This window comes from Protomyctophum bolini (assembly GCF_963924005.1).
Source record: "Protomyctophum bolini genome assembly, chromosome: 11".
In the NCBI taxonomy this organism is placed as follows: domain Eukaryota; kingdom Metazoa; phylum Chordata; class Actinopteri; order Myctophiformes; family Myctophidae; genus Protomyctophum; species Protomyctophum bolini.
In genome coordinates this window covers 36,076,255-36,219,315 of record NC_137872.1, presented here as the reverse complement: position 1 = coordinate 36,219,315, position 143,061 = coordinate 36,076,255, and the positions used below count along the sequence as shown (strand labels likewise).

Here is a 143,061-nt window from a genome sequence, read left to right as displayed (position 1 = left end):
TTGGTTGGACAACAAGTTAAACTTCAAACACCACATTGACACCTTGGCAAAAAAGTTCACGCTGAACTTCTTCTATAGAATGAAGTCCTGCTTTTCTAATGCTTCTCGCAAAAAGCTGGTTACAGGCCTCTTCATGTCGCAGCTTGATTATGGAGATACTGTCTACCGCTTTGCTAGTTCCTCAACTCTGAGCAAACTTGACCCCCTGTTTCATGCTGCATTGAGGTTTATAACCAATTCCCCCTACTGTACTCTGTACGCCCTGGTGGGTTGGTATTCCTTAACGTCTCGCAGGTTGCTACATTGGTATACTCTCATTTATAAAGCCATTCTTGGTAACCTCCCACGTTACATTGGTTCTAAATTTGAACTTGTCCAAAACTCTCTCAACCTCAGATCAAATGGTTGGTTACGCTATGTCGTGCCCCCAACTAAATCTGAGGCTGGGAAAAAAAGCATTGCTTATTTCGGACCCTGGTCTTGGAATGACCTACAGTCCAGACTCAAACTGGCTGCTGTGATTCCCCTAGTGAGCTTTAAATGGATTGCCATGGGCACACTTCCCATACATTGCTCCTGCTTTGACGTATAGCAACTGTCTGCTTGCTTTTTAGTCAACTAGCAATTTCCGTTGCTTAGTTTTTATTTATTAGTCCTTATTGGTTGCGTTCCTGTTCTCAATTTAAGCTTCTTCGGTAGTGGGTACTGTATTTATGAGCATTGTATGTCTGTCCTGTTTTTTGTTGTGTATTTTTTGTTACTGGCAGAGTTGTGTCACTTATTTTGCCTATTGTTCTGGCCAGTTCACACTTGTAAAAGAGACTTCAGTCTCAATGTGGTTTTTACTGGTTAAATAAATAAATAAAACACATGGATGTGGAGGTGATGGAGAGCGAACCGCCAGTTGACTTTATATTGACTATGATTTTGTGATGTGTTTATTATTCTTTACTATAGAGAATGTCATTTTATTACTTTTATTGTGACCGATGTACCTTTACAGTGTGTAATAAAAGTATATTATATAAACTTCATTTTTGTATAACGTTTTTATAACGTTGTTTTACAATAATTCTAAGCTTTTGCTTTTCTCTGTCCCTTCTTGAACAAAATCAAATCAAAATAGTTGTGCTTTGTTATTGTGTTGATGTAGGCTACAGTATGCAGTGTATAGTTTTCTGTACTTTATTGGTTCAAGATCATAAAGATCAAATCAAAATGATTTCATTTTAATAAGAGCTGGAGATGTGGGCCGGTGGTGATAGGGGCTTGTGTCATGCTGAACTGAGCTATCATAATATACCCATTTAACATAATATAGCCATTAGTTAAACCTCATAAGTTGAAAAAGTTGTAATAGTAGGAGTATTATTTTGCCAATAAGCAGCTAGTTTTGTGTACATTGTCTGCCAGATACCCAAGCCTATTTCCAATGATCATTTACAGTGAATTATCATCATCATTTTTCGACGTCGAGATTGTGGATTTCACAATGCCACGCCAGACTTCCCGGTCCTTCATTGCCATCCCCAGTTCCTGCTTACTGATGCATGTGTCCCTAGTGATGACATCAGGGAATGACAGTTTTCTACCTCTAGTCTGCTTTGAGGCAGGACTCAGAGAAGAAGGGAAGATACTGTATAGTGTATAACCTCATTGTCAGCTCTGTAGCAGTGGCCGGCAAACTGTGTTCTTCTGGATCGGACTAGTGAATTATAAGTGTATTGTGAAATTTTGATAATATTTTACAACTATGACAAATACATATAATTCACTATGATCCTTGCAAAACAATGTCTGTGATTAACCAGCAATTATGATGAAGTAGTTTCGCTGCGGATAGTGCCTAATACAATATATATATATTTTTAATATAACTGATGTTTACAGGGTTAAACTCATTTTGATGCTACAGTAGGCTACATTAATTTCACTAGGGACCCCCTCAAGGAAAGGACCCCTGCGGGTCCCCCCCAGGGACAGTGTTTTGGAGAACGACCGCTGCAGACAATGTTTAAAAGCAGATTCTAATAAAACACACGATAAGTATGTTTATAGTTCACTAGACCTGTACGTGCCCGTCGGCCAGCGGCCTACCACCGGCCTATAGAGATACATGGGGTCAAATTAGTGAGCGACGCTTTTAGAATCATTACCTGTGAAACCAGGGCGAACTTGTCGGTGGCTCTGCGGGTGGCTCTCTCCTCCCTGTGGTCAAAGCGCAGGAATCCTGCGATCTCTTTGAGGCGCTCCAGCGGGGCGAAACCTACCAGTTCACAGCCCCACGGGTCCCAGAAGTAGGACTTGGTGGGCTGTATTTTGCGTGTCTTAAGTACCAGGTCTTATTCCCTAACTTGGGAGGCGTGATCAATGCCATTTGTCTATTCTGAGTGGCCAAAGAGCATTGATCATGCCTCCAGGTCTTTAGTTTACTCAAGTTAGGGAATAAGACCTGGTACTTAAGACACGCAAAATACAGCCCACCGGGTGTGCTGTATAAAAACCCAATGAAGGCTTTGAGCTCGTCGAAGGACAGCTCCCAGTGTGGGGTGGTTCTCCTGGCCTCGGCCAGCGTGCAGTCCCTGATGTGCTCCAACATCTCCACGCTGCACAGACACAGAAAACTGTCCAGCCTGCTGCGGATGCTCTTTCTGACCTGCACGTGGAATTGATTGATTTAATATTAGACAGAAATATAAAACAGCAGAGTACAGAGAAACACTTGGGGCTCCATCTTGCGCCACCCATCCCTTATGCCTAAACTTATTTGCCATATTTTACTATTTTTAAAATCATTTTAAAGTAGTTAAACTATAGCCGATCTACATCTACATGTTGTCAGCTTGCAGATCAGCTATTTTAACTAAATAGTAAAAAATGGCTAGGGTTAAGGGGTGGCGCAAGATTATAAGATATAGCCCTAGGTCTAAAGGAATGCACACAAACAAAAAAAGAAAGAAAAAGCACGTCCTTGCGGTCGGGTCATATGTATTAAATTCATAAACAAGAAGAAGAACTGAAATGTTTGAATTGAGTAAAAGTATCGATACTGCGATCATATTTAATGTCCAGAATTCAAAATGTGGCCTACTTGTGTAAATGTATAAAAGTATTGGCATCATAATTATGATCATGCCAATTATGATGTAAAATAATGTACAAGAAGGTATTAAAAGTAAGCTACTCAATATGCAGTAGGCCTGTGTCTGATTTCACAGGTTTGTCAATGTATTGATACATCAATAGCAGATCTACAAGCTGCTACGTAAGCTTATAGAGCTTATAGAATACAAAGTTGAATTAAGTGGTGTGTATGTTTTGCAATAATAAAAGTACCCTACAATATTTGTTGTAGAAGGAGAGTATAGGCCTTTAAAGTAAAAGTATTGAAAATAAGAAATATTCCGGTAAAGTTAAAAATAATACCCCAGTGGTTCCCAAGGTTGGGTTCCGGGCAGTGGTTCCCAAACTTTTTCATGTCAAGGACCCCCAAATCGACACTAATTAGCCCGCAGACCCCCAGTTGGAAAGACATGCCAGGGACCCCCATAAGAGAAGATTTTTTGCTCTAGCAGTGATTCTCAACCAGTTTCATTTCAAAGACCCCCCAGTTTGACATGCATTAGTCTACGGACCCCCCCCCCATTTAATGGCATTTCTATCTCTGGGACCACCAATTTATATATTATTGTAAAATCAATGTTAATTTAACTCTGAGTGTACAAATGGAACAAAATGGACCATTTGGTTCCATTTGTACACTCAAGAGCTCAGACCCATAACGGTCCATTTGATTCCAAACTATCATTTAGCTGGGTACCCCTGGAACACCCTCAAGGACCCCTGGGGGTCCCCGGACCCCACTTTGGGAACCACTGCTTCAGGGAGTTCCAGGGGGTCCCCAGCCTAAATGATAGTCATAGGAACCAAATGGACCCTTATGGGTCTGTAACTCTGACTCATTTACACTCTCAGTTAAATGATCTACCGGTATATGATTTTACAATATAAATAGCCTAATTTAGGTCAAACCGTGGGACCTGGCTTCAAGTGAAAATGGTTGAAAATCACAGAGCCTCAAAAATCTTCTCTTATGGGATATATTTTCAAATGGCGAGTATGATTTTGGTTTTGGGAGTCCTTGACATGTAAAAGTTTGGGAACCAAAACCACTGACCTAGACAATGACATTCAAATTGTACTGAAGTGCCTACTATAGTAGGCTACACAGTTTCTTTACACTAGGCCTAAGAGACCTGAGACACCACTCTGAACTTCGGAAGCCTTTTGATTGATTAATTGATTGATTGAAATATGTATTAACAGTTTGCAGAATTGCAGTAGGCCTACATTTCAAGCACAAACCCAATACAAAGACTGTTAACTGTGAGTGGACGACCCAATAAAGCATTACACTTGTTTACAAGCGGGTCCACCATGTTCAAATCATGATCAAAACATTTAAGAGAAGTACAAATAGACACTTCTACACAGTACACACACACACACACACACACACACACACACACACACACACACACACACACACACACACACACACACACACACACTTGCTTATGGTTCATGGTTGTCCATCGAATCCGATGATGACGTCCACTTATGTCCTTAACGGTGAGTTCTTTGGTGGCTAAAGAGTGCAATCCTGGATCATGTTTTATTGCAGGTGGGGCATCGCATGGGTAGGTTGTAGACTGTAGTGGTGGTATGGTACTGGCAGTCAAGGGAGTGTGTTCCTCCTGTGTCTCTGTTGCCTCTGTTGCTGTCTTCTGACAGTCCTGTCCTCTCTCCCTCCTCCAGCCTCTGGGTTCCTCCGTGACAGCGCTGCCGCCATGAGTCTCGGTCACATCTCGGTCAGCAGCAGCAGCCTCCAGGCTACATTTCCTCAGTGAGAGTGACACACACACACACACACACACACACACACACACACACACACACACACACACACACACACAGTCCCTATCTTATTGCAATTAAAAGCAAAAACAAACTAGGAAGTTTATGGAAGTAATTCATTATTCATAAGTGAATAATTAATGAAGTTATTTCTACTACCTGACAACAAGTGACTATATGTAGTATGTACCCCTATCCAGCAGGGGTCCCACTTCTACTGCTTACACCCCCCCCTTGTGTCTTTGTTTGGGGGGGAAATGACGCGGGGGTTTGTGTCTTTCCCCTGATTGGTCGAACGGGAGACGTCAAAGGTTACGTATATTTGGCGCTCTCGGGGCTGGCGCGGTTTTTCCAAAGAATAAGCTTACAGTCAGAATAACATGGATGTATAATGGCCGTTCCCGGGATAATTTGGACTATGTGACCGCAACGCCTCGGACGGTAACTTCATTTTACGTGTTGTTTACATGTCGGGGGGTGTTTTGTAACCTGTGTGTGTTCTTGTCCCCGTGCTGCGAGGGGCACGGTTTGTTGTCAGGAGCGAAGTTGACTGTTGTTGACCAAGTCTGCTGCATTCATTGAGAGTTGTGTGAGCTTAGCAGTGCTACTGTAGCTCCACGTACAGGTACATTTCATATTGTACATTATTTAACAGCAACATATCGAACAACAACTCAACTACACAGCATTGAACTGTAAACGCGTTGCAGTGTTTAATTACATACACACAGGGAAGGCGAGGACGTTCTTCTGTGGAAGTTACAGCACTTCCAACTTGGCAAGTTGTCATTTGTTTTGCACGGTTTGTGCTCTGACTGACACACGGGCTGTCATTTACCACAGCAGCAGCTAACTGAGCCAGCAGTCTGAGCAGTGCCACACGAACACATTGACTGCTTATTTAGAAAGGTTGTAGTGTTTCTGGAATATCAGTATATAAGCTTGTTAGGAGCTCTGCTATGTCACTGAATGATTGATGAACGTGTGTGGCTGGCTCTTGTGTCAAATGTGAAGATATTTGGGCACATTGTTTTGCTAGGGTTAATAACCTCGCCTTTTATAAAGCTGTTTTCAACCCCCAGTACTCTTAATTAATTGTAATGTATGAAATTATTTCTTCTTTATCGTCATGTATCTTTGTATTGTGGATTCTTCTGTAAGGACTTTGTGAAACGGTTCTTTAAAAGTGCTATACAAACAAATAAAGTTTTAAATTATATTATTATGAATAGGATTTGGTATCTAATAATTATCCTGTTATGTGTGCTGATGTTAGCCAGACAATCATTCTTCTTGTGTTGTGTTGTGTTGTGTTGTGTCTTCACTAGGTCTGTTAAAAGTATGGCAGGTGTTGTGGCGATGGCATCTGGGATCGAGGACTTTGAGTCTCAGGTATGTTTCTAAGTTACCTTTATTAATAATTGTGTGGAATGCATTGCAGCTGCCCCCCCCCCTTTTGGCTGCAAGATATTATTTAGAATCTGACCTCAGAAATCCAGGGAAGATGCCACTCTAAATTGTATTATGGCAGTCTGCAAATCTACAATGTTGATGCTTTTGTTTTTTTTTCACTTTACACTACAGTACGCATGTTATACACTTGACACACATCACGCTTTGTTTATTACTACTTAATTAGTACCCTTGATTATAACCTTTTATTCCCCTTACATATAATGTATGATACCTCAATATGTTGGACAGTATAATCTGGCAGAATTTGCCATGCCAACATTTCACTGCTTGTATGAGCATGTATGTTCTGAATCTGAACGCCCACTTCACTTCCCAAACACTTCACTCGTCCTATAGAGCGTCGCTGTCCCGCCCCCTCGAGAGACCCGGAAAATAATTCCCGTTCATTTTCCTCATATGAACGGGAATTTAGTATTTATTTAAAGACGTTTACGCTGCGGACAAAGCCAACTCGAGTCGTGACAGGTGACACATCATGACAATAAACACAATGTTTTGGGCCAAACAAAGAATTAGAAAGAAGGAAAAAAATCACACCCGTGTGAAGTAAGTGGTGCAACTCCATGTGGGGGTCCCCGGGGAGGGGGGAGGGGGGGCATTTTGTTTTGTTTTCCTTCACTATACATGTTAAGGAAGTGATTGAGATACCATGTAGACAGCTGCTACATTAGGTTAATTGTTTACCTGCTGGTATCCTCCTGCTAAACTTCTTTGAGGCGCTACACTGTTCTCTGCACTGTTGATAGGAATATTTACCTTGCTGTTCAGTGTTCATTGATTGTGTTCATGCTTACTCTTGTTTATTCCAATCTCACACTTGTAAGTCTGCTAAGTGGCTAGAATCTTTTATTGTTTAACGCTTATATTTGACATTCTCTTCTGCTATCTCCACAGCCTTGTAAGAAATCCCGCAAAGATGGCGGCAGTCCTGTTGTCAAGACGATCACAAACTATTTCTCACCGGTCCCCAAGACTGTGGAGAAGCCTTTCTCTCCACCCCGCTCCAACAACATCATGGACTACTTCAGCCGAAAGACTCCGTCCTCCACAGAGAAGACCACTACGCCAGAGCAGTCCAAGGAGAACTGTCAAAGGCCTGAGTCCACGGAAAAGCCTACCGCTCAAGCGGAACAAGTTAAAAAGCCTGGCAAGGCCGCCCAGAAGCAAGGAAGGAAGCGTAGCAAGGCTTCCAGGAGACTTCAGGATTCTCAGGCCGTTGACTGCAGCGAGGACTGTCTGGTTATAGAGGACTCAGAGGAGTCCAGAGGAGACGGCCCGGACTCGATAGGACAGTCGGTCAGCACCTGTGGCATCCTGGGTAGCGACACGGCAGCTCTACTGGCTCAGTTCAGCGCCGAGGCTTGTGTGGGACACACCAGCTCGCGGCCGGGGAAGGATTCTCAGAGTGTCGGCATGGAGAAGCTCAAAAAAGATGAACGTGAACATTCACCACAAAGTAAGGACCACGTGAAACTCGAGTCAAAATCGAACTGTAATGGCACGTCACCCGTTGCACCTCCAAAAGGTAAGTTGAAAACGTCCAAGCGTGCTGTGACAAAACGCAGCAAAAAGCAACAGGAGGATCCACCGCCAGAGGCAGAGGTGACCGAGACGGAGCGGTCTTTGTGTAATGTTAGCATGGAGGTCAATATGGGCGACGCCTCTCAGCTGAACGGCAGCACGGTCACCATCTCCTTTGAGGATTTCCTGCAGAGTCAGTGCCAGGGGGAGGACGAGAAAGAGGACAAAGGGCAAGGAGAGGAGAGTAAGGAGATGGAGCAGGGTGTTTATGAAGCTGATGGACAGGAGGGCTCTGGCACGCCGCCGTCATCACTTCAGCAGGTCTCGCCCCGTACGCTCACTATTCATGCCGAAGTCCACACTGTCTCGCCCAGACACGAGCCAGTCAAGCTTGCAGGAAAGATGGCCTCTATGTTCAGCAGTAGAAAAGGGTCTATAAGCCCAGCTCAGGTCGCGTCATCTCCTCCGATTCAGAGCAACGATGAGCCCCCCGCTGCCGCCCCAACAGTCAAGCGGAAATCCAACGTGGTTCTCCTAGAGGAGGACCTTGAGCTTGCAGAGGTGGACAGCCAGTCCACGGCCAAATGTAGTCGGGCAGAGAGGAAGCAATTCATGTCCGCCTTTAAGCAGCCCGGCCTGGAAGGGGCCAAAGCCAAGCCCGGGAAGGGGCAAAGCAAGCAGAAGCAGCCCGCAGAGGAGAGCACCGAAGCGGTTGGAAAGGAGGACGATGAGGAGGACGCCATAAGTGTGCCCTCCGTTGAGCAGCCCCCTGTTGCTGGTCCAGAGAAGAAGGGAGCCAAAAACAAAGCGTTGAGAAAGGGGAAGCGGAGGCGCCAAAAAGATGAAGAGACAGACCCTGCCACTCCTGTCCCATCTGCAGAACCTGTTGCCCTGAACGATCAGGCTGATAATGATAAAGCGACGGAGCCAGCCAGCCCTTCAGCTCCCTCCAGCAAAGTGGTGAGGAGGAGAGGGAGACCCAGCAGAGAAGCGCCTCCTCAGGCCAAGGCGTCCACCCCGTCCCCTGCACGGAAGACCAGGAGCAAGGAGAGAACTAAGGATGCTGCGTCATCCCGAGACAGCCCTGTCCAGATGTCTACTCCAAAAACACCCAAGTCCAGGTTCAAGGCTGAGATGGTCTGCCCAGCTGATGATCAGTGCAGCCCTATCAGGTGAGAATGTCAATGATTTAGAGCAGTGGTTCCCAACCTGTTCTGGATCAAGGTCCAAAATCTCGAAAGCGGCCTACCCATCTGACCACCAAATTGGTCAGATGGGTAGGCCAATTATTTGGGGGCCCACTTGCAATATGCCCTCCAGTGGGCCATGGGCCCCAGGTTAAGAAACACACATTTGCCATTAGTTGAAAAGCATTTCCAGTTGTTAGTGTGTCACTGTTCCAACAACAAGTCTCCGTTTACTTTTCCTTAGAATGAAATTCACCAGAGTCCTTCGAAATAAATCTGTGTCGGAGGGTGGCAGTGACGTTGAGATACTCAGTCCATTAGCTACTACGGTAAGGATTTGTTTAATACGGCATAATTCAGTGCAAATGTTATTGTTCTTAACCCATTTAGGCCTGAAGTCGAAATAAAAAAAATGTCTCTTTAAAATGTATCTTTTTTTATATGTTTTCTATATCAGTGGTTCTCAATATTTCTTGTCAAGGACCCCAAAAGTTATATGTAATTGGCCGCCGACCCCCATCTGAAAATATGTTGTTCCAGGAACCCCCCAGAAGCAAAGATTTGAGTTAAAAAATGAAACTCTGAAAGATTATATATAGATTTGAGGCACATTTTCACGTTTTTTCTAAAATAGCAGACTTACAAGTTCATAGTTTGGCACTCGGTGCCGCGCTATGAGCTTGTAGATCTGCTATTTTTCAATAGCTAAAGTGTAACATAATGCTAGAAACACCAACAGGGGTTCCCGCCCCAAAATGGGTTAATGCATGCTGTTCACACAATAATTCTCTCTCTTCCAATCCAGACATCGGAAGCCTCTAAGAGGAGAAAACGGGCCAAGAAGTTGGTGGAGAAGGCCAAAGTGATACAGCAGGGCAAAGAATTCGCCGCCAAGGACACCAGCACCTTACGCCGGTCCTCGCGTGCTCAGGTGTCCACCAAGAAGATCTACTACGATGACGACGAGGTACTAGAACCAGACGAAAACACTCTGTATATTCTTCAATTTAAACCGTATGGCCACTGCTGTGTAAGTCTTAGAGACAACACACTAGTGTGATGATGTGAAACATTTGTGACATATGACATTCATAATTGAGATTATTTTATTGGAATTGGCGACATCGGGGCGCAAATGAAACGAGTACATTTGTATCAGTCTGCATGCCGCTTGTTCACCAAACGTTCTTTTTAACTTGTTGCTAATTTGTTTGGTCAGAATTCCATCATTTGCATGGAGGAGGACTCTACTCCTAAGATGACACCGGAGAAGAGTAAATCCCAGAAAAGGATGCGGAGCATGAATGACGTCCTGGGGAAACCCGCAGCTGTCGGCAAGGACGGCAAGCCCGCCACAGGTAAGCCTTTCGGGTCCGCTTCACACATGTAAGCGTTCAGCATTTCGTTCCGTGGAAGGCGTTTGCTAACCCCAAACCCGACGTTGCATTCCATCCACTATATAGGCTCCAAAGGGGCTCCGCTGTTCCAAGGGAAGAAGGCACCAAGGCCATCTGCGCCGGCGGTGGTGTCCATCTTTGACGAGAGCAGCCACGAGGGCTCCGACGCCTCGCAGGACAACGAGCAGTTCAGAGCACGCCGGGAGTTTCTGAAGAGTGGCCTGCCCGAGTCCTTCAAGAAGCAGATGGCGGTGACCACCGCCACCAAGGAGGCCTACTCCCTGTCCTGCTCCTACTTCCAGCCAGTTGTGCACGTGCTGCAACCGCCGGACGGTAGGCCGCTCAGCGGTGCTTGTTTTGGGGCATGTCAAAACATATATAATGTTGTAAAAATAGCATCAAAAAAGTGGATGAAGTATAAAGGGAAAAGTAGAAAGTACGACTACTGGTTAACAAACACACAATGTAACTGCAGCATCGGCAGTTTGATTCAGACTGAAGATCTCCTGTGTAGCATCTAGTAGTAGTAGTTTGTCCTCCCCCCCCCCCCCCCCCCTCTCTCTCTTCAATTGGCTGTCTACTACCTTATCAAAATGAATACAATGACTGCCCTAAATAAATGATCAAGAAATACAAAATAAAATCTGTTTTCCTATTATGAAGAATTGTTAAAATTATTTTTGTGTTCTTCTTCGATAGACTGCTCCGTGTGGAATCTTCTGTGGCCTGAGTCTTCTCTCCTACGCCATCTGAAGGAGCTTTGGTGTCTCCTGGTAACTCATCCTCCGCACCCGTCTCTGCCACCACTCTCGTCCTGCTGGAAGACTGAACCAGCCTCCAGAGCAGCAGTCTGTCAAAGGGTAGGAGCAAATGACTTGTACCAAGAGTTGTCTTTATTGAAATCATCTTGATTAACTGAAGGACTAGTCTTTAACTTTCCCTACCTAATCCCCCTTTACGTGCATCGCTGCGTAAAATGCAATATTTGGGGCTTGCTTAATTTGACTTGGTTATTAAAATGAGCGATGATGGCTTGGCATCCCGGGCATCTGACTGTGTAGCACAGTGCAGAAAGATAGCGGATGTTGATGTTCTGTTAACGGGAAATGACATCGACCAGATTCGCTCTGATTGGTCAAAATCGGCATCAGGACTGGGTATAATACTATAGGATTACCGTGTTAGAATGTAGATGTAGTGTGTATGTCACGGATTCTTCTATTGGCATTAAAATGACGAACTAAACATACGAATAGTGCAGGAAGAAGGCACAATCCACTGTTAATTAGGGTGGCCATAAGGGGTTTAAATGGGATAACCCACGACTTGCAGCCCACGTGGCCTAATCTTCATTCAGAAACACACAATATAAATTGTATGTATGTATTATTATTAGTATTACATTTATTAACTTTATCTGTCTTTCATCAGGGTTCTGGCTGGAGAGCAGAGTTCTCCGAGTGTGTCCGACCGCTCCTGATGGAGGAAGTCAGAGCGTCTAACCCCCCGTTCCCCGTCCAGGTCTTCTTCACTCGCTTCCTGAAGAGGCACAGCGACCATCTTCAGCAGCACTGCACAGCTTCAGGTCAGCATGACTAGGAGAGACGTCGGAACCTTAGAGTATATATACAATAGAGAAGGCACCCAGAGGAAACCCTGAGGCGAAATGGACATAGTGGCCGGATTTGTCTGCAGACTATTATTGTTGTTATAGTTGGTCCTATTGTTGTGCTGCTCTTATCGTTGTTGTATTGTTTGGTCTCCCCTCCATCTCTCTGTCCTCTCTCTCTGTCCCTCCCGACACGGTCAAGGCAGATGGCCTCCCACCCTAGGGCCTCCTGAGGTTTCTTTCCATTTAAGGGGGAACACTTTTCTTGCCACTGTCGCCAAATGCTTGCTCAGCTGGGAAAGCATTGGGTCTCTTCTCAAATTGAATTGCCTTGGCTAGTTAGTCTGAACTCTGCCGATCTTTATGTGCTTCAGGAGCGGAGGCAGTGGCCAGTGTTGCCCCAGCGCCAGCCCAGACAAAAGGAGGGAAGAGGAAGAGGCTCAACGAAGGGGAAACGACGGGCAAGGGGGCCAAGAAGCGGAGATCCAGCCGAGAGGAGGTGGAGGAGGAGCAGCAGCAGCCGCAGCAGGTCTCAATGCCTGAACCAGAGCCTTGTAAGAGGAGGGGTCGTATGAGCCGGGTCCAGAGGCTCCAGATGGAGGAGAAGGAGGAGGAGGAAGAAGAGAAACCGTCCACCCCCCTCTCCTCCCCGGATGACTCTGTGATTGTGCTTGATTCCTCACCTGTGGCAGGGAGTGCAGGGAAAGAAGGTGAGCTAAAAAAAACAAAAAACTCCCAACCAGCACACTAAAGCACCTGGGATGGCAATGTTGGGATGTTACAGGAATGTTAACAACTGAAGTCATATGTTTTGTCCCGAAAATAGTTAAGGTTCAATGTGGTCTTTATTTTTTTTATATATATCATTTCTATCCCACGATACCCATTCTTTTCACCCAGTGTCAATTATCTAATATAATCCTGGGCACTAGACTCTCTGCCAACCTAGGGAGAGCAACGGACTGACCTCATGCTTCCTTCTATGCATGATGCGTCCAAGCTGCTTCTTTTTTCACCTCGCAGGGGGAAGGTTGGACGTAGCGTGTGGAAGGAACACGCTATTCCAACCAGTTCCTTTACCCTCCATCAGGCTGACCAGGGGGGAGGCTGTGGTCTTTATTCTTAAAGGTTATGTGCAGCTCATCATAAGAGTAAAACATATTTTGCCCAGTTTTTCAGTAGCAGCAGTACTGTACCCCCATTTTGCCAGAATGTTCCTGTGCCTCTTGGAGGTTTTCAGTTAGTTAGCATTGAGATGGCAGTTTCTGTGTGATTAAATAATGCTGCTTTGTTAATTTAGCGGGCGTGAAGGACGACGTGCTTTGGACTGAGAAGTATCATCCGCAGCACTCCAGTGACATCATAGGAAACACCGCCTCGGTTAGGAGGCTTCACAGGTAAGTGAATGTCTGCTTCTGATATCGATGTATGTACAATTAAGTGTAGGACCCACATTTTGAGCAACTTCAGTCCTATCATACTTTATAGCCCAGACTGCTGTCATTCCTGACATTATTGACATTATTAAAATAAACTAGAGGCCTCTAGTGGCACCTAAAGCCTCAGTGCTCCTCCAGCCATACAAAAGTAGTTTAAACCAAATGACATTGCCATACATTGAGCCCTGCACTCTTACTAGTGGGATAGAGAAACGAATAAAAGAAAGGCAATGTACACTGAAGGTTTAGCCAATGTCACGGTGCATTAATAACACTAAATGTGTCCCGTTTTAACAGTTGGTTAAAGGAATGGAAACTCCGTGCTGACCGAGAAGAAAGAAAGAAGCAGAAGGACAAGAAACAAGAGGAGAGTGGCAATGGTAAGAATACTCTCATAAAAAACTATTTTAATACACTAATTGGGGGGGAGGTGTTAGGTTTGACAATAAATACTAGTGATGTGATGCGTTGTGAGCTTGTAGGTTATTGTCACAATTTTTGCGTGACAGGTTGTAAGACAAAGTATAAAATAATGCGTGAGTGGTTGACCAGGAAAGTCTGTCATTTTAGATGAATCTATTCAAATTCGGCTATTCAAAAATGGCAGATTGTACATTTGTGATTTGTACATATTTTTAGGCCTCAGGCCTTAATGGCCTTTGGGTCAGAGTAATAAGTCAATTATAAAAAAGTAAATAGAATTTTGTCACGTTGATTTGTTGATTACCGTATATAAAATAAAACGGCCGTATTAAAAAAACACGCTTCTCGATTATTCGCTCAATCGGAAGTTAATCCATAAAATAATAGCTAAGAAAAGAATGGATAGTTTCAGCTTTACTGTACTGTATATGTTCAGCCCTTCCTGTGTGTCCAGATTCTGACTGGGACGGCGGAGAGGACGGAGAGGACATGATGACGTGCAACACGCTGCTCATCACCGGACCCACTGGAGTCGGCAAGACGGCTGCTGTGTACGCCTGCGCCCAGGAGCTGGGCTTCAAGGTACTTCTAACTATTAGCTTCACTGTGCCTGCCTAGCCCCCCCCCCCCCCCCCCCCAAAAAGGTTCCATTTATACAGCACCTTTATCCAGGGTGATTTACATAGATTCTGCATTACATTCAACCACAACCTCTCTCAACACACTCATACACCGATGGCAGAGGAAACCATGCAAGGTACCATCCAGCTCATCAGGAGCAATTAGGGGTTCAGCGTCTTGCTCAAAGACACTTCGACTCTAACTGGGAACGTTGCGGTTCCCAAGTGGCCCACTCAAGCCCTGAGCTACTGCCCCCCCCCACCCCCAATTCAATGAGCCTTTAAGTTTATTGCCATGAGTATTCTGATAGCGGGCGTGTTCTCTGGCCAGGTGTTTGAGGTGAACTCGTCGTCCCAGCGGAGCGGTCGTCTGATCCTGTCCCAGCTGAAGGAGGCCACCCAGTCCCACCAGGTGGACATCCAGGGGGCCAGCGCCTACAAGCCCACCTACTTCAACAGCTACGGGGCCAGCAGCTCCGCCATGAGACCCGGCTCCTCTCCCAGTACGTTTACCTCATTATTATTATTACTATTGCTGTTATTGTTCATATTACTGTTGTTATTAAGCATTGTGTTGTACTTTAGCTATTGAAAAATAGCAGATCTACAAGCTCGTAGCGCGGCACTCGGTGCCGCACTACGAGCTTGTAGGTCCTGCTATTTTTGAAAATTCGTTAAAATGTGGTGCAAATCTTTGAATGTATATTCTTTCAGAGCGAATGTTTTTAACTCAAATCTTTGCTTCTGGGCGGGTCCCTGGAACAACATATTTTCAGATGGGGGTCGGTGGCCAATTACATATATTTCTGGGGTTCCTTGACATGAAATATTGAGCACCAGTGATATAGAAACATAGGTATTTCAGAAAACTGGACATTTTTTAAATTTCGACGTCCGGCCTAACTGGGTTAAAGGCATTCTTGCATCACTGGACAGACTCTTATGTTAATTTTGCCCCATTCAGTGGCTGAATCTGTATCAATTGGTTATGATCGGGTCATAACAGATGATCATGAAAAGGATTGAGAAATCATTTTATCTTAATAATTCAAATCATTTCCATCCATTTCACAATCCTCCAGGGAAGGTGAACTCTCCTCGCAGGGTGGTCTCCTCTCCCAGGAAAGCCCCCCAGTCCCCCAGAGGTGCCAGGAGAGGGCATCTGGCCCCCACCACCTTGGCGAACTTCTTCAAAGTTGGACAGCCAGCCACCAAGGAGCCTGCCAACACAGAAAAGATTAAGAAAACGGGTATAATGTATAAATAGATAATCTAATCTAAAATGTAGTCCAAAAACTGTACCAAAGTCAACTGTTTATTTGAACCGTTGAATTAAGAGATTATCTGAAACTGAAACGGTTGCTCTTTGGAGAGGGTTCAATTGTAGGTTAAAACATTGAAGTTCCTTACCCTTGTAGTAGGCTGACAACAAAGTGATAGAATCAGATGAACTTTAAGGCACTGTTCAGTTGAGTTAAAAAGTCTTTATTTTGTCATGGCTTGCTTGACAAAGTTTGAAAACAGGTCGGTGACCAACGCATTTTGGCTCAGAGGGCCTTCATCAGGGTTCAATGTGGACCAGCCTACTACAAAGGGAAGGAACTTAAAGGACAACTTTACAATGTTTTAGGTTGCTATTAGAGAAAGTAAAAGATGAGTGTTAATTTTTTTCCCCATTTGCTGCTTTCTATCGTTTTAGCGATTTTTTTTTTGCTACGTTTACAGGGGGCGGGGGCATTCGAACATGGGGCTAAATATGTATTTATTTTATACAATTTTATAGTGATTATTTTTTTAAATGATTTACTATATAGTCCTACTAGACCCAAGGAAATTACATCTGGCCACAAAAGATCACAGGATCTACTGAAAGTGAAGGAGGAGGTGACAAACTGACATGTTGAGCCATACAACACAGTATGGCAGCTAATATCGCTAAAACGAAAGAAAGCAGCAAATGAAAAAAAATTAACACTCATCTTTTACTTTCTCTACAACAACCTAAAACATGAACCTCGGTTGAAAAAAAACTAAAGTTGTCCTTTCAAATGTTTTGACCTCTTTATTTGATCTACTACTAGATGTACGGTATGGTAATGATACCTCATAGACAGTGTTGACATTCCATTAATCGGTAATGTCTTATGGACATTTTTGTATTCTAGTTAGTTGTTATGTAGCTGACTGTCTTACCGGCTGTTTCACGGATAGTTTGCTGTTTCCCAGGGCAGCGGTTCCAAACGGGAAGTTCACAAAGGTTGTTATTGTTTAGTTGTATTGCCTGAATTGGTCTGTAAAAGTGTAATAGTCATGTAAAACATATCTTCCATTTCCTCACACAGTCCCACCCAAGAAAGCATTAAAAGAGAAGGAGACGGCCAGTATGTCTAAAGAGCTCGCCGTCAAACCTCCGCCGACCGCTGCTAAACCCACGGGATCCGCTAAGGCCACGCCCAGCGAAGAGCAAAGCAAGAAGACCGCCGCGACCTCTCTGATTCTTTTCGAGGAGGTGGACGTCATCTTCGACGACGACTATGGGTTCCTGGCGGCCATCAAGACCTTCATGACCACCACCAAGAGACCGGTCATCCTCACCACCAGTGGTCGGTTTCAGCACATACACACAGTCTCGACAGCGTTGGTCCCGGTCGTATGCAGTACAATAGACGACCTTATTGGCTCTTGACTTACACCATATGTTTTTTTTGTTGCTTTTAGATCCTAACTTCAGCACCATGTTTGACGGCTTCCTCGAAGAGATCCATTTCAAAGCGCCCCCAGTGGTGAGTGAACATCTACGCTTTACCCCAACATCAGTGGACTTGATCTGGACATATATACATATGATATTAGACTGGATATTGTCTGTGATTTTGGATATTGTATTATTGTGATATGGCATAAACGTGTTCTATAAAAATCGGAATGATCGAAATCGGATCGGAGCAAGGACACCTTGAGACCGACTGGTGTAGCGAATTATGTTTCCAGTGACATTCACCCATTCACACACACATATTCACAAACCGATGCCGGGTGAAACCATGCAAGGCGCCAACCTGCACATCGGGAGCAATTAGGGGTTTCAGAGTCTTGCTCAAGGACACTTCGACAGTAACTCTGGGGGAGCCCGGGTTCGAACTGGCAACCTTGCGGTTCCCATCCGGTGACTTTCGGTGACTCTACCCCTGAGCCACTGCCGCCCTGTAACACCTGTGAAGGAAGTCTGAAAGGGGCTCCCAAGTTCTTTCCAAAATGGCACGTGTGCACATTCTCATTCTCTCTTCCTTCTCCTCTTCTCTCTTCTCCAAGGTGAACGTGGGCAGCTACCTGCAGCTGCTGTGTCTGGCCGAGGGCGTGCGCACGGACCCCGAGGATGTGCGCAATCTGCTGACGCTCAACGGCTGCGACATCCGACAGAGCCTGCTTCAGCTGCAGTTCTGGACACGCAGCGCCGGGGGGCGCCACATCACCAGGAGGCCACCAGCCACCACCACCAGCCACATGATTCACTCACGACCCCAACCTATCCCCGGAGGTAATTTGCGTACGTAAAGCAAGTACCCTATTGGTCTGAATATAATATTTTATTTTTATTTTTTTTCCAAAGGAAATATCCTAAAAAAAAAACTGTATTATAATCGGGGACTAGACTATTTGACATTCAATGTTCTTTTTCCACAAATGAGTCTTGAAAAATGGGGCTCGTCTTATAATCAGAGTCATCTTATATTCAGCACAGTACGGGTAATGTCTTTAAGCCTAGGGCTATGTAGGGGTTTTGTAACAATAATGGTTAATAGAACGCCTACTGAGTGGCAAAAAACTACTTTCTGGCCTTTGACAGTCCATACATCCAAACAGAAAAGTCCTATTTGATTCCATTAAATGACTTTAAACAACATTAAGTTCACTTTGCCACACATTTTTTACATTGTATTTCACTCATTCTGTTAGAATTTATAAAGAGTAAAAATAAATATATAATTATGTCCCAAAATAATTTCGCGACCTCACCATCAGTGTCCCGCGACCCCAACTTTCTATGGATATTTACACATATTTACACATAAAGTCAATGGAAGATTAGATATGTCTAGTTTTGTCAACCTGCAGATATTTCGAACAAAATACAATTTTTAATATTCAATAACAGTGGCATAAGTGTCCTGACCCTCTTCTGCGGGAAATAGCTTTTTCCTTTATATTGATGATATGGTGGTTTTTGGTCTATATTACAAACATATACACAGTTAACTCTGAACTTGGTAGATCTGCCTTTAGCTTCTGTGGCCCTAATGGAATGACCTACAATTTAACAACATTAAAATTGACCACACTGGTACCCTTGAGCCGTTTTAAAACCTTGGTGAGCACACAGACCCCCACAATATGTAACCGTTTTTAGATCGTTTTGAAATTTGTCTAAGCTTTCTTTATTTGTAAACCTATGTAATTCACATTGTTTTTCTTTTCCTGATCTTCTGATGTTTTTCAATGTGATTGTGTCACTCGACGAAAATGAGTTTGATTACTCAGTGTCATTTCGAGAATAAACGAAACTTGAATGAATATTTTAAAATGAATAGGTCTCGTTTCCCCTGCCTTAGAATCCGACGCGACTGCAGTGGTGAAGCCGGAGGACGGTGCGGTGGAAGCGGCCACGTCCACGCCGCTGCCTCCCTGTGAGAGCGGCTGCACGGAGAGCATGCTCGGCCTGCTGAACATCCAACCTGACCGAGACATACAGCAGCTGCTCAAGGTGAGGTCTCTTTAGTCGCCCACGCGTCTTCTAAAGGCCTATTCATTCATAGTCTGGATTTTCGGTGGTGAGCTGACCACCGCGACTATAAATAACGTTGAGCGGTGGTGAGTAAAAACAGAGAGAAGAGCGGTGGCGGTGGTTTGCTCTTCACCGCGGCTCGTGACGTCATGTTGTAGTTCGGTGGTCACCTAACCACCGAAGATCCAGACTATGTATGAGCCTTTAGGCCCCTTCTCTCCCCAATTTAGCGCCGGGATTCCTTCAAAATAGAAGCTTCGGTTCTGGAAAAAAGCTTGCTATAGCCATCAGATCAAAACCACGGGGAGGGCCCTAGATTAGGAGATACGAGGCTTTCTTTCTGCAGCGGTAAACTAGGAAGTGACCGGGACCAGGTGGTGAAGGAAGAGCGAAGCGTATGGTGGCCTTGGGGGCCAACTAAAGAAGAATAATAATAAAACAATTAGAATATTCTTCTCTCGTTTGATATCGTTGAAGATGCGCTATAGGACGCAACCCGTCGGTTGGATTGCCTTATGACGTGTGGGCACGTTGGATGGGCTGAACCTGTCGATGCCAATTCATTCCTCCCCACACGCATTTAATTAGGTGTTGCCACTGCCTGTTGTAGCCTGCTGACTCAGCCGCCAGTGAGGATCCCACACCGGGAGGACTACTCCTCCTGGATCCCGCCCAACACTCCTTGGTGTCGGGTGCAGCCCGCAGCCCGTAGGAATGCATGCAGAGACACACTCCTAGCCCGTCTTCCCTCTGCCGAACACGGGCCAATTGTGTTCGCATAGAAGACCAGTGGTTCCCAAACCTTTTCATGTCAAGGACCCCCAAATTGACACTCATTAGCCCGTAGACCCCCCCCATTTGAATATATATGCCAAGGACCCCCATAAGAGAAGATTTTCAAGGTTCTAGCAGTGATTTTCAACCAAATGGACCCTAACAGGTCCATTTGGTTCCATTTGTACACTCTCAGTCAATTTGGGTTATAACTATCATTTAGTTGGGGACCCCCTGGAACTCCCTCAAGGACCCCTGGGGGTCCCCGGACCCAACTTTGGGAACCGCTGGCATAGACGCTCAACGAAGCCGAATGCACCACGGTGTATTTCAAACCCTCAACCTCCTTGGTGGCGGACATATACTTTACTCTGATTTATACTGACGGGACAGTGTAGACTAGAGAGACAGGAAATTGAGCAAGGGCAGAGAAGGAAAGACGTGCAACACGGTCTTCAGCCATAATCGAAAATGGAACGTTGTTGCAATCACGATGGTAAACCTCAGATTGTAGTTATTGTGTAAGAAACATAAATGTTTGTGTGAGCCTCTTTTTCTTCTTCTTCTTGTTTTTTCTTCTAATTCACAAATGAGATCTACTCTATTCTAATTTAACCGCCGCGTTCTTGCATCCACAGAGTCCGTGTTCGGACGAGGCGTCTCTCTGCTGTGAACTGCTAATGGACAGTAAGCGGAGGTCGGTGGATCTGCTCCGCTCCAACATGGAGACCCTTCTGCCCCTGCCCCTGTCGCGGCTCACCCCCCGCACCCATGGACCACGGCAGTCGACCTCTACCGCTCGAGACCAGGCTAGCGTCGAGCCGCAGGAGTTGGACCCACCGTCAGGCGGCAGGCTACCGCAGGCGTCGGAGTCCTCCGACGGTTTGGACGACGCGAGTCCGGTCAAAGTGTCCAACAGGATGAAGAACAAGAGGCAACAGCACTGTCTGCAAAAGCATGACCCGCTGGACTCCGACTCCGAGGATGACTTCCTCTCTTTGCGCCGCGAACCGCAGGGCGCTTCTCAGACGGAACAGGCAAGCGAGGAACCAGAGCCGGCCGTTCCAGATGCGAGCGACGCGCAATCGTCCCCGGTGAAGAGGGTGGCGGTGACGCGGGTGCCGCTGACCCCCGACGAGAGGAGGAAGGCCGTGCCGATCTCCTGCTGTCTGGGCTCCATGGCCGAGTTCCTAGACGACATGTCCTACCTCGACTCCTGCCTGTCCCGCCACACGTTGGAGGGCATCGAGACTCACAGGAGGATGCTCGGCCTCCCGGCCTGTGCCGCCGAAGTGAAGGCCGGCATGACGGACGAGCCCCGGGTGGAGGTCGACAGCTGGGCGGAGGGAGAGCGGACGCTGGAGGTCCAGGCCGCCGTGGAAGCGCTGAGCTTCCGGAGGTGCCAAAGCGGGGTGGCGGAGGCGTGGAGGGAAGCCCAGGAGCTGGGCGGAGAGCTCGGCAAGGAGGCTGCAGCGGAGCTCACGCTGCCCGTGGCTCCACACCGAGAGGGCTTCAGCCTCACTCAGGACAGCCCTTGTCAGCCCAAGTGAGTCTTTTATTTGTTGTAGGTCGGCGACTCGGCTGTTTTCGGCAAAAGCATTTTATGTAGAGGCAAAAAGGTGGGCGACTCACGTCAACCCATATAACCCATTTTGACCTGAGGTCAGATTCTAAAAATGTCTTCTACATCCTGAATGTTTTCTGAAAAAGCTATGTTTCTATGTCAGTGGTTCTTCGATTTAAAAAGAATAGCAGACCTACAAGCTCGTAGCGCGCCACTCGGTGGCGAGCTATGAGCTTGTAGATCTGCTATTTTTCAATAGCTAAAGCATAACATAATGCTAACACCGAAAGGGGTTCCCGCCCAAAATGGGATAATATATATGGTTAAATTTGATAAGCCATAAAGAGAATGTTTTCTTCCAACTATTAGGAATGCAAGTTGCAATAGTAGAATATTGCAATAGCAACCGAAGGTGCTGATGCTATTTTTAGGACCATTGAAACGACGTTGAAGATTGATTGCCAAAAAAAACAAAAACATTGAATGTAATTTTCGGCGCAGTCATCGTGTTTAAGGGGTAGTAGCTGATGCTCGCTTACGCCGATCACATGGGATCAATAATCTGTTGAAATGTGTGTCCGACTTGACCTTAGTTGAGATGAGTAACCGTTAATATGGCAGTCGAACAACACATTGGCCATTTTAATATGGCAGTCGAACAACACATTGGCCATTTTAATATGGCAGTCGAACAACACATTGGCCATTTTTACCAATTTTGGGAGGGAACCCCTTTTGGTGTTTTAAACTAGCATTATGTTATACTTTAGCTATTGAAAAATAGCAGATCGACAGTGCCGCGCTACGAGCTTGTAGGTGTGCTATTTTTGAAAAATCGTGAAAATGTGGCACAAATCTTTGAATATATATTCTTTCAGAGCGAACGTTTTTAACGTAAGTCTTTGGCTTTTGGGAGGTCCCTGGAACAATATATTTTCAGTTGGGGGTCGGCGGCCAATTACATATATTTTTGGGTGTCCTTGACATGAAAATGTTTGAGAACCACTGACATAGAAACATGGGTTTTTCATAAAACTGTCAGGATTTAGAAGACATTTGTAGAATCAGGTCAAAATGGGTTAATATGGTAGTCGAACAACACATTGGCCATTTTTTTATATGGTAGTCGAACAACACATTGGCCATTTTAACCCAAGAGCTGTTGGCTGTTCTGCGTTCCAGCAAGCTCCAGAAGAGGAGGGAGCTGATGGAATGCCTGCTTTCCAGAGGGGCGTTCGGCACTCTGGGCAACAGGCCTGCCGCTGCAGTGGAGTACCTACCCGTCCTACGCGCCATATGCAGATCAGAACAACGGAAAGAACAGGACAAGGTGAAACGGAGGTGAGCAGCGGCACACAGAACACCACATCTTGTGGAAGGGTTGTATAAACGTAATGTGTTGCACTGCACCGCAGGCAGGATGTGGCCACATCGTCTTTGTTAGCGCCGTGGCCGCTGGTTGAATCATAAGACGATGTGTGTGTGTGTGTGTGTGTGTGTGTGTGTGCTATTGGCATATACAGTATGAATAATCATTTGTTTGCTTACAAAATATGTCAAAGTGCAACAGTGATTTTGCAGGTCATGACACAGGTTCCGCATGCGAGCGTTGACATTTCTATTGCGTTATAGTGGAAAGCCCCGTTTGGCCTATTCATGCGATACCTAATGTCAAACATTAGTGATCCTACATGGCCACAGGACCTGGCTTTCTCACTAAAAAGAGCAAGTAGGCCAGGCAACTACAACAACTGAAGTTGTATTGACACATTGATTGAATGATTGAATACTTTATTAACAGTTGTGCAGAAAAAAAGCACAGGAAAGTACAGTTCAGTCTGCTAGGATTTATCACCCAAGAAAGCACTATGGCTTGTTTCCATTGGGGTCCTTCATCTTCATATTCAATTAATCGGGCACGGACGGCACACACACACACACACACACACACACACACACACACCTCTTTAAATGGACACAGAGGCGGTCTGTTTAAATTACTCGAAATTCAGTTGATGAACATTTTCTGTTCCTGCAGGTTCCTGCACTACCTGGATGGCATCCACCTGGGTCTTCCCAAGAGCACCGTCCAGCTCCTGGCTGAGGACTTCCCCTGAACACCATTGTCTTTATAGTCAGTCATACAGAAACCCTAAGTGAGACTTGGCCTTTCTGTGTCCTCATGTGTTTGAGGGTCCGCTCCTCTCATAAACAAACATTGCGAACTGGCATAAAGTACATTCTTTTTACAGCCCTTGAGAGAAGTTTCCTCGTGCGTGCGTGCATGCGTGCGTGTGTGTGTGGGTGGGTGGAGTATAATGGATCAACGATCTAGCCTGGTAAAAGCTTTCCGGTCGCGGAATTCAATTTAATTTTCATTCAACAGCTGAATGAAAATTCAATTGAATTCTGCCACTGGGAGGGTTTACGAGGCTATTAAAGATACAACTACAGACTGTGGGCCCTATCTTGTGCCACCCCTTATCCCTAAACGTATTTGCTATTTTTTTACCATTTTTAAAAACCTTATAAAATAGTTGAACTAGCCAATCTCCATTGACGCGTTGTGAACTTGTAGATCGACTATTTGAACTATTTTAAAATGGATCAAAAATAGTAAAAAAAAAAAGAGAAGGAAAATAAGTTTAGGGATAAGGGGTATAGCCCTGAACATACAATGTTTGTGTTGTGAACCAGACCTTAGCATCAGGTGAGTTGGATGGATCCATGCATTTCTGTGTATAGCCACCAGTCAAACTAACCGAGGGTTTAGTCCAAACCATTATTGCGTATGCCAAGTTGTACAGATTCTTCCCGATCTGAAACCCCCCCATTGCGAAAACACATTTTATAAAAATGGAAACATTTTCAAAAGAATACCAAATTGATGTATAAGAAACCTGTATGTGATGCTTTGTGGAGTGGACTTGCAGATCTGCTTTTTTCACTCTTGGTCGTATACAGTGGGCCTTCAGTGGTCGAAAGACAGACTTACAAACAAGGTTCCACTCAATGTTTGGCTTTTATTCTGTTCCCTATGAAAACACCTTTTTGATACGATCTTTCTGGTGCTTCGATAGATCGCTGTAATTATTACTGCTTCATCTAGGTTTGTAATATAAAATGGTATTGTAAAATAATTTTAAGTTCAGTGAGATTTGTAGCTACATTTTTGCTTTGAAGCGTGCGAAGCATTTTTTATAAATGGTAAATTGCTTTTGGAGAGAAATTGTGTATCGTTGATAACACTTGTGTAACCTGTAAAATACACTTTGATTTGAATTATGTACACACTCACACACAGGCTGTTCAATTACACCTTTCAGAGTGTCCTGGAGGAGCATCTCTGTTCTAAAAATAAATTAATAAAAACACACCAAAAGCAGGCACAGCTTTTGAAAACGACTTCCTGGTCCACAATGTACACTGTTTTTGTTCACAAACCACTGCCACATTAATTTCAGCGGGTGTTTAGGTTTTTATTTTTCTCTCTCCCCCCTAAATAAAGGTTTGTAACAAAAAGGTTTTCATTATACATTATTGTGTATTTTTGAGAGATGCATCAGTCAGTGTTTACCTACCTGTAACTGGGAAATGCAACTCAGGGTTGTGTTGTTGATTATATTTCATAATTGACATATATATAATATAATATATAATATAATATATATTATATATATATAATATAATACAAAAAAATAAGTTGCACTAATATATGAGGAGTAGCATCTTTATGAGGCATATTCATTATATTATTGATAGACTAGTAATGTACAGTATTATACGATATAATAAACTTATAAATTAACTTACACTATTGAGTTATTTTTTAAGGAGGATTAGCAGCCTAATGAGGCGTATTGAATATATAATTAGGCCTATAGTAGCCTAGAACTAGACTACATATTACAATATAATAAGAAATAAAGTTACTTTTATATTTGTGTGTTTTAACATTATTTTAGATGAGTAGCAGTCTAGTGTGCGTGTGTGTGTGTGTGTGTGGACACGGCAGTGGGAGGTCACAGTGTGACAGACAGTCGGATGTGTGGGCACTGGTGTGGGGACAAACACTATCACGTCACAAGTTCCAGTTTTACGTGTCATCCCTTTTTTTGACACGCTTAGGTATTTCGCCTCGAGTGAAATGTGCGAGCACCACCATGGTGAGTTCAGCGAATATTTATTATCAGAGAACACGAGGATACTATACATTCATAGGCAGCCAAAAGTTCGCGAGTGTTGGATAGCGTTACCCCAGTAAACAATACAATGGCAAACCGGGAGCGAAACAAAAAGATTCTGCTGGAAATGGTGAAACAGCCGGACAATAATCGATGTGCAGATTGTTGCGCCTCTGGTAAGAGTTCACTAATTGATGCTGTAACCTAGCCTACTTGGCGCCTACTATACTGCGATATTGCATTTTAATATACCGGTAACTTCTTGGTGGAAAAGTCATTGCAATTCATGCTACTTCTTCATTTAGGCCAATGATTCTCAAATGTGTTCATGTTGTCAATTTATGACCCCCAAACGTACCCCCTAAATTTGCCTAAAAAACAAAAATAAATGCATTGTAATAAAATATTGCAATATATTTAGAAAATGGCAGTATGCTAAAATTGTTAAACGTATGTTGATGCTTTAGCCCTATTATGAATTGCCCCCCTCATTGACCCCCTTTGAGAACAACAGTATTGAGTGCCCGTCTGGTCATAACTCACAAGTCATGGTAATGGAATCAGTTTGGACACCAATATCAATATGTCACTGACGTTTTAAGAGCCGTCTCAAATGACCTATGTTGTGTTGACCACAACTTGTGGTCAACAAAAGCCCTCAGTAGTTTAGTGAATCGCTCTGTTTTGGAATGTCCTCTTCACACCCCCAGACCCAGAATGGGCCTCCTACAACCTGGGTGTGTTTGTGTGTCTGAACTGCTCTGGTGTGCATCGCAATCTACAGTCCAGTCGTGTCAAATCCATAAAGCTGGACTTCTGGGAGGATGAGCTGGTTGAGGTGTGTATATGGAGTCGGGCAACTGTAATAATCATATGTTCATCATGTTAACACCTATTCCAGTATTCCATGTTCCCTCAGTCCCTATACTGTAGGTAGGGACTGAGGGAACGTATCGGGGCGTACTACTCCAGTAGTGGTTCTCAAACGTTTTTAACCCATTTAGACCTGAGGCCAAACTAATAAAAAAAGAACTAAAAAAGAAAATGTCTTTTATATAAATCCTAATCTGTTTTCAGAAAATCTTCTATTTTTTATCAAAATAAAATAAAATAAATAAATTGTGTTGCTGTATTAGCAACAGGATTTGCTATGTCCCCATGGACTCCACTTATCAGGACTGCTTGAAAACATCCTTGTTTGCACTCATGGGTCCTTTTTCAGACGCCAAATAATAACTTAAAGCCAGGATTTGACTACACTCACAGTCACAGCATACAGTAACTGTGTATTTGTGTCTTTCTGGGACATGTCACATGCATCCTCTGAAGTTCATGAAGTCCAATGGCAACGCCGTCGCCCGCACTCACTACGAGAAAGCTGTTCCAGCGTACTATTATCGGCCCCAGCAAGATGACTGTGCGTAAGTGTTAATGTCCATTCCTTCACTCACTAATGGAAAAAAAGAAAATGACCTGCACACTCATCTGCCAAGGCTCTTCATCTGGTCAAACTCTTGGCCAGATGAGGAGCATTGGGTCGAAACGTCTTCAATAAAGTGTGCGGGTGCTTTTCTCTTTTTCTGATGTCACTTTTGAACCCAGCACCTCTACTAAGGGATGTGCATATTTTATTAGCTTTTTCACTCACTGATGAATTCAGTTTATTGTTGCGCCGCTTCGGCTTATGTGATCTCTTCAGAAATCAGAACAGTTCATGTTATTGCATTTTCATGTTATTTTTATGCTCAGCCATCCACGAGTTGGAATCATTGTCAAGGTTTTTGAGAAGTCAGAAGGCTATAGGCACAGTAGGCAGTGTGAAGGGGAAGGAAATGTAATAGAGAGAAGTGGAACTATAGGAGCACAAACGGAATAAATCGTTTGATGCCCTGTGTTGTTCACTAACTACAAGTTAATTAACTTAGTTACCCTTCTCTTTATCCAAGTGTCTTGAGAGAGCAGTGGATACGATCTAAATATGAGAGGATGGAGTTTACGGGAGAAACCAAGTACCCTCCACTTGGCTACACTACAGGTGAAGTGACTTTCATTTTTATTGTAATAGAGCGGTGCCCATTGGGCACTGGCCTAATTGGAAAGATGCAAGTTGGACATGCATGCCCCACCCAGTTATGTATGCGTCCCTTTTATGCCCACATATGGAGTTCTTTGTCAGGCATGCCCAAATATGGAGTCTATATGCAGATGTCAGAACATATTTGTGATGTCAGAACAGGCCAGCTCCATATGGAGTCCGGGCAGGCTTTTTGTTGCGGTTCTGGAGATTTCTGTATCTTGTCTCTCTGTGTCCCTTTATTCCTATACATGGAGTTCTGTGTCAGGCATGCCCGAATATGGAGTGTTGTGATGTCAGAACAGGGCAGCTCCATATTGGACAACAGTGGGTCCGACGGACTCGACACCGGGCACTGCCTTCCCTGTGGGGGTGTGGAACGCGCATGTCAAAATGTGGCGAACGGTTCTCGAGTTACGTGCATTACAGACGTACACTTGGACAGACAACCAGACATGGTGCATTTATAGATAGATTATTATTCAGGGTATTTTCCAATTCACATGTATAACTATCTCTTTGAATCTCTTTGAATCTTTGTTTTTTTTTCTATCTATAATGCCATGCCCAAAATAGGGACGCCAGGTTGAATGAAAGTGGTTAATAATCATGCATTTTCATAAAAAATTAAATACATAAAGCTTTGAAGAATCACCGGATTGCGCCACACTCAAACTCTCACATTAATAGTACAGTTCCTCATTCACCACAGGCTATACAGGTACAGCCTGTTCTCTGTACCCAAAAATCACAGTAATGAAAGAATAGAGGAAATATTGTGTTTCGCACACCTTGGCAAATGACGTAGACGTGCTTGGCCTGCTGTGTGTTGAAAAGGAAATGTGACTGAGCGCAATGTCTTTGGTCGTCTCCAGGTTTCTATGAAGGGATTCTGTGGAAGAAAGGGAAGGATAATGGACACTTTCTAAAACGGAAGTTTGTTCTGTCAGAGAGAGAATTCACCCTGGTTTACTACAACAAGGATGATGTGAGTCAACCTGTCATTCTAAACACAACTTAATGATGCACAGAGTATAGGCCGGCCACGACCATCGATTATCGCTTTCTGTTTTGAGGGGGCGGCAGTGGCTCAGGGGTAGAGCGGCCAGATGGGAACCGTAAGGTTCCCAGTTACGATCCTCGGCTCCCCCAGAGTTAGTGTCGAAGTGTCCTTCAGCAAGACTCTGAACCCCTAATTGCCCCCGATGTGCAGGTTGGTGCCTTGCATGGTTTCCTCCGCCATCAGTGTATGAATGTGTGTGTTAATGGATGAATGTAATGCACAATCTATGTAAAGTGCTTTGGATAAATGCACTATATAAATGCACCATTTACCAAGAATCGAGAAGCAAGTTTTCAAATAAAAAATAAAAACATAAAAAAGTTCACAACGCAACCTATAGTCACCTATAGTGACAAGCCTAAAGTAGAGATAGATGAATCAATTATGTTATTAAATTATTGATTATGATTGATTGATAATTGATTAAATCGATTCGTTCGATTAACTAACACACATGCACGCACGCACGCACGCACGCACGCACGCACGCGCGCGCACACACACACACACACACACACACACACACACACACACACACACACACACACACACACACACACAGTCATTCATTGCTAGAGTGTGTGTTCAGTAACGCATTTTGACATGTCCTTTGGTACATTGGCTGGCAGACATTTTCCAGCGGCATACATTTCACATGTCCTTTTTTTTTATTTAAATAAAGGGCCATAGATATAGTAGCCATCTTTAAATGCGGTTATTCATGAAAGCAGGGATATTAGTCGTTTGAAATCCACTGATTATAGAGGCCAAAACCCAATCTGCTCTTCACGACGCATGCAGGAGTCCAAAGGCCCCAAGGCTGTGATCCCCATCAAGGACCTGAACGCCACCTTTGAGCCTGACAAGATTGGCCACGCCCACGGCCTGCAGCTCACCTACCTGGACGAGCACCACACCAGGAGCATCTACGTTCACCACAAGAGCGCCGAGGTGGGGCCCACACTGTGCATCTACGTCAGTGGTTCCCAAAGTGGGGTCCGGGGACCCCCAGGGGTCCTTGAGGGAGTTCCAGGGGGTCGTCCCCCCCCCAGCTAAAGAAATGCCATTAAATGGGGGGTCTGTAGACTAAGGGCCGATTCATACTCCTATTTTACCGCTGTTTCGGCGCTGTAGTGCCGAAATGATTTTGGCTCGTCAGAAATTTTCAGTAGCACCGAAGAGCCGACTTTAGGACGAACCTCAAATGACGTCAAATTGTAGGCTCTACAGCGCCGAACCGACTTTTATTCGGCTCTAAAATAGGAGTATGAATCGGCCCTTATAGGCATGTCAAACTGGGCGTCCTGTGAATTAAAATGGTTGAGAGTCACTGCTAGAGCCGTACAAATCTTCTCTTATGGGGGTCCCTGGCATATCTCTTCAAATGGGGGTCCGCGGGCTAATCAATGTCGATTTAGGGTTCCTTGACATGAAAAAGTGCTGAGGTGGGGCCATGCTGTCATCTCGCTGCTGATGGTGATTACAGTGGTGGAAACAAAAAGTACTGAAATGTTTTACTTATAAGTAAAAGTATCAATACCGCAATCTGCGTGCAAAATGTATAGGCTACTTGAGCAAAAGTACAAAAGGCATCAACATGTACTTAAAGTACTCATTATGCAGAATGTTTCACAAGTGTTTCACAATGTAAAACCTTTTGAAAATAGCCAAAGTATGGTATAAAGTGGTTAATGCATGCTTTGTAATAATAACCAGTAAGACCTGTAATAACCAGTAAGCCCTAGAGGGCGAGGTCGCGCTAAAACAACAGGTCTGGGAATGCCCATACCGGTATTTGTTTTAATTGACGTTTTCGGGGCGGGTAGGCTGTAAAAGCTGTGTTAATTAATAAGGCCAGGCATCTACAGTTTGAATGGACAGGTTATCATCAGTCAAAAGGGAGACATCGAAGAGGAATGCCGGGTGGGCAGGGCTCAACATATGGAATGTCAGAACAGGTCAGCTCCATACTGTATAATGGAGATCTAGGGTTTGAGGTCAGACGTAGAGTTGCTGGCTGGCTCCATGCAGATCCAGGTGATGATCCAGTCTTCTCCATGTATGGCTATAGCCAGGGTTTTTGATGAGGTCAGTGTCGTGATCTTCATATACAGTATGAGACGGCCATATATGGAGTGTGTCAAGAGGCATGACAGACTGACGACCATTTATGTTGGCGTGACGGTGTCACAATGTGTGATGGACTGACGACCATTTATGGAGGCGTGACACGGATCGACGGATGGACTGACTTTTTTATAGTAATCTGCGACCCTATGGTTACAGATTTCACTCTTGTGTGGCATACGATCATGCGTGATTTATTATTTTGTTGACACACACACACACACCGAAGCTGATCTCTACAAGCTCACAACGCGTCACTATGTGAGCTTGTAGATCGCCTACTTTCGGTGAGCATTGAGCAACCAAGAAAGTACTGTGAATCACACATTCTGTTCTTCTTCCCCATGCCAGGAGATAGTCACTTGGTATAATGCAATCCGCGCTGCTCGCTATGCCTACCTGAAGACGGCATACCCAACTGGAAGCGACAAAGAGGTATAAGAATTCTATACTTTTTGGGGATAATTGCAGCTACAGTACGGGAATCATTATGCCACAGGTCGTTTCGATGGAAGCAATCTGATTGGTTGAAACAGCCTTCTAGCCCGTGGGTTAAACCAGCACTATTCACCTGCACCTAATCAAAACAAAGAATTCAGCTGCTCTGTTCTCCCAGAGCGCTAGAAAACTCAGTGGCTAGGCTAGCTATAGTTTCTTGGGACATTTGTGGTCGTAGTGACTATACATCTGTCATTAAAAATATATTCTTTCAGCGATTTTTAAGGTTATACTGTTGTATAATTGCAATATCACACGAGTCGAGGGTGTGGTTTAACGTGATTATTGCCACTTCAGCGACGCTTGCGGAACTCGACTTCGTCTCGTTTCTGACCGCATCCCTGTCTTGGCAATAATCACGTTAACCCACACACACCCTCTCGTGTAATATCGCTTAATTGACATCTTGCTGCTTCTACCTGTACGAGTGAATGACGGCTAAACTCCTCTTGATTGTCATGAAATTAGCTTTTTAAAATGCTGTTTTTGTCTCTTTCCCAGCTAAGACCAAAGATAACAAGGAACTACCTCAAAGAGGGATTCATGGAAAAGACAGGTCCTATGGTGGGTTGATAGATCCATATAGTAATGATCCAGGTTTGATTTGTTGGGGGGGGGGGGGGGGGGGGTTGATAATAACATGACATTTTTACAATTTATTTAAGAATGCACGTTAACCACATGGGAGTCTCTATTTTGGGCACTTTTTCCAAAATCTTTAAAACAATTCTCAATTCATTATTATTATTATAAATCTTTAAATAGCGAAAATATCTGGCCTACGCGACACGAGACAGTATCACGCTCTGTACTTGAACTTGATATACATGCAGTGTACTTGATATTTATTGTGTACTGCCTGTACTGTAGCATACTTTATAGATACGCGACACGAGACAGTATCACGCTAAAGGTTCACAAAGTTTATTTCACATACAGGAACATACCGGTATATATATAGTGCTGGATTATAATGGCGTGACAAGATATGAGACATAGAAACGTGACATGATAATGACTAATGCAGCAAGGCTGACCTTACTGGTGCTGAGATGTCTCTCGTAGCCTATCCATAAAGTATGCTACAGTACAGGCAGTACACAATATACATATCAAGTACACACTGTATCTCAAGTTCAAGTACACAGACTTAGATGTAGGCTACTGTACATGGACAATTTATAACACACATTTCGTCTGGCATTCATCATGATCATTCTGTATTCAGGTCAATGATTCAGGTTCCATGTTGTGTTTTCAACAGCAGAGGGAGCCATTCAAGAAGAGGTGGTTCATCTTGGATTCCCAAGAAAGGAAGCTGCTGTATTTCAAAGGCCAGCTGGTGAGTGACAACCCCTCTCTGACTGCCCCCTAGTACTCACATTTAAAAGTATCAATACTGCAATGTAGAACTATACTACAAGTAAATGGCTGGAATTCAAATATATAGTTGAGTAAAAGTACAAAAGTATTGGCATCAAAATGTACTTAAAGTGCAAAAAGTAAAAGTACTCATTATGCAGAATGTCTTGAAAATAGCAGATCTACAAGCTCACAATGCGTCGCATTTTCTATTTTCAAAGGGCCGAAATGTATATAGTTCTGAAGTGGTTGTTATGGTATATGTTCGGTAATAATAATCAAAATCTACAAAGTTTTCTACAAAAAGTACTAAAAGTATTCGACTGTGATATGTAGTGGAGTAGAAGTAAAAGTATTGAAATGGGAATACTCAAGTAAAGTAAATGTGCTTAGTTTTGCACGACTGAGCACCCTGGGTCCCGTGCCAAAAATGGCAGATTCATAAGCTCACAACGTGTGGCGATCAGGCTTGAAGCTGCTCTATAACAACTGTTATTCTAATCTACACCGTATTATGGAGGGGTGCTAGCCCCTCCTATAAACAGCTATTGTGTAGATTCTGTCTTAACACAAACATGAAATGCCATTGGCAATTGGTGATTGGAGAATGTACGTGTCTGAGCAAAAAGGCTGTTGGTACGGTATGTATGCCTTGGCCAATAAGGGACCACCATTCTTGGTGACGTATAACCAAGTTATATGTTTCAAGGTTGGTATATATGGTCAATAATTGATTAGAGCGCCCCTCACTTCACACGGGTGTGATTTATTTTGTTGTAACCCAGGATGCAGAGGAGCTGGGGGTAGTGTACATCGGTACGGAGAGCAACGGCTACTCCGTGAAGACGTGCGTTCCGAAGGGCGCGCGGGGCAACAAGTTCAAGTGCGGCCTCGCGATGGAGACCCCCGGCCGCCAGTTCGTCTTCATGTGTGAACAGGAGAGGGAGCAGCGGAAGTGGTTGGAGGCTTTCAGGCAGGTCATCTCCAGGCCCATGTCACCGCAGGACTACACCAGTAAGTGCATGACTTTACTTTATATACGCACGAGCATTAACGCGATTTTTCAAAGAATAGCAGACCTACAAGCTTGTGGCCCGCCACTCGGTGGTGCGCTATAAGCTTGTATAGATCTGCTATTTTTCAATAGCTAAACGTATAACATAATGCTTAGTTAAAACACCAAAAGGGCGGTTCCCGTCCAGAATGGATTAACCACTTCCAAGCTGGCCTCCCAATCCTGTGATTATTAGCCTGGAAAACAAATAAAACTGCCACAGGGAAAAAATATAATCCCTGGGGAGGTTGGTCTGGCACTCCTCAGTTTGAATTACATTTCACTCACCCCAGAGTTGTGGGTGACCAATCAGAGCCCACTATTCAAAATAAGACGTTTTATTTTTGCTGTGATGTCGGAATCAGTTTGTAACCCCGCCGCTTTGAAAATGAATCTTCCACAATGCAGTTCCAGACGAATAGCTACACAATGATATTAGTCTGGCCATGCCCGGGCTATGTGATTAACATTGAAAGATACAAAATAGCAGATTTATGTACTCGTGACAGATGGTGGTTTTACAGACGCACGCACGCACGCACGGACGGACGGACATATCACTATACTTTGCTCTTATTCCAGTTGAAGCCAACTTCAGAAGGACAAGATGAACTATATGAACTACCACCAGCAAAAGTAGGCCTACTGCAATGTTCCAGAACCCAAGTGACTGGGTCGGGTCACTACAGAACAGACAGCTAGTCTCCTCGATGTTGGGACCATGGATCTGGAAAAGACAGAAAACACAACATTTACATCATGACAAATATCTATTGTACAACAGGTTGTTTCGAGGAAGCAATCTGATTGTTGAAATAGCCATCTAGCCGTGCTTAAACGAGCATGATGGGGAAGTCACGGAACGCATAATCAAAACATAGAAACCAGCTGTGCTGATTCCGCGCTGCTCTCCCAGAGAGGGTTGCTACTATAGGCTATAGCGATTTTCTATAGGGACCTTTTCAGTCGTAGTGGTACTGATCTGTCATTAAAAGAAATATGATTTTATAGCAAATAATCTTATAGTTCTAATGGAATTGAGTTGATGTGTTAATTAATGACGGTAAAGCACACCCTCTCGTGTAATATTTCTTAATTCTCATATCCCAGCCCTAGTGGGTTGTACATTTCTCACGTGTAGCCTACCTGACAGCAATGTGTCTGAACCTGGAGGGAAAAAAACGATTTAGTTTTGTTAGAAGATAGACACTGAAAAGTACTGTATATAATAGTAATGTAAGAACTATATGGGCACTGCATGCTCTGGTGTGTAGTGATGGTATTCTGGTATCGTATTACAATAAACAAAACATTACATTTAATGTAACTTAACCAATGATACTGAGTGTACATTACATGGTGGTCTATCCATAGATTTGAGTTTTTTTAATAAGGGGCGCTAGCACGTCTCAAGATTTACCATTGAACGGAGAAATGACGTCAGAATACCGTAAATTAAACATTAAAACGCCATTGACATTGAAGGGAAAATTTACGTCATATGTAAACGGCCAAATCAGCTAACCAATCACAGGCAACATGCATTCTGATTGGCCAGTATGAGATGATTCAGGAGGATGCACGATGATAAGAGTGCCCCTCACTTCACACAGGTGTGATTTTTTGTTTTGTTGTTAAACTCTAATATTTGTTATATTTTTCTGATTCGGGAAGGAGGTAGGGCGGCGGGCCCGCGCACCATTCTTTTGGTAAAGGATTACTTTATTGGAAAAACGACGTTGCGATCTTAAAGGATCTTCGTCAGGTATGACCGAAACCTTGTCGTCTTTTTCAATGAAGTAATCCTTTACCAAAGGAATGGTGTGCGGGCCCTACCTCCTTCCATGATTGCTTTATTGGTGTAAAGATATGCTCTGAAGTGGAGCCACTAGCCAGAGTGATATAAAGACAACGACAGCCCTGTAATTTCCAGATCACTGAGCTTCTTTCTGTTTAGTCACTGGACATTAGCAGTAAACAACAGCACACTGGAAATGCAGCAGTGCACTTTTAAAAGGTAAGACTTAAAGCAATTCAATAACAGCAATACACTTGTTAACCATATGGTAACATAAACTAGGTCAACAAGGCATGCAGTGAACAGGTGTTCACAGAATACACTTCATCTAAGTCATATTGATGTAACTATATGCATCCTGTGCTACATTAATACATTTATTGACTTGTCAAGGGAGGAGAGTATTAGAGATCCTCATTCTATCCCTTAGGGAGATATTTTCAGACAAGAAAGACAACATCATCAACTTTATTTGTGCAGGACTATATATAAACAAACAAAAACAAAACATACACGTGTGTTCCTTTCCCTCCTCATGCTACTGTAGCACATGTGCACTCTTTGGCAGCCATGTCATTCCTGAGATTCAATCGATTGCCCCAGAGTCTTTCTTTCGTTCCTCCACAGCTTCAAGCGTGTGCTCTGCAGTGAAGGAACTTTTCCTCAGCCTTCAGAACCACCAGAAGGTCCTCTGGAGTCTGGCGGACGAGTGTCCCTGGCTGAGCGTCTCTTGCCCAGCAGCTGTCTGATGGAAAAAAAAGGAGAACAAAGAGGAAGGGAATGTTTTTTACTTTGCTCCTACAGTATAGAATGGAGCCTGTACGGGCCGGTGTGCATGTGTGTATCACAATGCATTTCTAGTCCTTCCTGCATCTGGTCAGTAGAGTTTATTCCATGTCATCCCATCCCTCTCGCCAGCTCTCTGCGCTGGTGTCTGTTCAGGACGCCCAGCTGGCTGAAACTCCTGTCACACAGTTTGCAGTGGAAGGGTTTTTCCCCCGTGTGGAGACGCTCGTGCGACTTCAGATTGGCCAACTGACTGAAGCTCTTGTCGCACTGCTTGCAGGGGAACGGCTTTTCCCCCGTGTGGATGCGCTGGTGCGTCTTCAGCGTGTCCAGGCGATTGAAGCTCTTGTCGCACTGCTTGCAGTGGAAGGGCTTTTCTCCCGTGTGCCCACGCTGGTGCTTCTTCAAGTCGCCCGACTGACTGAAACACTTGTAGCAGTGTTTGCAGCGGTACGGTTTCTCCCCGGTGTGGGTGCGCAAGTGCGTCTTCAGGTGACCCAGGAGATTGAAACTCCTGCCGCACTGGTTGCAGTGGAAACGTCTCTCTCCGGTGTGGAGGTCCTCGTGTCGCCTGAGGTTACTCAGCTGACTGAAACTCTTGTCGCACTCCGTGCACCGGTAGGGCTTTTCTCCCGTGTGGATGCGCCGGTGTCTGTTCAGGTCGCCTTGCTGAAGGAAGGCCCTGTCACACTGTTTACAATAGAAGGTTTTCTTTTCTGGGTAAGGCACCCCGTGTGTCTTTACTTCTGCTTGCGTTAAAGTGTTGGTAAACAGTTGATGACCGTAAGTGCCTGCTTCATCTGTAACCAGCCATAAACAAGGAGACCCCTGTTTCTGCCTGTTTACAGAGCTGGTGGTTCGCTGGGCTGACTGGGGGATCTCTCCATTCTTTAGCATTTGGAAGTAGAGGTCATTGTGCCTGCTCTTCATGTGTTTATGGAGGTAGTCCTGAGAAGTGAAGGAATATTGACACTCGGAACAGGAGAAGACCTTATTCGGGTAGGACTGAGGCACCAGTCCTTGAGCGGAGCTACTGTTGTCCCACTGCGGCGTATCAAAAACGATCGCCAAGTCGTTCGCGTATTCATCGCCACGTGAGACGAGTAGCAACTCTCCCACGCCTATACACTGGAATGCCATCAGGTTCTGTCCAGTTTCATTATTAGCACAGTCCTCACTGACCACCCAGGAGTAACCACTCTGTATAGCTACATCTCTGTCTGTCTTCACTCCTTCATACGGAACAACGTCAGTCCTGACAGAAATCTCTGAAAACATCCCTAGACCACCATCTTGAATGCCTGACTGACTAATCTCAAATGTAGGAGGCGGGGTCTTGTTAGCCATGGTTCCGAGAGCCATGGACACCGGAGGTCCATGATGGACCTTGCATTCCTCTGAAGAGAACTGCTCACACTGATCACAATAGTGGCGGTCTTCTGGCACGATCTGTTCTGTGGTATCGGTTCTGGATGGCGTTCGGGAGCAGTGGTCGGCTGTCCCTGTTTGTTCTTTGTTATCAATTCTGGCTTGTCTTTTGGACTTTCTGTCACCAGGATGCACTGCGACTGTTTCAATGTGACCAGCGGACAGAGAGGGAGTCCTACCCTCGTCTCCCTTCTCCTCCTTCACTCCCTCACTTGTCTCGCCTCTCCTCATAAAAGCTGGAGTGACAGACTCTGTATCTATGGAAGTCGTAGATAAATGGTTCTTCATGACGTTGTTGTATCTGATTTTCTCAGCGTCGGCCAGCTGGTTCCACTCTGCGTGAGAAAAATACGTCTTCAGGTCTTCAAAGATGTCAATTCCATCCGAAGAACTAAATGTAACCATTTCAACTGGTTTTGAAAGCTCTATAGGATCTGTGACGTCTTTTCAGAATAGATTTGTGCCATAGAAGACTGCTTTTATACAAGAGCTTTGGTCTGACGTCAGACACAAACACTAGCTGCATGTTGACATGCATGACCCATACATTCTAGATTATCCTATATTTAAAATTGGCTTATGGGAGGACTGGTGAGCGGACATAATGACGTCACACTCATGTTACCATGACTCAGTCATAATCATATTAGGTGGATAGAGCCCATGATGTTCTTTTTGACTGTTGCCTAACACCTCGCAGGAAAGGAAAAGATGACAGTGGGACAGCATCACAGGTGACATCACACCCATGGTTAATAGAAAGTATAAAGGAGGCCGCTTGCATGACCACATGGTGTGTGATCAACTAAGATGGCCTCAGGTGTGGTCAAAGCCCGGGAAAGCAAAGCCCAGAAGAGCCTTCAGTCCTTCTGGCCCAATGTCACGGAGGAGATCCAGAACATCTCCCCGGATTATTTCAGAGAGCCGCAGGAGTTACCTCTCGCACGCATCAAGAAGATCATGAAGATGGACGACAATGTCAGGCTGGTCAGTGCCGAAGTTCCGATGATGTTTGCCAAGGCCGCTGAGATCTTCATCACCGAGCTCACCCTCAGATCCTGGATCCACACGGAGGACAGCAGGAGGCGCACAATGCAGAGGAGTGACATTGCCATGGCAATAACAAAGTTTGACCAGTTTGACTTTCTGATCGACTTTGTTCCCCCATACGAGCTGAAGCCCCCCAAACAGCAGGGGCAGCCCCGTCAGTCTGCAGAACTGACCCAGTACCTCTTCAGTCTGGGCCAGCAGCCCGGGGCTGTGCCGGGTCACGGCCAGCAGCACGGGGCTATGCCGCCGCTTCACGGCCAACACCAGGGTCAACAGGTCAACATGTCAGCAGCCACCACCGTCCAACCTGGACAGGCGATCATTGGACAGCACTTGTCACAGGGCACACACATGAGTGCTCCGGTGGGTGAAGGCCAGCAGTATCAGCACATTCCTATGCCGCAGAACACCTTGGGCCAGCTGCAGTACCTCCGAGGACAAATCCAGAAGCCCGCCAACACCATCCAGCAGATCACGCAGACGGACCAACAAGGCCAGCACTTCTGGCAGAACTACAGGTGACGATGCCAGCGGGGCAGGAGCTGATCCGGTCCACGATCATTCAGTCTGCCAGCCAGAAGGCGGACGGGCAAAAGTGACACAGGTTGTCAGTGAAAAAGCTGGGTCACTTCAGTGATGTTTGAATGAACCGAAAGACCCAGTAGAGTGGAGGCCTTCTAAGAACAGTTTGCATGGTTATCAACCCTTTTGATTTGAATTACCCCCAATTTGATATGCATTCAAAACTGTAAATGGTGCATTTATATATAGCGCTTCAATCCAAAGTGCTTTACACCGATTGTTCATTACATTCACCCATTCATACACCAATGGCCGAGGAAACCATGCAAGGCACCAACCAGTCTTGCTCAAGGACACTTCGCCACTATCCTGGGGGAGCCCGGGATCGAACTTGGAACCTCACGTTTCCCACCCGGCTGCTCTTCCTGACCACTCTATCCCTGAGCCACTGCCGCCCCATTAGGCCACGGACCCCCGTTTGATATACCCTTGGATATGTCTGGGATCCCCAAAATGTAGCTCTTGCAGCTCCATTTGGACCCCTGGTGGGCCGTCACCATGTAGTTGCTCTGTGTGTGTGCGCTTCACCCACTTGGACCTGTCCTCCATCACATCAAATGTTTCGGAACAGGAGTTCTATACCGCTTCGAGTTAATTGTAGAGTAGGACTTTGTGTTGACAGAGCCCCACTCATCTGGCTTAGTGCAATTCTCTGCCTTTTCGGGCCACAACCCCCTCATATTTGAACTAGGGACCCCCCAAAACAACTGAGGACCCCCCCGCCTAAAGAAAAAGGAGTTGAGGCATTACATTTAGTTTGACTCGGTTTCGCAGATAAATATTGTGAAAATAGCCGATCTACGAGCTCACAGTGCTTGTAGATCAGCTTGTTAGACAGAGGCATGTTTGCCTCTTGGCACTAGCTGCTCCTGCATGTGCACAGCTTTGTGTGTCTGCATGAGCACGTAATGTGCCCAGCTGATTGGCTGAGCACGGAATGTGATGTATGATGGTAAGAGCGCTGCTCACTTCACACAAGTGTGATTTTTTGAGGGGCGCTATATAGCCCCTACTATATACAGCTTTTGTCCCCACACGTCTCATTATTTCCCATTGACAATGAAAGGAGAAATTAGGTCAAATGTCCACAAATATGGTGTATACATCTAACCAACCAACCACATGCATTCAGTTGTTCATGAGATGATGTATGATGATGTATAATGATAAGAGCGCCCCTCACTTCACATGGGTGTGATTTTTAATACTTTTATTGCAATTTTATTTCATATTGCATTTCATGCAATCTTCTTTTTGAAGGCCTCCTAGCCCAGCTTTGTGACATGTCATGACACACAAAGTAAAAAAAAGGCTTTAAAAACGCTTCAGCCTACCTCTTTGTATAACATAAATGCAAATGATGAAGTTTACCATGTCATTGTACAGCACCGAAATAAACTATTAATGAATTCATTCATGGCAATTTAATTGGCTGAGGGCTTAATAAGTGACTGGAAGAATCACACCCGTGTGAAGTGAGGGGCTCTCTTGTCATCGTACATCATCATGCGTCATCTCATACTGGCCGATCATCAGTAGAGCTTTGCCTTTGATATCTTCTGGCCAAGTGCTTAAGTGCCCTTATATTGGCGAAGCGCTCCCACCGATGTGATTGGTTAGCAGATTTGCTCGTCTACATATAGATATAATGACGTACATTTTCCCTTCAATGTCAATAGCGTTTAAATTGATGTTTGATTTATGTCATTTTTGGTTTTTTAACCCTAATTTCTCTTTCCATTGTCCAGCTTAATTATAAGGGGGGGGGGGCGGGGGTCCCTCCACGTAGCGAACAGTTAGTTGTCTCTTTTTATGTCTGCTCCTCTGACTACCTTTGTCGTGAATTATTTTATTGGATATGATGCGAGACCACAGCACAGTGTGAGCTCCCTGGAGATCACTTTCAAAATTAGAAAAAACGAGCCAGAGTTTAACAAAAGATAAAAGTACAAATTCTGGGGCCATTGGAAAACTTGTTTTTTTTCTTTTGTGCCTTTTGCCTTTATTTTATATTTTTTTATGGAGGGACAGACAGTAGGCTGACAGGAAATGGGGAGAGAGATGAGGGGGTGACATGCAGTAAGGGCTATCGGGATCAGGAGTCGAACCCGCGGCACACTGCCAGACTGGATTACCATCCAAGGTTCCTGGAGTGCTGAGCCATGGCCCAGGCCAAGTCAATGTCAAACTTTATTGTCCTATAGGTCCTATAGGACAATAAAGTTTGACATTGACTTGTCCTATAGTATAGGACAATTAGGTAGGCCTATATAAAGGGTATATATTTTCTTTTAGGTATACCTAAAAGAAAATAAATTATAATAAATTAAATTAAAAAAGACCATTACTCCATCGTCGTAAGTCATCAAAACTACTATAAAAACTTCAACCATTGGCCAAATTGTCAATAATGTAAGAAAGAGGAAAAACTTGTGAAAATAGCTATAATCTAAAAGCATCAAGCGTATGTTATTTACATCATAACATTGACCATGTGGTCCTTAACAAATAGCCTATACGGAATAATAGTTGCCTTCTCTGCATGCCTATGGTTCTGGTAATATCATTGGCCACTTATTTTGTATGTCTGTGGCAAAAATACATCTTTGAAAACATGTCCACCACAATTATGGCATAGTGGTGAGCCCTGTTGATTGGCGGTCACAATAAAGGGCATGCTTTTTTTGTTATAGGCCTAGAACTAACAGTTTTTTGTAGGCCTATTGAGTTTTACTTGAAATGTACTGTAATTCCGCAAACGGTTAATACAAAATAAAAATAAAACATTATATTATGCTGATTGCTTGATTGATTGAACAGTTTGTAGAATGGAAATAGAACTAAGATTTGTTTACATAAGGGTCCTCCATTTCAACAGATGCTGTTGATGCTGAGCATCATGAGAGACCCAACAGAGAGTCAGAGACCAGTGGAAGGTCATTGTGTCGCAGATCTCGAGGGCACTCGGATGATGCTGATGATGATTTCCTGTTCTTCACAGAAGTGTATATTTGTACCTCTTTAAATGTTCTGATTAATTGAAAATGGAGGACCCTGATGTAAACACGTCTTAGTGCTTTTCATGGTTTTGTCCTCAAAGTAGCAGTTTTTGTATTGACTTGTGCTGCTTTCGTTTGTAATGCACCCATTCTACATACTGTGAAATAAAAATGTAAATCAATCAATCAATCAATCAATCAATCAATCAATCAATCAATCAATCGTCTCACTTAAGTGGAAGGCTTCATATAGCCAATAATGAAATCACAGTTCATTTTGTTAACGCCAGAGGGCGACTTAATGCATACCGGTACCTTATTTATTTGTTATGCCTCTTTTTTTTTGGAACGGAACCGAACGGAACGGAACAACAGGATGAAGTTTGTCCTTTACGAGTCGCTGTAGTAGCTGCCGGGTGGGTGCGTAAGTGCGTTCTGCGTAGCGGCGGTGGAGGTCAGGCGGCGTGCGCTTGAAACAACCGAACCAACCCCACTGCAAAATGCGCCGTTGAAGTTCGGAAAAGAAGATACCCACAACAACCAAAACATCACATTCATTACAACAACCAACCAGGGCTTTTTTTCATTAGAGTGTCACTGGCTCCGGGTAGGAAGAGTTTACACATTGGGGAAGGAAGGAACAAGTCCAAAACCCCCCCACCTCTCGATCCGTCCCGTTTGTCCTTAAACCCACCAGACAGACAGCGGTGGGAGCGCAGCGCGCAGGCCGAGAGGAGGTGCACCGGAGGACGGATGAAAGAATAAGACCCAAGCGGGGGTCCGTCCGTGTCGTGTGTGTGTGTTGGAGGAAGAATAATAGAAACGACGTGTTCACGCCGCCATGAGGAAGGACGTGAGGATACTGCTCGTAGGGGAACGTAAGTTAAAACCGGTGGAGGAATACATAATAGATGATTTGATGATGCACTCACAGTGACTTGTGTTAGCGAGGATGCTAGCTCTTGCATAGCAAGAAAAGGATGTCGCTTTGGCTTGCCTTGCCCCCCCAAAAAGAACACCTACAATCTAATGTTTAGCTCACGTGACGTATTGAGTTGTACTTGAAATGTACTGTAATTCTGCAAACTGTTAATACATAGTACTTCAATCAATCAATCAATCAAACACTACAGTCATAGTGTCACAAGTGACACAACAGTCATACCACATGGGCAGATTTTTGCTTTTAGAAATCAATTGTGTAACCACCATACAGTTGTGAAATGTGCATTCCAATAGGCTATACTTACTTGGTTATAACAACACATTGATTTCTCATCTAAATATTATTGATGTATTTAATTTATTTTTTTAGTAAATATTGCACTGCGTTAACGACACAACGCCAGACAATGTCATCAGTTCAGGCTTCAGTTTCAACATAATTTATTATTATTGGCAGTAGGCAGGTTATTACATCTGGCACAATTAAACCATGCTTTGAGCTGCATTGTAACATGTAATGCTAATGTCAAGTGTAAATGGCTTAAATAGGTAATCAACATTCACTTAGATCAGATCTCAGTAGACCCAACACTGTTGTGATTTTGAATCAGAAGTAACCTGACTTACTTTCGTATCAATGATATATAATATGCAAATGTTTAATGTAAAATAAAAAGATCAAATACATCAACCATAGTTTTGATCCACCCGAGGCTAAATCAGAAGTTATGTGTCATGCACCAAACATGATGTACTGTATGTTGACTTTGAGGTGTTACATGCAGTTCAGCAGTGTCACTGTCACATCAAAGGCTGTGTTGCTCTCCTCCTCCCCTGGTCTGTTTCCGTACCCTCCCCCTGGTTTGTTGCTCTTTTTCTTTCCAGCATATGTTTGTCTGCACTATTTATATACTGTATCAGTTGTGGTGGTGATACAGCAGCGTGGCCTACATAGCCAGATTCCGCTGCTTGGCATTAGATGCTGGGTGGGGAGTGAGGTGAGGGGGGCTCCGGGTCAGCCAAAATGCTACGTGCCCCATGCAGTCTTGTGTGTGTGTGTGTGTGTGTGTGTGTGCTGCAGGGGAGTGTAGTGCCATGTAGTCAAAGATCTAATTCTAAAGGGGTTGAAGAACGATATTCAAAACATGCACATGTTTGGATATTAGTCTACGTTGTATACTATTACTGCCGCTACTATGCTATTCTACTGCTAGTTCAGGTTGGAGACCAAAACATTTAGCCTGTTTGTGTTTTATGATTTTAGAGGAAAGGTAATGTTGTTTACTAATGCAGATATATGTACGGTAGTGAGGCATGGCAATACCACTGCAGCATTATGCACATAATGACACTAGGATGGATTACTTGTGTCAAAGTGAAGTCGTTGAGTTAAGCTGAATGGTTGGTGATCCCACCTAGGAGGGCTCACCGCCGGAGGTCTCGGGTACGATTCCAGCCCTCAGTCAGCACTCGGCAATGAGTCGAAGTGTCCCTGAGCTCCTCTGTGGGGAGCGGGTACGACTGTCATTAGACCGACAACCTACCTCAAACCCTAACCTAACCCCAACCGCAAGCACAGTCCGACCGTAGTTTCTACATGTCGGTCCGTCGGTGTGTCTAATCTGCGCGTGCATCCCATGGGCAGCACTTCACTGCTGGGTGAAGCTGAAAACTGATGTTCCCCCGTGGGATGTGATGGGCATATAAAAAGAAAAAGAAAAGTGCCAGCCCTGCCACCACCTTGCACCTTCCTTGTTTGCAGCCGCCTCGGCCTCAGTCAAAATATTCCCTCCAACGCCTTGATGCTCAGGCACCAACGCAACACAATAATGTAACCCTCTCCACTGTGGTCTTTAATATCTGTGCCCTGTGCTGTCACTCCAGCCATTAACCAGAGACGTCGGAGAATGTCCCCTTCTCTCGTCTGAAACATATGCATTACTTCATCAGGTCATAATCAAAATGATGTGTGCACTGATGCCGGTTTGTCTTGTGTGTTTACACAGCCAAAGTGGGGAAGACGTCCCTGATCATGTCTCTGGTCAGCGAGGAGTTCCCTGATGAGGTAACTAACTATGGATGGATCAACAGAATGCTTTCATTTCCACACTCACTGTAGTCTACTGTACTACAATTGCACAGTTCAATAGTATATGCTGATTTATTTTGAAATGTTGTGCAGAGAGGGAAAACGATGCATTATTTTCACCGAAATGTTGTTATTGGGCCTCAACTTAGTGTGATCTAAACTTGCGTCACACATATTTCCCACCAAACGGTTAATTTGCTGATGCTTCATTCATAGTTTATGCTTGATGCTTTTATTCATGGAAAAAATAATTGTCACTTCATCACATTGTTTATGTATGGATGTATTCATGGCACATGGCTGTTTAAATTAATGCAAATGAATCGCACCAAATTAAAAAAAGCGCTCCCAGTATCTTAACAACCTTTACTATGAGAAGGAGAGGGCCTCCGATGTTTAGGCGTAGGCAGCATTCATTCTTCTTACAATGTCAGCGCTTCTGATGTCCCTCTGTGTTCGGTGTCCTCCAGGTTCCCCTCCGAGCCGAGGAGATCACCATTCCAGCTGACGTCACCCCAGAGAGGGTCCCGACACACATCGTAGACTACTCGGGTAACTACTGATCTAAACACAGGGAGGCTGGCCGAGCCTTCACTAAAACAGCCGGGACAACGCTCCACACGTCCCAGACGCTTCTCCCTTCTGGCCCCCAAACTATGGAATGAACTTCCCATTGTAATCAGAACTCCCAATCTTCCGCCGTGGTCTGAAAACCCACCTCTTCAGAATACACCTTAGCCCGCAGCACTTGCTGTAGCCTCGATGACCTTGCAGTGTACAAAGGCTGAATTATGTAATTTTGAATAGATCGCATATTATGTAGCAATGGCGATAGCATTCTATAGTACTGTATACTTATAGTTAAATTGTACAGATATACTGAGTGCCGCGCTACGAGCTTGTACGTCTGCTATTTTTTTTTAATCGTGAAAATGTGGCACAAACTCAAATCTTTGCTTCTGGGGGGGTCCCTGGAACAACATATTTTCAGATGGAGATCGGCGGCCAATTTCATATAATTTTTGGGGTCCTTGACATGAAATATTGAGAACCACTGATATAGAAACATGAGGTGAAATACCTCATGTTTCTATATCAGAAAACTGTCAGGATCAGTATGATTTCTCTAGAATAGATCATTACAATTACAGTGTAATGCATGTAATTAGGAAGGGTTGATCGTGTACAATTCTCCACTGACGTGCCCTTATTTACCCCACAGAGGCAGAGCAGTCAGAGGATCAGCTCTATCAAGAAATATCCAAGGTTGGTTGGAATTCGTCATAACCTTAACCTCGGTCCCAAAAAGACTCATGCCTGTGTTGTGTGTTTAAAGTGCATTACCGTAGTGTTCGGGCTTAACATAGTATTTTTCTTCTCTTACAGGCAAACGTTATTTGCATAGTGTATTCGGTAAACAACAAGAAGTCCATTGAGAAGGTGAGCTTAGTTTTCCCCTGTGTTATTAATCTGGTCATCCTGCTACATGTTGAAAGTTAATTTGCGGTGTGTCTGACAATACAGTATAAATTGTGTCTGACTTACAGTATGACGCAGCACGCTGCATTTGGTGAATCATTGTCGACCTGTCTGGCATATATAGTCACCTTAGATTTTTGCGTTATAAATGTCATCTTAGATTTTTGCGTTGGCTGCTATTGCACATTTACAAGCTCACAGCGTGTCACTTCGTGCCGCGACGCCAGCTTGTGCATCTGCTATTTTTGAACCCCTTCTCCGCTCCATCCATTGGCTCCTGGTCGCTGCCCGCACAGAGTACAAAACTTTGATGCCAAAGGTATGGCACCCCCATATCTTGCAAGTCTGATCGGACCCTACAAACCCTCCCGCGCGCTCAGATCAGCCAACGTAGGGAAGCTGGAAGTACATTCACTAAAAACACTGGGGCAACGTTTACGTCCCAAACTCTTCTCCCTTCTGGCTTCAAAACTATGGAATGCACTTCCCATTGCAATCAGGGCTGCAGAGCAGACTCACTCCCAATCTTCGGCCGTAGTCTGAAAACCCACCTCTTCAGACTACATCTTAGCCCATAGCAGTTGTCATAGCACTTGCCCTAGCCTTGACGACCTTACAGGCGTATGCAAAGGCTCAACTTATGTAACTTAGATAGAGTGCTACAGTATGTCTACCTAAAATGCTAACAGTGGAATATCTATATAATGAAACAATGCATATACACTAGTTTCTTAGCTTACGTATGAGTCTTGATGACAATTTTTTTGTATTTGATGCATTTCCATGTTTTTGATCTCGCTTACTGTAAGTCTGCTAAATTCCTGAATTGCAAATTGTAAATGCTGAATTAGAGAATGCATTTGTAGAATCTCAGATCTTAATGTGTTACGCAAACAAAACATGTGTGCGTTGGTCATGTAATATCTGTGCCAGCTTCCAGCGCTTTATGTTGTGGTGTCTTGTTCCCACAGGTGACAAGCCATTGGATTCCACTCATAAATGACAGGACGGACAAGGATAGCAGGTGTGTTTATGTCATGTTATTTGTGTGTGTGTGTGTGTGTGTGTGTGTGTGTACACGTACATCTGTGTATGTTCCCCGTGGATCAATGACAGCTGTCCTACTGGAACTCCTGAGACTTATCGAGTCCTATTTATGTTTACATGGTATAGAATGCCTTCCGTGCTAAGGCAGCTACTGACCTGCTTTTTCACACGCCTATGAGTTCTGTCCCAATGGTAAACCTGCCTCAACAGACTAGCATGCCCATTAGTTCATGCGATTCTCGCTCATGGCTTCAGCAACAGGTTTGACAGGGTTTCATGCAAGAGTCAGATGTTGACTCAACGTCTTGTACGCTACAGCGCATAGTGTGACAATAACAGTGTCTTACACCTTCAGTCACCCACCACGGATATTGTACGATCTGACAAACGAGTGGTATCGGTCACGTCTTCGTCAGGTCGTCGTCGTGGTGGATGACCTGACGAGGATGTGACCGATTCGTCGAAACGTTGTGCATTTTTACTGTGAATAAAATAAGGGCTTAACCCATTCTGACCTGAGATCAGATTCATACGAGATTTCCACTGGACACACACTGGTCTGATGAACCCATTCTGACCTGAGATCAGATTCTAAAAATGTCAGTCGCTCTTCGATTTTTCAAAAAATAGCAGCTATGAGCTTGTAGATCTGCTATTTTTCAATAGCTAAAAGCATAACATGATGCTAACACCAAAAGGGGTTCCCGTTCAGAATGGGTTAAACAGTCTGAGTTGCTCCAGTGCCTTCCTTCCTCCTGCTACCTGTCCTGCCTCTGAGATGCACCAGATTACCCTGCCATAAGCTAAAAGGCGCGGTTGGAAGGAACTCCCTATTGCTAGTCATATCCTGCATGCAATTTAGGACATGGGGGAACAATTTACTGTACAATTACAAATGCAGACACTTTAGCAGATGCTAATATCCAGGGCAAATTGCTAAATCGGAGTAAGCTCAATGAACCCATGCCAAGTTTGCCAACCAAGGTTGGAATTTAGAACAGTGGTTCTCATTTATTTTTTAATACAGTTCACAGAAATCATCTCTTCTGGGGGTCCCTCCTTGGCACAAAACCTTTTCAGATATGGGTCCAAATGCATTATCAATGCGGGGGTATCCTTGGAACATTTTAACTACTGATTTAAAACTTGGAACCGATTTCATTGTAGAATCGTCCTCAAGGTCTTAACACAATCATTCCCGGGATTCCTTCAACATAGGAGCTCTGGGGGTGCCGGGGAAGACATGGCCGCTTTTACTCTGGAAAAAGCGGCCATGGATTCCCTACGATGGACTCCCACGTTGGGATGGCCGGGACCTGTTTTTAACGGGTTAATACGTGGTGTCACTTGCAGGGTGCCATTGATCCTGGTGGGGAACAAGTCGGACCTGGTGGAACACAGCAGCATGGAGACCATCCTCCCCATCATGAATCAGTACCAGGACATTGAGACCTGTGTGGAGGTAAGCTGCTATATTTAACCCATTCTGACCTGAGATCAGATTCTAAAACAATGTCTTCTACGTCAGTCGTTCTTCGATTTTTCAATAGCTAAAGCACAACCTAATGCTAACACCAAAATGGGTTCCCGCCCAAAACGGACGCACTAGGGGTGTGCCAATATATATATCGCGATACAATACTTCCTCCCGTGATATATTGTATCGTCCTCCCGGCAATATATCGAATCTGATATTGATTAATTAGTAGTGGTAGGCTACCCATTGTTGTGGACAGGCAAGTTGTGGACAAGTTTCAAAGTTGCAATCAGTGTTTTACTGTTGGGAGGAGGCAAGTTCTGTTGTATGTATCTATTGTGCCAGTTTGTGACACAAAACATCTTGCAAGATTTAGGAATAAATGCACAATTCCAGATTTTTGCCTTTATGGTTATTTTTTCATATTCAGTTACAGATATTGTGATATATATCGTTGATGAAATCTTTTGCAACATCGCAATATATCTAATATCGTGATATTTTCATTATCGAGTAGCCTAAACATCACCACAGATATCGTATCGCGATTCGTGAGGTACCCATAATCGTCCCACCCCCCTAGTACACGCACGCACTTCCCGGATGGCGAGGGTCGCTTTAAGCATCTTTGCGGAGGCAAGGCTTTTGTGACGAAGCATTCGCGAAAGACGAAATACGACTCTGGGGTTTGCGATGCCGATGCCCCGTTGGTTCACAATCCGATACGTCGACCGAGCTCTGTGAGAGAGAGCGCTGGCGTGCAGGATAGATGGGTCCCACCACCAAGCTGCTGACTCCTCTTACACTGCACCGACTGACTGGTTGATGGGTTTATGTTACTGAATGCTGTGCTCTAAGGCCGTGACCTACTGACTGACTGACTGAGAGTGAGAGAGAGAGTGTGCTCGGAGGCAAGGGTGTAATGGAGGACGCTGTGTCAAATTCAAGTTTCCCCTCCGTGTCATGTGCAATTTCATTGGTGGCGCTGCTCCCCAGTTGTATTAGTTACCAGGCTAAAAGTAGGAGATGATAGGGACTACGTGAGGCAGCACATGTGTACACGCTAGGGCTGTCCCCGACTAAGGATTTGTATAGTCGACTGATGGATGAATAAATTTGCTGTTGGTCGACTAATAGTCGACTGAGCACCCCCATCCCCCCCCCCCCCCCCCCCCCCAAATATAGTATATTTTTGTAAATATTGTATTTTTATATACAATATTTTGGGGCAAAAAAATGATGAACATCGACTAAGAGGTGGTCAGTCGACTGAGACCCGTTCCGATCAATTAGTCGACTATTCGACTAATCGAGGTCAGCCCTAGTACACGCACACATGCACGCAAAAGCATATGCACAGTATGCACACACACACACACGCACACACACCGTTCTTCTTAATTTCCTCTTGCCATTTATGTATCATTGATTATTGTGGTGAGTGCCCGGGGATGGACACACAATAGCAGCATGTGAGTTGGACTTGTGGTCAGTGACGTGTCAATCAGTGTTCCCATGAGATAACACCAAAGGTGATTACATTGGCATGTATGTGATTACAGAGTTGAAATGTCAGTGTGTACAGTGTGATACTACTGGCTATGATTTTCTTTTATTTTGCCAACATAATTTCATGTAGCGATATAGACGGGAGCGTCCGTCCTCCCTTCATCCAGAGCAAGTACTCCACCTTGTGCCCTCATGTTTAGTTTGCCTGACAACCAGTTTCTCAGCTGAAAGATCATTCCACCTACGTGGTGAGTGCTTCCTACTAGAAGTGCCCATCTAGCACCATCTAAATAGCCGCTTGTGGTTTCAGCTGGGGGGGAAAAAAACACATTGGTGCACACTGCACAGTTCTGCACACAAAGCCTTACTCCTGTTTTCTCCCACCCTTAACTCACCTTCAAGCAGCTTCAATTAAGCTTCATTTGGTACTAGCCTGGAACTCACCTATGCTTCCTATATGGCATAGGCAGCTCCCCGCAGGATCCGCCGGGAGAAACTGTGCGCAGCTGCTGGACATGAGACTAATTAATTAGAGCGAGAGAGAGAGGAGTGTGTGTGTACGGGTGTGCGTGTGTGCGTCAATTTAACAAAGGTGCAGACGATCAGAAATCAGCAGAGAGTGATCGACGTTCGCGCTACTCTTTGCCAAATTGAAGTGGACTCGGACCCAGACATTTTTTTTCTCCCTGGAAATAAAAACGTCTGGGTTTCCGAGGCTATTTGGTACGGACCCAAGAGCAAAGTTGTCCTATTCTGTGCACCTTCACTGTGTGACATATTGCACACTTGTGTTGACTATGCACACTTCAACAGTTGGTGCTAACTAGGTTAACAATGCAGCATAGTTTAAAGATAGAACCAGCACACAGAACAATGGTTCAGACTTCTTTATTGAGGAATAGATGAGACATTTCGATGCACAGTGAATCTTCAATCAGGCCAAAGAATGAATGAACCTTTGTAAAGCGCTTTGAGCACTTTAGAAATGCGCTATAGAATTGCCATTCATAATTGGCATTTTGTCATTTTGGACATTTTGTCTTAGTTGGTCCTCAATGAAGAAGTCTGAGTCAGTCATAGCTCGGTTTTATCTTTAAACTACTAAGTAAATCACACATACTCTCTGTGTGGTTGGTTTTCTATACGGAGAGGCCTTTACTCATAACTTTTGACTTTCATACTTATTAATTACCACGTGTCTCCTTGTCTTCTCAGTGCTCTGCCAAAAACCTGAAGAACATCTCTGAGCTCTTCTACTACGCCCAGAAGGCTGTCCTGCACCCCACTGGACCCCTGTACTGTCCAGAGGAGAAGGAGGTGAGCCCTGGAGATTGATTACTCTTTTTTTTTATTGATCCTGCGCAGGAAACTCGGTTGCCAATGAGACCATGATAAACCACTGTGGCCACGCACGACATCCAGGGTTCCACTCTAGTGTATTGAATACTAAAGAGTTTCCTTTTACAAGAGCACTCACTAAATCAATTTTGCGTTCTGTTTTAACAGCATTTTTGTAGAATTCATCGATTTCTATCGCTATATCCTTATCCTGCAATTTCCCTTTTCTCTTTCTGAAGTGATTGCTTGATAACTTCTGAGTGGCCTGCTGTGTTGTGTTGTGTAGCCACCCCCATAGCTTATGGTTCCATTATCTTTTCTGTGTTGCAGATGAAGCCTTCTTGTATCAAGGCCTTGACTCGAATCTTTAAAGTGTCAGACCTGGACAATGATGGCATCCTCAACGACAATGAGCTAAATTTCTTCCAGGTAACTTCTTGATTTATTTAAAAAGAATCCCCTGAGTGTTACAGTACAAGTAGGTTTGCACTTTGGCTGCAGAAGTGTGGCACAAGTGAAATAACCTGCTGATTTGCTTCACACGGTTGAAAGAAGTTTAGGGTGAATTTATCAGGCAGGTTAGACCTGAAAAGAACCTCGAAAAATATTCACGTTTAAGGACTGTGTCCTTATAATGACTTCACAGACTTCGAGGAACTGTGTAGTTGCTGTCTGACATTTAGCAAAATTACTTTAGTCAGTTGTTGTTATGTGATTGACATGATAGGTGTGTGTACTATACTGTATCTGCATGTGTATGTGATAGCCTGTGTACTTATACTACACCATACGTATCTCCGTGTGCATGTAGAGAACGTGCTTCAACACGCCGCTGGCACCGCAGGCCTTGGAGGACGTGAAGAACGTGGTGAGGAGGAACATGAGCGATGGAGTCAACGACAACGGACTCACACTCAAAGGTCTGCACTGCACGCACCCACGCACACACACGCACGCGCGCGCGCGCGCGCGCGCACACACAGAGTTTATTCATGTCCAGTGGTTCCCAAATGTTTTAGTTTGACGTCTCCCTGGGACCCAAACTAGTGAAAATAGCCAATGTTGCATATGAGGCGTTCTTGTATCAAGGCCTTTTCTCGAATCTTTAACCCATTTTGGTGTTAGCATTATGCTATGCTTTAGCTATTGAAAAATAGCAGATCTACAAGCTCATAGCGCGCCACCGAGTGGCGCGCTACGAGCTTGTAGGTCTGCTATTCTTGGAAAAATCGAAGAACGACTGACATAGAAACACAGCTTTTTCAGAAAACTGTCAGGATTCAGAAGACATTTATAGAATTGTTCCCAGGTCAAAATGGGTTTTAAAGTGTGACAAGTGACAAGTATTTTCATGTCACTTTGTCCCCGTGTGAATGACCCTGACCCATGACCCTATATATATCTCCTCTGCACACCGCACGCATAGGGTTTCTGTTCCTGCACACGCTCTTCATCCAGAGAGGCCGACACGAGACCACCTGGACGGTGCTGCGGAGGTTCGGCTACGACGACGACCTGGAACTCACGCAGGAGTATCTGTTCCCCATGTGAGCCGCGCCAGCGTTTTTCTGTTTCTCATTGTTTGGAGGTGGAGAGCACTTTGTTCAGTAGAGAGAGAGAGTCCGGAGACATGGCGAAGCCTCTCGGCACACTTGACAAGACATTGATCATGTCTGTGTGTGTGTCTGTCTGTCCCGCTATCCAAATATGGAGAGTGTTGCATCAGCAATCACTCAGCTCCATATATGGGCACAAAAGGGGCCAGGTCCACTCAGCTCCATATATGGGCACAAAAGGGGCCAGGTCCACATATACAGTAACAGCAGGACAGACACACAGACAGACAGACATGATCTGCAGGGTCTCAGCTGCGTTCGCTTCCCGCGTTTGCGCGTCTTACTGGTGTATATACAGTATAACACTATGCCATGCTCAAATTGCAACAATGATAATACAAAGGAAAGGATTTCGTTCGCCATTACTGAACTATTCCTTTACTGTACACAGACGTGCACTGTGCCAACAAATTGTCAGTGAAATTATTGATTGATTGATTGCAGTATTTATTAACCGTTTGTAGAATTACAGTACAACTCAATACGAAAAACTGTTAAATGTGGGACGACACCACAAAGCATTACACTTGTTTACAAGAGGGTCCACCATTTTCAATTCATCAGAACATTGTACAAATAATACACTTCTATAGTCAGAAACAGGACATCATCATAAAAGGATTATAATGATTGGCTCGGGCAAAACACGGACATTTAATGGGAACATCCTCACATGCCGGTGAGATTACATTGTAATCTCATGCAATCTCATTTGATTAGAAATGGAAATAAAAATACACATTAGAAATGAATACAAATGTATTTCCCCTCAACACGGTACGGCCTGCGTTTAGAATGAACGGCTTCATGATCAGCGCATGGTCACTAAATAAAACCATTTTTAGTCTTGGTGCTTAATGACTGCAACTGGGGCCCTGGCAGATGAAACCACCTGCAGCCACCACTGTAACGCAACGTATACTGTATGTACGGTACATTGTGTGATGTGAACGAGGTATTCTACGAGACTATGAATTGCACCTGCAGCAATGGCATCACTCATGCCATTGCTGCGATGCATTTCATAGTCTTGCCAAAATACCACGTTCATCTTTTGAAATTAACTAAGTCTTATTGTGCTCATGGACTGTGGAGTTAGACCTGATTATAGCAATCACCTTGCTCCATTGCAAGACGTCTTGCTGCTGTTTGCTCAACCCATTTTGGGTGGGAACCCATTTTGGGTGTTAGCGTCATGTCGTGCTTTAGCTATTGAAAAATAGCAGATCTACAAGCTCATAGCGCGCCACTCTGTGGCGCGCTATGAGCTTGTAGGTCTGCTATTTTTGAAAAATCGAAGAACGACTGACAGAAACATAGCTTTTTCAGAAAACTGTCAGGATGTAGAAGACATTTTTTGATCTCTGATCTCAGGTCAGAATGGGTTAATATCCTGAAGTGATTCACTGTCACACTTGACTACACTGTTCTTCACTTGGCTGCTGGTGACGTGTCGTGACTCGCACTAAAGGCACCTACTAGTCCCATCGACTTCCACTGACATGTCATTGATGGGGAATCCAAGCTATTCCTGAAAAGTTACAATGTGATAATGGCAGCCATCGTTCTCACGATAATACAAATCGAAATAGATCTTGTTTTATGAAATAAATCCGTCTAACGATGATGTCACTGGAAGACGGGTTTCTGAACTGCCCACAGCCCTCCTATGAGACACAGACAGATTAGATGTCTTTGCTGTTTTGAACATTAGTGCGGTCCAAGTATATGAAGATAGGTTGAAAAGTGGTGAAGTGGTCCTTTTTAAGTGGTTTTCTTTTATTTTTTCTTTAAAAAAAAAGAAAGGGAAAAAAAGAAAAAAAACCTAACCCTGTCTGTACTCTGTCTCTGTCTACCAGGCTCAAAGTCCCCCCAGACTGCACCACAGAGTTTAACCACAACGCTTATCTCTTCCTCCAGAGTGTCTTCGACAAGCATGACAAAGTGAGTGAGTCGGGAATGGTCTTTGTTATTCATGATTCGACTTGGGATTGTCAAATGGTAAATGGTGCATTTATATAGCGCCTTTATCCAAGGCGCTTTACATAGATTGTGCATTATACATTCACCCATTCATTTCACACACACATTCACACACCGATGCCGGAAGAAACCATGCAAGTTGAAGGTACAAACCTGCACATCGGGAGCAATTGGGGGTTCAGTCAGTGTCTTGCTCAAGGACACTTCGAGCCTGGGTTCAAAGTGTCCTTGCGGTTCCCATCCAGCCCCTGAGCCACCGCCGCCCCGTGATCGGGATCGGGAGCAAAAAAATACATGATAGGACCACTATTATATCGATATCATGATATTAGACAGGATATTGTCTGTGATTTTGGATATTGGAATCGGACCGGGAGCAAAATATTTTAATCGGGACATCCCTTTTTTTAGTATAGAAGTCATATCATGGTCTCTATAATACTACTGTTCAATTAGTTAGGCTGTAATTCCAAGAACCAAAGAAAATGAATCTCATCGTAGTGCGCATGTTTCAGTGTTTTCGTCGAAAACTAAATGGAAACTACAATGAAAACTAAGCTACGATGACTAAAACTAAGACTAAATATACTGACAATTTTGTCAACAAATAAAAAACTAGACTAAAATGTTAGGAAGGGACTAGTGGACAAGAGATCAAGTCTAAGTCATTTTACACTGCTGAAAATGGCAGATCTACAAGCTCACTACCATTTTGTATGTAAAATCTTCCATTACATTACGACGGGCCCGCCAAAACGCATTTCTGTCGGACTGAATCAACTGTAGATTTAGTCGACTAAAATCTCATGACATTTAGTCGACTAAAACTAGACTAACACTAAAACATTCCGGGTGACTAAAATGTCTAAAACTAAAATAGAAATTCCTCTGTGTTTTAAGCACGTGCAGCAGTTGTATCTGGTTTGACTGTATTGTAACCTTCTTTTGATCAGTGTTTGGATCTGATGTATTGTGCCTTTTGTGCAGATCCAAATAAAAAAGTGTGTGTGTGTGTGTGTGTGTGTGTGTGTGTGTGTGTGTGTGTGACTGTGTGCACACGCGCCTTCAGGACAGAGACTGTGCGCTGTCGCCTGAGGAGGTGAAGGACCTGTTCAAGGTGTTTCCACACATGCCTTGGGGTCATGACGTCAACAACACAGTGTGCACCAACGACCAGGGCTGGATCACCTACCAAGGATACCTCTCTCAGTGGACGTAAGAGAGACACACACACACACACACACACACACACACACACATGAACTACTACACCATGAACTATATAGCATGTCGTTTTTTCATGATTTTTTTTTTTTTTTAATCCTCCAAAATCATGAAAAACGACAGACTACAGGGATTGGGATTTATCCAATTTTTATCCAATATGATTGATTGTTTGAATATTTCTTTAGACAGACATGCAACAGTGCAGGTATAGTCACACATTTTGCCTAAAAGGATTACACCCCAAAAAGTCCTTGCGGCCTTGTTTTCATATCCAATTCATCAACATAACACCAGAAATGCAATATTTCTGTAAAGAAAGCGCCTCCTGAAAGGTGAGTTACCAAATCGTTGTTTAAACGCTTCCTCTTTATTAGTGTGGCTGTGGGTGTCGCTCATATTTTGGAGGTATTTAGTCAGATGTTGAGGCTATTGAGGGCACCACACTCATTGAACTCATTAAACTTCATACTATCTGGGGACTCATGGCTTGTCCCGCGTCTTGCTCTGTGCCAGGCTAACGACGTACCTGGATGTGCAGCGCAGTCTGGAGTATCTGGGCTATTTGGGATATTCCATCATCTACGAGCAGGAGTCCCAAGCGGCGGCCATCACAGGTGAGCGAGAGCATGCCGGTCCTCCACTATGCATGCCGGTGGGAGTCCTGTCCCAGTATAACCCATTCTGACCTGAGATCAGATTCTAAAAATGTCTTCTACATCCTGACAGTTTTCCATTCTGACCTGAGATCAGATTCTAAAAAAATGTCTTCTACATCCTGACAGTTTTCCATTCTGACCTGAGATCAGATTCTAAAAATGTCTTCTACATCCAGACAGTTTTCCATTCTGACCTGAGATCAGATTCTAAAAAATGTCTTCTACATCCTGACAGTTTTCCATTCTGACCTGAGATCAGATTCTAAAAATGTCTTCTATGTCAGTCGCTCTTCGATTTTTCAAAAAATAGCATACCTACAAGCTCGTAGCGTGCCACTCGGTGGCGCGCTATGAGCTTGTAGATCTGAAAATATGTTGTTCCAGGCACCCCCCAGAAGCAAAGATTTGAGTTGAAAACGTTTGCTCTGAAAGAATATATATTCAAAGATTTGCGCCACATTTTTGCGATCTTTTTTCAAAGAATAGCAGACCTACAAGCTCGTTGTGAGCGCTATACGAGCTTGTAGATCTGCTATTCTTCCATAGCTAAAGTAGAGAACATGATGCTTAAAACAGGGGGGTTCCCGTCCAGAATGGGCTAAAATGGCTGTGCACTGAGACATTTAAAGTGCGTCTGCGTCCTTCTCCCTTCCACAGTAACGCGGAACAAGCGCATCGACCTGCAGAAGAAGCAGACGCAGCGCAGTGTCTTCCGCTGCAACATCCTGGGCGCGCGGGGCAGCGGCAAGAGTGGCTTCCTGCAAGCCTTCCTGGGCAGGAACCTGCAGGTCAGCAGGCAGCACAGATCCCTGCTTTTTTATTATTATTATTATTATTTTTAAGTTTAACCCATTCTGACCTGAGATCAGATTCTGAAAAAGCTATGCTTCTATGTCAGTCGTTCTTCGATTTTTCAAAAATAGCAGACCTACAAGCTCGTAGATCTGCTATTTTTCAATAGCTAAATCATAGCATAATGCTAACACCAGAAGGGGTTCCAGCCCATGATGAGTCCATTATCCATTTTGACCTGGGAACGATTCTACAAATAATTCTTCTAAATCCTGACCGTTTTCTGAAAAGCCCCATGTTTCTGTATCAATGGTTCTCAAACATTTTCATGTCAAGGACCCCCAGAATTATATGTTATTGGCCTGCCGACCCCCATCTGAAAATGTGTTGTTCCGGGGACCCTCCAGAAGCAAAGATTTGCTCGGTGCCGCGCTACGAGCTTGTAGATCTGCTATTTTTCAATAGCTAAAGCATAACATAATGCTTAAAACACCAAAAGGGGTTCCCGTTCAGAATGGGTTAATGTCGAATTTTGACACCAAATATTTGGCACTATAAAGTCTATAGGTGGTGTGTGGTCTGTTATTATGGTGCTACGAACTGCAGACCCAAACGGATAGCAGGTCCACCAAAGAAGACACTAGCCGAATGAGAAAATGTATTGAGCTACACCAATACATCGCCACAGAAGCCAGACATTTCAGGGGTTGACTGCGTTTGCCCGTGGCAAGTAAATAAAACGTTCGGCAAGTTGAGTTTGCTTCCAGGTTGCCCAACGGGCAAGTGCAATCCATCTAAATTCAATATTATCGGCTATTCATGAAGAACAATGCTACCTTTTTACAACTTGCAGTTTCGCTCATTCTGTTGTGACTGTAGTGAATGTCTGTTGCCACTCGGCAGCTATCGATTAGATTTAAGTGTAACCCATAATTTTATAATGGACAATTTACTTTTCGGGGGGTGACCTTCGGGGCAAGTAGAACATGACCTGTACTTGTGTGACAGGCAAGTGTCTCTGAGACCTTGGTGTCAAGTAACCCCCGTCACGGTGAGCTCTGCGAGCTCCTAAGATTGTCTATCACCACTGAATGCTTGGCTGTTATGACGTGCCCAGAATAGCGAGTTGGGGACACTAATGTTAATACGCGGGGGGGAATCTCTGCTGCACTTCCTCAACTCTTCAACCAACGTGCATGATTTGAAACGGATCTTTGGCTGCTGTTTGTTTGTCAAGTCTGCCTATGGATGTAAAGTGAGTGTGTAAGTGTGTATATATCCCATTCTGGGCGGGAACCCCTTTTTGCTGTGTTAAGCATTATGTTATGCTTTAGCTGTTGTAAAAATTGCAGATCTACACCAGGGGGGCAGTCAGACAGATATTTTGTGAAGCCACAAAAGGGCGATTCATATAATGGCCTGTTGTGGCGCTGTCATTGGACCCAGAAAAACACATAGCCCCATAGAAGTCCATGTATTTTGGTCCAACTTCACCTAGACTGTATTACCTAAAATAAACATGGTCATGAATACTTTCTGCTTCCAGTCACTAGTTTAAAGTCTCATTTCTAATGTCATAATATTCTTTTTGGAAAATTATGGTCCCATTAATTAAAAAAATGACCATAAAGTCGCGATGTTCTGAGGGGCGTGGCTACCGTTACAGTCTATGATCGGGATTCCCCTCCCACTCGAGTCAAAATAAAAACCAACGGAGAAGAAGGGGGGAAGTCCCGCCTCGTGTCTGGGCCAGCCAATGGCCAGCTGGGCCAAAACGGAGCCAGCCAATGGCCAGCTGGGCCAAAACTGATCTAGAAATATGGCGATTTACATCAGGAATTACCATAGAATTACAGGCTTCATTTTATGTCCATGTTAGACCCGGGGAACGCTTTGTCCATATTTTTTACAGTCTATGATCTACACGGGGGGGTCGGCAGCCAAATTCTGATCATTCTGGGGGTCCTTGACATGAAATATTGAGAACCACCGGTATAGAAACATGAGGTTTTTTTTTACATTTCGACGTCGGTCCTAAAATGCGATAGTGTGTGTATAATTGACGTCGATTCTTTTTTTCCATTCGTATAGTGGCACCGGAGGATCAAAGAAGACCACAAGTCCTTCTACGCCATCAGCACCACCTATGTCTATGGCCAGGAGAAGTACCTACTGGTAAGGGCAGGGCAGGGAGAGAGGGTATCTCTGCACTTCTAGATTTACAGTTATACACCGTCATATCGTCATGCATCACTGTGCTGCGTAGTTAATCCTTTCTCTCTCTCTCTCTCTCTCTCCCTCTCCCTCTCCCTCCCTCTCTCTCTCGCGCCTCCCTTTTGGTGCGCACGCTCCCAGCTCCACGAGGTGATGCCCGATTTTGACTTCCTGTCAGATTCAGATCTGGCGTGTGACGTGGTCTGCCTGGTCTACGACGTCAACGACCCTCGCTCTTTCGAATACTGCGCCAAGGTGTACAAGGTGTGTGTGTGGATTAAGAATGTGGAAAAATTAACAAACGCTCGCACACTGATGGGCTCCATTTAAATAATGTATGTGTTTATTACACCCGTAACCCATATATTTAGTATCAGTTTTAGTCATCATCAGCTTAGTTCTCATTTAGTTTTCGTCAGTGATGAAAGGTAGTCGACGGACATTTCTCGCCATAGTATTAGTCGCCGAAATGAACACTGGCTGCATGACACGCTGCCAAGCGAAGATGGTGTTGTACAGTATATATATACAGTATATTCGGCTTTTCCCCCGAGTGACGTCTGACGCGTCTCCTGTGTCTCCGCAGCAATACTTCATGGACAGCAAGACGCCGTGCATGATGATCTCCGCCAAGTCGGACCTCCACGAGGTGCGGCAGCACTACCACCTGGCGCCGCTGGCCTTCTGCCACAAGCACAAGCTCCACCCGCCGCAGCCGTTCACCTGCAACACCGTGGACGCGCCCGGCAAAGACATCTACACCAAACTCACCACGATGGCCATGTACCCGTGAGTACCTTCCTGTGACCTGCCCCCTCCCTCACTTAACCTTTTTTTATTATTATCATCACGCTTTTCTCATCCCTTTTCCGACTGACTGGAGACGCCCCGGCCCGTACTGTATGTGTGTGTGAATATACCACTGCATCCATCATCACTGTCTGCTCCTGTGTGTGTGTGAGACTGTCCTGGCTGGCACACGGAGGCCTTTCCATTTAGCAGTGAAGCTTTGCCCTCAGTCGTTGACGCTGTACTGTACTGTACTGTACTGTGCGTATGTAGTCAGGAATCGGGATGGGAAATACCAGCCAAAAATGCCGGTATGTTTTTGGTTGTGGTTGTGGTTGTGGTTTTTCAACCAAGATTCATGTTTTAGGTTTGTTATTAGAGAAAGTTGTCCTTTTAAGCTCGACTGTTCTACCCTGGTACAATTTGGAAGGTTTAACAACCCGGCTTAGTCTTTTCTATCTATTAAAAAAAAAAAGCCAGTAAAATCAGGGAAGACACTGTTGGATTTCAGGATTACCAGCCATTTCGGTCTGAGTGGGGTGTAGTACTTGTCCAACAGTCAGTCCCCAGCAGCACAATAGAGATTGCTTTGTTATCTTTGGCCTTTTGGTTAGTTGATATATGTTATGTTGCTAAGGCGTTCGTGATGAAAGGTTACAAAGATTACATAAATACCCTAGCTCTGTTTAGTCTCACAGTAAAGCTCCCTAGTCAGTTGTGCACGGTGCATGCTAGCTATTGACGTGGTGCTCGTCCAGTCCATTGACTTCATCCCGCTTCTGGAGAGACTTATTGACTCCTTAAGGCTTTCTCACCGGATTACACTTCAAAGTGGATTAATGCGAACGAAATTGGACACGCGTGTTAATCTTGGTTTAACAACAGATCCTATTATGTCGTGATACTAAGACCCATTAGATTCAACTGTGATGTGGAGCAGGAGTAACAGGTATTTGCAGCGAGGCAGGGATTCAGAGGAAATCACTTGGTCAGCTCTGTGATTTGACTCGAGCGCGCTGGCTTGACTATGTGGTCCAAACATACTATCTGGGCAGCAACTGGCATACCCTTAACTTTTAGTTAATTTAGAAATGGAATGTCTACAACGCAATGGTTCTACAGAGAGGAAATGGTTATCAAAGTATGTTTTTTTTTGTCTGAGACTTCGAAGTCTTTAGTATTAAACTGTTTTACATGTTACCTTCAGCCCCCCTCCCCCCCCTTTTTTTGTTTGTTTGTGGCTTTCCTTTCCTATTCTCCTTAAATTGACTGTGATCGCAAAGGTGCTTTAGAGCTCTTTTAATTGTTGCTTGTTGTATTTTGTTGTTTACTTTGATAAAAGTAATATTCAAGGATCTACAAGCTAATGGCGGCTGTACATTATTATTTTTAATTTTTTTACCATTATCCTCTTTTTCCCTGACCGGTTTTGTCACATTTTTACATTTTTACATTTTGTCAACCATGGACGGTCGAGGCTTTGACCTCTTTTATGTGGGCATATGTATGTTTGGGGATGTGCGTGCGTGTGTGTGTGTGTGTGTTTGTTTGTATGCGTGTGTGTTTGTGTCTGTGTGTGTGTGTGTGTGTGTGTGTGTGTGTGTGTGTGTCTGCGTGTGTCTCTCCGCAGCCATGCCCGTCTCCGCTGCATGTGCACCTGCAACAGGTGCACCTATTGCCTGTCTCAGAGCCTCCTCAAGTCGGAACTACTGCACAGTATTAAGGCTCACCTCCGCAGGGTCGTGTTCAACAGGTCTCATTATTGCCTAGAGATATATATATATATATCGCCCTAGTGGTGGTTTAACATAGCCTTCACCTTCCTTCTCTCTCTTGTCTCTGTCCTTTTGGAGTAGCCTCTGCTCCATGGGGTTTGGGCCACAGAGCCACCTCTCTAACATGAGCTCTCTTCTTAACGCTCTAGTAGTTCAAAAATGCTCCATTACTGTCCCTTAATGCTACTCGTTAAGTCTGGTTTACTTTGCATATCCACTACAAAGAATAGGAGAACTTAACGGTAATCTCTATCCACTGGCTATCCAGTGGTTTAGATATTATTTTATATAAGTAAATAGTTCCAGCTGTCCAATTGAAGGCGTCCAGTTAATCGCTGTTGGGTTTTATTGGTTCATTGAAAGCGTTCATAATGTATATTTTTTTATTTTGCAAAGTATGAGGAATTTGACCTGCATGGCCGCACCAGGTGAGGCCCACGTCATCCTGATGAGCTGAGCCAGCCTGGGGGTTAGCTAGCTAGCTAGGTCAGGTTGTGATTGAGTGTCCCCTATAGGCCAGGGGGGTTAGGTCAGGTTGTAGCCTGGCTCAGCCAGCGTGCTTTCTGGTGTAGAGGGGCGGGTGCCGTATGAGCAATGCACCGGATAATATTGTTTCACCGATCTGTGCGCCCGCCCCTGCCCCCCTCCGACCCTCCCCTCCCTGGTAGAAAACAGCGGAGAAAACTGTACTGCACTGTACTAGTTCACTCCCAGGAAAATGTCCCAGGAAATGTGTCTCGCCCCCCCCCCCCCCCCACCCCCGGCTTTCATTTTTGAGCCTATGCGAACGCAAATACAAGCCTGGGTAGTAACCGAGGTCGAGGTCAGGTTGTGATTGAGTGTCTTGGTCTCTCGCCCCAGCTCCACCCCACCCACCTCCGTTCTGTCCAGCCTGACACGGGGCTGGAGCCTGACCAAACTGCGTGAGCTAGCACCTCGGCTACTGGCCAGGTGAGGGAAAACGGTGTGCGGTGACGTTTGGGAGTCGTCTGCATGAATAGTACACTCACTGCACCATGTCCTAACCACTTTCCGAACTCGCGTACCTGTTTTGGGCATGTCATTAATAGGGCCCGAGAATTCGAAGCTATGTCAAATGGCCAATCTACAAGCCCACAACACAACGTGCCGCATGGTCCCAGTGGGGTTGTGATCTTGTACATGGGATAATATTTTTTTAACATTGGTTCACATAGGTGTGTGATCCGCGAACCCGATCGAACATTGAAGAACCGGAAAACTGTTCCATGATATTGGAACCGTTTTTATCACACTGTCAGAGCTGGTATGTGGACTTCACGTCTGATATACAATTACTATACTGGTGGTTCTCAAACGTTTTAATTCCAATGTCCACCATAACTCTGAGAGTTTACAAATGGACCATTTGGAACCCCCTATAGAAATCGTTAAAGGGAACTGTTAAGGAATCGGACCATTAAGAGGGAATCGTTAAGGAATTGTACTTGTGCATATAGCGAGGATCCTGGCTATCTATGAAATAATATAACTGTTTTGAACAGTGAACCATGTGGACGTGAACCTAATTCTAAGACCTGGAGAAGATAAAATAATTGCACAAAGACGTGTAAAAGTAGTTTGTACAGACTTTTTGTCTCCATACTAATGGCGGCTAATTGCTGCCATGGTGGTGTGTGTTGCCCTTCCACTATTATACATACATTGAATGCTATTCGAAATATCAATTCCATTGAATAGATTTATAAAACCAAGTCTAGGGATTTAGGAAACGTGTGTAACCAGGGACCAAACCAAAACATGCTTTGGAAGCCATCTGGCCCTAGATTGCCGGTCACCTGAGGTGGATATGCAAATCGTAAATCTTATCTTAACACTGCAAAAAAAAAATCTAAAGCTGCGTAGTTTGCATAGCGAGTGAACGAAACGCAAAACCACTGCTCTGTAGTTTGGTTTGTGCTTTGTCACACTCCTGAATAGAAAGCTGGAGAACCTCATTGATTTCTGCATGTGTACACGTTTGGCTCTGTGATTTCCTTCTTAATCATTATATAAAAAAAAACAATGTTTTAATTTCTTCTTGTGCATACTGCATCCGTGTCTCTTTGCTACTTGATATAAATAATGGAAACCACGTGCATGAATGTTTGCCTATGACGTTTTCAGTCTTGAAGTTAAACTCATAAAATGTCTTCCGCCAAACCCACAAGAGAGGCGTTTTTCCTTTTGAATTCAAGTCATTCAAAATGTCTTGGAGATGCCTCCGTAATGTTCCAAGAGCTTCTTGATTAGAGCACTATTATACATTTTAATTGCAGTCAATTGTTGCAGCCTTTGTTAACCCATTAAGATCCGAGGCCGATTATGTAAATGCCTTCTACATGTGTAGGCTAGTTCTCACCCTTTCAAGAATTAGACCCCCCAAAAAAGGTAGTTAGTTAGTTTTCAGGGGAAAAAACTATATTTATATGCAATTTTGTCTGAAATTTTAGCTATATTATAGCTAAAATCTAAAATGATACACTTTCCCGTTTTTTTGTGGGTTAATCGTCTTCTCTTGTGAGTTTTTATCTCCGCAATGCCCTAACTGATTTGTCTGGTGTTTACATGAAATGCTAAATCAAAACGTTGATGTTGATTTATTACTGTACCCACCAATCACCCTTTTAATTCCATGCTGTTTTTCTATGTTGTACCGTTTTCCTGTTCTTGTGTTCCTCCCTCCCTCCCTCCCTCCCATCTCTGTAGGTGTTCACACATGCATGTTTGGTTGCCTCTCTTCCTCTTCTTCCTGCATGTGTCCACCCAGTGCTGATGCAGTTTGTTCGTCAGCATATATATACACACCATTCTGCATGCCTCATACAGTATTCTTTCTAACTGGCTTTCAGTACTACTATAGCCACAACCTAGGGCTTGCCTTGGCGTAATGTCGCCATCTGTTGGTGGTAGGGGTCAGGTGCCAGTCCCTTGCAGACTGGAGAGTAGTAGTAGTAGTAGTGTTTATACAAGGGGTAGAGGGGTGGTGGCGTGATCCTTTTTGTGTTGACGAATGGCTTACTTTGAAGTTACGTCGTGCGCGAACTGGTTTTTCTTTGGATTTGGCCTGCTACATTCACCGGTGATATTGTGGCCTGCAATGGCTTGGTTAGGACAAAACGTAAACAAAAAACTTCTGGGTGGGTATTCAGGCCGTGGCCCAGGCATGCCCAGTTATCGCTGTGTCCTGGTGATGTCTGGAGATGTACCGATACCATTCTCTTCTTCCCAATAGTCCGATACCAGCAACGTGCATAGTATCGGTCAATACTGAGTACCGGTCCGATACCCAGGGGTCCTCGGACCATCTGGTCCTTGAGGGGGTCATACACTCTCAGACTTATGGGGGTCCTTTCAATTAAAAAGGTTTGGGGAAACCACTGACATTCTAGGAAATAAATATGAATCCATTAATAATTGTTAAACTGCAGCTACAAGTAATAATGCAAATATTACAGTAAGACTAGAACGGTAGTGCAGTAACATCAACTAAAGCATTCAAAATACAAAATAATTGATTACTGTAAATGACGTATCCTCGCGATAAATTACATGGTATCGGAACTAGACTGGCATGACTCACTGATGGCAGCTTTTCCGATACTGGCTTTGGTATCGGAGCAACTCCAGTGATGTCTCCTCTTAACCTGCGGCCGTGGGAGTTGAACATTAATAGCATGCTCGTGACACTAAACTAAACTATCCATTTCTGGCATACGGCTTAATTTATACTTTGTGAAAACGACCATGTCATAAAAAATATAAAAGCAAACGTTTTTGACGCATTGACACTTTTTCAGTTGAAAGTGAATGCATTTGTCATTGGGAGTGGTCATTTAATGAAGTATATTATATATATATATATATACACACACCACATTGACAGCAGTTCTACTGTAAGTGGGTTTGGCTGGCCCAGAATCAGGTTCCGCATTGTTGCCTGTTGGCATTTGAACCCATGTTGTAATTAATAATTATGTATGTCTTTCTACCCAGATCTACATTATGACAACATGGGTTCCAATGCGGCTGATGACTCGCGATTCACCTTCTGCATTTTATCTTCCACCTCCCTGCATGTTTACATCTATTATTATTCAGCTCCACCAACAAAGTTCCTGTTTTGTTACAGTAAAACATTCCAGTGCCGTTACTGTACACAGCATGTCATGGTTCTTCTGAGGAACCATGACATGTTTTACGTAGAATAACTAAAGAAACCTTGAATACAAAGAACGGAAAGCGCTGCCGTGGTCCGTGTTGCTTATAAAAACTTTAAACGGTTGTTCGTTGGCGAGGGCTCGATAATGGCTAAATAGGAGATCCCCAGGCACTCTGTTGCAGTCGGCAGCCGAAACGTGTTGGACGTTTTTTTTAACCCATTTAAGCCTGACCTTGGGGGGGAAAAAAATCTAAATATTTTCACGATTTAAAAAGAAAATAGCAGACCTATACAAGCTCGTAGCGCGCCACTCGGTGGCGCGCGATGAGCTTGTAGATCTGCCATTTTTCAATAGCTAAAGCATAGCGTAATGCTAACACCTAATGGGATAATGCTCTTTGCCGAGCTGGTGCCATTTAAATAAAGGCTTTTTATACTCGACTGCAACAGAGTGCCTTGGATCTTCTTCTGTTTTGGCAACTAAAGAAACCTTGTTGGAAAGTGTCAAATTTACTTTTTTACTTGACCACGGCTAACTGTCGTCTAAGATATTGATATTGTCTGCCCACGAACCCTGATCTAAGAGAGAACATAAATTTTCCCCATCAGCATAGAACGTTATAGGTGTAATAGTCCAGACCACTCGTACAGCTTGTATACATAATCTTTAAATATTCAGGATCAATTTGTAGTACTATTAAAACATACAGATTAGGGATGGTGGTGGGTCATGCATTTGTAAAAAACTAAACAAAACAAACCCTGCAACCATCATGCATTTGATTAGATAACCATGTACTGGGAACAGCCCTCAGATGTGGCTGCCATGCGGCGTGTAAATGAGGTGTGTGTATTAGCCTGGCTGACGCAGTGTGTGTGTGTGTTTTTCTTCGAATGCCGTTTTTTATTTGACCAGGTTTGATTTGGGCTCATGGTTTGTGTTGTCAGGTGAGGTGTTTGGGTGGAGGTTGAAGTTGCCTACTGTATTCGTGTGTGTGTGTGTGTGTGTGTGTGTACTGTGTGTATGTGTTCTGTCCGTGCCCGTTGTGGGTGTGTGTGTGTGCGTGTGTGCGTGTGCGGATGTACTGTAAGGCTACGGGGCTGGGTGGAGGGTGTGGGGTCCTACCTGCTGGCTGAGGAGGATGATCTCGGCCTGAGTCATCAGGTTACAGCCATCTCCCACGTAGAGGAATCCATCTACATGGAGGCCTCTGCTGAACCACCCCAGCCTCCTCCACACAGGTAAAGACAGAGCGCAAGACCAAAGGGCAGAAGACCCGCTCGCGTGTGTGGGAGGGTTGTGTACGCCTGTGTGTGTGTGTGTATGTACGCCTGTGTGTGTGTGTGTGTGTGTGTGTATGTTGGTGACTGTGACTGTAACATGGCGACTAGCACAGATTAATTTAATTGCTAATACAACCATACATAGGACCATGCGGAAATCTTACATCTGAGAGCCATATCGTACACGGACATTTTTGCGTGAATTGCTTTATTCTTTTAAGATGAGTGTTTACATAATTTTTTTTATCCTGATAAAAGTCCCCGTTTCTCGCCGAAGATTGATTAACACAAATCACAGTGTGTGGGGGTGTGCGCACTACTGGGCACATGTTTTGTTTTGTAAAGATCTTTTGGTAATTTGGGGGCATTTTATGTTTGGATAGATCAGTGTAAAAGATACTGGAGAGTGGAGACCAAGCACAGAGAGAGGGAGAGAGAGACATGCCTGACAAGACGGAGGGTCAGTTTTAATTGGTCTGTTCACATTCGTGGTTTTTAAAATGGCTAAATAAACAGTTAACGTTGTCGTGAAGGTAGGACGTGCGCATATCTCTGTGACTTCCCTTCCTGACTGCGTACTGAGGTCTCTGTCTGTAGTAGGCTACACACGGGCACCGGTCACGAGGACGTCCCACATTGTTAACCCATTCTGACCTGAGACCAGATTCTAACGCACAGAAGAATGGTGGTTCTTTAACGCATTTTGACCTGAGATCAGATTCTAAAAATGTCTTCTAAATCCTGACCGTTTTCAAAAATAGCAGACCTACAAGCTCGTAGCGCGCCACTCGGTGGCGCGCTATGAGCTTGTAGATCTGCAGGCCGGATCATGTAGGCCGGAGACGACATACAACACAGTCGGCTCTTCTACTACATTGAATGGGAAAGTGACTGATGTTAGTCTGCTCAAACGTTACTCTTTTACCTGCTTTTTACTACTAACACTGACTTTACAAAGATGCCCAGAACATCGGGATGAACCTGTGTAGTTTATGGCTGCTCCACCAACAGTGGTGGCAACGTTCAACTCTGGAGAGAAACGGAATGTCAAGAAATACACCGTGCTGGCTGAGACCAAGAGTAATGGTTGAGACGAAGCAGTGGAAGGTCCTGAAAGATACATAATGTCAGTCTTAACCAATACCCAATCTTTCTGTTGAATGTAATTACTAATTACTGTCTAACGGCACGTCGAAGGATAAGCCAGCTGACATGAAATGAGAGGAAATGTTTCAGAGCGGAGGTGGGTGTACTGTCACACGGCTATTCCTTAGCAAAGGTCTGAATTGTTTCCTCTGTTTTGTTTTAGCCACATCCGTGTGTATTAGCCATGTTTAGAACGTCGGCCTTCTTTGCCTCTGTCTCTGCGTCCCACAGGCAACATCACTCCTCTGTTCACCCTGCTGCTGCTTCGCTGTGTTTCACCCTGCTTCCCAAGCCAAGCCAAATGACAAGAGAAAAGCCTGTTGTTGCCGAGCATGTGCGATGGAAACAAATGTAGTAGTTTGTATACTGGATAAGGTCTTGATGTAGGGCCATGGGTTCCCAAGTCTTTCCATGGCAAGAACCGCAAAATATATCGTTGCTGTCGGGCAGAAACCTTCTATCTCCATATTCATTTTTTTTTAAATGTTTCATTAACACCATACTACAGCGTCAAACAAAAGTATGAAAAGTAGCAGATCTACAAGCCCCTATCTATAAGTATTTCCCCCATGACGGAGCCAATATATAAATGCCGGAAACTCCCTGGCAGCTCCCACTTTGAGAACCTTTGATTTATCAGGAGGTTTCCATTATGTGACGGAAATTGACTTTTTGTTTTGTCATTTGGCAACTGGTCCCAATTTTGATTTAAAACAATGTATTTAAATTTGTATGTCCTTTTTTAATTTCTCTCTCCCTCTCTCCCTCACACAGGCACATGGCCCAAGCGGACGTGAAGAACTCGACGTTCTGGCTCCGAGCGAGCGTGGGCGCCACCGTGTGCGCCGTGTTGGGCTTCGCCATGTACAGAGCGCTGCTCAAGCAGCGATGAAACGGCACCACTCAAAAAACAAAACGCATGAGTCAAATTCTTCCTCCTCCACCCTCGTTACCCCTGAAAGACTAAAAAAGACAACCCCAACCAACCAATCCCGTGTGGCCTCAGGCACACCTCACCCCCCCCCAATCCCCCAAATAAATAAATAAATAATGACAACATGCAAGGAGACGGAAAAACCATAGATTTAATTTTTTATATACATTTGAAACTGAAGAACAACGTTTATTATTTGTATAAGCCGAGTTATGTTCTCTCCCCTCTTTTGTTGATCGGGGCGGCATGTGAGAAGAGGTTCTTTGGCAATATCAAGTAAGAAAACATTTAAAAAAAAATGTTAACTGCAGCCGGCATTCTGGCTTCTTTCTGCTGGTCTCGTCTATAGTCCAGGTCAGACATTAGCAGTCGGTGGTTGTGTATTAACAGATGATTGTACATCCAGACGTTTGTTTTTCCTCCCCCCCCCCCCCCCCCCCCCCCCTCCTCCCTCAGGTCAGTATTATTATTATTATTATTTAGATGGTTGTGTAGAATAGATCAGAGGCAGAAGAGGGCAGCAAACACACACCGGTAACAGTGAAAAGGGACTGCAGTTGTATAATATTCCTGCTGTGTTTTTAGGACGGCGTCTCCAAAGCTATACCAGATAGCCGAAGGTTAGTTTGCCACGGTGAATGACCCGCAGCTCTTTACACTGCGCACACACACGGCAACACAGCAAAGCCATTTTTTTTTTAACAGCATAAAGTTCATGGGTGTTGTTGTGCACATTTCCTTTCCTTTGAGATTAATTTATTAACCTGTTATTATTTTGTGTCAATGTAATATTTTGTTTTGAGTGTTCTCCATTTCCCCCCCCCCCCCCCCCCCTTTTTTTTCTTCTTTCTTTGCTCTGCACTGCGTGACACACACTCGGTCATGCACTTTTTTGTATTTAGTATTCACAGTCTACTTCATGACGATCTGCCTCTTGTTTTTATTTTTCTGGTTTTCAAATAGAGCCTTACCTGTCATATTCTATTTTTATGAAATCGTAGACACTACGGAGCTAGAGAGATGATGATGCTGTTATTAACAACAACAACAGGCCATAATTCAAACACACCTGTCCCACCTTAAAAAGAGAACTATGGAAATGTTTATTCTCATTGACTTTTCCAGCATTTACAATAAAGAACTGTGTGATCGCGTCTGACCTCATGTCCGTTTTATTGAGCTATATTATGAAATGTGCCACGTGAGGTTCGGCGAGAGATTCTCGTCCGCTGTGTCTCCTGGTGGGGAACGACTGCTGTCTAGTCGGAATCGGCGAGGCGTCGTACGACCTCAAACTTGGCTGTGGTTAGCACTGGCGGGAAGTGCACATTTGAGGCATCTTTACAGGGGTATTTCCAAATTTCAATGCTTTTACTTCTACTCCACTGCATCTCGGAGGAAAATATTGTACTCCTTACTCCACTATTATTTGAGAATTAGTTATTGTAGATTTTGTTTAACCCATTTAGGCCTGGCCTCAAAATTAAAAAAAAAAAGAATCTTCCAAATCCTCCAGTTTTCTGAAATAAATATTTTCATGATTTTTCAAAAATAGCAGACCTACAAGCTCGTAGCTTGTAGATCTGCTATCTTTCAATAGCTAAATTATAAGAATGTTTAAAACATCAAAAGGGGTTCCCGCACAGAATGGGTTAACACAAAAAGAGAGAGAAAACATCAACCACTTAAGCTTTATCTATACTTTGCATATTTGAAAATGGCTAATCTACAAGCTCGCAAGCATGTCACAATCCGACTCATTGGACGTTGGAGATCTGCTATACTTTCTTGTGAAATGGAACATTCTGCATGAGTAGGCTACTTTCACTTGTGGTACCAACAGACCTTTTCATGTTCGTTTGACGTCCGTATTGAGAAGTAAAGAGGTGAATGTGTCACTGTGAGGAGGAAGTTAGACCAGCAACACAGGTACACACTACTATAAGCTGCAGCAAGCCACCATGTCGATTGACAGGAATAGATTACTGTTCGAGGGCTTCTTAAAAAAGCAAAAAGACACTATGGTAAGATGGAATTAAAAATATATATATTTGTTGTTTTGAAATGTTTGACCTACCTATTGATCAGTAATACCTACCAGTATCATTCATCAAATTTCATCATTCATACCTATTGATCAACACCTACTGTACCTATACCCATTACCTACCTATATCATATATCTGTGATCTAATGACTTTTCATATGTCTTTTGAAATTTTTTGATACTGGTTTATCAAAACAATTACAGTATATCGATCTGTCTACCTCTCTAGAAAATGCGGTGGTCGACGTATTGGTTCAGACTCCAAAATACAACATTGTTTTTCTACAACAAGAAATATGGCAGTGACGTAAGTAATACATCTGCTGTAATGGAACAAATGTATACATGTATACATAAAAGTCAATATTATCTGTACATTGAAGCTAGCCCATCGGCGTCACCATATATTAGGGACAAACACTCTAAGGTGTTATGTTGGTGGTGTGCTCCTGTACATTTATGTATTCATCTCTATGTATTGATTTTAATTCATTTTGATCCCATCACTCCACAGTTACATCTGAGGGGCCTGTACTACATCTACACTGTGAGTCCACCATGATATATTAGAATCCATTAATTCGACTGTGTTTAGAGATTTTGGACGGTACGTGACTTCTGACTTGTGCTTGTATGTGTTAACCCATTTAGGCCTAAAGGCCGATTCTAAAAACGCCTCTAAATCCTGACTTAAGTTTTCTGGAAAAACTTCAAATATTTATATGGCAGCATCATCAAAAAATTAACATTTTTGAATACTGTACATACTGTACTTATAGCTTATAGTGATGTGTTGATGCAGCACCAGATGCATTGATTGTGTTGAATTCTGTGTCACTTGGCAGGTTCAGTCGGTGAGGGAGCTGCCGAGGGACGACAGCAAGGGCTTTGTGTTTGAAATCACCATGACCAATGGGAAGAGAAAGGTGCTGGTGAGTCATTTCTGCTATTTGAATGGATACGAGAATGCTCGCCCCAAAACACAGGGCAAATCCGTCGACCTATTCCTAAACGTAACCTCAGTAAACGGTGTCAAAATCTAACCTTATTCCTAAAAGTAACCTCAGTAAAATGGTGCCAGAACCTAACTTTATTCATAATCTTAACCTCAGTAAAACTATGCCTAACCCTAAACTTATGTCTTGGGGCGAACCCAGGCTTTTATTTTTGTGTGCATTCGGCTCAAAACATCTTTACCTCAGTAAAACCATAAGGCATGCACCCACTTCATGCTGGGTGTCATAGGGGTGTAGGTCCATGCTTCTGCGTTTGATATCCGGACTGGGGATATGTTTTATCCATGCTTCGGGTCTGACTGAATTAAATGCGTGCATGTACTAGTTTTGATACAAAATAATTACACAAACATAGTGTTCAGGAGGTCTGGTTTCAGGGTATGGGAGGGACTATGAGGGCCTAGTCTATGTCCTCATAGTCCATTAATCCAAGTCTTAGTTGACCAAGACTTCAATTTGTATGCTTTTTGCCCCATGCAGATTGCACATCTTTTATTCTGCCAGTCTTTCAGTAACTTTCAATAGCCGTCTCAATCTCACTGAAGGCTTAATCACATTCTGACAATGTTGTGTTGTAAGTGACTCATACAATGACCCTGTGCATGCGTGCGTGCGTGCATGCGTGTGTGTGTGTGTGTGTGTCACAGGCTGCAGAGACAGCTGCTTTGAGAAAGGAATGGATCGGGCAGCTATGGCAAGCCATGCACCTCGCTAACCCCGAGGGCAGCACACGGTAAGATGATAAGACCAGTCTCGCTGGGCAGACATCTCTGGTTAAGTCATAATCGGACACACTGTGGGCGGGTCCTGGCCTTGAACTATAGTTGCAACGTGCAACCGCTAGTTCCAAGACATTGCAGTCTGGACTGGCCATGGGTGCCTTTGGGGAAATGGTTGCAACTAGTTGCGTTGCGAATCATTGGAGTGGACTGGCCTTTACACAATCGTTTCCACTGTAAATAACCTAAAGATGTAATACCAGGCATTTCAATCTTAGAATTTTAAGTTTAGAATTTACTGTGTGTAATGCAGTATAATGAAAAAATAAAACGTTTAATGTGTGTAATGTACTTTTACTTTACCATTACATGCATGAATATCTCTTTTGCTGCAACACAGTTGTTTACATATACTGTATGCAAAGCACCTCTATGGATTGCAGAATTGCTAATTCATTCATTCATAAAAGAAATTGGGACAAATCAAATATCATGCACGTCCCACCCCCAGTGTGCATAGTCCGTAAGCACGAACCCCAAATTTACCATTCTAGGGGGAATACATATCATACGCTCGCCCCAGTGATTTTTGAGGACAGGTTTAATGTTTGTCAACGCATTGACAATGAAGGGAGAATTCACGTCATAATGTGTCATTTACGTCACATTATATTGTCTCTTTATTGTTTGTTTGTGTTTGCACCCTTTGTTTTACAGCACCATTACATCACCTAATCAACATGAGTTAGACTTTAATATATTAGCGCCCCTCACTTCACACAGGTGTGATTTTTGATAAGGTATACAACCCTGGTGCTAGAAAACATGTGATAATATTGCAGCAGTGGTAGCTTTCTCTGTTTTATCAATCCATTCATAACCCCATGCATGCCAAAACACACGTTTCAAAATGTAGCCTAAACTTGTACATGGACACTTCAAACTGATGGTTCTCTCTTATTGACCCTCTCGTTTTGAAAAATGGTGGGCATAGCTCAATCCAATACACTATTTATAGAGCACATTAAAAAAAAACAATGTTGAACCAAAGTGTTGTACACTCAAAGGGAGAAAAAAAAACACTCCGTGTGAACAGAGTGGTGCAACTCCCCCCCCCCTCTCTCTCTGTCTCTCATTAGCAGGCAACAGTGAAGCACTATCTCTCTCTCTCTGTTTCTGGCACAACAGCACCACTTTTGCCCCTACTGCTACTCATAGTCACACACATAGGTTTAGGACATTGCTGTTCCTTGGAGTGGTTGCACCACTCCAAGGAACTAATATAATATATAAATATATAAAAATATGTATACTAAAATACCAAGTGCAAAACAACAGTACACAATAAACAGGGCAACATAAATGCATAATGCCTAGTGGAAAGAGCAACTCTTAGTCAGAACCTTTGAACATCAAGGAGCACAAAGTAGTAAGTACGTTTTCAAACGTCATTTAAACAAAGGCAAGGTTTGGGAAGATTGTTCCACTATGTGGACGCTTCAACGTAAAATGACCTAGATCAGACTGATCTCTGTTCTCTATTACTGGCAGTGACAACATACTTAGTGACTACTACACATTGCACAAGATGTACTTCTGTTTTCAAGATATGTTACACAAAGGTTTCCTCTCTAAATAACCTAAAGTTGTAAATACCATGATCATAGATTCTAAGGAAATTATGATTCATTCATTCATTGAAAGCGTTCATTCATTCTTGACAGAGTAAAGAGTAAGCATCGATTATCCAGCGCAGGTTCCAGACCCATGCATTCCATGTAAGCCAGGACTCTAAATTTGGGCCATCACCGCCAAGTGGTACCATCTGGGGGGAATCATTCTCATGGTGATTTTTTTGGAAAGGCACCCCTAGTGCTAGACAATATGCTATAGCAGTGCATAAGGAAATGCATTAATCAAATATAATGTACGTGTGTAATAATAGCATTTCTTTTTTACCATTACATATTTGCAGCAGCTTTTTACCAGCTGTTTACATGGCAAAATTGCTAACTCGTACCACTGTACTATTTGCAAACTGTTAATGTAGTATTCAATCAATCAATAAAAAGGTGAGGGGCGCCCAAATCTGCCACATGGCGTCTTACATCATCATTTAGTGTCCTAAACAAACATTAAAGTCCATAGACTTTGCTGGCAAACGATTTACGTAATAAGTGCTTTTAAATGGCTACGATAGGATGTACTATAATCGCTAGCACCCCTATAAAAAAAACTCACTATCCCAAACCAGTAAATTATATTATTTTCATATACAGGTGCCGTAGGCTATTGGCCCGTCTCGTTTTCTGGTAGTGTTATAATACAAGACAGCACACATAAAGCTGCCACTGGTGAAATGCTATCACATATTTTCTAACTCTAGAGATGTATACCTGGTCAAAGATAACTATGAGCAATATTCCCTTCAGATCAACCCTACCGGCTCACAGACTACATGTTCCATTCTAAATCTATAAACTTAAAGTGAATTTGATGTTACCTTGCTTCACAGGAAGCACAGCAATTACATTACTTTTCCCACATTTTTATCACATAGAAACACTGGTTCTTCTGACAGCCTGGATGTTTGTCACCAATGTGAGAGGGTGCACTCCAGCATTCCCGTCAGCTCAGCCTGTGACGATGACACCGCCCTGGCTGTTCGGCCCTTCTCGGCCCCCGCGTGTCCTACCCAGCACCTCCACCAGAACACTACCGCCTTCTCTTCCATGTCCTTCTTCTCGGAGCAGCCGGACAGTGAAGATCTTGCCATGGATGACACAGCGCTGGTCCGCCGCCATGAGTCTCATCATGGCGTTCGCGTTTCATGTCTAATTGAAGAAGAGCCCATCTATCAAAACACATTATCAGTCTGTAAGTCCTCGCAGGGATAAGGCTTTGAGTGTGTGTTTTGAATGCTTTATTAGTCAGAAATGTAAACGGCACAAGGTACAGTCAGATATTTTAGGCTGAAAGAATAACCCAAAAAGGTCCTGTAATCGAGGGGCGTATATTCCTTGGACGATTTAAACATTATCTAAATTATTTGACACAAACAATTCCAATAGTTGTCGTGCAAAGTGTGTACAACTTAAACAACCAGGAAGTGCTAAAGGTTGTGTTTTCAGGTGATGGACACGCCGACGAACATGAGACCAGTGGCTTCAAGAATGAAGAGGAGACACAGGAAGAGGTGGAAGAGGCAGACTATGACATTTTACCACCTCCAAAGGGTGAGTACAGACTATAGTACCGTCTGTGTAGACTGATGTTACCAGAATGAACACTGTGTTAAACCCCTGTAGAAAACAGCCAATCTATAATGTGACATGTTGATGCCATGGTAGATGCGACGTGTTGCAAGCTTATTGTAGATCTGCTATTTTCCGTTGTTGAGAAAATAACGAAAACATTTATGTTTTACAATTCAAAAAGTTGAAAGGGGACACACGCCCACACCGACCCTCCTCGGGCAGTGCTGGGATTCATAATTTAACGTCGATTAAATATCATTGCATTCCTAACGTGTAATATAAACAGACAAGATAATTATGACTATTGCGTCCTCTTTAGTGATGCGTCAAATGAATGGTTCATCAGAGGAGGACTTGTCTCAGGGCGAGGAGCTGTGTGATGTTCCTGGCAGGTGGCTTCATGAAGTTCAAGGTGAGATTATCTTCTACACATACATGATAGCTATAGATATGTACTGTAGCTTGCGAGGTTATTAGTTCTTGAGACGTTGCACTCATGCACATTACTATGTGGGTGTTATGCAAGACGGGTTATACAAGCTCACCTAAATCTGCGTTCCTTCTGCGTATGTGTCCCTGGTTTGTTGCTATGCGGCTGTTCTTATTGTATATCTATCTCCCTACTATTAAATAGTAGGGAGATAATACTCTGAAATGTTATATAAATATATCATATCCACACTTGGTTCAATCTATTTGTGAGTTATCTGACTGAACTACGTTCAGTATTTATAAAACCCACAGACAGACTTAACCACGTTCACTTTTCAAATATTCAAATGTAGCAAAAATGGCAATGTGCGAGCTTACAAATCGTCACGGTGTGAAAACCGCTGCCCGACAGCAACGGTATTCTCAAAGTAGGAGTGTTTGCTGCGATCATTTCAGAAGACCAAGAGACGACGGAGAACATCTACGACGTCCCAAGCACTCTTTGGAGGACAACGTCAGACGGTAAGTCTGCCTTCATCATGTCACTGTCACTTCACTGGATGTCTTGTTCGCGCCTCAAATGATGGCACAGAGCAGGGGTTCTCGAACGTCACAGACCCCCAAATTAGGTTGTGGTTGACAGTTTATTCTGTCATAGGGACAGGTGGAATAGTTAACTGTACTTATTGCATTCAAGTGAATTGAATTACTCCTCATTTGACTGGGGACCCCCTAAAGAACCCTGAAAAGCACTGATTTTTTGCGGGGCCATGTCTCTTACTTACTCCACTCTGGCACAAATGATTATCTTAATAAGAATGAATGTCAATGGTGAAACGACTGGCCAATTGCTCTTGTCTTTTTAACTATACAGTTTTGTTCCTATGGCAAACAGTGAAAAGAGTGAATGTGGATCCGCAATTTTCAATTATATACAACGACATGCCCAAAATAGGTTTGAAAAACCACTCTTAAGCTGTGTTTCTGCGTTAAAATGTAATGATTTGTCTTCAAAAATCAATGCTATTGAACACCCTTTCCGTATGTGTTGGTTAAAAAAAATATTTAACCAATGAAAAGTATTAAAAAGCGCTTCGACAAAAAAAAAAAAAACTAAATCCACTTGGATTGTCCAGCTGGATGTTTTTTGCTCTCTCTCTCTCTCTCTCTCTCTCTCTCTCTCTCTCATATATATATATTCCATTTGTTTGTGGTTGCAGAGGGGGATCTGGAGGAGGGTGGGAGCCTGCTGGAGGAGATGATGTCCAGTCTCGGGGGAGGCTGGGGCCAGTGGGGGGCCAGAGAGACTGCAGCACAAGCAAGACCATGCACACCCATACTGTATGCTTCTAGACTAGAAGAACACTGAGCGCTGGACACAGCTTTGAATTCTCTCTGCTGATAAGTTTGGCTTTTGTAAATAGTCATCGGTCTGTGTACAGCAGTGGTTCTCAAACTTCTTAATTTCAAGGAGGAGACCCAGTTTTTGATACACACTGGTCCACCACGGATCCATATAACTCAGAAAGTCTCTGGGTTATAGTCAGACCTGTGTAAGGGTCAATTTGTTTCCTAGTAATCATTGCTTTAGCCGGGGGGCCTGCTTGGACACCCTCAGGGACCCCTGGGGGTCCCTGGACCTCATTTTGAGAACCACTGGTATACGTATGCATGCGATTCAGCCATAGGCATATATGTACATAGTATTAAGTGTATGTAGTGCGTACAGCACATAGGATGATGTGGGTCATATTTAAGAATATAATGGTAGCAACCCCCCAAATCCTGTTCTGCTACTTACCCCTATATGTCAGAATACTCCATGACCAATTTCAGACTACCATGTCTCGGCCTTCCTCAGAGCAGATGGGAAAGGCCTAAACTAAAAAGGCATCCAGCCTGCACCAGCTTTTCTTTCTTTAGGATGGAAAGATATGCTGCACAAATCCCCACGCATTCAGAATCAAACCCTCAACGATGCTGCCATCTTGTGGTCACTGCCCAAAACTACAGATGTGTCCCATCCCCTGGTTCATACTCAACACAGGGTATTCATTCAATCATTGCTGTCAGGCAGAAACAGCTTATCTCCCAACTCTTTTTTTTCCCTCCATGAATTTAAATGAATGCCCTACTACATGAATCATGATCATACTACTACAGCGTCACACATACGTAGCAAATCCAGAAGCTTGAAACATGGCTTGTAAAACTGCTACATTTGCTATTTCTTTCATTTGAATCCTGTAAAGTACGTTTTGGACATGATGCTGTATGAGGTTTCCACCCGACAGACAATGTACTTCATGCATTTGCACAATCTGGTATGATTTCAACATCTCATCTTCAACACAAACGGGAATAGATTATAGTCTTTACACTGTAGAGGACATTGGTTGTACACTACAGTACTTCTTATTTCCATAATCTATGGTCAATAAAGAGACTTGACACAGTACAGTTGTCTTTGAGCTTCTATTTACAAGACAGAGAACCAACCAAGTATTAACATATACTGTGCCACACTGTACAGAGCTGAGAAGTGTTACAGGTGCAAGAAGGTCAGTCACAATAGCATATTTATTCACCAACACGTCACTTTTGTTCAGTTAAATAAAAATAAAAATAACCCAACATCAATATTGCTTTATTATGCGTGGCTCAAGTCTAGTTTAAGGAAACATTAAGTGTACTTCGTTATTTATTTTAACCACTCTTCCATGCTTTCAAAAATAGCTGATCTACAAGCTCACAGTCGACGTCGCGACCATAGACTGTAAAAGGTCGCGATGCTGCCACTGTCGAGTTGCAGAACTGCCATTTCCGTGATTTCTGAACATTGAACATGGGGATCCCAGGCTGAAAGTGTGGGACTACTAGACCTCATTCATGCATGGGAAACTGTTCCTTTGACATCTAGTTGAATGATGATAGCAACATCTAACATATAGTAGCTATGATTTACTGAGGATTACCAAAATAGAATAAATCCACTTTCCCCAACTAACAACAACACAGGCAGAACATTAACGGCCCGCTACACCACTATGTTTTGCTGTGTGGCAGATGTAACCTTCCAGCAAATGCTCAGTAACTCGATCCGGAAAATGGTGTCATACAGGCACGAGGATGGAGGATTGGCGTAGTTTGGCTCTCACAAGAGACAACCAGGCTGGTGAGAGATGTGAAGATGATAGTTATATATAGAGCATTATTTTACATCATGACACTTGATGACTTTGAAGACTCAGAACTACACTAGATTCACAACAAAGCATTCCCACGCAAGGATTAAATAGACTCCGGAATATCACTTCATAGACAAAGATAGCAGTTCTCATATGACAAAACTATAGTAGTGCAGGGAATTCATTGAACTACAAGCTGAACGAGCTGTGGAATGAATGTAATGGTTAAAAGTGATTTGTGCAGTCTCTCCCCCCCCCAAAAAAATAAAAGAAAACACGTTTCTCTTTGGAACAGAAAATAATAATAAAAAAAGAACAGCATGAACCTCAATTGAGAAATAAACATCCATAAATGATTTCATGGTGTGTAGAGGTACTGTCTAAAATACTTTTAAACTAAAAAGTAGCAATGGTTATTTTAGATTTTTGGTATAGTGTACATGATTCCAGTTGTGTTCATGTAGAACATGAGTAGAAAGAGGAAGATACCGTACATATCATGTAATGTAGCCATGCAGGAGAGACACAATGGACAACGTGAAAAACACAGTAAGTCAAATTGCTAATTGTTTATACATTGTATTAACTAAAATATTGGCTCCATTTGATAGGCTTGCATATAAACTCATTGGAATTGAATTAGTTTCAGATAGGCATTTAACAATTCACCCAAGTTGGGTCAATTATGTTTTTCCAAATGTCCTATAATATCTAATTATTATTGTCACCTCATCTCACCTGACATTTAATACTAGGCAAGACCTGTGCAGTTGTCTAGAAGTTATTCAATCTAGTATGTCAAAGATACAGTAACGGGAAGATACACATTTGACATGCCTAGATTTGAATTTGTGGATTTAGTGTTTTACAAGATGCCTCCCTAATTTCTAACCTTTCTGTCCGGGAGCCAGGGCAGGAATGTACTGGGGTTTTTTTATCCTTCTAAGAATAAACTTTATATTCACGGTGATGGTCAGGTATCCACCAAACGGCTGGCAGAGTACATACTCTTACTAGTCATTGCCAAACAATTTACAATTTAGGCATTTACCAGACGCTCTTTATCCAGAGCGATTTACATTAAGCCAAAGTGTTGATGATCATATTCTTTTTGGCAGTTTGGCTGGTGTTGGAACTTCTCACAGCCCCAGAGGGGCTCTGTCTGGAAATGAAGGGAAATCATGCCTTGGCCTGGGACTGTTCCCCGAGGAACTCCTCCAGGACAGTGATGATGCTGCAGGCCTCGGGCATGTCGCTGTGCTCATTCCTGGCGTTCTGCAGCAGCACGTCGCCGTTGCCGCAGCCCTGCAGGAACTGGCAGCAGCGGAACAGAGCGTAGTGGCTCATCTCCGCCTGCCGCACGAAGCGCTTCAGGCTGTTCATGTCCTGGATGGCCTGCAGGCGGCGACAACGAGGCATTATGGAGGAGGAAAGGTGGCTAATAAGCCCAAAATATTAGTCTGGTTTACGACAGTATGATATTAGTCTGGCTTATTAGCCAGGCTAGAGGAAAGGACCAGAGAGAAAAGGAGCACAACAGTGGTTCTCAAACTTTTTTTTTAAATTCTATACCGTATTTCAAGGAACCCCACTTTGGTATGCATTTGTCTACAGACCACCATAACTCAGAGAGTATACACATTTCAGATGGTTCCAGATGATTTGTACACACTTACAGACTTGTTAAGGGTCCATTTGGTTTCCGACCTATCAATGATTTAGCTGGGGGGGCCTCTGGAAGCCCCTCTCAAGGACCCCACTTTGAGAACCACCGTTCCACAAGAATGAAAAAGGGAGGGGGACGTGTGAGGGGAACTTTCATCAACATGTTGTACTTTGTGTTGTCGAGTCACATTCAATGTCGCCTACTGTCACCTTGAGTTTGAAGTTTTCCAGGATCTGTCTAAGCAGGAAGGGATTACAACGCTCTGCTCCATTCAGGAACGCCTGGATCCAGTCATCACAGAAACGATTACTGACTGGGGGACGGAAAAACATGTCAAGCTGGGCTCAGACTGCAGCACAATAACAGTCAATTGTGAAGATATTCACTCTCCTATATGCAGACTGGTAGGTGAGTGGTACACAGTCTTCCTATATGCAGACCGGTAGGTGAGTGGTACATAGTCTTTTACAAGATATGTGTATTTCAAAATTGATACAAATCTATCTCATATGCTTGCCGTTGACATGCACCCGGTCCTACTGTATGTAAAAACGTCATTACGTACACCTGACTCGGCCGACTGTGTAACTTTGATATGATCTTGTGCTCCAAAGATTGTAGGCTCATCTCCCAGGATTTTCCTCTCTATTATAACATGTAATCGGTGGAGGCCAACATGGCCCAAACCTGTAGTAGATTAGTGCAGCCTGGACCCAGTTTAACCACTTAAGCCCTATACACTTAGTTGTACGACGAATGACAAGTGACTTTTCACCTATAATATGCCCAACATAGGGATGCCGGATTCAATCATCTTCTAGAATCTAGATTACTCCGTTTACCACCTACCAGTGTTGGAGAATGTGGGTGGACTGGTGGAGCAGTCTATGATCAGGTTAGTGTTTATGTCCTCAGACATGGCCTTGCATAGCGACGCTGTGGTGGTGTCCTGTTGGGAAAGCCCCTGCAAACTGGCTGCTTTCACGAACCTAAACATCCCCCAAACAGAACACAAGGCATTTTACAACAGCACACACCCACATCTAGTAAGTCGATTACATGCTAGCTATATAATGTGGTGGTAGCGGGAGCTATACACAGCACAGCAGGGCGCTGTTTTAGCCATGTGATTTCTTTGTTGTGTTGGTCAAACTAACTCACCTGGCTACGTCAGCCTTTGTCTTCTCATCTGAATTGACAACCTCCACAAGAACGTGACTCAGAGCCTGTACACAAGAAGCTTAGGGATTACAAATGTATCCTTTCCTGGCATCGTCGTCTTTTTGTCATTTTGATGTCTTGAACATGAACAGCAGTATGATCATTAACCACAGCAATCTATCAATGCATGGATATGTTACATTCCACAGTAAACACATATTTATTTGTCTTGTGATGACATGATTATATAGATGGGTAACATAATGCCGCAGGTTCCTGTTTTTCCGTTTATTACTTAGGCCTACTCAATGATTTGGTTTGTCAAGCCAAACAGTGAAACACACAAGTAGACTGAGTGCTTGCTATGTACCGTTGTTGCACGTGAGGACCAATTGCTGTGTAGAGTTACACACATGAAAACTAAGAACAGGTTTGCACAATTCATTTGTAGTTTTCACGGTTCCCCAGGGAGCAAGTAAATGAGAGTAAAACTCTGATCATCACATAACCCATTTTTGGGCGGGAACCCCTTTTGGTGTTGGCATTATGTCATGCTTTAGCTATTTAAAAAAAAAGCTGATCTACAAGCTCATAGCGCGCCACTCTATTTTTAAATAGCTACAATGCTACAAAAAAATCGACTCACATAGAAACATAGCTTTTTCAGAAAACTGTCATTTTCAAACAGACATTTTTAGAATCTGATCTCAGGTCAGAATGGGTTTAAATAATCTTGAACCTTGAGAGATATATTCTGCAGCGAGAGGTGACTCACGGCATGCAGCAGGAAGCTGATGCTCCCCTGGACCAGCAGCACCACACGATGGACGTGCATCACCGACTCCTCGTACCAGCGGCTCAGATAGGGACGCACCTCCGTCTCCAGGTTCTGTAGCTGATGATGCAGACGGAAGGAAGGGCGTCAAGTCATTGGGTTACGTCGTCCACGACAGGACAGAGAGTTGTTATGAAAACATAAAACACAGGTTCGCTATTCGCTTACTGTACCTCTGGAGTTTGTAAACTGCTCTGCAGGCCTTGCACGTATTTGTCGAGCTCTAGTCGGAATGTGACGACAGTCAAGGAACTCGGAAGGGTTGCTTGTTCATGAATGCAATATTAGTTATACATATGTAATCAAATCTCCAAAAATAAAAAGGAGCGGAGAAGCAGCGGAGATGGTTTTTTGGGGGGCTGCAATAGGTTTGCTTATGTTGGTGATGTCTGTAAAACTTGAGTAAAACCGATGTTTTCCAAATAGAATAGTTTTTATATTTACAAATCAAAGTCTTTAAAATAACCATTCTGGTAAACTGACATGTGTAGTCCATCGACTGCGATTCACGTTATACTTGACCTAATTTCTCAATTCCTTAATCTTACAGAGACTTGCTTGAGGTAGGAATTCCGACAGTATTGTTGCATTTTAAAGCACAGACTCATTTGAAATCTAGCCTAAAAAAAAGTCCCTGGAGAAAATATGTATTTCAAATTTTAAATTCAAATTTCTGTGATTTATTACCAATTGACTCCATTATTTTGTAATGTACTGCATTTGGAGAAATGTTTATGTCATGTCAACTTTATGTACAGTATAACACAGCAAAGGATATAAGTTGAGTCCCTTTTCAGAGCCACCCATGAAGCAGATGACGTATCCATTTCCATCAGCATCGGGCTGATCCGGGGACCTCTCCTGCTCTAGAAGACAGCAGTAACATCCGACTGCCTGCTCCGGGACACTGGGAAGAATTAAACGGCAATAGAGGGTATGCGCATGCATAAAGTGAGTGGCAAAGTCAGTTTAACGTTGTTTAATGCAATCAGATAGGACTTTTCCGTTTGGATGTATGGGCTGTCAAGGCCAGAAAGTAGTTTTTTGCCAATCAGTAGGCGTCATACCCGCATTACTTCCGGGTATGATGATGATGTCACGCGCATACCCTCTATTAGAGTTGTGTCGTTAAAGGTAGAGTAAGTTATATTTATTATTTCTTTGTTAAAAATGAGTGTTAAATAGCTCTATATTCTGATCCTTGCTTTAGTGTTTGGACGGTAACAGGGGTCTTCCCATTTCTCCTGCGCTGAAGTAAACACTACATTTTCAGATCAGGGTACCAATTTTGTCCAATCAGGAGAGAGAACTCATACAGGATACAGGATAAACAACTTGGAATCGGTAGTGATGAAACAAACAAACAAAAGGGAACAAACTAAATTGGAAATGGAACACTATAACATTAGTTTCATTCAAGTAGCATGTTTAATGTAATGGAGGATGCAAAATGTTGTTCAGTGAGAATCTCATTATCACCTGAGTTCCACAGTGGCGATGTTGCCCATTCCCCCCAGCAGGGCTCCTTTACTCAGCCTCCTGGAGATGTAGCTGCGTAGCTCCGGCTCTGCCTCCGCTGGCAGGCTGCTGTCCACTAAGGTCAGGCTGTGGACAGGGACAGAGGAGGTGGTTAACATGGATATTATATGCGGCCAGCCAGTGAGAGGTGAGGAGGAAGCTTGCAGCCAGTCAGATCAATGGAGCGCAGATGGAGGAAGCTGATGGTCAAGTCCACAACATAAGAGTTACATCACATTTTTCTTTGCCCAACCGAGTCACACAGCACAGCCTTTCGTGGTGCTTCTAATGACTGGCATGTTTTCTATTTCCCATAATTTATGCTCCTAACAAAAATAGCCAATCTACAACGCATTGCATCCACCACACAGTTTGAAGATCAGCTACTGTAATTGTAAGTATTGCCTCGATTCCATGTGTCTACCAGCATAATCCAAAGGTTTTCCCATCTCCTCAACCGGAGTAGTCAATTGAAAATATAAAAAAATGCTAAAAGGATTAAGGACTGTGTAACTCGGTATTGTAGAAATGTCTGCAGAGTGATGATAAATCAAAGCACAATCAGGAAAAGGAAACGACATTTGATTCCATGATGTTGATTGGATGATCCCTGTGGCGGTTCCCCCAGCCTGGTAGATATATCAAATGCACACAACACTTAAAGCCACAGAATCACAAACCACTGAAAGCGAGAGCGAGGTCGGCGGGAAGGACCCATGGTTCACCATGGTTACCTAAAGTCCTCCTGACTGGTCGTGGAGTCTGCTCGTCTCTGGTTCCATGACGATGACGCACTGTCTCCAGATGCCTCAGATCTAAGACAGTTGACAGTTCACTCTTCATTTGGTGGGTTATTTATGGCAGGGCGTTCTCAACCTTTTCCAATGTCAAATTAATATAGGATCTAGATGTCACTCTCAATAGAAGAGCAGGGAGACCAAATACAACCACCCCAATTGTATACAAGTTAAATTGCATTAACAAAACATACCCTACCATACAAATTGGACATCACATTTTATGCACTAAAGAAACTAACAATACAGCTTTTAAATGATAATTGTTTGGCTCTGGTCCAGAAAGTCTCATATTTTGTCAATTGAAACTGTTGTCAGCTTTGTGAACATACAAACAAGTTAACAACCACAAACTAGAAGACTGGTAGTTATGAGATGCAGGGCTGCTGCTGTGTGTGTGTGTGTGTGTGTGTGTGTTCTGCAGAAAGAGACAAGATGCATTTGTTATGTAAACAAAAAAAGCATATTAAGTCTATTTGACAGGCGTGCACATGTAAAAACACTAACTACATTAGGTCATATCCCAATGCATTCAAGTGCATTGCAATACAAGCATCATCAGCTCAATAATAATCCTTCAACCATCCTTTTCTTTTCGCAGATAAGTAAGCCTGGGACCATCAACCATCCAGTTCACAGTTATTGTACAACTAGCATGTACATACATCTCACACACACACACACACACACACACACACACACACACACACACACACACACACACACACACACCAATTAATCAACAGTTTAATAGCTGTCAATACTCTTAGTAGTCTTAACATGTTATATCATGAAGAACAGGACAAAAGCTGTCCGTGTGGGGGGATATGAGCTGTTACCTGGTGCCTTGATAAAGATATATGGTGTAGTAGCAATTCAGTTGGATCTTCTGGTTGTACGACGCAATGTCTTCACTGTCAAAGTCGTCCTTTTCTTCCACGTCAATGGAGTCTTGGAAGGACGAGGTCTGGGAGGTAAACATCTTTACTGGCTGGCAGCTGTTAGTGTTTTAAAGCCCACAGATGACAGCAGACGCACTACTAGAGTATAGTTTATCTTATCGCTGACTGAGTCACTGACTGAAAGAGTAGATGCATAGCACATGTGGACGGACGTAAACACACTGCGCAAACGTTGATGAATGATCTGTTGACGATTTGAAGATCGAGTATTTTGCACGCATGCGCACCGGTGCTCTCTCTGTCGGAATGTACGCGTGTAAAAAATGCCCGATTAGTAAATAATCTCGTCAAACGTTGGTTCCTGGTTCCGGATACAAATGGTTTTCATCAGGTTTTAATCAATGGAAATGTTTAATTATGATAATTGTAGTGGGCAGACAGTTTGAATAGGATGTTTTGTAAACACGTATTTGCTGACTATATTCAGTGTATATGTTTTGAAACTATATAGTGAACAATCAGAATTAATTACAAAGGAAACGTAATGTTCAAGTTTACATTCCAATGCAGCCTGAGCCTAAATTGCACCGTTTATAATGTGAAATGCTGCACTCATATAAATAGGCCTATTATATTATATTCAAACTGTTTCTATCGGACTATACAGTAGTACTATTGTAAATATATAAGATGGCGACATCAATAAAGCTATACAATATAAGGGGAGAAAAAAACAACAAAACAAAAAGCGTCCGCAAAGACTTGTGGGATGAGGTTTGTTCATAGGGGTTTGCTGTGGTTTGCTGAGCAGCTGACGCCATCTTGAGTTCAGTTGGGTTGTTGTTTGTGTTGTTACAGCTGATGGTGGGTTGACAGGATCATAGCGGACGGACATGGGAAGAAAGAAGAAAAAGCAAATGAAGCCATGGTGCTGGTATCCTTTTAAATGCTCCCCTGGAATGGGGTTTTAATTATCAGGTCAACGTGGTTTGCTCTGTGTGGTAGATTATTAGCCCTGGCTATTACTGTAGGTAGCAGAGAGTCGGGCTCAGTCAGCAGACACCCTATGTTTAGCTTAGCTGTGGTGGTTACTGGTTAGTACTGTTAGCCAAGTGCAGTAGTTTAGCCTGAGCTTCGATCTCCTAGTGGTCCAGACTCCAGAGTCAGAGGGCCAATATGACGGCCATTATGTCCAGATGTAGTGCACTATGTCTGGGTATTGGTAAAGCAGAGAAGCTCCATCTATACTCTAGTCTCTTTAATTGTGATCCAGATTCCAGGGGGTCAGTATTGCTGAATAAATGCTGTGCACTGTGGTTGGGCTGGCCTGGCACTGCCTCTGATTTCTTAATAAATACATTAATGAATACATACATAAATAAAAAGGTCACAACAAATTGTACTTTTTGTGTGTGATACCCATGCAGTGTCTTTTTTGACATTGCATTTACACAACAAGCACGGCGTGTATCATGGGGCATGCTATTGTCAAACAGTAATAAACCGTGTTCCCTAAACTATGGCATCAGGTATTGCAACAGGGACTTCGACGATGAAAAGATTCTCATACAGCATCAGAAAGCCAAACACTTCAAATGTCATATCTGTCACAAAAAACTGTATACAGGGCCCGGTTTGGCCATCCACTGCATGCAGGTGAGTCCATTTGAGACCATGAAACGACGTCTCAGTGGTCAGCTTCAGTTGATTGATCATACTAAAAGCCTGACTTACTGTATATGTGTAGTGTCATGCCTGAATTTGAACAGCCACCATAAAAAATATTTAAAAGTCAGGACATAATGTCTCTCTCAGCAGGATTTGGGAAAATATGTCCATGCATTTATAGTAGACTTGCCGAGCCTACTGTAATGGTTGTACTGCTTATACACTACAGATTTCCCTAAACAAATCAACTGCTGCGCTCTCTACAGCTGTAGTTGATTCACAATGCTGCTGGAGTGGAGTCCACTAATACCCAAGTCGATCCTATGATTAAATCCACTTGTCCAATCTTTACTCTGCCCCCCTTCTGTCAAAGGATACAAATAAAAGTATATTACTGGTCTATAAAGCCCTGAACGGACCAAAACATTTCTGATCTTGTGCTACATTATGGCATTATGGTTATGTTAAGTTATTCTGTATTGCCGTTTTAACGTACTTTTCCTTAGATTTTCTTCTTATAACTCGTTAATGAATAATAACTATGTTTAATGTTTTCAACCAGCATTTTATAATGTGTCTTGCTGCTCTTGAAGCACTTTGTATTGCCTTGTTGAAATGTTCTATACAAATAAATGTAACTTGACTAAACTCGTCCACCCGATCCCATTATATATATTTTTAGGTTCATAAAGAGACCATTGATGGAGTTCCCAATGCAATACCTGGGAGAACAGACATTGAATTGGAAATATATGGCATGGAAGGGATTCCAGAGAAAGACATGGAGGAAAGAAGAAGAGTACTTGAACAGAAAACCCAAGGTATTAACTCATCCATTTTTTTTTTTTTTTTTTGGTCCAATGTTATACCCGTCTGAAAAAGACGATAAAGACGTCGTTGGCGCTTTGGGAGTTGCTAAAAAAGCAGTCAATTAAGTCGTTGGCAGACATTCAATGTCAGCGGTTTGTTTTTACGTCCCCTGGAGACCCCTGTCCAGGACAGGCTTCAGACGTGGTTGCTCAGGAGACTTGGCTCAGATCGGAAACCCATTTGATTTTGCGTTACAATGTAGTACAGTACAATGTCTAATCAACAGTGTCATTAGGGCTGTCACGATTACAAATGTACGAAGTAAGCTTGTAGATCAGCATTGTAGTGACATGTAAGCTTGAACACTTTTCAACATGGAGATGGTTATGACAACGTAATTGCAATTATCATATAATTACGATTAGACAATTATATATAATTGTATAATTGTGACAGGCCTTCTTACTTGTCTTTACTGGTCTTTGTTTGTTTGAGTGATGGCTGATGGATAATATGATATGATTATAAAGTGAGAATACCTTTCTCCAACATGGTCCCTGATCTTTAAAAATGCAGGACAGAACATCCATTACAACCTATCCCACACAAACACACACAATTAGTCCAAAGACACCAGTTGTATGAAAAAAAAGCATAAAACGTGTCCTCGTATGTTTTAATCACAATCAATATGCCCTTTTGCTCCATTCAATACCAGAGTCCCAGAAAAAGAAGCTGAACCAGGATGACTCTGACGACTATGACGAGGACGATGAGCCTGGACCCTCCTTCCAGCAGCCTGCTGCTGCTGCCGCCCAGCAGCCCCAGGCAGGCTTCCTCTCTCCCATGACCCAGCCTGGCATCATGCCTCCCCCTGGGGCTGGAGCACCGGGGATGCCACCAGGCACCTACTCGGGTAAAGGCCTATTCATAGTCTGGATTTTCGGTGGTAAGGTGACCACCGCTCTGGTGGTGAGCTGACCACCGGAGCTGAAATAACGTTGAGCGGTGGTGAGTAAAAACAGAGGGCTGGAGCGGTGGCGGTGGTTTGCTCTTCACCGCGGCTCGTGACGTCATGTTGTAGTTCGGTGGTCACCCCACCACCGAAAATCCAGACTATGTATGAGCCTTAAGTGTCCACCCCCCTTCCTCCCTCATCTAGACTGAGTGACCCCTGCATGCCACCTGCTTCTAAATCGCACATAATGCAGGAGGCAGCAGGACATTGCATTATTGAAAACGAGCACTTCCAAACTCTGTGCACAGAATCCTTGCACGGAATGTATTGACAGAAAGTAGCTGTCTACGGTACATGTCTACGGTGGATTTTTATTAAACAAAAACCTTGCCGATATAAAGAGGATAATTCAAGCTTTCCGTACAGGTGCAATGTTGGTGAGTTTAATGTTGTTTAATACAATCAGATAGGACTTTTCTGTTTGGATGTATGGGCTGTCAAGCCACTCAGTCAGTAGGCGTTCCAGCATCATTTCCGATTATGTCACGCGCATAGCCTCTATAGTCTTTTAACCTGAATCTAATCTAATTATTCAGTTAGTACCGACGATTGATGGTGATCGATTGACGATCGGCAATGACGCGTTCTGATTTGGGCAAGTAATGCCACCCAAAAAGTCTTGTTTTCTAATCTAGCCTGCTCCTTTTGGAATGCTGCATGTCTTGTCTAATCAAAATGACTGCAAGACAGACATCACTGTATTGTGCTAGTTTTTTATGTTAGATTTGATTGTAGACTTCCCTTCCAAATTCGTCAATTTAGCACATCTCTCGCTAACTATTGAATATTTCAAATTGGCAGAATTGTATCTACAAAGCACATTTATAAGCTGACAGTTGTAGATGTTCGAACAGATAGCTCACTTTCTTATAGACGACACATTTGACGTTTACATCATTCACTCATGTCATATTTTGTGTATGCAATACCTTTGTGTTTGAGACCATATCCCTGGTGTATCACTTTGTGAAATCTTTCTTTCATCTTTTTATGTAGGGATGCCACCAATGATGCCAGGCGTGCCACCTATGATGCCCGGGATGCCCCTTGGAATGCCAGGAATGCCACCAGGGTGAGGGATTTGTATTTCTTCTCGTCTTATTGCTGGCCATTTTAGTCACTAGTACTGTGTCTTGTCTATAAAGATATATTTGTCTTTCTCTGTATTTAGTATGATGCCAATGGGAGGAATGATGCCTCCAGGGCCAGGGATGCCCCCCATGATGCCAGGCATGCCACTGGGTATGGTTACACACCGCAAACCATCATGACTCAGTAGCACATACAGATGTCTAAAGCCCTAACCACACCAAAGGGTCAACCATGCACCTCCTTGGGTCCAAACGGTTGCAAGGAGTTAACGCTAAAACCGCCTCGACCCTTTGGTGTGGTTTGGGCCATTGAATTCCATGCGTTGAATCACTAGGGTCAACGTGCAACAAGACATATCACACCACAGGGACAACACTAAAAACGTCTTGACCCTTTGGTGTGGTTAGGGCTTAAGACCCCCAGATATGGAACTGTTCAAAGTCTGTTTTTGTTTTTGTTGTTGTTGTACATCTGTGTCGTAGTGTGACATGATCTAATATGCAGTGGTTTAAAGTAAGTACATTTACTCAAGTAGTGTATGAGGTAATTTTGAGGTATGTTTACTGTAACTGGAATATTTCCAGTTTTCAGTACATTTACTTTTACACTACATCTCAGAGGCAAATATTGTAATTCTACTCCACTGCAATTATTTGAAAAACTTAACTTACTACTAGTAACTTTTGTAGATTTGGATTATTATTACAAAACATGCATTAACCACTCATACGTTGTATACATTTCAGCCATTTGAAAATAGACGATCTACAAGCTTGCAGATTTTTATGCAATTTATACATTTGAAAGCTTGTGAAATGGGGCATTCTGCAATAATGAGTACTTTCTACTTTTCGTACTTTATGTACATCTTTATACCAATAGCTTGTTTGTTTATATACCAATAGTCAATTTTGAATTCCGGACAAAAACATGTGAATACTTGTTCCACCACTGCTAATGTGTCCTTCCGTTCCGTCTTCGCAGGCATGCCACCACCGGTGGGGCACCGTCCAGGTCTGGGCCACATGGGCCAGGGCCCGCCTGCGGCAGGACTAAGCATGCTGACTAGACCCACTATGCCCGCAGCCACTGCCCCCTCAACCCAGCCTGCCGTCGCTAAGCCTCTGTTCCCCAGTGCTGGACAGGTAACCTTTCGGCTCTCCGAAATCTATATCTAGGTCCACACCTTAGTATCGCGTGGCCAGACTGTTGTCTCCCACAATTGTCGAATGTTTCCGAGCACGGAAGTAAAATATAGAGTGGATGTGAAGCCTATACTCCACACGTCCGTTTCGTCTTCACACATTTGTCCTAATATGAATCAAATCGTCTTAAGCGTTATTTGGTTGCTGCTTAGCATGGTGGAAATTAAAAAAAATTCAATGTAAAGATATTTTTGAATATATTTTCGTGAACGGAAATGACGATTCCGGACTCTATATAGCATTCGGAGATTGTGGAATAGTTGTCTGGCTATTGCGAGACAGGTCCCTCCCCTAATCTCCAGCCTTCTGACGGGAAAGAATATCTCTACTGTTCTAATCTACATGCTATTAGATATAATAGGCTGATCGAAAAGGGAACAGTACCACGTAAACGAGTGACATTTTGTTATCACTGCAGTATATTTCACTATTCCTATTCTTTACTCTTTTCCTGTGCCACAGATCGAGAGTCGGGTTACAACAAGCACAAGTGCAGGCTCGTCGAGTGCGGACTCTCAGTCCACCTCCTCTAATGTGTTCCCTAGCACGCCACAAGTACGCCACTGTCTGCCTGCCCCGCTCTCTGACAAAATACAGCTTCACAATGGGCATGCACCCAATTGGATATAGTTTGCTTATAGATAAGTAGTGCGGATAATTTATTTTTTATATTTATTTTAATGGAGGCTTTTTTGTTTAATTGCTTTTGTTTGTTTGTTTATTGCAGTAGTGGCCTGCAAACGGTTTCATGGTTTGATTATTATGCCATTGTTTGCTTTTTTTTCTTTTTTTTTTTTACTACAAATCTGCACCGAACCCCACATACGGGCCCTTGATAAATCCGCTATCGTGAGATTTGCAAAATGCGCAAGTACATTTCTCAATTGGTACAGGACATCACAGCATGCATTTTTCAGAGTACCGGTACTCATTTTCTTTTGCATACTTTTCTGAAGTTGTTCACTGTGTGTGGTGGTGATAAACATGCTGTTGTAGGTCTATTACTAACAACATGGTGTTGACAATTGACATCACTTCCACACGGTCATGGGAGTAACCTTAAAGTATGATTTATTTTCTTTAGGACAAATGTTTTACTCCTCCTGTAAATGCTGTCTTCTTTTTTAACCATTCCTTCTTTCCTTTCAAAAATGTTTTCTCGATCAACAGACAGTGTCGGGATCACCACACCCCACCACCTCCACAGCCCCCGACTCCTCCAAGCCCACATTCCCAGCCTACACCCAGGCCACTGCCTCGGTGGCCGCCAGCCCCAGCACTGGCAGCAGCACAGTGTCCAAGCCTCCCTCCACCGTGACCAGTAAGCCTGCAACACTTACCACCACCAGTGCAACCAGTAAGTTGATCCACCCCGATGAGGATATCTCGCTGGTAAGTGTCCCTGCTCTTACAGTCTCCTTTTCTAGCTGTTTTTGTTTAGTACAGTAAGTGTGTCTAATGTCTATCCATAACATAGTCCGTAACTGTCAGCAATGTTCGGTTAAATCAAGTTAAAAGTCAAGTTAAAAGTAGATTTCTATGGCTGTTTGATCACATTATGCCGTAGCATTCAACAACATCTTTCTTGACTCATCTGTATTGACTTTTTTTTTGGTTTATTTTGTGACCCTGTTGTTTACATTGTGTCAGTGTGTAATCGGTTGTCGTCTTTGCTGTGTTTCGTGTGTTTGTGTGTGCGCTGTAGGAAGAGCTGCGGGCTCAGTTGCCTAGGTACCAGCGTGACCTCTCTCGCCAAGGCCAACCCACCCCTGCCCCGCCCCCAGTGGCCATGATGACTCCTCAGCAGCCTGGCTTGAGGCATCCGATACCTGGTATCTATGGATATGGCGTGTGTGCATTTCTGCAATTGTCATGACCTGACAAACCAGAATTAGTTATCTGACGGACACTTTGACGGATTCATTAACCTATAACACTTTTAGTGCCGGAAGTGCATCAAAATAGGAGCTCTGGGGTGCCGGAGTTGTCTGATCGCTTTTACTCTGAAAGCCATGAACCGGAAACACTTTCCTAAAAAAGTTGACTTTACAGAGTTGACCTAACATCCCGATCATTTTAATTTATACGATATATTATCCAAAAAGCGTTCTTATTTTGGGGGAGAGACGGATGAGGAGCAGAAATGAAGCGCCAGCATATCGATCCATTCATCACCACGGAGAGCGCCCTGGATTAGGAGATACGAGTCATTCTTTCCGCAGCGCTAACATGCGAGTCAATGACAAGCTAATAATTGCACAGAGCGTTAGCATACGGCAAGCGAAAAGCGAAATGACAAAAAAGAAAATAGGAAAAATTCTGAATATTCTTATCTCGCCCCGTATCATTGAGGATGCGCTATGACGTACAGACACGTTCAAGGCAGATTGCGAAAATGAGCGAACGGGAAAGTATTTCAGCAGAGAAAACGAGTATCAATTAGATTAGCTATTAATTGCATTTCGTGACCATTGTTCATTGCGCAGACTGTATCGTATTGTTTTCTCTGACCTGTGAAGCACTTTGGTACGATGAGAGTCATTTTTAAATGTGCTATACAAATAAAATGTATTTGATTTGATCAACTGTAAACATAAACATGAAAGTTACCACCCTTAAACTAGAGTCATTCATCTTTTAACGCTCTAGATCTGATTATGAGAAAATAAATCACTAACAGTCATCCAATCCTTGTGTCGTCTCAGGTCAGTATGGCGGTCCGCCCCAGGGGATGCCAGGCTACATGCCAGGAGGTATGCCTCCATACGGACAAGGTCTCCCAATGGTTCCCCCGGGGTACCAAGGAGCTCCCCCACGGCCACCCATGGGCATGAGACCCCCTGTTATGTCTCCAGGAGGCCGCTACTGAAGCCTGGCCTACTGTCTTCTATAGGTTTGGACACTCAACCCTTTTCTAACGTCCTCGACTAGATAGTAGACAAGCCAGTATTGTAACATAGAGCAATGTACTGTACATTGTACTTGTCGCTATGAGGAAGAGACACTGAATGCACAGCAAAGAGAAGTGATCTATAAAAGGTATCACACAGCGCATGGGGGGTAAAAAATGTATTTACACTGTACCTAATCAAGCCTATGAACTGTTGTGTAAACCATCTTTGTCTTGTGGCTGTTGTTTTTTTTTGTCCTTCTCATGTTTCATTTAGGTGTGTAGAAGTGTAATAGATATGGTTCGTAGTGTTGTGAAGGCGCTGGAGTTACATGAGCTGTACCCACCTTTTACCAAGGCAAGTTTTCATACTACATTACCGTTCTAAAGAAAAGCAGTGAGGCCTTCACAGCACATTTAGGTGCTGTTGGACTTTGTGTCCCCAACTTTGTTTGGTGAGGGCTTCAGATTGTTGTATTCACTGTTTTCTTTTGGTAATGCTGTGCTCACTGGCATTTTCTTTAGGCTACACTACTCGTAATGCTAAGTGTATGCATCGCACACAGTTACCATATGAATTGGTTCATGTACTGCTGTAAAACTGTATTGTAATAAAACATCCTGAAACCCTAAGACTCTTCTTTACGGGACATTAGCGGGGAAAGACGCATCACAGCAGGTTTGTACTCCAAAAGATTTTGTTCTGTCCAGAATCCAGAAGTTTAAGTTGTGTCGTTGTTTCTAGCCTCTTTAATTAACTTGTGCAGTAAGTTTTTATTTTGCTTTTGATTACATGCATGACATAAATTAACCGCTTTATTGCATTATATGTTTTAATTACCCACTCAAGCCCCTATATTCATCGTATTACCAATAGCGATATAAAATATCAAATCTATAGCTCGCAGCGCGGTGTGAGCTTATAGATCTGCCATCTTTGAAAGTGTTGAATTCCCAGTATTTGGGGGAAATCTTTGACCGTTTCTGCCCGCCACCTATATTGACATTTCCCAAAATTGGGACGGCAGGCTAAAAGTGGTTAATTAATGCTGGTCTTTATTCTTGAATGTATAATATGCTGTCTGATCTGTAGTGTATTGGCCTTTAGACAAAGTCAGTGCATTGTATATGTACTGTAGCTGCAGTATGGGTGCCAGTGGCCGTGGTGCTAAAACCCAGATTTCTCTTCTCCCTGTAGCGATGCCATGGGGGGACTGGCTGAGGCCGTGTCTCAGTGTATAGCCCTGTGTGTCAGCCCGAGGCAAGTCTCTCACATTTCTCTGTCTTCTCATTCATTACCAGCAGGGGCCCTCACAGCGTACGTACGCTGTTGGACTGTCAACGTCCCCAAACTTGTAGCAAGTTTGGTGAAGGCCCTTGTTTGTTTTTGTTTGTTGGCGTTTAGGTACCATTTTTCCTCAGGCATGTTAGCTTACGTAAGACCTACTTTTACCTGTGATGCTTCCATATGCCATTGGAAAATATTCTGTGATGGACAGCGAGATTAATCTGTACCTAAAGTAACAATGTCATACAGTTTAGACATTAATCACGCCTATAGTAGTCACTTCAATTTGGAACTTGTAATTTTCTTCAGAAATGTCACACAATTGCCACATTCAGCTCAACCTCAAAAGCCTGTCACCTACAGCCAGGAATGCATTGAATGTTTTCTTATTTCTATTAATTATTTAATTTTTTTTGTGTGCAAATTGATACGTCATACCTTTGCAAAATGGTTTCTGCCACTTAATCCTGTTTGTTTTCATCAGCTTTCCTCACTTGATCATTTGACTTTTACTACTTAAATGAAGGAGAAACCCTGCCAGTAACAGGTTAGTTACAGCTGTAAGTACCACTGCTAGAAAATAGATTTGTCTTTTGGTTTTGTTTTGTTTTTATTGTGTGTGCACACAAGATCTTATGCAACAATCCCATAGTGGGTTGTTGTGGACAACGTTTGATTTTTGGGCGGATAACGGTCGCCTGGTGCCAATATTTAGTTTACATTTGACAATGTAAGAGTAACCAAGCCATTCAGTGCTTTGGATTAATATATTACATGCAAAATCTTCATAGGTAAGTAGTAAGTACTGGCTTTGCAAGTTTGCATCAGCTAATGGCCCCTACACACTGTAGGAGTTTTAAAGTTGTCGGCGAGTCATCAGATCGTTATGTATTTCATGCAGGAGTCTTTTTATTTTTAAATCGTCTGTCATTATATCGTTGTGGCTTTCACATTAAACGATTGGTCGCAGACTAGGCATCACACACTGCAATAGTTCACCAAGATGCAATCCAGACCTGATATTCATTTGTTTTTATTTTATTCATTTTACGCACTTTTTAACAGCAACATTGGGCTAATATGGCTACCATGTACGATACAGGACAGGGATTTACCCAAGGAATAAAGGTTATATATTATCATCTATCGATACAGTCGACACGACAGACAGACAGACAGCAGTGCTGTGAGCAGCGAGCACAGTCCTGTGCTGTCATTGGCTGTAATACAGAACTTCTCTGGACGCGATCACAACCCCATTCATACTGTACGATGTCCAGTCGGCGACAGAGACAAATATCAACCCTGCTTGATATTCAGAAACGCTCGGGAAGGCGAGCGCTTTTATCGGCACTATATCTTCTCGCAGAGCCTTTCACACACGGCGAGCAAAACCTCGGTGATCAATGCCCGATCTTGCGTCAGATCGGAGGTTTTGTCGACCAAAAATGGTCCCCGACAGCATAATCGGAGAAAATATCGTGCAGTGTGTACGAGCCATTAGTCTCACCTATTCTATACCTTAACGTCTCTGTATAACAAAATGTCAAACCAATATTACACTATTGTTGGATTTTGTTAACCTTGATGTACTGTGTCGTATGAAAATGCCACTATATCATGACATTAACACTGTCTATTTCTTGTAATCATTTCATATTCTGTCTCAGTCAGGACCTGACTTGTATGGTAAAATTCAAGGAAAAACATCAAATATATGGAATTTGCACTGCAGGTGCTACAGATGATCTGTGTCATTTTAGATGTTTGCGTCTATTAAAAAATTGCAGATATACAAGCTCACAGCGTGTGACTTTGTGCCACTCTGGGATCATGTACATCTGCAGTTTTGGAACATTTTTGAAAAATCTTGAAAGTGTTGCATTACGAAAAAGTTTGAGAACTGATTTAGAAGGCCTCAGGTAGAAACGGCCTCAGGTCTTAATGGGTAATAAAGGACAGCAAGTAGATTTGAGGATTACTGCTTACATTTGTTCTCCATTGGATGATGTTGGTGATGTATGCCACCATGTCTGGATCCTCACTGTAATCTATTAATAAACCACAAACCGTATATAAACTCTGGTGTGACTCTGTTACACTTCTCACCACATTGTATTGTGAATGTATTGGAAGGCAATGTTTATCAATGCAATATGTGTTTATCTTCTGAATAAGTAGAGTCAATGCTCAGTTGTCTGTGTTCTCCTAAATTAAAATTAAAACAATAAAAAGCCAAGCGAGCAGGATTTGGATCTCTGTATTAACAGTCCATTCTATCTTCGAATAGGTCATATCATTTAGATTTTTGATTTATCATATATTGCCTTCAATATTTTGAAAGCCACGTGATTGTTTGCTTAGATATGTTTAATTTTTAATTTTATTCTTTATATGATTCACTATGTATACCTTACCACAAAACTGTTTCAACATTGCTTTAACGATTTTCTTTTACAACTGATATTGTTTCAAGTCAATTGTCCACAATGTAAGCACAGATTCAGATTCACAAAATATATACATCTAAAGAAATTCTCCTGATGATAATTCCCTCACTACGTCATTAAACATTTGGATAATAAAAGTATGAATACATTAAATACACTATAAAGTGCACCTGCCTTTTAATGGACCCTTTCCACATAAGTGTGATTGCAGAATAAAGACAGCTGGTCTGCACGCTCGGCCAATACAATTCATAATTGTTTTGTTTGATTTAGGTGAAAGAAATCACATTTTGAAACATTGCCAGTGGACTTGGTCTGAGGACTGAGGTCCATAGGTATAGTCTCTCGGCAGACAGACAAAATTCAAAGGAAACTAGGGCACTGAAATGGTCGAATTTAGGCCCTCATTTATCAATCGAGTGTAAAATCTGCCACAGATTCGAGTGCAGGTTTCGTAGTACACCCACGTCGCCACGGCATTTATAAAGTGATCGCAAACAGCTGATCCTTCCTTAATTTCGTTCTCACGTTAATAAATGTGACGGCTGAAATCTATCTGGCACGCCCTATGAAATCAAGCCTCGCCCTCGTTTTTGCGACCTGAAAACGGCAATACGTTTACTGAAACCATGGCAACATGAAAAAATAGGTTTCTCCCGTGCCTTGCTGCGCCTCACTCTCTCATACACACGCACAGACGCACAGCACGCACACGCAACTTGCAAGCTGCCCAACTAACTGGTGTGTTGTTAAATAAATAAAAAACGAACACCTGCATGAATTAAATAAATAGACTGTTGACAGTCTATTTAGATTGCCTCGCAGTCGCTGCAGTGGCTGCAGGACTGTCAACTGTCAATTATATTAATGTGCAGCCAAAATATATGGTAGCCTACTGGTGGTGGTGGGCTGACTGGCTGGGTTAGCCTATACCTATCGCCGATGCGGTTCCCATGCACTTGCGCTGGGCTGGCACGGCACATTTGACATTCCAGTGACACGTCAGGTTTATTAAACGAGGAGGAGATTGCATATACCGTAACTCCAGAAAGACAAGTGCTGTTGGCCTGCTGTAGATTACAGTATATAGGCTACCCATGCATGTTGGGACTCTCCGCAGCTGCATTGCACTATAGGCTACTTTCCAACGTCATGGAAATATTCCAGCACAGACAGCCCAAATCCGCATGTATGCCGCATGGACATACATGCAGCATGAGAGAGGCTATCATGTCGTCAAGGCAGTCATAATCAACGTTTATGTAGTGATTTCTGATTTGATCATTGATGAACGAATCATAAACATATGGATGAAGGCTTGCCGCTTGCATGTGTGCTGGTATGTGTTGGCGACGCACGCAGCGCGGTCCCGTCCTCCCGAGCCCCGAAAATGATCTCGCTTTTATCTGAACTGTCAAAACTGTCAAAACCTGTCTAAGCACTTATTTAAATGGTGAATGATTAAGTCCCTTACGCCTATAGCCTGCTAGTACTTACTACAAATAGGCAGCTGTATGCTTGTCATTGTCACTTGGAAATAAAGGCGTGCAGTCCATTTATGCCTTTTTTTAATAAAATAAGCTAACACAATCATAAGCCGCATCACCGCATGCGCTCCAAAAAGTTGCTTGCATAACAAGGCCAGTAAATCACTGTTTGATTAAGCACAAACTAATACATTGTAAACATGTTATATTGTTTTTAATTGCGCGATTTTAATTACTTGTAAAGTTGGAAATCTCTCCCTTTTACATACACATACCGTTTTATATTAACATTTTAGGAGAGAAAACATATGTTTAGATGCCTGTGACAGCGTGTCAGCAGTTCAGACAATGCTGCTCCGCAGCTCGAAGACAGAAAAAAATGCGTACGCCAGCTGAGGACCAACCGTGGATTTTCAACGTTGTCACGTTCAATTTCAAGCTTTGGCGGAAATGGTAAATGTCAAAAATGTCGGTAATTTCGGCGTGCACCCATATTTTGGCGTACGCACGGTTGATAAATGAGGGCCATAATGTCTAAAGTTGGGTGGGCCACTAGGGTTATTTGAAGCAAATTTACTCATTACAAAATACATAGATTCTAGCTGTTTATGATGGGCTTGGTTGTTAAAATATGTTGGAAATGTAATGTTTCCTTCTAGAATGAGGTAGGCCTACTGAACTTCTCCAAGATCAGTAGGCCTACCTCTTTTTCCAATGGTTTGGACAAAGACTAACAGAATCCCCCATGTTGTGTCTTCAGGGAGATAGCACACTTTTCTTTTGCCACAAGGGGTCTCCAAGGCACAGCATGCTTTTTTGACTGCAGGCCTTATCACTGCAGCCAGGCTGATATTGAGAAACTGGAACAGCTCGTCCTGACATATGAATATTAGGGCTGTCCCCAAATAAGGATTTTTATAGTCGACTAGGATAAAAAGAGCTTGGGGGGGGGGGGGGGTGAAAATTGCAGGTATGGTGTGCACTGTGTGATACTAAATGTGAGCTCAGTTTACCATAATCACAGACACAGACAGTGATCCTTAATAATATTTCATCATATTCAAGGTCTTTTGGAGACAAATGAAAGTCCAATCACTTTACTGCAGAGGAGGTGTGTCTGTGTCCAGCTCATTGATTAACGCTCGTTAATGCATCAATAAAGTCAATTATGTTAAACTTTCTGCAAACTGTCAAATAGGTCTTCTACATGTATTCTAAATAATAAAATAACATTTTTATGGCACTCAGCATGTCACCCTAGATGTGGCCCTTGGGGGGAAGTATAATTGGGGAACCCTGCAACAGAGAATCATTGCATTTAGGCTTAATGTCTGATTTAACATATGCTTCGTTTCTCCCGATAAATCATGATACATAGCCTATTTTTGAGGGGCCTCCTACATACAGGTTTGTTTTTAGTTCAATGTTTGGTTTTAAAAACGCCATTGTTTGTTTTGTCCCTAACACAAACATTAAATCCCATTAACAATAAAGATAATTTAATGTTTGTTTTGACACCGTTTGTTTTACATCATCATTACATCACCTAATCATAGCAACATGAGTTAGACTTTAATATATTAGAGTTAGATTTTTTTAATACCTTTCTTTTAAACTTTTTTCATAGTATAATAATTCATATTGACATTGTTCTTTATTTAATAAGTTTCTATCCTGAAAAAATAATTGTTCTTATAAGTGAATAGACAAGGATTGGATGGCCATTGAATAAAGTAACATTTATAGCTGCTCCAAGCTATACCGATCCCCAAACCCCATCCTCAATGTTGTACAATGATAAGAGCACCCCTCACTTCACACAGGTGTGATTTTTTTTAAATATTTGTAAAAAGAATATGCCATGAAAGGCATGTTCCATTTAGTATGGGACTACTTTTGTAGGCCTATATTAAAGGATTGGCGCATGCATTAAGCATTTGTGTAATAGATGATATAATCACTATTATAGAGTGAAAAATCAAACTTTGATGACAAAAAACAGTTGCATTAACAATACCACAACCGTATGGAGTAAGGCCACTATTCCCTCTTGGCACACACATGATGTGTTTGTCAATATTATCTACAGCAGGGATTATAACAGGACCACATTTTATCGGGAAAACTGTTTTGACGACCCCACACTTTATTTATAGTGCAATATATGTTTACATATTTAAATAAACAATTTAAACATAAAGCATAGGCCTACATTAATTTGCGGCTCACATATGTGTGAATGGAAACTGAATTGGGACAATGACTGTTTATGATGAATGCTGATACATTCATGAACAAAATGCTGAATGTTTATGAATATCTGAAGCTAGTTTGGGAGGAGAGCCCTTATCTCTGCAGTAACAATAACACATTTACTTTCATAGGCTACTATAGGAAAAGTAAAAGGCAAAAATAGTGACAGTGTTTATTATTTTCAATAATACAGTAGGTAACAATCACATGTACATTTATGAGCCTAAGATTACATATGATATGGAATGCTTGGGAATCTGGCAATCACAGGCTACACTGTACATTATGAGCAGTCTTGTATCATCCTGTGATGTTTGCATTGCATTTCTCAAAAGGCTAACATTCACTTAAAACAAACAAAAAATAAAATACAAAGAAAGGTCTATTGACAGCATACGCTTAATATATCAGACACTACATTAGTCTTATGATAGGCCTACATCATAATTTACAATATTTAGGAATGGAACATTTTTATTCAGACCCTTATTCTCCTGTAGTATTACGTCTATTGTTTGCTTTGAATAATATAACACAATGCAATCTGGATAATATAACACTTTATCTTCATCCTTAAGATGGCATTTAGAGGTCTTTATCATCTATCCAATAGAGTTCATGCGCATGCATAAAGTCAGTGGCAAATCGAGTGGCAAAGAGAGTTTAACATTGTTTAACGTCGTTTGATGCAATCATATTGGACTATTCTGTTTGGATGTATGGGCTGTCGATGCCAGAAAGTCGTTTTTTGCCACTCAGTAGGCATTCCCGCATAACTTCCGGGTTTGATGATGATGTCACGCATACCTATTCCGTAATAGTAGCCTACTAATAGTTGGAATAGAGTACTAATAGTTGAAATAGAGTAATAGAAATTGTCAATGAAACTAGTCCATGACTTGAATGTCAAAGGCAAGCACTCCATTAAAAGAAAAGCCCAGGTAGAAGGTGACATTCTCGTTTGCATTTGGTAGAGAGGCAGAATATCGAGGAAATATCTTGATCCTGCTGTCTCTGGTTTCACCTTTAATAAACAAGCTTCCGTTTTCTGTCCACCCTTCAACACGTCTCAATGACTGTACAACTTCCTTGGTTTTCCATACTTCCCCACCCAGCCACTTAAGTTTTCTTTCACTTACCGGTCCTTTGATGTGTTTCTCAATAGCTGTCCTGTGAACTATCTTGTTGAGCCCACGTGCCTTTGCCAAATAAAAGTGAGTCACTATTCTGCTTTTTCTTGGACAGGTGTGTTCGATTTTCTGCTGCCCGATCCTCTGAAGTGTATCAATGGCTGATACAAGGATTTTAATGTTCCCTGACATGTAGTCATCATCTGTCTCTGGCCAGAACAGGAGGGAAAGGAGAAAGAGGGCACTTGCATTTGTGTTTCTCCCATCTCTATTAAATGTCATGCAGAGACGTTGAAGCTTTTGAAGAGACAATAGCTTTGAGGAGCCAGGTGATATACAGTGGAGAGCTATTTGACAAAAGATTAAGTTTGTAAGTTCTGTTTTGTCAACGTCGTGTCTTCTCAGGTTTTCAGGGTACATGCCAATTATTGCTTCAAGCTTTCCTACCGCTCTCTCTGGCTTTGTATCATAAAGAAGTGACAGAATGGATGTGATATTACCTCCGCCAAGCTCATATGTTTTCATCTGTCTTTGGAATTGTGTCATATCTTCAGTATTTATGCTGCCAGTCATTTGGTTGACCACATTTTGCACATTGCAAAAAAAGGCAGCGTATGCCGTACTCTTCCTTGTTAGCCATTCTCTTGGACTGTGCACTTGCTCTGGCTCCCTTGCATCAAGCTCTTCATCCTCCTCACTAATATCGGTTTGAAAGTAACAGAGACCCTCAGAAATGTACTCAAGTGCATTGTACAAGCTCTTATGCAATCCTTTTAACTGCTGGTGAAACTTATGCCAGGGTTCTTTTACATCACTTGGTATGTATTCTGTCAACAAATAGCTCATCAGGTCAGAATTTCCATCATTGCTTGAAAAACCCTCTACCATAGACAAGAAATGTAACAGTTTACAACCAACATCTACCTCCCCATAATATGAGTTGTTAAGACTGACTGTCTCTTTCTTCTGTGTTTGTTCTGAAGCTCGGAAGGCAGAAATTCCTTTCAAAGCCACATGAATGATCTCCACAGCCCTTTCAGGAGTGGGTTCTTTCTCTTCAAGGGTCTCAAGCAAGTGGTAAAACCACCTCTTGTAAACTTGACCCAAAGTGTCAAGGACAAATGTATCGTGTGGAAGAGAGGATTTTGCATCTTCTGCCCATTTTAGGGCCTCTTCAAATCTTTTGTTTGTGTAAAGCAGACGGGCAAGCTGTTGAGCCACGAATGGATCTTTCTCCAGTGATATGTAGGCTGCTTCCATGAGGTTTACAGCTTTCTGAACACCATCTCTTTCAGTGATGATATGCTCAATCAAAGGGGAGAATGTTGTGTCTTTAGCATCTCCTCTACTTTTTTTGTTGCGTCTGATGAAGAGAGCTCTCATGAATGTCAGAAACTCTTCTCTGCCAAATCTGTTACTTAGTAGCACTCTGTCTTTAATCAGGTCCATGGCAATTTCACTCTCTGACAAATTTACAGACAGCTGCTTTAGGATTTCCTCAGCCAGCACTGGGAGAATTATCCGTATTGATTTGATATGTGTTGAGCTGTCTCTTAGGTGGATGAACATCAACCTAGCTTCCTCACTGAGATGCTCTACAAATGCTTGGTACCGAACTCTATCCACATATGAAGCTAGGCCAAGGCACAGTTCACAGTGTGATACAGGTATGTAGGAGTCATGGACATAACAATTCAGGAGAGAGACAAATCTGATTAGGCGAGTTTCAGGTGATGAATGATCAACTCTGAGAAAAACCTTTTGCACAAAGCTCTCACCTGTATTGAATTCTTTACTCATCAGCACAAATGTGAAGATGTGCTCTGGTTCATAGTTCTTTAGTTTTAGCCACTTCTTCGTCTTTGAGATCAAAATCTTTTCCTCATCTGACAATTTATGGATCACCGCTACTGTTTGAGGCACTCTGCACCTTCTCTCTGGGTCATTTGACCTTTTGCAGATGAGGAGGATGAAGCACAACGAGGGACTTATTTTTCTGGTTGCAATGATGCTACCAAGCAACCGTCTCAGATCATCAATGTAATCTGCGTTGCAGTCCTCCAGCAATAAGAGCACTGGCAGACAGTTGTTTTTGTCTGTCTCTTCATATTCTCTTAGTCGCATGGCTTGTTCGCAAACTGTTTCTTTAGACTGCTTAACAACTGCACATCTTACTTTTGTCCTCCAGGTCCAGAGAAGCTGTCGAGCAACAGTACTTCCACCGCTGCTCGGATGGTGATATATGTTCACACTCTCTGTGGGTCGTACTATGTCTTTTCTGCGATATACTATGTTCTCCAGGATTTTGTTTGCTTCTTTGTAGGCATCTCGCTGCATGATGTCTTCGCACAGTTTTTTGTCAGCAAGCCAGAGATTGATCCAGTCTAGCTTCCCACCGCGATAGAAGTACTTATCAATGCGGGTGATTTCATCAGGGTCCATGATATCAATTTTTGTATCATCACACTGGTCAAAACTGATGATTTCCAAAAAATTCATCATATCCTCCTCCACTGGTTTTAAGAAGCATAGGGCTCCATTGAAGACTGGCAGTCTTCTTATCGGTCGATTCTTTGACAGCTGAATGCTTTGAACTGTGGCATCCACATGACTCAAAGGCAAAACAATACTGATCTCTTTGAGTACAGTCATATCACAAGATACTTGGGCAAGACTTGACCATTTCTTGTAAATTTCAATTGACTCTGCTATGACTGCCAAGTCTTCATGACCATTCATTTCTGCATAGAACTCATGGAAAGCCTCAACTATTGGCTGTTCAACATGGGACATTAGCAGGAACATTACTATGAATGAATGCTTTGGAAGAATATCGTTGCAGATGACTGACACTGCTTTCTTCAGTTCCTTTTTTCTTGTTTTGATCCAGGTTTTTTCGTCGCAGGGTTCCTGTCCACCACGGAAGTCATTCCTACCATTGCAGAAAATCCAGCTTGTTTTTTCAAAAAGCTCCAAATGGTTTATTTCGTTGTGTGTCACTGCAGTGCCCAATCCACCAATGTTGGCATAATCATGAGGAAAGTGAAGGTTTGCAGCATGGTGTTCCTTGTATCCGCTACATAGACCAGACTTCTTGGAATCGGGATCAAAATCAAAAACGCAGAATAGATTCATTTGAGTGAGGAAGCTAATGCTGTCAATATCTTCAGGTTTACATTTGTTTGTCACTAAAATGTAACGCTGAGAGTCGTCTATGTACTTTTTTCCACTAGTCAGCAGAATGGATATTTTTCTCTGTTGATCCTCTCTATAATCCGCAGTTGTTTGAATCATCGAGCTCTCTGCTTCTTCTCTTTGTACTTCATTATCTTTCAATGCTTGCATAAAACCAACAAGTTCATCTTCAGTTACACGAGGTGTGTTAGCCCCTTTTCTCTGATAGTAGACTTTCTCCTCACACTTGACTTTTTTTTTGTTCTCATCAAATTTTGGAACACCAACACTGTAAAGCTTGCCTTTTACAATGCTTGCCTTTGGCACAATGTCATATTCAACAACCCATGTTTTCTCTTTGGCATCCTTGTCAATAACCTCAATGAATTTTGGGTTCCTTATGCAACGTCTAACATCAATTTGATGGTCTGAGCCCTTAAAGCATCTTTCAATGTAATCCAATGCATTCACAAAATCCTCCCGGTTATCAACAGTAACAGGTATGCCTATTATTTCACCATGTCGGTGCTTGCCTCTGACTTTATCCATGACCCCAAAGTGAATTGTACCATTGGTTCGCACATTCATGCATCCACATGCAAATCTTAGCACCTCACTTGCTACTTTTGATTTAAGCCTTTCTGAGTCTAACTTGTGGGCAATCTCCAGTGATTTATACTCATGGCATGGGACTATCATGTTTTCAATTCCAGTTTCTGGTTGAAGTACTCTGTGCTTGACATATTTAAATGATTTTTCATCCTCATCAAATTTCCTATAGTCACTGAAACATTCCCCTGTAAAAGTTGACATATCAGTACACTCTGTATGGATATTTTCACTTTCAGTGACTTCACAAGGTTTTAAAGGACTGTATGATTCATGCCCGGATGGAGAAATGCTTTTGGATTCTTTACTTTCTGTACATGCATTAAATGTACTAATCTCAGTTTTTAGTTCATTTGGTTTTGACTTCAACAGCTCATCTCTTTTCTTCAGCAAATGCTGTATTTGACTACCTTTCATTCCAATTGTAGTCAGGTAATCTTTGTCTAAACTACTCAGAAGTGGTCCTGTAGTCTCCTCTTCTTCTAGTTTCTGGATGTAGGCTGCTTTTATTCCAATGGATTTCAACCAAGAGCTCACATGAGATTCTGTCCATTGGTTGTACGGTAGGCCATTCCATTCTGCAAAATAATAATATGAATTATAAGATGGTTGGCAATCCTCACTGGAATGAATTAATGTTCTCCATTGTATTGTAAAGGTGATCCATAATTAATCCACATTTTATATACTTTTCTTTGACTAGCATAATGTTTTGCTTGTGACTTCCTTGGATTGTTTCCAGAGATGTGCCTATAAAAGTCTAGGGATTGCATGTGACCAATTTGACCTGAGGGGCCCAGTTTTGTTTCTGTGAAATGGGGCTCATAAACCGAAAGTTCAGAGTCTTCAATACACACAAACTGTAACTCACATTGCACTATACATTCATATGCATTTTGAATGTAGTAGTATAGGCAAATGATTTGTAATAAAACCTGCATTCTTTGTTCTGTGAGACAGTATTTTGACTTCAGTGAAGGATTATAGGTTGAACTATCCAAAGTAAAAGGAGTGTGGAATGGATGGAGGAAAGTGTTTTGAATAGCCAACATATACAATATGGATAAAGTGGTTAAAATGATTGTGATGCTGTATTAAAATAATGAATACAAATATTTTTGTAAAAATGAATGAGCTTTCTATTTGTGGAACCACACATTTGCTTTATACTGCAGCGCAATTTGTTTACTTGTCATTTGTTTTAGTGCCATTGCTTCAGTACCTAACATAGGGAATTGCATGGACTGATGTGCAAGGAAGGAAGTTTTAGATTTTGATATTATGAATTTAGAATGTAAGAATAAAATATTAGGACACTCGCACACTGAGGGCTCCGATGGTATAGATACCATTTATTGACTGTGATGTTTTGAGCACAAGGCTCCCCCTCAAACTAACAGGTGAACAAAGGTGAACAGAGGAACACATCTTTATACAACCCACTAGTAATCAACATGATCACGTGGAATGTGTGACAGCTGTGTATAATCTCATGTGATCAGAACAAGTCAAGATGGTGACGAGTGACATTAATGCCAAGAGTAAAGTGACACATGCATGATTGAAAAGAAAAAGTTCCCTTCTGGGGACAGGTCTACACCAGGAGGATAGGAGTGTGTGATGTTTGGCAAAATGTTTAGGAGTAATATGTTGGGTGCACGAGATGTGTCCGCATGTCGGACTAATGCTCCGTCGGATTTACATGCGGTCCCCAATATGTTTGTGTGTGTGTGACGCGACTTGGCCTGTTGTAGCGCCACCATGAATCTGATTTGAAAACTGTCAAGTGGCATTTCTTCCTCAGCCTAGTGGGAATATGCATGCACAGCTTCACCGCAATCGGACACTGTGTTGAGGAGTTGTGGCGATTTGTACAAAATGGGTACAAAGCGGGCTACTCCTGAAAAGTTTAGAAGCCAATCGTAGCCAATCAGGATGGATTATGAGAAATCAAACAAACCCGTCTTGACCACATGACTATGGAGAACATGTGTACCGATTTGCGTGAAATTTGGATAAAATATGAAGGAGTAATATTAGAAAATGTGTTTTACATACTGTATGTCTCCTGGTGGCGCTATAAAGAGCAGATCTGAACATTTCCAGGCAAAGGTTTTTCCTTGGCCTCTAAGGAGTTTTACACAGATCTGTGCAGTTAGAGGTAAAAACACAATCGGCCAGTAATAGCGCCACCATGATGCTGAGTTGGAAATGTTTAAGTGGCATTTCATACTCGGCCTAGTGGGAATGTGTGTGCACAATTTCATGGAAATCACACGATGTGTTCATGATTTGCGGCATTTTGTTTGAAACTTAATTAGCACAAAATCTGTATGTGTACTGTCCAAGAAAGGGTTTTGAACAAAGCGGCCTCCTGCCGGTGGCGCTATAAAAGGTCAATGTGAAAACCTTGGGGTAGAGGTTCAGCTGTGGCATTCAGGGAATGTGTGTGCAGAGTATGGATGCGATCAAGTCAACAGTGCCGGAGATTAGCTGTCCACAGACGGACGGACACACAGATGGACACACACACACACACACACACACACACACACGCACACACACACACACACACACACACACACACACACACACACACACACACACACACGGACGGAGTGCAAAACATACTCTCTCCCCATGCCTTCGGCCTGGTGGAGACAATGATGAACCAGAGCTTATTTTACATACCTCCTTATACTACCATTATCCCCTGTGTTCACCTTTAGTCTGAGGAAGAGCCTTATGCTCGAAACATCATAGTCAATAAATGGTGCAATAAAGGCATCGGAGCCCTCAGTGTGCAACATTTTTTATTCTTATATGCTACTTGTTGCTCAGCACCTGCCCAAGTTTGGGCTGGGAATGTCTTTGCTCTTTTTTCATAAATTTAGAACGTCTCACTTCACTTACATAATGTGACCACGGCCTAGCATGTCATACACAATGAACACAGTATTAATGACTAAATGCAGGGTATAACATTACCCAATTAAATTATCTTTGTGAATCGGTTTTGCCAACACACTATTGACTCAGACTGTCCAGAGAAGATTATTAGTTGTATTAAAGTTTTTTAACTTAAATTGTTTGAAATACTTTTCATTAATATAGTGGTTGCAACTGTATTACTTGATTGCCCGAGTCCCGTGGTGGGAGTTCTACTCTGGTTTTGGTGAATATTAAGTAGTTCCGGTCATTTTGTGGGGTGCACTAGGGCCACGCATTAAAAGTAATGTATTTGTATTGTTGACCTATTTCTAAAATATTAGGGCAACTTTCGTTCAACTTTGACCCCTCTATCACATGGACTATTTTTTGGACACAAAAAACATAGTTCCGTCTGATAGAGGGGTAAAAAATGAACAAAAGTTGCACTATATGATAGAAATATAGGTCAACAATACAAATGACGCTAGTTGTGGATTAATTTACTTTTAATGCATGGCCCCCTGACCCCTGTGTGGCTGTGCCCCCCACAAATTGACCGGAACGACTTAATATTTCATCAAAACCAGAGCAGAACTCCCACCACGGGACTCAGGCAATCAATTAATTCAATTTCAATACAGTTGCAATTATGGCAAGTATTTCATACAGCTTAAGTTAAAGAATTCTGAACTATCCCTTATGATACAATTACACCTAGTAAGTACAGTATATTAAATTAAATTAAAACGTGAAATAGCAGTTGTGGTTGTTATTTGCCTTTAACCCTGCAGGCTGAGGCCAAGTTTAAACAATTTCAAAGGAGGCTTCTGTGACTTTTGGAGGCATTTGGTTATTTTGTCAATTACACATACATACTTTATATTGTGTTAGTGATTCTTGCAGAGAATTCTAGCTTTACTCACCTGTCTCTGTGGAACTGCCTTCCATTTTTACGAGGGTTTCCTGAGAAGCTGATATAAAATACAACATTTACAATCAATTTATCTTTGTTACTTGTTGAGAAAGTCTGGCTTATGTAAATGAGTGTGCAACATAGACTCCTTCTCACCTGGTAAAACTGGATTTCAAAGGCAGTCAGACAGCATTTTCCTTTTTCCATCAAGGACCTTAAAGACAAAAGGGACTAGGCCTACGTGGAGAAAAGAGAGAAAGAAAACTAAACATAAGTATAGTAGCATAATTCATGTAATACTTTCTTAAACAAATTAATGCAAAAATACTTTTAATGCACATCTTTAATGTAATTTTCCTGCTTGCTTCTTTCTTTCTAGGAATGTAAAATATTTATTTATTTTTCTTTTTTAATATCTCTCAGGGGAGCATATCAGCAAACCACTTACCAAGAATGTCTGTTGTAAAATGAATGAGGGAGTGTAAAGCCATCACGTTGTAGCAACGGGAGTCAATGGTACCTGACACACACACACACACACACACACACACACACACACACACACACACACACACACACACACACACACACACACACACACACACAGAGTGTATCATTTGCATGAGTTACAAAGTACACAACAGCATTAGAGAGTGTCCTGGTCGTGTCCTGGTCGTTCAGTCAGTTGGTAAAGTAAACAATAAACATTACCCACATAGCTTTAGTCTTAATAGTTATAGTGACTATTAGTGAGCAGAATATGTGGAGTAGTTCTCGGTTAGACACCTTCGGCCCGGCAGACATCACATTGAAATATTTGTGGAAACTAATATTTTTGCAAAATAAATGATGGTATCAAAGAAGAAAATATGAATGGAAACTTTCAGACTTCAGTAATGTCACGTATAAGAAGACAACTAAAGCAAACACAAGCATTTAATGCAACATTAATTTGATGGGAGGTTGTTTGTTAGATGAGATGACACATTTTACTGCCCTAAATGTGGCGCCGTGCATTCCACAAATCGTGTACAAATTCTTCATAGCACTGTAGATTAAAGTCACAGGCTATTTTGAGCTGGTTAACTAAATGTTTGTAATCTGAATTCAGAATTTAAGTAAGACGAGTATAATTTTAATTTAGAAAAGGTTATGTACCTTATGCTATATTACATTTACACCAAGCTCGACCCTCAAGAAAAATGCGATTATGCATATTAACGCATATTTTACTGCATACAATTACAACCACATAAAATGCTGCATATTTTGCAACTTGATGCATATTTCCCAACTTTTCTCAATTTCACTGCTTAAAAAAACAACATAGTTCCTTGCAAAATCAAGGATTTTAGCCAGCATAATCAAGACATTTAGCCTGCATAATCAAGGATTTTTGCCCGTGTTTTTCTGGAGCGTCTACCAAGCAGTGGAAAGTTGATTGTTTGATTTTTTGGGGGAAAACTTACTGTGAATTCCATTCTTCTTTCCAGTCTTCAGTCATATTTTGTATTGGGTTCTTTCAATAAAACAACGCAGCCTGTTTCTTTCACTATACCATTTATGTTAATGGATTCTACTAATGCGCTGTCGGAATATCGAGCTGATCCCAGGATCTGTAGGATAGAATGAATCTGTTGAGAGTCAATGTCTGGTTTTTCTGCCAACCCTATAGGGTGTGGCTTTAGAGCTTCCTGTATTGGAGAAGCCCCTGACAGTGAGGGATACAGTACATGGAGTATTCACTGGCAACTCCCCCTGCAAGGAAATAGAAACCTAGATCATCGAAACTTAGCAGTCCAAGACTCCAAGTAATATCCCAAACTACAAACATTGCTAACCATAATATTTTACTAACAATGTCTTGTACATAAACGCACACATGCATGCACACATACACACACACACACACACACACACACACACACACACACACACACACACGCACACACACGCGCACACACGCACACACACACACGCGCGCGGGGGAAGGAAGGAATGCACTGCGCCACCCCCGCGTGCGGGGGTGGCGCAGTGCATTCCTTCCTAATGACTCATTGGAGGTTTTGGCGCTGTTTGCAGTTCCAAACGTTCCTACTGAAATGTTTGTAACTGTGTGTTAGTCTCTGGAAGCCGACAGGCTGAAGGAGCTCGTCCATGGGGCTGGTGCGATGCTGTTTTTGTACACTGATAATAAAATGGACTTGGAAACTTTCATTGGCCTGTCCGTCGTCTGTCTTCTTAAGTTGGTAGAAAATATACTTCAACAGCAAGTAGATTTGAGGATTAGGCCTACTGCTTATACATTTGTTCTCCATTGGATGATGTTGGTGATGTATGCCACATGTCTGGATCCTCACTGTAATCTATTAATAAACCCCAAACTGTAAACACTGACTGGGTTATACTGGGTTCTCATTATGCTACGTATTGTGAATGTTGTGGAAGACTATACGTACGGTTGTAGATAAGGTTTATTACACTTTATTTCTTCAGTGACAACTAATGTACTTTTTATGAAGCAAACTCGAACACATTTATTGTCTACATTAATTAATTCAATGGAAAAATGCCAAGAGCATGTGCATGGTGGTATATTTTTGGTTATTATATTATATTGCCTTAACATTTTGAATACTCTATGTGCAATTTTGTGGTGTTTGTTTTCACCTCTACCATAGTTTTGTACAAGAAGAGACAATGTTAAAATGTCTGTTTTTGTTCTATATACTACACTATACTCATGCTTATAGGCTACTAAATGTGATATTGTTTATAGTAAATTCTAACTAAACTAGCCTACTCCATAAGCAGGAAGAACGACAAATGGACTACTGTAGTGTAGTCATAATTTCGGAGTCCCAAAATATACACGTTTCAATCCTAGTGGATTGATTGATTGATTGAAATCTTTATTAACAGTTTGCAGAATTACAGTACATTTCAAGCACAAACTCAATACAAAGACTGTTAACTGTGAGTGGACGACCCAATTAAGCCTTACACTTGTTTACAACAGGGTCCACATTGTTCAATTCATCAAAACATTTAGAGACAAACAAATAGACACTTCTATGTAGTTAAAGAACAGAACAGGAATTCATCATATAGGAAGCGAAAAGGGAAAAAAATATATATACAGTGAGGGGAACAGGGGGATAAAAGAAAACGAAAGACAGAGTGTAGGGCGCCTGCACACAACACCATGCGTTGATGCCATGTGTGCATATGTGCAGGCACCCAACACCACGTCCATACAAAAACATAGTACAATCCATAGTACAAAGACAGAGTGTAGGGCGCCTGCACACAACACCATGCGTTGATGCCATGTGTGCATATGTGCAGGCACCCTACACCACGTCCATACAAAAACATAGTACAATCCAGATAAAAATTCAGCTTTTACAGAGGCCAGTTTCGAATTGCAGCCATCCGTAGGTGCCCTTTGAGAGCAGTTTTGAAGGAGCCAAGGGATTCACATGTCTTAATGACTGTTGGTAGGGCGTTCCACATTTTGGTCGCATAGGAGCGAAAAGAATTTAGCCCCTTGTTTGTGCCGAATCTGGGTTGTACATGGTTTGTTGCACTCCCTCTGGTGTTGTGGGTGTGGACTTCGTTTACATTAAGGAAGTATTTAGACAGGTACATGGGTATCTTGGTGGTGTATCTAATCTTGTGGACCAGACCCATTGCAAGATGCTGTACTCTGTCGTCGACCCTAAGCCATCCCAGCCTGTCAAAGTGGGCAGGGGTGAGGTGGGTTCGGGGGGTGAGGCCAAGTAGGAGCCTGACCAGTTTGTTTTGGGAGGTCTGGAGCCTTGTTTTAAGGGCCTTTGAGGTGCTGTGGTACCAGGAGGTGGATGCATAGTCAAAGAAACCTTGTACGAGGGCTCCTGTTAAGGTCTTCAAGGTGTTTTTGTCGACCAGTGAGGAGATCCTGTAGAGGAATCTTGTTCTTTGATTGACTTTTTTGATTACGTTGGTGGCCATCTTATCACCGGAAAGATTGGCCTCCAGGATGGAACCTAGGTAGGTAATTTGATCCTTCTGTGTGATAATATCGTCACCAACTCTAACCAAGAAGCCATCTGCCTTTTTGAGATTACTATTTGATCCGAAGAGAATGGATTCAGTTTTTCCCAGGTGTAAGGATAGTTTGTTATCAGCGAGCCAGGTGCAGATTCTACCGAGTTCAGAGCTGAGGGTCTTTTCAACCTGCAGTTGTGGATCTTCGTCAGGTCAGTACAGTTCTACTTATGCTTATACTTCAATCAATCAATCAATCACCTGACGAATAAGATCCACTAGGATCGAAACGTCGTAAAGTAATGCTTTACCAAAAGAATGGTGAAAAAATATACATCCAATAAATTACCATCAGGATTGTTCACTCACTACATTCAACATTTCAATACAGAGGATTGTCATTGCAGAATAAAGATTGTTGAGCTGGAGCTACAATTTATTATTGTATACTGTATTTGATTTTGGTGTGCCAGTTGGCAACATTGGCAACATGGCACACATTAACACCATTGGTGAATAGTTTCTCTTTGGCGTACCAATCAACCGGACAAACCTGTACCCTGGTCTATGAATCACTTTTGGAATATGATATTGGTACTGGAGGAGTTGAGTTAACAAAACGTTTATCTATAAACGTGAAAAGAGACCACCATTGATTGATTTAATACTTTATTAACATATTTGCAGATTAATCTGCGAATCCATTGATCTGTTGTACAATTGTACAGAGGTAGCCTACGGTTTGCAATGATTGTTAAAAAGATTAAAGATAACACAAAAAGCCCTATAGGGCTTGCTTCCATTGTGGTCTGTCAACCATGTTGATATATAGGGTGCGTTTGGATATAGGCACACTGAGTCCACTGCCAATACAAACTAATAGGCAAGTGTGCTCCCGGTGAGCATTTGAATCTGAACGTACCCATAGGCTATGGGGAAATTCACTCACTACCTTATTATTCTTTTTAACCTTGAAGAAACTTGTCATAAGACAGTGGTTTTCAACCACTGGTCTGGGTACCATAAGTGGTCCTTGAGGGCCGGGGTTCCAGACCTGTGGTCCCCAGCTAAATGATGGATAATGTTGGTTGGTAACCTAATGGAGTCTGGACCCTTAATAAGGGTCCCTTATCAATGTCTTTAGACTTAGTGTATATTTTACATTCTCAAGAGTTTATCTGTGAAGTCTACACTTATTGGCGAATGTAGAAGATTTTTTATGTTGATCATTTGCCTGTTATCTCTCCTATGAAACCACATTAATACAACATGGAATTGTGGACATTGGACAAAATCTTATCCAACGATAACAAAATATTCAAAGTTTTGAGTCTGAAAGGCTTGGGTCAAGGCTGAATAAATAATGAACCTTTGTAGTATGAAAAAAGGTTGAAAACCTTTCGCAAGATATTGGAAACGGATTATTGTATTTATTTATTTATTCTAATCAAAGATCCTCAACAGACTATAGATACTCTTGGTTCTAACCTAGCCATTGCCGAAGGCTGGGAGGGGGGCACTTCCGGGCTCTTAACGGGGCGGGGTCACCCTTACGTATACGTCTACAGGAAATGACTAGAGGTTGGATCGTCTTGTTTTCATCGACCGTCTTTTGTCCCGGTCGGATCATTTTTTTTTACTGGCCGTTCTGCTGCCTTCTCCCTGGACAAACACAAGATGCAGCGAGGAGAGAAAGCGGCATCCAACGCCGCCGCCGCCGCCACCACCACCACCACCGCAGCAGCAGCGGCGGCTGAAAAGTATGCATTTCGTCGCATTAATAATGTCCTTAACGTCAAATTGCATCCAAACGTTGAATAATAACATGTCTTATGTGATCTCCCTCTAGGCCCGACCGGGAGGCCGCCATCATGTCCAAGTACTACGATGGGGTTGAGTTCCCTTTCTGTGACGAGTTCTCCAAATATGAGAAACTCGCTAAAATTGGCCAAGGAACGTTCGGGTAAGAGTTGTGACACGTCCATTGCACTCAAGTCTGTGCAGTTACACTGTACATCTGTGTTGGGCTACTACTAGCTGCTGCTATTGTGCTATACTGCTAGCATGTTTTGCTATCCAGTGTAAACATGGCGCCTGTAACGGATACTACGGAACGCCACAGTGCTCAGTACATGGCAGACCTACAAGCTCATCATGAGAGCTTGTATACTATCTCCTATTCACAGTATGCAACACCAGCCTACGTATGAATGAGGCTTAACAGTAAAACAAAATTATATTGACCATATTCACACGGGGGCTATTTTGCTATTAAGTCTGATGTTTGTTGTTGGAGAAACAAAACGCCCGCGGTCTCCGAGGCTAGTTGTTGAATGGGGACTTTTTGAGAAGAACATGTGTACTGCAATTGCATGGGTGTTGTGGATTATACTTTCTGTTGTGTATGATTTGTATGCGTCCTTTAGTTTAATGAACATCTATCATTTGTGCTCCCTCCGATACTGCCATCTAGTGGGGAATAAAAGCTATATTTTGCAATAAGTTACTTTAACATTTTAATGAAACTGCTATGTGGAAATGATAAACAAAAGATGCCCATTGCAAGATTCTTTTATTTTTTTTCCACAGGGAAGTCTTCAAAGCAAAACACAGGCAGACGGGGGAGAAAGTTGCACTAAAGAAAGTTTTGATGGAAAATGAGAAAGAAGGGGTAAGGGACAATCATTCATTGTACCTACTACCTAGGAAGAGTGGGCGTAGAACATGCTGGAGCTTTTAACCTCTTTCCCAGTTGTGTATATTCAGGAGATAAAGCCTGGAAGCTAGGCTCTATAACCAGAAAATATCTAACTAGAAGTGCAGGACTAATTGTTGTCATTTTACCAGAACTTCTTGTACAGTTTTGGTTAGACTTTCTTTGACGGTAGTTATTGTCCAGGTTGGCTTGAGTCTGGGTGCAGAACCACGTCTTTGTCATACTTATTGCTGATGCTGACCGTGGGCAAACATACTCTTACAGTGAGTCTTCATGTTGAAACATGTTGCCTTTTTAATCTTTAATACATACCCTGATTTATTTTTATTTTTTACCTTTTTCTGGTGAGCACTTGTTTATAATCCCGTTAATCCTTGAAGCAGTAGTTTACATACATTTAGTAGTAGTTTTATACATTTTGGCCAAATATCCACCGTCTTTCGTGAGATTTACAAGATCTACTTAAATTGTATAGCCACCTAGCCCTGGTCTCTCTATCAGTAGTTCTGTGTTCCATGAGCAGCACTGTATTTCTATTTATTTGCTGTAAATATGTGACGTCTGCATAATCTTTATCTTACACACATTGTGGCTACTTTTCCACAGTTCCCCATCACCGCTCTGAGGGAGATAAAGATACTTCAGCTGCTTAAACATGAGAATGTGGTTAATCTAATTGAGATCTGTCGAACCAAAGGTGAGTCTCAGTCAACAAACTGGTTTCACCTCTTAATATTGAAACTAGGGATGGACAGGGCTTTTAAAAAATCCAGATTCAGTGTTTCCCCTATGCATTATTTTGTGGCGGGCCACCACAGTAGGAGACCGCGAATAGACGAAGACCAAAAAAGGCAAATAAGACTGCAAAAACGCCCACTGCACGAGCATGCATGCATGGATGCTCGCCCCCACACTATCAGCTTCCTATCAGAAACCGTGCACCCATATATGCGACACGGTGTGGCAAGATGCTGCTTAGAGCAGGAGTCTCTTCCTGGTTTTTAAACAGCTGGTGGATGGACACTTGTGCGCGGCTGCAACTTGTAGCGAGGGCAGAGCGTTCCAATAGCAACGCACACGCTACAAGTTGCAGCCGTGCGCGAGCGGCATTTTCCTTCCTGCCGCCCCTTGTCGCGTACATCTGGGTGCACTCAAACACTGCAGATTACATAAAAGAAGTCTGGATCTGAATCCAGAATCACTGCTGCCGTATAACATACAAGTGTATGGTGAACTCTACTCTACAATAAACTTGTATTGCAATTAATCGGTTATCAGATATCGTTATAATTTTAATATTATCTAAAGCTCTAATGATGCAGTTAATAGTGTTATTATTATAGCTATTTTTCTATATTCTTTTCCCAGCTACTCAGTTCAACCGCTACAAAGGCAGCATCTACCTGGTGTTTGATTTCTGCGAACATGACTTGGCAGGTCTTTTAAGTAACGCCAATGTTAAATTCACCCTGGCTGAGATCAAGAAGGTCATGCAGATGCTTCTCAATGGCCTGTACTATATTCACAGAAACAAGGTGAGTTTTGGCTCCGACTGAGCATTGACTGTTGACCGAATGAAAGTATTATAGACAACACTGACAGTGATTGATTGTAGTTTTGTGTATTTAAAAGTGTTACCACGTAGTTATATATTGTGTGTGTACATCAGTGGCAAATCACAAATGTGTGGGGAATATTAATTGGCATTACGACTAAATTGGAATAAGAGAATGGGTAAAAATTTATTTGTCACTTATACAATTATAAATACTATAATCACCCCACGGCTTAGACTATTAGGACCATAGAGCAGTCAGTTCCAAATGTAATTTTTGCTCACACCAGAAGTAAACACTTCAACTTTTGGCCAAAGACTGCATAAGCACAAATAAAATATAAGTAACTAATTATTGCTGAGTGTCTAAACAATACTGTCATTAATACTGTATATCGTTGTCATTGTGCTGATTCAGATCCTCCACAGAGACATGAAGGCAGCCAATGTGCTCATCACCAGAGACGGGGTTTTGAAATTGGCAGACTTTGGCTTAGCGAGGGCCTTTAGTCTAGCCAAAAACAGCCAGGGTAATCGATACACCAACCGCGTGGTCACCCTGTGGTACAGACCCCCAGAACTGCTACTAGGTAAGAGACCCTTTCCCCTTCAGTGTAAATAGTTGTTTGGCTGGATGTTTCTAACTGGGACATGGTCCAGGGGTTGACACTAAGGTCTCAGAGGCACTTGCCCGAAAAGTAAAAACAAATGTTCTTTTTTAGGTAGGTCAAATTTGAATTACCGTTCACTAGGGCCTAGTGACTAGGCTGTACGATAAAAAATACCTCAATTTCTATGCCAAATAACTAGCTATGAATTACTATGGGTTCACACTTGATAATTTATCATTTTAAGTGTAAGTGTAGCAACAGTGAAAATGGCACGTCATAGGTAAACGGTGCTCTTATTTTCATTTCACAGACAAGAAGGCACGTTCAGGTGTTTTATATTTTGTGTCGGGCAACCTGGAAGGAGACTCCACCTGCCCAAAAGTTTTATTTACCTGCCAGGGGCAACCCTTAGTGTCAACGCCTGTGGGCATGTAATGCAGCATGTAGTGCACAAGAAACTTATTTCCTGTAGTCAATAAGGTAATTGCTAAAGGTAACCGTGAAACCTTATTTTCTTGGGACACTAATGCCCAAAACAGGGAGGTCTGTTTTAATGTGGTCTAAGGGTCATTGATGCAGTTGTTCAGCTAAGGTTAAATGTGTGTGGTCAACTAGTGCTATAGTTTATAGTTTGCATTTTCATTTTTCCTCCCCGGTAGGCGAGCGAGACTATGGGCCACCTATTGACCTGTGGGGTGCAGGCTGCATTATGGCTGAAATGTGGACCAGGAGTCCCATCATGCAGGGGAACACTGAGCAACACCAGTTGACTCTTATAAGCCAGCTCTGTGGCTCCATCACTGCTGAGGTAAGATACATATGGGGCGACTATGTATTATGAGGTTTGAGTATAAGATTGATTAGAGTTGCATTTTCTTTGTCATTTGACTAGGTTAGCATAGGAATGCTGTAACTTAATATTTTGTAAATATTGTCTGTTAAAGCAAACGTGGAGATACTGCACCACTGTCTCCCAATTTCCCTGCTTCAAATTTGAATATAGTAAAACAAAATATAATACTACATTATGAATGAGAAGAGGGTACAATAGAGTAGAATACTAGTTCCCAGATAGCGGTGAAGTATAATTTAAGCCTTTTTTATTTTTTTGCAGGCTCACAGCTTCCAAAGGTTGAACCACTGACGTAGCATACTAAAATAACAGATTATAAAAACAAAAACCTGCACAAGAGTTTAGAGTCTATAAAAGTTCTATACCTAGATCAATGTGGAAGGAGGTAAGAAGGTGGCAAACTTTAAAGAGGGTTCAAGGCAGCTCTGTGCAGAATTTAAAAACAAGGGTTGAAAACCTAACTGAAGATTTCTGAAAACCTTCAAATTATTATTCCAAAATAATAATAATAATTGATGATGCTACGTGTATAGCGACAACAAATGAGACACAGAGGTAGCTCCCGGATTGAAAGGTATAATGACATATAGGTTGCAACAGCTCTAAAATACATTCTTGTTTTTAATTTTTAGGTGTGGCCTGGCGTGGACAAGAAATACGAGCTGTACCAGAAAATGGAACTACCAAAAGGGCAGAAGAGGAAAGTCAAAGATCGGCTCAAAGCCTACGTCAAGGACCCCTATGCCCTGGATCTAATAGACAAACTCCTGGTTCTAGACCCGGCCCAGCGGACGGACAGTGACGATGCACTGAACCACGACTTCTTCTGGTCCGACCCCATGCCATCTGACCTGAAGAACATGCTCTCCACCCACAATACCTCCATGTTTGAATATTTGGCCCCACCTAGACGGAGGGGCCACATGCCCCAGCAGCAGCCCAACCAGAACAGAAACCCAGCCACCACAAGCCAGACTGAATTTGATCGTGTGTTCTGAAGGAATGACGAGGAGAGGCAACAGACTAGGCTAGAAGGTTGGATGGTTGGGACCTTTGTTCAAGCTGCAAGCAGCTAACTGTTATGTTGTAGTTGCACACTGAAAATTTGCAGATTCACAAGGTACATTTCTCACTTGGGAGACCACTGCTTAACCAAGTAGAAATTAAGCTTGCACAGTTGAGGCGAGCTGTGGAATTGAATCCAGTTTCAGGCTGTGCAACTGCAAACTACTAGAGAGCATTCCCCTCACCTGTGTTGTTCAGTGCCTTGACCAGGCTCTTTGGGTTTCTGCACAATCTGGAGAATTATTCTTTGCAAGCAACTGACTTTTTTTTACAGGATTTGGAAGGATATCAATAAGTCGGCTGGAATCCCTTTTGTTTTGTTAAATTTCGTGCTGCTTTCATACCATGACGGTGATTTGTTTTTATTTGTAGGCTATGCCACACACACACAATAGGCTAGTTAAAAAATAAAGCTGTTGTGTCAGCGATCTGGTCTTTGGCAATATGTTTTTAACATATCGTTGCTGTCTGCATGAAACCCTGGATCTCAAACGTTTCATTATAAAAAAAGAATACAAATACAACCTCAATGTGTCAACACGTGAGCTTATGCAATTTTCACTACTGTTGTGTGAGACTCTTGTTTGATGAAAGGACATTCATTTACCAAATTGCCCAAATTAAATACATAAAAATGCCGGTATGAATTTGATTTACAAAGACTTTTTTTATTTTGTATTTTTATACTGCTGGTAACTACACACGTGTGACCCTACTGACTACTTTGTCTCATTAGCCCAATCTTACTATGCAAACCAAGATGCTTAAATATAATTTGTATTAGTAGTTGGGGTGTCATGTCCTTTTTAATGCATTCTTTTGCCATTACCTCAAACAAATGGGTCCTAATGGCAAACTGCATTCGAATGTGTAACCACTGTCTTTGTGTGAAGGCAGATGTTTGTCATGGGGAGCTATAATGGAATACAATAGACATTTCATGCTAATTCAGTGTATTTACACTACAGCATATTGCCTTGGCCTACTTTAAACTAGGCTAGACATTAAACATTTACATTTATTCAGGCAAACCTCGCATCGTGACTTAACCCATTAAAACCAGGAAAGCATTTGATTTTAGCCAATGGCTATTCAAGAATTTGCAGACATACAAGCTCATAGCATGTGTTGTGCTATGAGCTTGTAGATCTGCTTTCTTAATTGTGAAAAGGAGCATGTTTAGTTCCCGGAAAGAGACCAAATTAATCTTTTGGGTCTCGAGCTAAAACGTATTTATAAACATATGTACATATTGTGCCATCCCAGGTCAGTTCCTCACACCAAGGTTGCCTGTTGCTGCACCACTGCAACTGCCACGGCTCTGTGGAAGCCTATTGGTTTGTGTGTTTGGCAAACTGCTGGACTGAAGTTTGTCTTGGAAAGGGGTGATTTGATACAATATTTACTCATGAAATTTGTCCTCCCATGTTCAACTCGATAGAACTCAAACAGAAAACTGCACTGGGCATCCTGTCATTATTGACGATGTTCACCTGTTGTGGGTATGGTGTTTAAATGGCTGCTGTGACACTGCTGCCATTGAAACGGCTGAAGGTGATATCATTAATTGTGGGTGGGTGCCAGCATGGACTGCTCTGCTCCTCTACTGTACACGCCGGTAGAGTAAACTATAAGTAACTATCTGCAATTAATTACTTTTAGCTGTTTATCTTTCAAAATGGCAGCAGGGGGGAAACGATGTTAAAAGAATGGAGATTATACATGTATATTGTATTATTCACTTGAGACTGGGGCAAAGATTCACCTTTCAGCACAATGGCCAGAGAGGTACACAGGTACACTACACACTAGGGTCCGGCCCATTCCTCTCTGTTATGTCATATGACGAGCATTTAACTTTTAATATCACAATTATTGTAGCTAATCTAACTGAATCAGGAAGTATTCCTTTATTAAATGATTCTTCATAGTCTGGAATTGTAACTGATCAATTTTCTTTTGTGACTTTCGCCTTTATTTTATATGGAGGGACAGTCAGTGGTGTAAACTTTATTTATATAGCACATTTCATACATAAAATGCAACTCAAAGTACTTCACATGAAAATAAAATAAAAAATAACAAGCAGCGGAATGCCAGAAACAAAAAGTAGGTCAATCTACAATTAGCAAATAAAAATAGCAATACAAAACTAAAACATTAAAAATGGTAAGGAACTTTGTATTGGATAATACATTTTAAATTGATATTCTTAGATATTCAACTTTATTGACATAATTAAATTGGTGTCTTTACACTGTAGAATTTTACATTTGATTTAAGTGTCTATTTGTTTGTCTCTAAATGTTTTGATGAATTGAACAATGCCCTTTTGGTAAACAAGTGGAAGGCTTAATTGGGTCGTCCACTCACAGTTAACAGTCTTTGTATTGAGTTTGTGCTTGAAATGTAGGCCTACTGTAATTCTGAAAACTGTTAATAAATATTTCAATCAATCAATCAATCAAAATTGACATTTCAACTATTGATCAGACGCTGTGCATTGACGACACCTAATGGTCATTCATTTTAATTGCATGCATGCAGAGAAATCACAACATTGTGAGACGCACTGGGTCGTTGCCATGTTTTGCCACGGAAACCAGCGACCTGCCTTGTGTAAGTAAGTAAGTACATTTTATTTATAAAGCACCTTTCTTAACAATGTTACAAAGTGCTGTACAGTGACACAATAAAATCAATCATAATTAAAACAGTGACAGTACAACAAGCAAATAAGAACAACATAATCAAGTCAAATAAAATCAGAAAAATGTTCCCGAAATAAAAACGTTTTCAGTGGACGAAGCCAGGCTTGATACGAGCAGACGTGGCAACGCGATCGAAACACAGGGGCAATCTCCCGTTGGCCGAGAGGTTGGAACTCACGGGCCAATGGGAGCCTGCATGCTTTTGGGCGGCCAATAAGGGCAGGGGTAAAACAGAGAGAATTGTTCCGGATCCTGTTCACAGTAACCAGCAGTTAGCTCAGTGTGATGAGTGTCTGTGTTTGTGATCCACAGGTCCAGGGTTCGAATCCCACATTAGTCATGTGGCTCTGTGATGCTTTGCTTTGCACACTGACTTTCAGAAGGACAACTTTAAAGCAGCACAGGAATTCCCCATGATTGTGTGCCTCAGTGGACCAACGGATAAGTCAAATGATATCCGTAGTATACCTAGTAGAAGTGTGCCGGTTCAAACCCCGACATACTCAAATCTTTACGGACACTTTGCATTCCACACTAACATCAACTAGCACAGAAAAGCTGTGTTGTAGTAACCAGCAGTTAGCTCAGTGTGATGAGTGTCTGTGTTTGTGATCCACAGGTCCAGGGTTCGAATCCCACATTAGTCATGTGGCTCTGTGACACTTTGCTTTGAACACTGACTTTCTTGAATAAAAAATAAAAACTCAAAAGCACCAGGAGACATCTGCTGAATGCCCCAAGGTGCCTTGGCTCAATGGTGTGGAGTGCTTGACCCGTTGCCTCTGCTTCAGACAGTTGGCCGGTTCAAGTCCCATGTCATGACATCAAGGTGCTGGGAAGGACCATCGGGAGACGGTGCTCTCTCCCCCTGTTTCCTGAAAAGTAACGGTTTGGGGTTATGCTGTACGATATAGGCTATAGCCCACGGTCCAAAATGATGAGAAACGAGGATAACTTTTTTTTTCAAAATTTCAAAAAACATGGGCTATAACCCATCGTTAATTGCGGAAATTGCAGAAATTGCGGAAATTGCGGAAATTGCGGAATTGCGGAAATTGCGGAAATGGTAATTGCGGAAATTGCGAAATTGCAGAAATTGCGGAAATGGAAATTGCGGAAATTGCAGAAATTGCGGAAATTGTAATTGCGGAAATTGCGGAAATTGCAGAAATTGCGGAAATGGAAATTGCGGAAATTGCGGAAATTGCGGAAATTGCGAAATTGCAGAAATTGCGGAAATGGAAATTGCGGAAATTGCGGAATAAATGAAAAAAACGATGGGTTATATCCCATATTTTTTGAAATTTTGAAAAAAAAAGTTATCCTCGTTTCTCATCATTTTGGACCGTGGGCTGTAGCCTATATTGTACGGCATAACCCCCAACCGTTACTTTTCAGGAAACAGGGGGAGAGAGCACCGTCTCCCGATGGTCCTTCCCAGCACCTTGATGACTTGGGACTTGAACCGGCCAACTGTCTGAAGCTGGCAACTGGGTCAAGCGCTCCACACCATTGAGCCAAGGCACCTTGGGGCATTCAGCAGATGTCTCCTGGTGCTTTTGAGTTTTTATTTTTTATTCAAGAAAGTCAGTGTGCAAAGCAAAGCATCACAGAGACACATGAATAATGTGGGATTTGAACCGTGGACCTGTGGATCACAACTAAGTACAGCCACTCATCACACTGAGCTAACTGCTGGTTACTACAACACAGCTTTTCTGTGCTAGTTGATGTTAGTGTGGAATGCAAAGTGTCAGTAAAGATTTGAGTATGTCGGGGTTCGAACCGGCACACTTCTACTAGGTATACTACGGATATCATTTGACTTATCCGTTGGTCCACTGAGGCACACAATCATTGGGAATTTCTGTGCTGCTTTAAAGTTGTCCTTCTGAAAGTCAGTGTGCAAAGCAAAGCATCACAGAGACACATGAATAATGTGGGATTTGAACCCTGGACCTGTGGATCACAAACACAGACACTCATCACACTGAGCTAACTGCTGGTTACTACAACACAGCTTTTCTGTGCTAGTTGATGTTAAGGATCCGGAACAATTCTCTCTGTTTTACCCCTGCCCTTATTGGCCGCCCAAAAGCATGCAGGTGTGGTATCTATATTTCATGATATTCATATATAAGCCATGTTAAAATGTCCGACTTATACATTTGGTGCTAAGGGCATGCTAAATAAGTCAACTGTCACTATCTGCAGTCACTGTGTCTGCAGAGGCCTGTCTTTGATATTTAAAGTCAAGGTGTCGTGGGCCTTAGTCAAGTAGCTTGGCCTGGCCAGGTGTGATAGGGAACTTAGCATTCTATTGTATCCAGGAGAGACCTTTGCTTACCAAGTGGCAATATGTTGATGAATACCGGTATGTAAAGTTTCAGTCTCCACCTCCGTATATCTGTGTCTATGCAAAAACACTGTATATATGTCCTGTAAAATGCAAGGTTTAGGGAGTCTTAAACTGGCCGCGGCAGCGGTTCAGTACGAGGGAGTCCCTGAGCTCCAGGCTCAGGGACAATGGCGAAGCTCTCTGTCTTGGTCTCGGTTGCAATAAAATGATCGACTCTACACTACACTTCAGAACACTCTCTGCCTGCCTTCATTCGTCCGGTGCTTTTGACTACAGCCTACAGCCTGCCGTATTGCTTAGCCGTTTCTGTCTCAAATAGATAGAATTATAGTCAGTGTAAAGGGAGAAATGACACGACACAGGCTCCCATTGGCCCGTGAGTTCCAACCTCTCGGCCAACGGGAGATTGCCCCTGTGTTTCGATCGCGTTGCCACGTCTGCTCGTATCAAGCCTGGCTTCGTCCACTGAAAACGTTTTTATTTCGGGAACATTTTTCTGATTTTATTTGACTTGATTATGTTGTTCTTATTTGCTTGTTGTACTGTCCTGTTTTAATTATGATTGATTTTATTGTGTCACTGTACAGCACTTTGTAACATTGTTAAGAAAGGTGCTTTATAAATAAAATGTACTTACTTACTTACACAAGGCAGGTCGCTGGTTTCCGTGGCAAAACATGGCAACGACCCAGTGCGTCTCACAATGTTGTGATTTCTCTGCATGCATGCAATTAAAATGAATGACCACTAGGTGTCGTCAATGCACAGCGTCTGATCAATAGTTGAAATGTCAATTTTGATTGATTGATTGATTGAAATATTTATTAACAGTTTGCAGAATTACAGTAGGCCTACATTTCAAGCACAAACTCAATACAAAGACTGTTAACTGTGAGTGGACGACCCAATTAAGCCTTACACTTACAAATGCCGTACGGTAGGGGCTATAGCCCATGTTCAAAAATGATGAAAAATGAGGATAACATTTTTTTCAAAAATTCAAAAAACGATGGGCTATAACCCATGTTTTTTGAAATTTTGAATTTTCTTCAAATCCTCAAAAATGATGAAAAACGGCGTGCTATAGTATGCCGTACGGTAGGAGCTATAGCCCATGTTCAAAAATGATGAAAAATGAGGATAACATTTTTTTCAAAAATTCAAAAAACGATGGGCTATAACCCATGTTTTTTGAAATTTTGAATTTTCTTCAAATCCTCAAAAATGATGAAAAACGGCGTGCTATAGTATGCCGTACGGTAGGGGCTATAGCCCATGTTCAAAAATGATGAAAAATGAGGATAACATTTTTTTCAAAAATTCAAAAAACAATGGGCTATAACCCATGTTTTTTGAAATTTTGAATTTTCTTCAAATCCTCAAAAATGATGAAAAACGGCGTGCTATAGCATGCCGTACGGTAGGGGCTATAGCCCATGTTCAAAAATGATGAAAAATGCATGCATGCAATGCAATTAAAATGAATGACCACTAGGTGTCGTCAATGCACAGCGTCTGATCAATAGTTGAAATGTCAATTTTGATTGATTGATTGATTGAAATATTTATTAACAGTTTGCAGAATTACAGTAGGCCTACATTTCAAGCACAAACTCAATACAAAGACTGTTAACTGTGAGTGGACGACCCAATTAAGCCTTACACTTACAAATGCCGTACGGTAGGGGCTATAGCCCATGTTCAAAAATGATGAAAAATGAGGATAACATTTTTTTCAAAAATTCAAAAAACGATGGGCTATAACCCATGTTTTTTGAAATTTTGAATTTTCTTCAAATCCTCAAAAATGATGAAAAACGGCGTGCTATAGTATGCCGTACGGTAGGAGCTATAGCCCATGTTCAAAAATGATGAAAAATGAGGATAACATTTTTTTCAAAAATTCAAAAAACGATGGGCTATAACCCATGTTTTTTGAAATTTTGAATTTTCTTCAAATCCTCAAAAATGATGAAAAACGGCGTGCTATAGTATGTATGCCGTACGGTAGGGGCTATAGCCCATGTTCAAAAATGATGAAAAATGAGGATAACATTTTTTTCAAAAATTCAAAAAACAATGGGCTATAACCCATGTTTTTTGAAATTTTGAATTTTCTTCAAATCCTCAAAAATGATGAAAAACGGCGTGCTATAGTATGCCGTACGGTAGGGGCTATAGCCCATGTTCAAAAATGATGAAAAATGAGGATAACATTTTTTTCAAAAATTCAAAAAACGATGGGCTATAACCCATGTTTTTTGAAATTTTGAATTTTCTTCAAATCCTCAAAAATGATGAAAAACGGCGTGCTATAGTATGTATGCCGTACGGTAGGGGCTATAGCCCATGTTCAAAAATGATGAAAAATGAGGATAACATTTTTTTCAAAAATTCAAAAAACAATGGGCTATAACCCATGTTTTTTGAAATTTTGAATTTTCTTCAAATCCTCAAAAATGATGAAAAACGGCGTGCTATAGTATGCCGTACGGTAGGGGCTATAGCCCATGTTCAAAAATGATGAAAAATGAGGATAACATTTTTTTCAAAAATTCAAAAAACGATGGGCTATAACCCATGTTTTTTGAAATTTTGAATTTTCTTCAAATCCTCAAAAATGATGAAAAACGGCGTGCTATAGTATGCCGTACGGTAGGGGCTATAGCCCATGTTCAAAAATGATGAAAAATGAGGATAACATTTTTTTCAAAAATTGAAAAACAATGGGCTATAACCCATGTTTTTTGAAATTTTGAATTTTCTTCAAATCCTCAAAAATGATGAAAAACTGCGTGCTATAGTATGCCGTACGGTAGGGGCTATAGCCCATGTTCAAAAATGATGAAAAATGAGGATAACATTTTTTTCAAAAATTCAAAAAACGATGGGCTATAACCCATGTTTTTTGAAATTTTGAATTTTCTTCAAATCCTCAAAAATGATGAAAAACGGCGTGCTATAGTATGCCGTACGGTAGGGGCTATAGCCCATGTTCAAAAATGATGAAAAATGAGGATAATCTTTTTTTCAAAAATTAAAAAAACGATGTTTTTTGAAATTTTGAATTTTCTTCAAATCCTCAAAAATGATGAAAAACGGCGTGCTATAGTATGCCGTACGGTAGGGGCTATAGCCCATGTTCAAAAATGATGAAAAATGAGGATAACATTTTTTTCAAAAATTCAAAAAACGATGGGCTATAACCCATGTTTTTTGAAATTTTGAATTTTCTTCAAATCCTCAAAAATGATGAAAAACGGCGTGCTATAGTATGCCGTACGGTAGGGGCTATAGCCCATGTTCAAAAATGATGAAAAATGAGGATAACTTTTTTTTCAAAAATTCAAAAAACAATGGGCTATAACCCATGCTTTTTGAAATTTTGAATTTTCTTCAAATCCTCAAAAATGATGAAAAACGGCGTGCTATAGTATGCCGTACGGTAGGGGCTATAGCCCATGTTCAAAAATGATGAAAAATGAGGATAACATTTTTTTCAAAAATTCAAAAAACGATGGGCTATAACCCATGTTTTTTAAAATTTTGAATTTTCTTCAAATCCTCAAAAATGATGAAAAACGGCGTGCTATAGTATGCCGTTACGGTAGGGGCTATAGCCCATGTTCAAAAATGATGAAAAATGAGGATAACATTTTTTTCAAAAATTCAAAAAACGATGGGCTATAACCCATGTTTTTTGACATTTTGAATTTTCTTCAAATCCTCAAAAATGATGAAAAACGGCGTGCTATAGTATGCCGTACGGTAGGGGCTATAGCCCATGTTCAAAAATGATGAAAAATGAGGATAACATTTTTTTCAAAAATTCAAAAAACGATGGGCTATAACCCATGTTTTTTGAAATTTTGAATTTTCTTCAAATCCTCAAAAATGATGAAAAACGGCGTGCTATAGTATGCCGTACGGTAGGGGCTATAGCCCATGTTCAAAAATGATGAAAAATGAGGATAACATTTTTTTCAAAAATTCAAAAAACGATGGGCTATAACCCATGTTTTTTGAAATTTTGAATTTTCTTCAAATCCTCAAAAATGATGAAAAACGGCGTGCTATAGTATGCCGTACGGTAGGGGCTATAGCCCATGTTCAAAAATGATGAAAAATGAGGATAACATTTTTTTCAAAAATTCAAAAAACGATGGGCTATAACCCATGTTTTTTGAAATTTTGAATTTTCTTCAAATCCTCAAAAATGATGAAAAACGGCGTGCTATAGTATGCCGTACGGTAGGGGCTATAGCCCATGTTCAAAAATGATGAAAAATGAGGATAACATTTTTTTCAAAAATTCAAAAACAATGGGCTATAACCCATGTTTTTTGAAATTTTGAATTTTCTTCAAATCCTCAAAAATGATGAAAAACGGCGTGCTATAGTATGCCGTACGGTAGGGGCTATAGCCCATGTTCAAAAATGATGAAAAATGAGGATAACATTTTTTTCAAAAATTCAAAAAACGATGGGCTATAACCCATGTTTTTTGAAATTTTGAATTTTCTTCAAATCCTCAAAAATGATGAAAAACGGCGTGCTATAGTATGCCGTACGGTAGGGGCTATAGCCCATGTTCAAAAATGAGGATAACATTTTTTTCAAAAATTAAAAAAACGATGGGCTATAACCCATGTTTTTTGAAATTTTGAATTTTCTTCAAATCCTCAAAAATGATGAAAAACGGCGTGCTATAGTATGCCGTACGGTAGGGGCTATAGCCCATGTTCAAAAATGATGAAAAATGAGGATAACATTTTTTTCAAAAATTCAAAAAACGATGGGCTATAACCCATGTTTTTTGAAATTTTGAATTTTCTTCAAATCCTCAAAAATGATGAAAAACGGCGTGCTATAGTATGCCGTACGGTAGGGGCTATAGCCCATGTTCAAAAATGATGAAAAATGAGGATAACATTTTTTTCAAAAATTCAAAAAACAATGGGCTATAACCCATGCTTTTTGAAATTTTGAATTTTCTTCAAATCCTCAAAAATGATGAAAAACGGCGTGCTATAGTATGCCGTACGGTAGGGGCTATAGCCCATGTTCAAAAATGATGAAAAATGAGGATAACATTTTTTTCAAAAATTCAAAAAACGATGGGCTATAACCCATGTTTTTTAAAATTTTGAATTTTCTTCAAATCCTCAAAAATGATGAAAAACGGCGTGCTATAGTATGCCGTACGGTAGGGGCTATAGCCCATGTTCAAAAATGATGAAAAATGAGGATAATTTTTTTTTCAAAAATTCAAAAAACGATGGGCTATAACCCATGTTTTTTGAAATTTTGAATTTTCTTCAAATCCTCAAAAATGATGAAAAACGGCGTGCTATAGTATGCCGTTACGGTAGGGGCTATAGCCCATGTTCAAAAATGATGAAAAATGAGGATAACATTTTTTTCAAAAATTCAAAAAACGATGGGCTATAACCCATGTTTTTTGACATTTTGAATTTTCTTCAAATCCTCAAAAATGATGAAAAACGGCGTGCTATAGTATGCCGTACGGTAGGGGCTATAGCCCATGTTCAAAAATGATGAAAAATGAGGATAACATTTTTTTCAAAAATTCAAAAAACGATGGGCTATAACCCATGTTTTTTGAAATTTTGAATTTTCTTCAAATCCTCAAAAATGATGAAAAACGGCGTGCTATAGTATGCCGTACGGTAGGGGCTATAGCCCATGTTCAAAAATGATGAAAAATGAGGATAACATTTTTTTCAAAAATTCAAAAAACAATGGGCTATAACCCATGCTTTTTGAAATTTTGAATTTTCTTCAAATCCTCAAAAATGATGAAAAACGGCGTGCTATAGTATGCCGTACGGTAGGGGCTATAGCCCATGTTCAAAAATGATGAAAAATGAGGATAACATTTTTTTCAAAAATTCAAAAAACGATGGGCTATAACCCATGTTTTTTAAAATTTTGAATTTTCTTCAAATCCTCAAAAATGATGAAAAACGGCGTGCTATAGTATGCCGTACGGTAGGGGCTATAGCCCATGTTCAAAAATGATGAAAAATGAGGATAATTTTTTTTTCAAAAATTCAAAAAACGATGGGCTATAACCCATGTTTTTTGAAATTTTGAATTTTCTTCAAATCCTCAAAAATGATGAAAAACGGCGTGCTATAGTATGCCGTTACGGTAGGGGCTATAGCCCATGTTCAAAAATGATGAAAAATGAGGATAACATTTTTTTCAAAAATTCAAAAAACGATGGGCTATAACCCATGTTTTTTGACATTTTGAATTTTCTTCAAATCCTCAAAAATGATGAAAAACGGCGTGCTATAGTATGCCGTACGGTAGGGGCTATAGCCCATGTTCAAAAATGATGAAAAATGAGGATAACATTTTTTTCAAAAATTCAAAAAACGATGGGCTATAACCCATGTTTTTTGAAATTTTGAATTTTCTTCAAATCCTCAAAAATGATGAAAAACGGCGTGCTATAGTATGCCGTACGGTAGGGGCTATAGCCCATGTTCAAAAATGATGAAAAATGAGGATAACATTTTTTTCAAAAATTCAAAAAACGATGGGCTATAACCCATGTTTTTTGAAATTTTGAATTTTCTTCAAATCCTCAAAAATGATGAAAAACGGCGTGCTATAGTATGCCGTACGGTAGGGGCTATAGCCCATGTTCAAAAATGATGAAAAATGAGGATAACATTTTTTTCAAAAATTCAAAAAACGATGGGCTATAACCCATGTTTTTTGAAATTTTGAATTTTCTTCAAATCCTCAAAAATGATGAAAAACGGCGTGCTATAGTATGCCGTACGGTAGGGGCTATAGCCCATGTTCAAAAATGATGAAAAATGAGGATAACATTTTTTTCAAAAATTCAAAAACAATGGGCTATAACCCATGTTTTTTGAAATTTTGAATTTTCTTCAAATCCTCAAAAATGATGAAAAACGGCGTGCTATAGTATGCCGTACGGTAGGGGCTATAGCCCATGTTCAAAAATGATGAAAAATGAGGATAACATTTTTTTCAAAAATTCAAAAAACGATGGGCTATAACCCATGTTTTTTGAAATTTTGAATTTTCTTCAAATCCTCAAAAATGATGAAAAACGGCGTGCTATAGTATGCCGTACGGTAGGGGCTATAGCCCATGTTCAAAAATGAGGATAACATTTTTTTCAAAAATTCAAAAAACGATGGGCTATAACCCATGTTTTTTGAAATTTTGAATTTTCTTCAAATCCTCAAAAATGATGAAAAACGGCGTGCTATAGTATGCCGTACGGTAGGGGCTATAGCCCATGTTCAAAAATGATGAAAAATGAGGATAACATTTTTTTCAAAAATTCAAAAAACGATGGGCTATAACCCATGTTTTTTGAAATTTTTAATTTTCTTCAAATCCTCAAAAATGATGAAAAACGGCGTGCTATAGTATGCCGTACGGTAGGGGCTATAGCCCATGTTCAAAAATGATGAAAAATGAGGATAACATTTTTTTCAAAAATTCAAAAAACGATGGGCTATAACCCATGTTTTTTGAAATTTTGAATTTTCTTCAAATCCTCAAAAATGATGAAAAACGGCGTGCTATAGTATGCCGTACGGTACGGGCTATAGCCCATGTTCAAAAATGATGAAAAATGAGGATAACATTTTTTTCAAAAATTCAAAAAACGATGGGCTATAACCCATGTTTTTTGAAATTTTGAATTTTCTTCAAATCCTCAAAAATGATGAAAAACGGCGTGCTATAGTATGCCCTACGGTAGGGGCTATAGCCCATGTTCAAAAATTATGAAAAATGAGGATAACATTTTTTTCAAAAATTCAAAAAACAATGGGCTATAACCCATGTTTTTTGAAATTTTGAATTTTCTTCAAATCCTCAAAAATGATGAAAAACGGCGTGCTATAGTATGCCGTACGGTAGGGGCTATAGCCCATGTTCAAAAATGATGAAAAATGAGGATAACATTTTTTTCAAAAATTCAAAAAACAATGGGCTATAACCCATGTTTTTTGAAATTTTGAATTTTCTTCAAATCCTCAAAAATGATGAAAAACGGCGTGCTATAGTATGCCGTACGGTAGGGGCTATAGCCCATGTTCAAAAATGATGAAAAATGAGGATAACATTTTTTTCAAAAATTCAAAAAACGATGGGCTATAACCCATGTTTTTTGAAATTTTGAATTTTCTTCAAATCCTCAAAAATGATGAAAAACGGCGTGCTATAGTATGCCGTACGGTAGGGGCTATAGCCCATGTTCAAAAATGATGAAAAATGAGGATAACATTTTTTTCAAAAATTCAAAAAACGATGGGCTATAACCCATGTTTTTTGAAATTTTGAATTTTCTTCAAATCCTCAAAAATGATGAAAAACGGCGTGCTATAGTATGCCGTACGGTAGGGGCTATAGCCCATGTTCAAAAATGATGAAAAATGAGGATAACATTTTTTTCAAAAATTCAAAAAACGATGGCCTATAACCCATGTTTTTTGAAATTTTGAATTTTCTTCAAATCCTCAAAAATGATGAAAAACGGCGTGCTATAGTATGCCGTACGGTAGGGGCTATAGCCCATGTTCAAAAATGATGAAAAATGAGGATAACATTTTTTTCAAAAATTCAAAAAACGATGGGCTATAACCCATGTTTTTTGAAATTTTGAATTTTCTTCAAATCCTCAAAAATGATGAAAAACGGCGTGCTATAGTATGCCGTACGGTAGGGGCTATAGCCCATGTTCAAAAATGATGAAAAATGAGGATAACATTTTTTTCAAAAATTCAAAAAACAATGGGCTATAACCCATGTTTTTTGAAATTTAGAATTTTCTTCAAATCCTCAAAAATGATGAAAAACGGCGTGCTATAGTATGCCGTACGGTAGGGGCTATAGCCCATGTTCAAAAATGATGAAAAATGAGGATAACATTTTTTTCAAAAATTCAAAAAACGATGGGCTATAACCCATGTTTTTTGAAATTTTGAATTTTCTTCAAATCCTCAAAAATGATGAAAAACGGCGTGCTATAGTATGCCGTACGGTAGGGGCTATAGCCCATGTTAAAAAATGAGGATAACATTTTTTTCAAAAATTCAAAAAACGATGGGCTATAACCCATGTTTTTTGAAATTTTTAATTTTCTTCAAATCCTCAAAAATGATGAAAAACGGCGTGCTATAGTATGCCGTACGGTAGGGGCTATAGCCCATGTTCAAAAATGATGAAAAATGAGGATAACATTTTTTTCAAAAATTCAAAAAACAATGGGCTATAACCCATGTTTTTTGAAATTTTGAATTTTCTTCAAATCCTCAAAAATGATGAAAAACGGCGTGCTATAGTATGCCGTACGGTAGGGGCTATAGCCCATGTTCAAAAATGATGAAAAATGAGGATAACATTTTTTTCAAAAATTCAAAAAACGATGGGCTATAACCCATGTTTTTTGAAATTTTGAATTTTCTTCAAATCCTCAAAAATGATGAAAAACGGCGTGCTATAGTATGCCGTACGGTAGGGGCTATAGCCCATGTTCAAAAATGATGAAAAATGAGGATAACATTTTTTTCAAAAATTCAAAAAACGATGGGCTATAACCCATGTTTTTTGAAATTTTGAATTTTCTTCAAATCCTCAAAAATGATGAAAAACGGCGTGCTATAGTATGCCGTACGGTAGGGGCTATAGCCCATGTTCAAAAATGATGAAAAATGAGGATAACATTTTTTTCAAAAATTCAAAAAACGATGGCCTATAACCCATGTTTTTTGAAATTTTGAATTTTCTTCAAATCCTCAAAAATGATGAAAAACGGCGTGCTATAGTATGCCGTACGGTAGGGGCTATAGCCCATGTTCAAAAATGATGAAAAATGAGGATAACATTTTTTTCAAAAATTCAAAAAACGATGGGCTATAACCCATGTTTTTTGAAATTTTGAATTTTCTTCAAATCCTCAAAAATGATGAAAAACGGCGTGCTATAGTATGCCGTACGGTAGGGGCTATAGCCCATGTTCAAAAATGATGAAAAATGAGGATAACATTTTTTTCAAAAATTCAAAAAACAATGGGCTATAACCCATGTTTTTTGAAATTTAGAATTTTCTTCAAATCCTCAAAAATGATGAAAAACGGCGTGCTATAGTATGCCGTACGGTAGGGGCTATAGCCCATGTTCAAAAATGATGAAAAATGAGGATAACATTTTTTTCAAAAATTCAAAAAACGATGGGCTATAACCCATGTTTTTTGAAATTTTGAATTTTCTTCAAATCCTCAAAAATGATGAAAAACGGCGTGCTATAGTATGCCGTACGGTAGGGGCTATAGCCCATGTTAAAAAATGAGGATAACATTTTTTTCAAAAATTCAAAAAACGATGGGCTATAACCCATGTTTTTTGAAATTTTTAATTTTCTTCAAATCCTCAAAAATGATAAAAAACGGCGTGCTATAGTATGCCGTACGGTAGGGGCTATAGCCCATGTTCAAAAATTATGAAAAATGAGGATAACATTTTTTTCAAAAATTCAAAAAACGATGGGCTATAACCCATGTTTTTTGAAATTTTGAATTTTCTTCAAATCCTCAAAAATGATGAAAAACGGCGTGCTATAGTATGCCGTACGGTAGGGGCTATAGCCCATGTTCAAAAATGATGAAAAATGAGGATAACATTTTTTTCAAAAATTCAAAAAACGATGGGCTATAACCCATGTTTTTTGAAATTTTGAATTTTCTTCAAATCCTCAAAAATGATGAAAAACGGCGTGCTATAGTATGCCCTACGGTAGGGGCTATAGCCCATGTTAAAAAATGAGGATAACATTTTTTTCAAAAATTCAAAAAACGATGGGCTATAACCCATGTTTTTTGAAATTTTTAATTTTCTTCAAATCCTCAAAAATGATGAAAAACGGCGTGCTATAGTATGCCGTACGGTAGGGGCTATAGCCCATGTTCAAAAATGATGAAAAATGAGGATAACATTTTTTTCAAAAATTCAAAAAACGATGGGCTATAACCCATGTTTTTTGAAATTTTGAATTTTCTTCAAATCCTCAAAAATGATGAAAAACGGCGTGCTATAGTATGCCGTACGGTAGGGGCTATAGCCCATGTTCAAAAATGATGAAAAATGAGGATAACATTTTTTTCAAAAATTCAAAAAACGATGGGCTATAACCCATGTTTTTTGAAATTTTGAATTTTCTTCAAATCCTCAAAAATGATGAAAAACGGCGTGCTATAGTATGCCCTACGGTAGGGGCTATAGCCCATGTTCAAAAATGATGAAAAATGAGGATAACATTTTTTTCAAAAATTCAAAAAACAATGGGCTATAACCCATGTTTTTTGAAATTTTGAATTTTCTTCAAATCCTCAAAAATGATGAAAAACGGCGTGCTATAGTATGCCGTACGGTAGGGGCTATAGCCCATGTTCAAAAATGATGAAAAATGAGGATAAATTTTTTTTCAAAAATTCAAAAAACAATGGGCTATAACCCATGTTTTTTGAAATTTTGAATTTTCTTCAAATCCTCAAAAATGATGAAAAACGGCGTGCTATAGTATGCCGTACGGTAGGGGCTATAGCCCATGTTCAAAAATGATGAAAAATGAGGATAACATTTTTTTCAAAAATTCAAAAAACGATGGGCTATAACCCATGTTTTTTTAAATTTTGAATTTTCTTCAAATCCTCAAAAATGATGAAAAACGGCGTGCTATAGTATGCCGTACGGTAGGGGCTATAGCCCATGTTCAAAAATGATGAAAAATGAGGATAACATTTTTTTCAAAAATTCAAAAAACGATGGGCTATAACCCATGTTTTTTGAAATTTTGAATTTTCTTCAAATCCTCAAAAATGATGAAAAACGGCGTGCTATACTATGCCGTACGGTAGGGGCTATAGCCCATGTTCAAAAATGATGAAAAATGAGGATAACATTTTTTTCAAAAATTAAAAAAACGATGGCCTATAACCCATGTTTTTTGAAATTTTGAATTTTCTTCAAATCCTCAAAAATGATGAAAAACGGCGTGCTATAGTATGCCGTACGGTAGGGGCTATAGCCCATGTTCAAAAATGATGAAAAATGAGGATAACATTTTTTTCAAAAATTCAAAAAACGATGGGCTATAACCCATGTTTTTTTTAAATTTTGAATTTTCTTCAAATCCTCAAAAATGATGAAAAACGGCGTGCTATAGTATGCCGTACGGTAGGGGCTATAGCCCATGTTCAAAAATGATGAAAAATGAGGATAACATTTTTTTCAAAAATTCAAAAAACGATGGGCTATAACCCATGTTTTTTGAAATTTTGAATTTTCTTCAAATCCTCAAAAATGATGAAAAACGGCGTGCTATAGTATGCCGTACGGTAGGGGGCTATAGCCCATGTTCAAAAATGATGAAAAATGAGGATAACATTTTTTCAAAAATTCAAAAAACGATGGGCTATAACCCATGTTTTTTGAAATTTTGAATTTTCTTCAAATCCTCAAAATTGATGAAAAACGGCGTGCTATAGTATGCCGTACGGTAGGGGCTATAGCCCATGTTCAAAAATGATGAAAAATGAGGATAACATTTTTTTCAAAAATTAAAAAAACGATGGGCTATAACCCATGTTTTTTGAAATTTTGAATTTTCTTCAAATCCTCAAAAATGATGAAAAACGGCGTGCTATAGTATGGCATGAATTGAACAAAGGGCATTGTTCAATTCATCAAAACATTTAGAGACAAACAAATAGACACTTATATGTAGTTAAAGCAACAGAGTTAAGCAACAGAAACAAACAACAATGGATTCTACAGTGTAAAGACACCAATTTAATTATAAATGTCAATAAAGTTGAATATCTAATAATATCAATTTAAAATGTATTATCCAATACAAATTTCCTTACCATTTTTAATGTTTTAGTTTTGTATTGCTATTTTTATTTGCTAATTGTAGATTGACCTACTTTTTGTTTCTGGCATTCCGCTGCTTGTTATTTTTTATTTTATTTTCATGTGAAGTACTTTGAGTTGCATTTTATGTATGACATGTGCTATATAAATAAAGTTTAATATGTGAAGTACTTTAGTTGTCAAGGATGCAGACAGAGTTGAACCCAGGAGCAAAGTCACAACAAACTAGAGTATAATAATAAAGTATTTAATAAAGAATTACGAGATATCTTACACAGGGGAATGCAGGTAGGAATCAGGCATGAATCAGAATGACATCAAAGTCAACACATGAACAGGCAGGACATCTGAGACACAGGTTATGAACTGACAATGAGTGTTTGTACTGAGTCCAGTTTTATAGTGAGCAGGTTGATTGGAGAAGTGTTCACTGCTGGGCTGATTAGGTAGTTGACAGGTGTGTAAATGGAACTGGGTGTGCTGGAATGGGATATGGGAGGCCAGTGTGGAGACTGAGGGAGAGACAGAATGTGACAGAGTTGCATTTTATGTATGAAATG

At 41.9% G+C, this 143,061-nt stretch overlaps 9 protein-coding genes and 1 long non-coding RNA gene across 20 annotated transcripts; 7 read left to right on the top strand and 3 right to left on the bottom strand.

Annotated features, from left to right (window-relative positions):
* The first annotated feature begins 5,296 nt into the window (after positions 1-5,296).
* Positions 5,297-25,174, top strand: atad5a (ATPase family AAA domain containing 5a). 2 transcript variants are annotated; one of them, XM_080776090.1, is made up of 22 exons: positions 5,297-5,358; positions 6,246-6,309; positions 7,288-9,086; positions 9,346-9,430; positions 9,907-10,068; positions 10,321-10,459; positions 10,565-10,831; positions 11,198-11,358; positions 11,930-12,083; positions 12,482-12,817; positions 13,408-13,504; positions 13,844-13,926; positions 14,424-14,551; positions 14,921-15,092; positions 15,672-15,839; positions 16,932-17,192; positions 17,308-17,372; positions 17,902-18,127; positions 19,200-19,351; positions 20,785-21,692; positions 22,893-23,051; positions 23,749-25,174. In XM_080776090.1, the coding sequence occupies exons 2-22, from the start codon at positions 6,259-6,261 to the stop codon at positions 23,825-23,827; spliced, it is 5,652 nt and encodes a 1,883-aa protein (XP_080632216.1). In that variant the 5' UTR covers positions 5,297-5,358; positions 6,246-6,258; the 3' UTR covers positions 23,828-25,174. The 2 variants fall into 2 exon arrangements, with proteins under 2 accessions (XP_080632216.1, XP_080632215.1); XM_080776089.1 differs by having other exon boundaries at positions 17,902-18,136.
* A 793-nt stretch (positions 25,175-25,967) lies between these two features.
* Positions 25,968-35,126, top strand: adap2 (ArfGAP with dual PH domains 2). The gene is made up of 11 exons (XM_080774990.1): positions 25,968-26,070; positions 26,605-26,732; positions 27,224-27,315; positions 27,841-27,929; positions 28,844-28,956; positions 29,833-29,982; positions 31,510-31,593; positions 32,158-32,220; positions 32,921-32,998; positions 33,804-34,032; positions 34,655-35,126. Exons 1-11 carry the CDS (start codon positions 25,983-25,985, stop codon positions 34,681-34,683), a joined length of 1,143 nt encoding a protein of 380 aa, XP_080631116.1. The 5' UTR covers positions 25,968-25,982; the 3' UTR covers positions 34,684-35,126.
* Positions 35,127-38,894: 3,768 nt separating this feature from the next.
* On the top strand, positions 38,895-39,656 carry LOC308323437 (nuclear transcription factor Y subunit gamma-like; the record flags this gene model as incomplete). Its single annotated transcript, XM_080775168.1, has 1 exon — positions 38,895-39,656. One exon carries the CDS (start codon positions 38,895-38,897, stop codon positions 39,654-39,656), a length of 762 nt encoding a protein of 253 aa, XP_080631294.1.
* Positions 39,657-43,129: 3,473 nt separating this feature from the next.
* On the top strand, positions 43,130-72,349 carry rhot1a (ras homolog family member T1a). 8 transcript variants are annotated; one of them, XM_080774946.1, is made up of 21 exons: positions 43,130-43,593; positions 45,667-45,725; positions 46,220-46,301; positions 46,972-47,015; positions 47,136-47,189; positions 48,200-48,252; positions 49,629-49,737; positions 52,477-52,578; positions 52,930-53,028; positions 53,411-53,519; positions 54,026-54,146; positions 56,075-56,159; positions 57,268-57,413; positions 57,939-58,039; positions 58,739-58,869; positions 60,965-61,048; positions 61,229-61,351; positions 61,674-61,876; positions 63,507-63,629; positions 68,924-69,073; positions 71,036-72,349. In XM_080774946.1, the coding sequence occupies exons 1-21, from the start codon at positions 43,557-43,559 to the stop codon at positions 71,151-71,153; spliced, it is 2,133 nt and encodes a 710-aa protein (XP_080631072.1). In that variant the 5' UTR covers positions 43,130-43,556; the 3' UTR covers positions 71,154-72,349. The 8 variants fall into 8 exon arrangements, with proteins under 8 accessions (XP_080631072.1, XP_080631077.1, XP_080631074.1 ...); XM_080774951.1 differs by lacking the exons at positions 63,507-63,629; positions 71,036-72,349 and adding exons at positions 64,513-64,602; positions 66,379-66,453 and having other exon boundaries at positions 68,924-68,958; XM_080774948.1 differs by lacking the exons at positions 63,507-63,629; positions 68,924-69,073 and adding an exon at positions 64,513-64,602.
* A 521-nt stretch (positions 72,350-72,870) lies between these two features.
* LOC308323436 (uncharacterized protein) lies at positions 72,871-80,035 on the top strand (the record flags this gene model as incomplete). The annotated part of the gene is made up of 10 exons (XM_080775167.1): positions 72,871-73,219; positions 73,472-73,549; positions 73,757-73,789; positions 74,088-74,174; positions 74,906-74,991; positions 77,538-77,854; positions 78,109-78,213; positions 78,554-78,646; positions 79,123-79,188; positions 79,887-80,035. Exons 1-10 carry the CDS (start codon positions 73,157-73,159, stop codon positions 80,033-80,035), a joined length of 1,077 nt encoding a protein of 358 aa, XP_080631293.1. The 5' UTR covers positions 72,871-73,156.
* Positions 80,036-81,127: 1,092 nt separating this feature from the next.
* Positions 81,128-88,962, bottom strand: cUnh17orf75 (chromosome Un C17orf75 homolog). 2 transcript variants are annotated; one of them, XM_080775385.1, is made up of 10 exons: positions 88,671-88,962; positions 87,769-87,849; positions 86,996-87,121; positions 86,295-86,423; positions 85,690-85,750; positions 85,457-85,576; positions 84,682-84,746; positions 84,370-84,509; positions 83,730-83,833; positions 81,128-83,249 (listed from the first exon to the last, which is right to left on the bottom strand). In XM_080775385.1, exons 1-10 carry the CDS (start codon positions 88,811-88,813, stop codon positions 83,034-83,036), a joined length of 1,185 nt encoding a protein of 394 aa, XP_080631511.1. In that variant the 5' UTR covers positions 88,814-88,962; the 3' UTR covers positions 81,128-83,033. The 2 variants fall into 2 exon arrangements, with proteins under 2 accessions (XP_080631511.1, XP_080631512.1); XM_080775386.1 differs by lacking the exon at positions 87,769-87,849.
* A 576-nt stretch (positions 88,963-89,538) lies between these two features.
* On the top strand, positions 89,539-98,049 carry znf207a (zinc finger protein 207, a). 2 transcript variants are annotated; one of them, XM_080775370.1, is made up of 11 exons: positions 89,539-89,667; positions 90,263-90,389; positions 91,084-91,222; positions 91,930-92,127; positions 93,226-93,301; positions 93,401-93,471; positions 94,306-94,466; positions 94,989-95,081; positions 95,697-95,918; positions 96,232-96,358; positions 97,232-98,049. In XM_080775370.1, the coding sequence occupies exons 1-11, from the start codon at positions 89,627-89,629 to the stop codon at positions 97,393-97,395; spliced, it is 1,419 nt and encodes a 472-aa protein (XP_080631496.1). In that variant the 5' UTR covers positions 89,539-89,626; the 3' UTR covers positions 97,396-98,049. The 2 variants fall into 2 exon arrangements, with proteins under 2 accessions (XP_080631496.1, XP_080631497.1); XM_080775371.1 differs by lacking the exon at positions 94,989-95,081.
* Positions 98,050-99,612: 1,563 nt separating this feature from the next.
* On the bottom strand, positions 99,613-100,966 carry LOC308323613. The gene is made up of 2 exons (XR_013964829.1): positions 100,529-100,966; positions 99,613-100,433 (listed from the first exon to the last, which is right to left on the bottom strand). It is a non-coding gene; the product is annotated as an uncharacterized lncRNA (long non-coding RNA).
* Positions 100,967-105,093: 4,127 nt separating this feature from the next.
* On the bottom strand, positions 105,094-115,256 carry LOC308323559 (sterile alpha motif domain-containing protein 9-like). The gene is made up of 5 exons (XM_080775291.1): positions 115,121-115,256; positions 114,100-114,171; positions 113,808-113,888; positions 113,662-113,709; positions 105,094-110,385 (listed from the first exon to the last, which is right to left on the bottom strand). The coding sequence occupies exons 4-5, from the start codon at positions 113,684-113,686 to the stop codon at positions 105,782-105,784; spliced, it is 4,629 nt and encodes a 1,542-aa protein (XP_080631417.1). The 5' UTR covers positions 113,687-113,709; positions 113,808-113,888; positions 114,100-114,171; positions 115,121-115,256; the 3' UTR covers positions 105,094-105,781.
* Positions 115,257-119,296: 4,040 nt separating this feature from the next.
* Positions 119,297-124,908, top strand: cdk9 (cyclin-dependent kinase 9 (CDC2-related kinase)). Its single transcript, XM_080775670.1, has 8 exons — positions 119,297-119,440; positions 119,530-119,643; positions 120,270-120,351; positions 121,003-121,093; positions 121,765-121,931; positions 122,370-122,541; positions 123,222-123,370; positions 124,048-124,908. Exons 1-8 carry the CDS (start codon positions 119,358-119,360, stop codon positions 124,411-124,413), a joined length of 1,224 nt encoding a protein of 407 aa, XP_080631796.1. The 5' UTR covers positions 119,297-119,357; the 3' UTR covers positions 124,414-124,908.
* The last annotated feature ends 18,153 nt before the right edge of the window (positions 124,909-143,061 follow it).

Coding starts and splice junctions, on each gene's coding strand:
- atad5a (XM_080776089.1), top strand. CDS start 6,259: ATGGCAGGTGTTGTGGCGATGGCATCTGGGATCGAGGACTTTGAGTCT. Junction 12,084..12,481: donor GCAGCACTGCACAGCTTCAG/GTCAGCATGACT, acceptor TATGTGCTTCAG/GAGCGGAGGCAGTGGCCAGT. Junction 17,373..17,901: donor ATTTCAAAGCGCCCCCAGTG/GTGAGTGAACAT, acceptor CTCTTCTCCAAG/GTGAACGTGGGCAGCTACCT.
- adap2 (XM_080774990.1), top strand. CDS start 25,983: ATGGCAAACCGGGAGCGAAACAAAAAGATTCTGCTGGAAATGGTGAAA. Junction 26,071..26,604: donor TGCAGATTGTTGCGCCTCTG/GTAAGAGTTCAC, acceptor TCACACCCCCAG/ACCCAGAATGGGCCTCCTAC. Junction 27,930..28,843: donor TCCACTTGGCTACACTACAG/GTGAAGTGACTT, acceptor GGTCGTCTCCAG/GTTTCTATGAAGGGATTCTG.
- rhot1a (XM_080774946.1), top strand. CDS start 43,557: ATGAGGAAGGACGTGAGGATACTGCTCGTAGGGGAAC. Junction 53,029..53,410: donor ATGAGCTAAATTTCTTCCAG/GTAACTTCTTGA, acceptor GTGTGCATGTAG/AGAACGTGCTTCAACACGCC. Junction 58,870..60,964: donor TCCTGGGCAGGAACCTGCAG/GTCAGCAGGCAG, acceptor CCATTCGTATAG/TGGCACCGGAGGATCAAAGA.
- cUnh17orf75 (XM_080775385.1), bottom strand. CDS start 88,813: ATGTTTACCTCCCAGACCTCGTCCTTCCAAGACTCCATTGACGTGGAA. Junction 87,122..87,768: donor ACCAGTCAGGAGGACTTTAG/GTAACCATGGTG, acceptor CCCTGTCCACAG/CCTGACCTTAGTGGACAGCA. Junction 84,747..85,456: donor TCAGCTTCCTGCTGCATGCC/GTGAGTCACCTC, acceptor TCTTGTGTACAG/GCTCTGAGTCACGTTCTTGT.
- znf207a (XM_080775370.1), top strand. CDS start 89,627: ATGGGAAGAAAGAAGAAAAAGCAAATGAAGCCATGGTGCTG. Junction 89,668..90,262: donor CAAATGAAGCCATGGTGCTG/GTATCCTTTTAA, acceptor CTATGGCATCAG/GTATTGCAACAGGGACTTCG. Junction 95,082..95,696: donor TGTTCCCTAGCACGCCACAA/GTACGCCACTGT, acceptor CTCGATCAACAG/ACAGTGTCGGGATCACCACA.
- LOC308323559 (XM_080775291.1), bottom strand. CDS start 113,686: ATGGAAGGCAGTTCCACAGAGACAG. Junction 110,386..113,661: donor AGGCAGTTCCACAGAGACAG/GTGAGTAAAGCT, acceptor ATTATTTTGCAG/AATGGAATGGCCTACCGTAC.
- cdk9 (XM_080775670.1), top strand. CDS start 119,358: ATGCAGCGAGGAGAGAAAGCGGCATCCAACGCCGCCGCCGCCGCCACC. Junction 119,441..119,529: donor GCAGCAGCGGCGGCTGAAAA/GTATGCATTTCG, acceptor ATCTCCCTCTAG/GCCCGACCGGGAGGCCGCCA. Junction 119,644..120,269: donor ATTGGCCAAGGAACGTTCGG/GTAAGAGTTGTG, acceptor TTTTTTCCACAG/GGAAGTCTTCAAAGCAAAAC.